General features: G+C 52.6%; 1 protein-coding gene across 1 annotated transcript; it reads left to right on the forward strand.

Moving 5' to 3' along the window:
* Positions 1–9,977: 9,977 nt before the first annotated feature.
* NKD1 (NKD inhibitor of WNT signaling pathway 1) lies at positions 9,978–95,227 on the forward strand (the record flags this gene model as incomplete). Its single annotated transcript, XM_082677358.1, has 10 exons — positions 9,978–10,102; positions 10,225–10,257; positions 10,939–11,072; positions 66,512–66,578; positions 81,313–81,419; positions 85,280–85,375; positions 91,398–91,545; positions 92,060–92,144; positions 93,469–93,596; positions 94,635–95,227. Exons 1-10 carry the CDS (start codon positions 10,078–10,080, stop codon positions 95,225–95,227), a joined length of 1,416 nt encoding a protein of 471 aa, XP_082533484.1. The 5' UTR covers positions 9,978–10,077.
* Positions 95,228–126,448: the final 31,221 nt, after the last annotated feature.

A 126,448-nucleotide genomic window follows, 5' to 3' on the forward strand; every position in this document is an offset into this window, starting at 1 on the left:
CCTGGCCCCAGCCCCCCTGCTCAGGGGAAGTGCACCCCAGGTTGGAGGGCAGCTGACACGGCGGGCCCAATCCCACTTCACCCTGTCTGGGAGCTCCGTCACATTACTCCTATGTTGCAAATGTGAAAGGCCAGCTGTGCTGTGCAGCCCAGTGAGTTCTTGGAAAGAGTTGGTCTGATGTCTGATGGGAGCAGGAACCATGGGATGCTTTTATGCAGGAGCGGGGCATGGCCCCTCCGGAGCATGGTCCCGGTGGTGGAAGGTCACAGAGATGATGATGATGACAACAGTTAGACAACATTAATGATGGCTTACCGAGAGCCCACCCTGAGCCGGGTGCTGTCTGCCATTTTATAGATGGAGGAAGTAAGGGTAAGTAGCAGGTCAAGGTTACCCACCTGGCAGGTGAAGAAGGCAGAGCTACCTTGTTTAGCCTAGAATTCCTCTCCAGTTGTTTCAGGGATGTTAGAATTACTTCCTAGCTATAATCTCCATTTACAGATGAGAAAACTGAGGGCAAATATTGGAGCCAGGAAGTGCTAATGTTCTGCTTTGCTTCTTTCAGGTAACCATGGAAGGTGGAAAGTCTGGGCAAAGGAGGGAATTTTTTCTTCTCAAGGAGCAATATTTGTGCTGGGAAGAGGTTCTCAGGGGAGGCCCCAGCCTCAGCATTCTTGGGCTTTATATATACTTTGATGAACACTTAATTTGTTGTAATTTGTCTGTTCTACTACAGGGTTGGCATGTACAGTTGCACAGGTTACACACTGCACAACACCAAGAGTTATGTGGCATAAACCTGGGTGATCCATCTTGCAGGTCAGTGTATAGTAGTGGCCACAGGCAAGAGCTCAGCTGGCAGGCAGTGGGGAACCTAGTCTCTGTCACTTTGTTGAGAAGTTCTGTTATTCTTCTTGAGCTCATTTCCTCATCTATAAAGCGGGGATGGTAATCATAGGTCCCTCCTCCCCAGGGGGTTGTAAGGATTCTGTGAGGTAACAAAATGCATACAGCCCTTCACACAGAGCCTGGCAATAGTGAGCCCTCAGCACAGCCTAGCTTGCCATACTTCTGCCTGCTTGCCTGGACTTATAGAGTCCTTTCTGATCCGTTCCTGTATCCCCTGCACCCAGCCCAGTCCTGGCACATTGGAGGGACTTGGTACCCATTTGACGAGAGATTGGAGGAATAATGCTGATGGCAGAGAGGGTGTTTGGGGGACACTGGGGCAGGAGGCACTATTCTGCCTTCATCTCCCCTCTTTTCCCCTTTTGGAGAGAGCCTGGGCCTGGTCTGAGTTATTGCCTTCCCCCCACCTTGCCTGTCTCCAATGTACATTTTCTCTGGATGAATCCACCTAAGCAGAGGGTGAAACTGGTGCCCAGGGGCTGGATCCTAGGAGGAACACATGTTTCATTTGGCCTACACTATGACTTAAAAAATTTTAAGTTAGCTGCCGATATTTTAAAATTTGGAGATTTCACTTAGAAACCTGGATTTGCAGCTACTCCTGAAAAAATCAAAAGCTCCAGCAACTATGGGCCCTTGGGCTGGCGTTGAGCTGCAGCTGGCCCTTCAGACTAGGCAGATGCCACCAGCTTTACCTGTCCAAACCCCTCCTTTGTGTTTCCTGACCTTCCCCTGGTGTACCTGTGGCCGCTAGCTCTGTGGAGCTCCTGGGCAGTCCCGGTGACCTCTCAGGTCTGGGTTTGGCAAATCATGGCCGTGCCAGGGCTTTTGTCCGTGTAACAAGTGTACCTCACCAGACAGACTCAGCAGAGGTTCTCTCCGAATGTGCCAGCCAACGTGCTGATGCTCACGGCCAAGCCTCCACTGTAACCATCCTGCTGACTTTCCCTTCCTCTGCTCCCCGCGCCCCCCGCCCCCACCCCGGCTCCATCCATCCAGCAAGGCTGCTGCATTGTTTTGGGACACAAACATACACACGTTATTAGAACCCCAGATCAAAGGCGGCGTCCCATGGCCTGCCTCTCAATGGTCCCTTTGTGCAGACGGAAGCCTGTGAGAAAGAATCAGAACCCAGGGAGAGAGGGAGGGGCCGAGGAGGGGGGCTCAGTACAAAGATACTTGTCACCCAGAGAAGTCCGCAGACAATGATGTTAAAAGAGGCGCCAGGTGGAGGATGTACCCCAGCTCTCTGTTGGAAGATGCAGATGGAGAATTCTCCGTTCTGTGGAGAAGAAAACACTCATCCCAGTGGTTTCAGAGAGATGGGATGATGGTGGTGGGGTGTCTGAGCACCTCCGTGGCCCTTTCTGCCTTGGCTGGGGGTTGGTGTGATGGGGGTAAAAGCTGTTGGAGCAATAGAGAGGCAGCGACCTTCTCTTGGGCACCGAGTCAGAAGAAACAAAAGTGATGTGGGAGGGGATTTTGGAGAACTCCGGGAGATGCCGTGGGAGATAGTGTCACTCCTGGTCAGACGGGCCATTCGCTCAGCCATTCTTGCCTACGGTGAACATTTCTAAAGCCCCAGCTGTGCGCCAGGCCCACGGTGGTGTGAGGCAGCCGTAGGCATGGCTAAGTTGGGGAGGGCAGGGTGCCCTGCGCTAAGCGCCTCATCAGGGACAGCTGGCATCCACCGGTCCCGAGCTGGACGCCCGGAGCGCTTCACGCACATTGTCTCGTTTATCTCTAGGGCTGCTTTGAACAAAGAACTGCTTTGAGACTTGAGATGCTGAGCCAGGAATCCTGCCTGCTCTGGGGAGCGGGGGTGGGGGTAGGGTGGGGGGGATGGGTTAGGGCTTCAGGGGTGGGATGAGCAGGTGTGAGAAGGATTTACTGAGCAGGGGGTTTTCTAGGAGGGCAGCCCATGTAAACTGGATGGGGGTCAAGAAGTTGCGGAGCCACTGAGATTCCGAGGAGATGGGCAGATACTTGCCAGTCCCTGAATTTGCTCTGTCCTTGGCCCTCTTCCGTTCTCTGTCTGCACTCATTCTCCTCACGGGATCTCATCCAATGGCAGGCTTTAAATTCCCTCTCGAGGTTTAGGACACCCAGGTGCAGCTCTCCAGCCTGCAGCCTCTGAACTCCAGGCGCATAGATCCAACTGCCTACTTGATCTGGCTGCCCGGATACCCAAAAAGCCTCTCAAAATAACGTGTTCCAACAGAGCCCTGAGCTTCCCTGCCCTGCAGACAGCTCCCCGCACAGGCTTCATCATCTCAGTTAATAGCAGCTTCTTTCTCCCGGTGGCTCAGGCCAATGATTTTGGCAACTTCCTTAACTCTGCTCTTTCTCTCCCACCCCATGCCAGTGTATTAGCTACTTGTTGCCACTAACTTCCAAATGCATTCAGCCTCCGACCTCTCACCTCCTCCACTGCCATCACCCTGGTCTAAGCCACCATCACGTCTTGCCAGGACTGCTGCCATCTCCTCTTGGCTGGTCTCCTCGCCTCTGCCTGGTCTCCTGCCACCAGCCCCACATCCACACTCTGCTCTCAACCCAGCAGCCCCTTCACTCCCGGTCACAATCCTCTAATGGCGCCTATCTCCCTCCAGTAAAGCTGAGGCCCTGGCCAAGGCCCACAGGGTTCTTATGATCTACCTTGTCACTTCCCAACCTCATCTTCCCCTCCCCCTCACTTTCTCTGCTTCAGAGCCACTGGCCTCCTTCTTCCCAAAATAATCCTGGCATGTCCCCACCTCAGGACCTTTGCACTTGCTGCTCCCCCTGCCTGGACCTGCTTTCCCCTGGCGTCCTTATGGTTCCTTTCCTCATTTTCACATTTTTGCTCAGAGGCTACCCTCTGACCCCTCTACCTAAAATTGCAACCCCTCCCCTGGTGTTTCATCTCCCTCTTTCTTACGTGATTTTTCCCATAGACACACCGTATATTTCACTAACTTATTTTTGTCTGTTTTGTTAACATAACAGCATAGTGTAAATTAGGCCCTCAACAAATCTTTGTTGAATGACTTAATTAATAAAAGAGAACACCTTTATTTCTCAGATGCCTCCTCCCTGACGTCTGTCTCTCCTTCTCCTGCCCAGTACTGCTACTTACTCAATGAAGAAGCAAGTTCTATAACCCTAGTAGCTGCTGAGAAGCCTTCACTTTCTAGAGCCTCGAATGCAGTCTACAGACCAGGAGCATCAGTCTAATCTGGGAGGTTGTTAGAAATGCAGATTCTCAGGTCCCGCCCCAGACTGCATTTTAACACGATCCCAGGGGATTCATATGCCTATTAAATTCCAGGGAACCTTCATCTTGGTTCTTTGACCCCAGCCTAAAACAGAGGGACCAAGGGTCTCTCAGGGACCCAAGATCAGAACAGAGCATACAAGGCAGAACTAACAAGGCTAGGAGCTGGGAACAGGTAGTATCAGGGACCAAGACGGTCTGTGTGTCTGTCTGTCTGTGCATCTCTCTCCACCTGGTTGACTGTCTCTGCCCGTCTCTGACTGCTTCTACTCCTGCTTCTTTCTGCTTGTTCATCAGCCCACACGGACTCCCCGGCAGCTGCTCCAGCCTCTGGCATTACGGAGCCCTTCAGCTTCAGAGACCACCAGCAAACAGACCCCAGGCCCTGGGCCTTGCTCTTCAAATTCTGCACAAAGATCCTGATTGGTCAGGCTCATGGGTCAGGCATCCAATCAGCTGTGGCCAGGGAATGAAGAGGTCATGTGGTACCAACATGGCAGCAGGGGCACCATGAAGCTGTGCTCTGTGGGATGGGAGGAGAAGGTGGTGGGGGTGGTGGGGACCGAGGAGGAGGAGGGGGAAGGGGAGGCTAAGCTTGAAGGGAAAGCAGGTGAGGCAGGCAAACTGACCATGAGCTTTGTAACAGTGATGCTTTTCCTTCTTGCCTTGCGCTTTGGCCTTAAGAAGCCCCACGTGGAGCCTCATGCATGGGAGGTGTCTGATTGCTCAGAGGCCTGGAGGTAGACGTATGCGTTCTGAGACATGTTAAATGCACATCATAAACACGCGGTGTACTCCTTCAGGGAGCCTCCCCACACTGGCTTTGTCCCCAGTGAACTTTCCTTCCTGTCACCCTCCTAGGCTAGGTCCCTGGATTTAGTGCTTAGAATTTCAGATTAGAAGGAAACTTAGAAGCCACCTAGTCCAGCATTTTCCAAAGTATGTTCCATGAACATCTGTTTTCACTTGCACCTCTTATAAAGGATTCCCCGGTCCAGTGCGTTTGAAAAACACTCCTTAGGATGCCTTCCTCTTGGAGAATCACAAAGCTTCGCTACTCACTGAAGGTTCTGACAAGTCCTGCAGAAAAGGAACTTGTCTCCCTTTGCTAGGCCAGGGCTGCTCAAAGTTTCCTACGGAGCCCTTTCTTTCACACAATAAGAGCATCTCACTGGAATTATGGTGTTCGTTGGAACCCATTTCAGCAAATAGTGAATAGTGCTGGACACTTCCTTCTATTTTGTGGATGTGCAGACCGTGTGCATCTAGGTGATTAGGCCCAGATGGTAACTGAAAAACAAAGCCTTAAAAAGATAGGAGTTTCTTTCTCCCTTTTGCGAAAGAAGTTGGGAAGTAGACAGGGTGGTGCTGTGACTGGAAGGGCTTCTCAGAGGAGCCTGGAGAGCAGCAGAGAGGCAGGGACTGGAGGAGAGCAGGGACAGGATAAGGCCGGGCTGGCTGTCTCCCTCCTCAGAGGTCACCTGGGAAGCCTGCATTCTGAACTTGCTGAGACACCCTTGACCTGGGATGTGTCGGCGTCACAAAAATTCAATTCATTTAGGCTCAAGTAGCTGTCTTTGGGGAGTCTTTCCTCTAACACCTGAACAGAGTGGCTTGAGGACCCTACCCCTTGTCCTGGGGGAAGCCCAGCCTCCCCCCACCTCATCTCCAAGGACTGATGCTGGGGCTGGCGTTCCTCCCGGCTGCCTCTTGCTCCCATCTTTTCCTGCTGATGAACATGTCCACTCGGAAGACTGTGACCTGTTGCCCTACGAAGGATCTATGTTGGGCTGTCTTTCTTGTTCCTTCATTCTGTCCTCTGCCACTACCCCAAAGACGTTGTTAGGATTTTGCCAAGATTTGGAGGGATGAAGGGCGATTACAGAACAAAGCAAGTGACAACTGCCAATCACATTTCACTGTCCTGAAAATGAATTGGCTGCCCCTACCTCACTGGATTGCCCCTTCTTAGGCACTTATATTCGTCACTCTCTACTCATACGCTTTCCCTTGCCACTCTTCCCTTCCCTTTCCCGGTTGCCGTCTTGAAAGTTCCTGTGACTTTTTCATGCAGGATAGTTTAACTCTCCTCTTCTCACCCAAACCAGGTTTGGCACTTAGCAATGCCAAAACTCACCAGGGACCTGTGGAATGAAGCAATGCCCGGGACCTAGGGGGAACCAGCAAATTTGGGCATTCATTATTTCTTCAGTATACCCCAGATCATACTCTTGGAAGCCCTCCCACCCTCTTACTGATCACAACACGTCACAGGGTAGAGATGGGACTGGGCCGGTTCCTCTCGTTTCATATAGAGCACCTCCTATGGGCAATGCTGGGTACTGCATCTAGAGATGTGAGTCAGACAAGACCCCACCTCAAGGAGCCCAAACTCTAGGAGGGAAATTTAGCTCCCTCCTTAAAAAATAAGGAGTGCCAAGTGGAGAGAGAGGGGAGGGGACCTTGGCTCTTTCAGAGTGGTCAGAATTCTTCAGATGGGAAGGTCAAGGAGGGCTTCCTCTAGGAAGTGGCATTTGAAGGGGGCCAGAGCAGATGGCTTATCTTGGGGGCAAGCGTGGGACAGCCAACCAGGGTGATTTTTTTTTTTTTAAACCTCCCAACTCCACGTCTAACAGATTTCACCTAAACCAGCCTTGCTAAATCTCAAGCCCCATGAAACCCGTTTCTGTTATAATCTCTCTCTTATCTCTTCCTTGCCTTCCTTCCCCATTCTCCTCCCCTACAGGATGGGAAATCTTCAAAGAAAAAGATGTGTCACTGTAAGTATACAGCCCAAGAAGTGGGCCAGATAAATTATTAAAACACATAAAAAGACAGCGAGTGGTGCGGCAGGAAAACGGCAAAGGCCGAATAGCCACCCCAGGTGGACAGTGGGTTGGTGGCCCCTGGGGAGCCCCTCCTCAGAGGCCTGGACAGGCTGAGGTTTTACCACCAGGCCCACCTCTCCTGTGTCTCCCCCCAGGGCCAGGTTGGTGGGGGTGGGCGTGTCACGATTCCAAGAGCAGCGAAGTCCTAGGCGCCTGCTGGGCTGGGAAGGGCCAGGCTGAAGGTGGAGGGGGGCCTTTGCGTCTGGGCTGGACATTTGGGATTTACTTCCCCCAAGACTTAAAATGGTAACTGCAGTTTTAGTTCTTGCTTTTATCTCTTTTTGAACTGTAAAAAGAAATTCCCAAGGGGAAGAGGGGATACTTTTTTCTCATGCAAGAAGAAAGCCATGACCGGTTTAAGGAAGTAACCAACTTTCTGAGCACTGTGAGAAAGACCGCTCAGAGTTTTGCTTTGATTTAGATGCACCCTGGCGCTGGCGGAGGGCGGGGGTGAGAGAGACAGAGAGCACCCCCAACCGAATTCCATTTCCTTTGGAGGGGTCTGCAGGAAAGCTCCTACTGGAACTCAGACACACAGAGCCCCCCACCTCCCTCCTACTTCTGGTCCCTATCATCCTGCTCTGCTTTTCCATTTTCCTGCAGCTCAGGGGTTCTCACTTTGGCACTATTGACACCTGGGGCTGGACCATTCTTTGTTTTAGGTGGCTGTCCTGTGCATTGTAGGATGTTTAGCAGCAACCCTAGCCTCTACTTGCTAGATGCCTTCAGACATTGCCAAATGTCCACCAAAGTGCAAAACTGCCCACAGTTGAGAACCACTGCTATAGCTGGTGATGCCTTCTCACTTACCATACTGTTTGCCCATTCAATTATGTTTCTTCTCTGTCTTCCTCCCAGTAGAGTGCAAGATCCATGAGAGTGGGGATTGTTTGTTTTGTTCACTGATATATCTTAAGTGCCTAAAACAGTGCTTGGCACACAGCTGGCACTGAATCAGTATTTGTTTCCAGATGGGTGAGTCTCTCTCTAATGGTGGAATGTTAAGTTTGGACAGTGTTGGGACAGCCTGGTGTAGTAAAAACAACATGGGCAATGGAATCAAGGGGCTTGGGTTCAGTTCCTAATCAGGTCATTGCCTAGCTGTGTCACCTTGGGCACGTGACTTCACCTCTCTGAGCCTAGTAGTTCCCTCCTTTGTAGAATAAGTATGAGCCTGCATCAAACAGTGGTTGTAAGAGTTATACATGACTTAGGACAATGGCTGACACACAGTAGGTACTGAATAGAGAACTGCAATATAAAATGGACAATAATAATGTTTTGGGGGGTCCCAGCACTCCTCAAATGAAACCAGCCTGCTATGAGCGTTAATGTACCTGCTTATAGGATTAGCCTTCATTTCCACACAAATGGGTGTGTAGAAAGCAAGTTTGGAGAAAGGAAGTAAGACACTGTTGGGTGAAGGGATTTATGACTCTGGAGGGCCACGCAGTTCCCAATATCCTTTTGAGACATGTAGATACTCCAGAGTTATGATGTCCAATACAGTAGCCACCAATCACCCACGGCTATTGGTCACTTGAAATGTGGCTCGTCTGTGTTGAGATGTGCTCTAAATGTAAAAGGCACACCAGGTTTTAAACAGTGCAAAACAAAGAATGTACAACATCTCATTATAAGTTGAAATTAAAGCGTTTTTGATATATCAAGTTAAAGAAAATATATTAAAATAAGTTTAATGTTTCTTTTTGACTTTTAAAAAAAATGTGGCTACTAGGAAATTTGGAAATTACATATGTTGCTCACATTATCTTCCTTTTCGGCAGTGCCCCTCTAAGGAGTTGGCAAGAAGGGCAGAATTGAGCCTCCATTTTACAGACCATAAAACTGAGGCTCACACAGAGAATTCAGTCCTAGCACAGAGTTTTCTTTTCCCACGCCTAGACTACCGAGTACCAGGAAGAACTTAACAGGCCCACAGCGTCCCCAGAAGAGCAGGCGTTCTCTCTGAGAACCACAAAGGTGGAGTGGAACCCCTTGATGTCGCCCTCCCCTCCGCAGAGACCTCCCCAGACAAAACAAACAAGCCCTTGGTCTGGCGAACTGCAGCGGGGAGCGGAAACCAAGGAAGATCAAAGACCCAGCGGTTACCCCCTTCCGGGCTGCACAGCTGGCAGCGCGCCCCGACCCCCGGCGGGCACCCACGGGCCCCGGGATGCGGGGACAGCGATTGGCTGGCAACTCGTGGCTTTCGGACACTTGTAGCCGCCGGGAGTTGGCTGGGTCCACAGCTGGCCGAAGGTGCAGTGGGGGCTTCTCCTGCACAACCAAATCAAAACGTAGAGAGTCGGAGGAGAAGGTGGGCGGGCACGGGGCGGGTAATAAGCGAACACTTTCTGCAAAAGTCCGATCGTGCAACGGAAGGGGCAACGCTGCGGGCGCTCCAAGCAGCGTCTCTTCTCCGACCTCAGTTTCATCACCTGTAAAGCGGAGCCGCTGAGTCCTCCTGTCCGCTGCCAGGAAAAATAGAGCGGAGGGAACGCACAGCCCCGTGAGCCAGAGGAGCGGTTACTGCAGAGCGGGCAGGACCCAAGAGGGTGTCTGTTCCAATACTCCTCCTGGCCAGAGCTCCTCCGCCTCCCATCACCCCCCCACCCCCGGTCCCCAGTCCCGGGTCCCCAGACCCCGGCCCGGGTCAGAGACCGCAGCCTGGAGGGGGGCGCTGTGTCCAGCCCTGCAGCGTCTCTCCACGCCCCGCCCCCAGCCCGCCGGCCCCGCCCCCAGGCTTCTCCCTCCGCGGCCCGCCTCGCCTTTGATGCGCCGCGCCCGGCCAATGGGCGCGCGGGGAGGCGCAGGCTGCGGCGGCGGGCTAGGGGTTCGGCGCGCCCGGGCGTCAGTCCGGCCGCGGCGACGGCGGCAGGATCGTGTCGCGGCGACCTTTCAGGATCCGCTCGGCTTCGGCGCTGCTCCAGGAGGAGGAGAGCGAGGCGCGGCGCGGCGAGCCGCAGGGCCCGCGGGCCGGGCGCATGGCTTAGGGACGCCCCCTCCCGCAGCGCCCCCAGCATGGGGAAACTTCACTCCAAGCCGGGTCAGTGTCCCCGCCCGCGTGCCGGCCCCCTGGTCCCCGCCGCCCTCGCCCCCGCGATTGGTAACTCTCTGCCTCTCCTTTCTTTCCGGCTCCCGCCGCCGCCGCGCGCGATGTGCCTGCAGCCGCCGTGTGCAAGCGCAGGGAGAGCCCGGAAGGTAGGGGCGCGCGGGGCACGGACCGGGGGAGATAGACTGGGAAGCACCGCGGACGGCGGCGGAATGGCCTAGCCCGCGGATCTTATTACCAGGGCCACCCCCACCCGCTACTCCAGTCACCAGTCCCACAAACCCTCTCCTTGGAGCGGACTTTGTGTCCCCTCCTCTGTCCATCCTACCCCCTCCCCGCTATCCTGTGCTCTCTCTTCTGACTCTCAACCCCTCCTGTTGCGGTACCCCGACCCCGCACTCTCTGCACCCCCTTTTCAGGCTCCTAAGCCCCTTCTCCAAGAGCCTGCGCCCTCTCTTTCTGGCCCTCAGTCCCCTCTCCCGAGATCTTGGCTTCTGCGCCCCCTCTCCCGACGCTCAGTTCCCCTCTTCCCCTCACCCCGTGTTCATCCCTCCCCTCCTCAGTCCTGGCCTCTGGCGCTCGCTCTTCTGATCCCCAGACGCGTCTTCCTGGGGTCCTGCTTCCCCCTTGGCTCCGCTCTGGATCCCCGCTCTTGGGGCTTCGCTGAACTCCCTTCTCCTGATTACCTGCGTCCTTCTCTCGGATTGTGCGCGGCTCCCAACACCCTCCGGGTCCCTGCTGCCTCTGCCTCGCCCACTCTTTCTCTCCTCTCTCGGGTAACTTTCAGCCTAGGGGCCAGACTCAGGGGCTTCGTGTCGTCCCCGCCTCAGGTGACAGCTTCGCTGCGAGCGCCGCCTGGGCTCGGAAAGGCATTGAGGAGTGGATCGGGAGGCAGCGCTGCCCGGGTGGCAGCTCCGGATCCCGACAGCTGCGGGCGGCTGGCACCGTTGGCAGAGGAACTCGGGTACGATCCCCACCTACGTCCCTTTCAACCTCAGAGATGCTTCTCCATACCTACCCCCCGAACCCCAACTTTTAGCACCCTCTCGGCGCAGCTTCTAAGTCCAGAAATCCCTTCTCAGCTGCGCCTGACCCACCAATATGACCCTGTACACCCCCTGCCTTGGGGAACCTTATTGGTGACACAGGTGGCAGTCTCCTGTTCAGTTGGGGGCAGAGGGCTGCCGTGTGTGTGTGGGGAATGTCCTAGGTGATGTGGTGGTACAGGTCCAGTTGATGGGGAAGCTTGTCTGCGCTGGAGGGATCTGGGGGCCTGCTCTGACTTCTACCTTGTTTCTGTGGCCAGCGCTCAAAGGTGGATTTGGAGTTGGGGCTAGGGAAGTGGGAAGGCATCTGGGGGTGTCTGGGTGGAAGGCAGGACTGTGCCGGCCTCTGATGTGTTCCAAGTGTGTGACATTCATCAGTACTATCTGTCCTGCAGCCCCAGTACAGCCGGCTGTGATCTGGTGGTGGGCAGAACTTGGGGAGTACTGAGATCGGGGAGACCCCTTGGCTTGGCCCACAAGGAGAGAGAGGGCCTCATTCTGCTGTAGCCTGGGCCTACCCCTGGCCCTCCCCCAGTGGGTCCCTGAGGTTGGAGTTGTTCCTAGGGGAACAGCAGATGTGACAGGGGAGTGAGTGAGTCCAGCCTCAGCTCCTGGCCTGGCACTGGTGTTCACAGATGTCCTATGGGCTCCAGAACTCTGCACAGGGCTTTCAGATGGTCTGCGTGGAACTCGAGCAAGCCAAGGATCAAAGGATGAATCAACTTTTTGATGTGACATTTAATTTTTTTTTTTTTTAACTTAGAGGAGAACAGACTGAGTCTCAGGTCTGGTTAGTTCTTTGGTCTTGTCCATGGGCTGGGGAGGGACCAGTGGACTTTTCAGCTGTGTGTGTGTGTGTGTGTGTGTGTGTGTGTGTGTGTGTGTGTGTATTTGGTGGTGGGACCTGGACTGGGTGCAGCCAGTTGGAGGAGGTGAGCCTGTGGATAAAGTCAACTCTTGTGCACGTATGAAATAACCCCTGCATCTGGAAGAAGCTCCCATCTCCTCCTCCACTGCCACTGCTGAGCTGGGGGCCTTCTCTTCTCCATTTCTCTTCATCTGTTGGCTGGGTTAGAATTGGAGCTGCTGTCCCCCGGGAAAGGCCAAAACTCGGTGGGCGGGGGCACTGCAGTTGGGGCCCTTTAAAGACAGAACTCCAAACTTCCCTTTCTTCCCCCACCATTTCTAGTTTTTGATCTCCTTATTTATTTAAAGCCCAATGAAAATGATCCGATTTAGCCATATGAACAAATGCATTTGCAGCTGAAGACAGAGGCCAACTGAGTGGATTTCCATTAATCAAGTTTTGGGTTTTTTCAGCCTGTTTATTTTTACAAAGTATTCCTGCAGAATGACATTTATTTGCAGTCCCCCCTGCTTTTTTTTTTCTTTCCTAAACTGCCAGGGAGCTTGCTCCATGCTTTAGGGGAAACTTGAAATACAGCGAGGGCTTACTTCAATTGACTTTTATCTTCAAAGCCATAACAAATGTTACCCGCATGTTTTTGGTAGGTCTCCTTGGCATCCAGTCCTGGAGGATGGGAGGGAGGAGGAAGGAAGGAGAGGAAAACAAAAGTCTGTCGTTTTTAATTAAATAGTAGTGTTCCCAGCAAGAGGAATGCGAGCCAGTAAAAGTTGCCATTGGGGGAAATGAGGGAGGGGAGGGAGGGGGCCCCAGCTTAGGACTATGGCTTTGGTAAAGTCACGGAATTTTGTTGCCTGGTTTCTTCCCCCATCTGAGGACAGCATGGGATGGTGTTGCCCCCTCCTTTCCCAGCCCCCTCTCTCAGAGAAATGCTGAGGGGTCATTAGTGTTTGTTCAAAGCACTTTTGAAGATGTGAGACACAGAGCCATCAGCATGACATATGTTGGGTGGTGGAGCGTGGGACCTGCCATCCAACATATTAAGGGGAGGGAATCTCTGCTGCCTTGAGAGTTGTGCTTGGTGACTGGGACCTGGATGCCTGGGTTCCCACCACCGCTGGCCTCACTCCTGAGCCTGCAGAGGTGGGGATGGCCCAGGGAGAAGTCAGGGTGAGCCCAGGGTGTGGGGCTGCCCCGTGGAGGCCTGTGAGGTGATTTCAAGTGGTACCTGGAGGAATATTTCTTATCTTAAGAGTTACATTTTTTTTTTAACCAGAAAAATATAAATAACTGGGACATAAAACCCTTGAATTCGCAGATATTATTGCTTAGGAGGAAGCTAAGTGGAAAGAGATAGTCTAAAGTCAATTCTGAGAAAAATATTAAGTACAACTGGTCAAAATTGTGAATGAGAACGGAATGCCCCACATTTGGGAAATGTTGAGATAACGAACAGGATAGCAGTAGGCAACCCCCGGTCTGTTTAATTTCTGTGATTTCCAGTGGCACGGAAAGGGTGGCTCCAGGTTCTTCCATTATCTCATCAGGATGTAGGAGGGCGTGGGCGTGTGCTGAGTTCCAAGGACTGGCAGAGGTCCCCTCACCAGCCCCAGACCCGTCCTGGGGTTGGCCTCTGTGTCCACTCGGTCACCCGGCCTTTCACCAAAGTGGCGGGGGGCACATTCATGGCTCATCCAACCAGCATTTTTACTGCAACAATAACTACTATTTATTAAGCGCCTGTGTGTGTCAAGCACTTTGCTTACATTATCTTAATCCTCCTCATAACCCTGTAAAGTTGCCAGCCGGCTGGTGTGGACTCTGGTTTTCTCCCATTCTGGACTACTTTCTAGGACAGTGGAAACCATGTGTGGTAAAGTTCCACACGAGAACATCTGCCTGGAGGGGGTCGCACTTATTCATTCCTGAGAGGTGGCACCCTGGCCGGCTGCCGAGTACTTTGGGATGAGGCAGGTTGTGGGGCAGGCAGAAGCATGAGGGGCCCCTGCTTGCCCTCTTCCTCTCTGAGGAAGCCTGAGTAGCTTAGTAAATGTTTAAATTGGGTCTGAGTTTCATGCAAGATCCTGGGATATGAGAGGGTGACCTCACTGGCAATTTAACCCATGCCTGCCCTCCCAAATACAAAACTAAATGAGGTCAGTCTCGGCCACAATAGCTTGTCACCTTGTATAAGCCGTTTTACCTTTGTCTACCTTACTTAGCTCATCTGCAAAATGGGTGTAATAACATGCTTATCCCTGGCAGGGTTCTGGCAGATAACTCTTCACTGAAAGTAGAACGTGGGGAGAAAAGTACTGGCAGGTCCCTGAGGCCCTGGGAGAGGTGGAGATGGGGGCCCATATTATGAATCCAGAGGCTCCCCCTCCCCCATACTCTGTAGCCTCACTTGGAGGGACACAGGCTAGGGCTTCTGCCCTTTCAGTGGGTACATGCTGAACTTCAAGGGAATATGAGCTTGGCAGAGAAAAATAATGAGAAATGTGACCTGTACAAGTACTGCAGAAGATGACTGATACGTGAACAATTTGTATGCCAGACAACAATATGCTAAACAATTAGAAATTAAAATAAGCATAATAATCTCAGAGATAAAGGACAGTATTAGAAACACGAAGCAGCAACAGGCAGTTACAAAAGAAAACCAACTGGAAATGTTGGCTCTGGAAAATATAATGGGTGAAGTTAACAAGTTTAGTAGATGGATGGAGTAGCGTAATGGACGCAGAGATGTTGATAGGAGAACACTCAGAGAAGCAGAATCTGCGCGTCTGTGTACGTTCCTGCAGCGTGTGCACACGTGCGCATATATGAATGTGTACAACTGGATTTAAGACCCTCCCCTCCCCCACCCCCCAGTTTGGTCCTTTTGTTCTTTTATGGCAGAGCCGCCTGAAGAAACAGGCTGAGAGCTTCGGTGCAGGCAAGTCTGCCTCTGGATCAAAGGTGGCTGCCAGGCGGTTTGGTAATTTGATTAGGGGGCACCTAGTGCATTTTGATGTTTAGGGAAGATTGGGAGGGTGCAGGCCCTGTTGGAGCCCGTGGGGATGTATGGAGCTGGGCGATGAGATTGGAGGCTGGCCCAGCTGCTGCCTGAGTGCCGGATTCCAGGGGAATTACCCTTGAATGATACCAGTTGGCACAATTAAAAGGCCCCATGTCTTCACCATATGGAAAGTGTTAGGCCTCCTTACGTGGTTTCAAAGCTATGTGCCGGGAGGTGGACTTGACATTTGAGGTAAAGCATAAATTAAATATTTGGTGTTTCAGAATTAAAAGATGATTTGCTTTGAGGCCAGTGGAGGCGTTTGGACCTCCACTCACTGGCTTCTTTGAGTTCTCCACGGAGGGTGCCCTCTGCCCCTGGCACCCAGGCCAGCTTCATAGCCCCACCTGGCAGCTTTCTGGACCCCTGGGGAATGGGGAGGAGAGCTGGGGCAAGCTGGAGCTGAACAGAGTGCCAGGTGGGGCTTCTTGTTTCTGGTAGGTCTGGATCCCTCAGGAAGGTGGGAGGTGGGCAAGGTTGTCATTCTGGGTGCTTTCATGCATCTCTGTGATGGGGTCTCTGGTAGAGGTTCGAGGAGTGCCTTATCCTCCCTTCGAAACTTTTCTTCTTTGAGAAGGACACTGGTTCCCCGAGTCAGGCTGTGTGTGTGTTGTGTCCCTCGAACTCAGGAACAGACCCTCTACATTCATATCTTGTACAAACTGTCACAAACTCAGGGGGAAGCTAACCCAGGAGACAACCTCAGCATGTCCCACAAGCTCCTAGCCTTGGGGAAGGTTCCATCCCCTCACCCAGTGGGAGTGTCAGAAGTGAGGAGAGAAGGTGGGTGATAGACAGAGTGAATTCCTCCTCATAACAGGAAGCTTGGGCCCCTGGGCTCAGGGGCCAGACTGTCCCTTGGAGGGCTTAAAACAGCAAGGCTAAGCTGTCAGCAATGGAAGAATCACTTTCTGAGGAGTCCATCTTCCTTGTGGCAGCCCTGGGGCACATGGTGGGCTCTCATGATATATTTGCTGAATGAATGAATGGAGATAGATTAAGTCACCATCCCTGCCTCTTCCTCCCCCAGGTTCTCTTCCCCAGCCAGGTGGAGCTGGAAGTAGGAATAAAGGGAAGAGTGGAATTAGGCCTTTTCTTTCAGACACTCAGCTATTAATTAATTATGATCAATAATGAATTGTTATTAATTATGGATTCCCTAGCTGTGCTGGGCATTGAGGCTACAGTGGCAAATCACAGAGCTGTGGTGCCTGTCCTCCCGTAGCTTCCAGTCTAATAAAGGAGACAAAGAATAAGCGTGGTCACAGGCACACTGGCAGACAGTAACACTCATGAGAAGCTGAGGCAGTGAGGGAGAAAGTGTGGGAAGAGGGGATGGGTTTGTGCAGTGGGAGCTGGGGGAGACCCCTCACTCGCTAGTGTCCATGGACGATGCGTGGTGCTTGGGTTGGGCCCTTGAGAAGGGACTCTGGGCTCCGCGGCTCTGCAGCCTGTGGGGTCTGGAACTCTCTCTGGTGCTCATTCTTTCTGCAAAGCCCCCCATGTTAGTGGCTCTTGGCACGTGTGAGCTACCTTCCCCTCTGGACAGGTGGGTGGGGCGGAGCCAGGCGGGCAGCCACCAGCGCGCTCTGTAGGGCTGATTCGCAGGCAGCGTCATGCACAGGGACTTGGGGCTTTACTCCAGCTGTTTGGGAGGAGGGGCAGCCCCTGCTGCCCTTCGGGGGAGGAGGGTCAGAAGCCCAGCCGTGGTGGGATGTGGCAGCCTGAGCGGTGGCATTGGCAGAGGGAGGCACCCCAAGAACCAGGGGGCAAGAGGCAGTGACAAGCCAATCCCAGAGAGAGCCCATCCTGCCCCAGAACTGCTGTGAACCTGTGCCTGAGGGAGGAGGGTCTTCTGCCTCAGTTTACCAGATGTGTCTGAGGAAGGGGCATGCAGCCTGACTCTCTGGGCCATGAGGCAGGGGCCCACAAAGAGATCTGCAGGCGCTGGGGAGTCAGGGACCCCTCAGTCCTCCTTGCTCGGGGGGTTCTCGCAGCCTCACTCACTGGCTGTAGGTTCACAACTTTGGAATTTTTAGGTCGCGCGTTGGATTCCAAAGCAGGCCCTTCCGGCTGCCTCCCTGACTTACCGCTCTCTTTTCCACTCACGCATGTTCTTTTTGTGGCTCTTGTCTCTCACAGACATTCTTTCTCTTCCTCTCGCTCTCTCTCCCCCCTCCCTTCCCCACCCCCTCCCAGAGGAAGGAAAAAATTCAGACTCTCACAAACAAAATATCTGCCATTCCATCTGAGGGAGAACTGAGGCAGAAGCCCAGAATATCCTGGAAGAAACGCCAGAGAGAGCTGAAGGCCTCAGTTGTTTAATCTGGAAGGCAGGCTTTGATGTCACCGTGCTCCGTTTATCCTGGGAAGCTGCCTGCTTCTTTATGGCTGGCTTCAGACTCTGTGCATGAAAAATGGCCGAGTCCCTTCAGGAGCTGGAGGGAAAGCCTGATCCCTCCCCAGAGGGCAGGCCTGGTGACGCTGCCGCTCCTGCCAAGCCCAGGTGGGCTGGGGAACCTTTTCCAAACAAGCATTTCCAGAGACATAAGTAATTCTTTGATAACTTCCCGGGAAAGCAGAGGAGGCTCTTTATCCATGTGGGTACCCGTCACGGGGCTTCGCGAGGGAAGCCTCAGGTCCCTCCACTGAAGTCACCCTTAGCCCCAGAAGGGCGGCACACAGGAGCTCTCACCAGACGGCTCTGCCCTCTGGGGCGCGTCCTGGATGTGTGTTTGTTTAGAGGGCTCTGAGGACTTGCTCTGGGCTTCGCTTTCCTTACTTGTTGAGCCATGTGGGCTGCGGTTTGTGTGTGGCTGACGCCTTTCAGAGGATCCCAGGGTAGTGGGTGGGCTTCACAGCGGTGTGCCATCAGCTGAAGGACCCCCCCCCCCTTCTCTGGGCCTCGGATCTTCAGGCTGAGAAGTAGGATAAAATCATGTATTATAATTTAGAAACTATGTAGTAAATGCATTCTATTCAAGTCATTCATGCATCTGTGCAATAGAAATTGAGTACTTGCTTTAGGCCAGGTATACATTTGCTCTGTCAGTAGAGCATGGTCCTGGTTTTCATGGACCTTACACTCTAGTAGGAAAAGATAAGTATTTTTAAAAGCAAATTACACAACCTAAGCTGTGATTTATGCCTTAAAGGAGAAGTGCTGGGTGCTTTGAGAACATTTAATAGGAATCAGACCTAATCTGGGTGGCTGTTCATTCTACAGATATTTGAGCATGGGTAGGATGTTGTAGAAACTATGAGGAAGAGAACATAGTTCCTGCGTCATAAAACTTGGAGTTTAGTGGAACTAAACTTTCATCTTTGCCTCTCATCTATTTTTCTTATCTTATTGCATTGGTTAGAATCGCCTCAACTTACTTAATAACTATGAAGTATGATGTTCATTGTTTATCTAGTTAAGAAAGCTTTCTTCATCTCCTGGATTGCTAGGATTTTTAAAACCAGGAATAATTATTGAATTTTATCAAATGCTGTTGGGGTGTTGATGGAGCTGGTGATTCTTTGCTAATATAATGTAGCTTTGTATGCATGATTTACATAACTAGATTTCCTAGTGTTCAGCTTTCTTTGCACTCCTAAGTTAAATCCCTCTTTGCCATGATAGGCTGCTGCTTTAAAATGCTGCTGTATTTGATTTGCTAATATTTTACTTTGCATTGATATTCGTGTTTGATTGGCTCATGGTTTGGGAAGGTAGCTCTCGAATAATGAAGACGATGTTCAGGGAATGTTAGAGGATGCTCTGGGGGCTCTAGAGCAGGAAGTACCAACTGGTCCAGGGTCAGAGGGTAGTCTCAGAGGAGCTGGGATTTAAGACCAAGGTGCATGGGGGGAGGGGTGGTGGTGAGCAGGGCAAGGGGAGAGGACATGTAACAGCCATGAGTGTTTGCCGGACCGACCGGCCACGTGTGAGAAAGCCCTGTAGAGAAGAGGGTGGTTCATTTGAGATGCTGGTTGAAGTTCAGTTGGCTGAAGAGAGGTCACAGCCTGGGCCTGGGGCCCTTCTCAGCCATGTTACGGAGCGTGGTCTTTGTCCAGAGGGGAGACAAGTGTGTGAAGGGCCTGTGTGAGGGGCCAGCAGGAAAGAGGTGAGCTCTGTGATCTGGGGGGAGAAGGAATGTGGGGATGGGCTCTCCCTCGTAAAAATACTTGGGAGGATAAAGAGGAATCAAGTGACTGTATTCTGTGGGCTCAGTGAGAGATTCTGGAAGGTCTGCATTGGTCCAGGCACAGTGCTTGGTTCTCGAGTGTCACCCAGGGGACTCTTGAGGAGGCCGTAAGCAGGTGAAGGACCAGGAGAAGTAGATTAGGACATCAGGCGGTGTGGGGTGGTGCTTAAAGAGCGAGAACTTTGGAACCCGATGTCTTGGGTTCAGATCCTGCTGCACCATTTTCTAACTGTGGGACCTTGGGCATAGTGTCGAACCTCTGTCAGCCAGAGGTCTAGTGGGAAACAGATGCACTCCAGAGAGTTTAAATGAAACTAGCTTCCAGAGGTATGGGCAGGGTTCAGGGATACTTTATGGGGCATTGAGGTACCCAGGGACTGATGGTCCCTGGCAAGAGTGGGAAGCTGTTACCACCCCTAGGGCAGAAAGGGCCAGGGGAGGAAATGTTGGATACTTTAGATTGGATCCCTGTAGGAACCACAGCTGACGATGGGTGGAGACCAGGCAGAAGCTATAAAGATGGAGGATTAGCCACAGTCAGACACATGGTACAGAAGTAGTGAGGGAGTGGAGAAGAAATACCCTAACTCCCATCTCCTCGTGTCCTCCCGTTTCCTGCCGGGGCTTCGCATTGGCTGAATTCAGAAGCCAGAGGCCAGAAAGCTCCAGTGAATTGGTCCACAGGGTCAGCTTCCTGGAGGCACGGGGCAGTACAGAGAGGGTGGGGAATGGATGGGGGTGGGGATGGCAATAGAATAATCAACTCTGCTTGTGTTTCCTCATCTGTAAAGCAGGGATGATAATAGTACCTGCATCATAGGGCAGTTGTGAGGACTCAAATTGTAAAACAGTTGTAATGTCAGGCGCACCGTAAGTGCTCAATACAAGTTCGCTCTTACAGTTATAAGACCAGGAAGAGACACAGGGTTATGGAGATTCGGGGAGGTGTTTCTGAAGGAGGTGGCATGTCAGTATGGCTCTAAGGACGGTAAGACTGGGACCAGGGGTCAGAATCTAAAGGCCAGAGAAGTCATATTCATGAACGCAGCAGGCTGGGAGGGAGACACCTGGGAGGTGGGGGGACTAGGGTGCCCTGGGGAGCACACGTCCTGAATCAAGAGAACAGCATCCCTCAGCCCCAGCCAACTGTTGTCACGTGGGAATGTGGCCCTGGTATTACCATTCTCTCGTTAAGAGAATCCAGCCACCTGGATTTTTATGTGAAATTTTTCTAATTTAAAAAATTATCATCAACTACATACAGTTTTTCAAAAACACTTTTCTGGGTGGACCCAGACAGCTGGAGTTGGCCTGGCTTGTGACTGTTGATTTAGACCTACAAGATTTTGGTGGGGTATGAATATGTTAGTGATAATAGTCCGTACAAGGGAATATTAAAAGTGCCTAATGGTTTACATGCGTTCTTTACATGTATTATTCACCCTGTGTACAGACGAGGAGACGAGCTCCGCAAGTTAAGTCCTGAGCCCAGCCAAGGGAGAGCGGAGTCAGGCTGCCTCCAAGGCAGAGGGTACAGACCGAGCCGAGGCTGGGTGCTGGGGAGTCAGGGATAGCATGTTTCAGTTGCCGGGGAACAGGATAGGAGGGCAGGTGGGGTAAGTACAGTATAGATGTGGTTTGGGCCACTTTATACTGAGGCCCAGCGTGTGCATGTAGTAGGTGTCGGGAGTGTGTTTAGAGCTTTCAGAATCAGACTTCCTGGGGCCAAGTTCCAGCCGCACCTCTCCCCAGCCGCGTGGCCTTGGGCCACGTGACGGCTCATTGCTCCTCAACTTTCACAGCTGGTGGAATGGGCAGTCATGGTGGCTACCTGATGGAGTTGTTCGAGGACTGAAGTGAGTTCACTGGCAAATCAGGGAGGATAAAGCAGACGTCACCCCTCCTCTTGCAGCTTTCTCGTGTGGTTAGCTAACGATCATCCAGATGTGTGCTAAACATGATGAAGGGGAAGAGCAGGGCATGGTGAGAGAGAATGAGGAGGGTTCTACTTTGCACTGGGGAGTTAAGTTGTTGAGACCCAAAGGATAAATAGCCAGGTGATGAAAGGTTTAGTAAAAACATCTCAAAGGGTTTGGGAAGTGCAAAGGCCAGGAGGCACGACTGGCAATAGAGAGTCTTCAACCCACTTCTGGGTGTCTGGCTTAGGACAGAATCCAGTCTCTGAGATGTTCAGGCAGACATATGCGGTCCGGCACCGGGGGTGGGTAGCTCTTGGGGGTTGCGGGACGCAATGCTCTATGTTGCAACCTGTTTTGGTTCTTCGTCCACCTGCTGCAAATCTTCTTCCACGGTTTTATTTTTATCGATGTCCGATCACTCCAGCTTCTCTCCTTTCTGGCTGGGTGGGAGGTTGGGGAGAACCTCCTGGTCCCATGAAGTAGTGTCAGCCGGGAGCTGATTGGCTGGTCTGCCACGTGCTGCCCAAGCCCCTGGCCTTGAGCTTGAGTACAGAGCTGGGGCCCTGGAGAGGGTAGGGCAGAGCATAAAAGTCCCTGTCAGCAGGATGGGCCTGGCCACCGCCAGGCTACAGGTGAGGCTGGGGAAGACCGGAACCTCCCAAATGGGCTCAGGCCCAGGGTGTATCTCTGACTGCAGAAGTCTGCGCAGGCTGGTGGGCCCCTCTCACGGAGGCTTTGGCGGATGGCGGCTCCACTGTGTAGGTTTGGGGGTGCTACCTTGGGGTACTGAGGCCACTCCGGGCCTGGCTTCCAGAGGTAACCTTGTTACAGGGCAGTTTTTGACCTCGACCTTGTTTTACCCTTCTTTCCCCTAGGGAGCTAGATAGACTTCAAAAGCAAAAAGATGATGTCAGAAAACAACTACAAACCAGGAACGAGGCTGCCTTTTCAGTGCATGGTGGGAGCACTTATCTTGCTCCCCTGCCCTGGAAATCCCAAGGAGCCCACTGCCCCGGTCAGTCTTGGGTATGTGCCTCCTTTCTCAGTGTTCTGTGGCGGCAGCCTCAGTGTGACTGTTAAGTGCCTGTGTATGCTGAGCCCTGTGCTGAACCATAGGTGCAGCATTAAGTATCTGCTATATGTCAGGCCCTGGGCCAAGAGCTGTCCCTACCACTCAGTTCTCACAACACCATTATGAGGCAGGTACTATTATTATCCCCATTTTACTGCTGGGGAAACTGAGGCTTTTTTAAAAAAATTTATTTATTTATTTATTTATTTATGGCTGCGTTGGGTCTTCGTTGTGGTGCACAGGCTTTCTCTAGTGGTGGTGAGCAGGGGCTACTCTTCATTGAGGTGCATGGGCTTCTCATTGCGGTGGCTCCTCATTGCAGAGCATGGGCTGTAGGCGCGTGGACTTCAGTAGTTGTGGCTCGTGGGTTCAGTAGTTATGGCTTGTGGGCTCTAGAGCGCAGGCTCAGTAGTTGTGGCACATGGGCTTAGTTGCTCTGCAGCATGTGGGATCTTCCCAGACCAGGGATTGAACCCATGTCCCCTGCATTGGCAGACGGATTCTTAACCACTGTGCCACCAGGGAAGTCCCGGAAACTGAGGCTTTAAAGAAATCTACCGTCTTGCCCAAAGTCACTTGACTTGGAAGTGGAATCTTGCTCTGGGAAGATTTAAATTCAGATCAGTCTGATTTTAGAGCTATCTTAAATCATTATAAGTGAGTTTTTTTTCCCTTAAACTGTATGTTATAACCCCATTCATGGCTCATGAAATCCATGTAGTGACCAGCATTAAAAAAAATGAAATAGACAAAAATAAAAATATAAGAGAATATCCTATATAGTAATAGTAAATATTGCTTTGTGTAACTTTCTGTTTAGTTTATAGGTGTGGATAGCCATGTCTATAGATGATTGATAGATAGATATGGACATGTAGACATGGGTATCCATACCGATAAATAGATAGATCTATTTATAGATAGATATGTGTATATCTAAACGCACATCTATACCCAAACCCATATATACAGAGGCCCATTATAAAACATAATTCTTATTGTGGGTCACTATCAAAGTGTTAGAAAACACTGGTGTTTGGTCACTGGTCTAGACTCTGAGTCTGAATACCTGGTTTCAGGATCTAGCTCTGCTTCTCACTAGCTGTGTGACCTTGGGTAAGTTCCCTAACCTCTCTGTGCCAAAGTTTTCTTTCTTGGCTTCAGAGCCTTTTGGTTTGTTGACTTTTTGGCCAGAACAGATTGTCCCAGGATTGCCATGGTTGCTGTCTTGTTCATCAACTCCATTTGCTTAGGGCATGAAGAGGGCTCTTGGGGACGCTGATGTCCTCTCACCTTAGAAACCAGACTCTGAACATGACAAGCAGCAGTTGCACCCTGGCAACTAAATCTTTCTGGACAGAACATTGTTTTGGGAATCCTGAGCCTGGGGGTGGCTGCAGCTTAGCTATTAGGTATCTATTGTGATCTCTCCTGGCCTTTGCTTCCTCCTCTCAGAATGTAGGAAAGAAAAGGTGGCTGTCTAGGTTATCTTCTGCTGTGTGACAAATTATTCCAAAACTCACTGACTTGATATTTTATGATCTGCTTAAGATTATGCAATTTGAGCAGGGCTTGGCAGGGACAACTTATCTCCAGCTCCATGTGCATAGTTGGGTTGGCTCAAACAGCGAGGGGCCACCTGCCACAGAGCCACTTGGCTTATACGTCTGGGGCCTCAGTTCTCTTCCAGGTGTCCTCACCACTGGTTAGCTCGGGCTTCCTCGTAGTACGGCGATCTCAGGGTAATCAGACTTCTTACACTGTGGCTGGCTTCCCAAGAGTGCAAAAGTGAAAACTGCCAGGTTCTTTAGGTTTAGGCCTGGAATTGGCAGTGCCACATTCTCTCTGTTAAAGCAAGTCACAGGTCCAGCCCAGGTTTAGGGGAAGGGATTACACAGGGGCATACGTACTGGGAGGTGTGATTGATTGAGGGCCATCAAAGTAGTGTACCAGAGAGGATGTGGTCTCCCAGAGAGAAACGGCTGAGAGACTGAGTAAGGAAAAGGACTGAAAGGTGTCCATTGGATTTAGGGTCCTGGTGGTCACTGTCCGGTTTGACAGGAGCTGTCGTGGTGGAATGGCAGCCGAGATGAGACTGGCATGGGTCCTGAAGGGACAGGGGAACACTTACACGGGAGCAGATGCACATACTTGTAAGAACATCCATGGCTACGTTATCTGGAAGAAGGAAAATCTGTAACAACTCAAATATTCATCACCAGTAGACAGGCTAATAAACAGTGGTGTAGCCTTTCCATGGATCTCTCTGCAACTGGTAAAACCAGGTTGAGTGAGGGCCACAGGCTGATAGGCAGGAGGCCCTGAGATGCTGTTGAATGAGCAAAGCAAGAGCAAAACATCACTGTAATGTGGCCCCGTTTTCTGCACTATACAAAGGTCTGTTCAGGCCTGTGTCTCTATATATTTGCAGGTGCACATGGAAAGATCTGGAATAATACACTGTCAAAGTCTGTTTCCCTGAGGAGTGAAGTGGTGGGAGGTGGTGAGGAGAGAAGGAATTTCACTTTTCACATTATATATTTCTACATTGTTTGACTTTTTTTTTTCTCAATGAGCATGTATTACTTTTGTATTTTTCAAAGAGCCAATACATTTTATTTTTATTTTTTTAACATCTTTATTGGAGTATAATTGCTTTACATTGTTGTGTTAGTTGCTGCTGTATAACAAAGTGAACCAGCTATCCGTCTCGGGAGAAGCTTTTCTGGAAGGGGTGGAGAGAGAAGCCGGTAGCTGGAAGGGGACGTGGGGCTGGGATGGACTCAGGGTACGGCCCAAGGACCACCTACATCTGAAGTTCCAAGTGCTGTTTAAAATGCTGAGACCTAGGGGCCCCTCCCGCCGCAAGCCCTCTGAATCAGAGCCTCTCTGTGTTGGGCGACTGGACCCTATAGGAAAGGTGATGGTGGGCGGGAGCTGGAGGGGTTAGGGCGGAGGGAGGGATGGTGTTCCCCAACTGTAGAAGGGTGGGGATCGAGTGTGCGGCCCAGAGGAGAAGCCGGCACAGTTCCTGACTCATGACACGCTCTCAGTCAGTGATTCTGTCTCCTGTGCAGTTCCCTATGGCTGTGGATCCTTACCCCCTATAAGTGGGTTTAGAACTTTGCTGACAGTTATTGATAGCTGGCCTCTTTTTCAAGACCGGCCAGGCCCCTCCTTTTATAACTGGAAGGAGGGAGATGTTAAAGGGATATCTAGCCTAGTGATAGAACTTTCTGTGATGATGGAAATGCTCTATGTCTGCACTGTCCAATATGGGAACCATTAACCACCTGTGGCTACTGAGTGCTTTGAATGTAGCTACCGGGACTGAGGAGTTGAATTTTAAGTATATTGTATTTGAGTTAATTTAAATGTAAATTTAAATAGCCACGTGGGGCTAGTGGCTTCTGCCTGGGTAGCACAGCTCTGGACCAGTGGAGGAGATGCAGCACTGCGGTACACCAGGCTAACCCCCATCCCGAGGCGGGTGGGAGGGGCTATTTGCAGCAGGTGATGGTGGAAGGCAAGCTCTGCCCCCAGGAGGCACTGGTGAAACCCTCCCTGGGGCCTCTCCAGACCCTGCTCCTGGGAGGCACAGCTTCCCTTGAGCTTGGAGGGAGGAGGCCCAGGCTGGCCACTGCTGTGGTCAGTGATGGGAAGGATGGTGGGTCTCCCAGGTAGGTGCGTTGGTGCACCTTCTCCTGCTGTCATAAATTGGGGCCTTCTTAGCCTTCTCAACCTTGGAGGGCCTGCTTGGCATCTGCTTCTGGGGTTCATGGGTGAGGACTTGTCCCCTTGGCTCTGGTCTGAGGAGCTGGAAGGCAGAACCCGTTCGTGGGGCTGGAGCTCAGCACTGAGTGGGACCAGCTTTTCCCCGGGAGTCAGAGGCAGCATTCCTCTCGAGCTTTACGGTTGGCAAAGCCTTACTCGCAGTGATCTGTCAGGCATTTACTATTTGCAGAAACCTGGCCAGGGTCAGTATTAATACTGTGGGGAAACTGAGACCAGACTGCAGAGTCCACGGGGCAGGCTCTGTGTGTCTCACTGCTGCGTCCTCAGGGCCTTTTGCACTGCTTGGCACGTGGTGGGTGCTCAAGGAACATTTGCCTGGTGGATGTGGCTCGGGGAGGCCTAGCAGCTTGGCCAGAGGGCACATAGCCTCTGGAGGTCCTGTCCCTCCAAATTCCACCTCCTTTTGGCCTTTGATGAGAGCCTCCACTTGCATCTCCCCTGCCTTTCAGAAAGGGGCCTCACCAGTTTTCTTTTGGTAAATGAAATCATGCACACGGTGAAAAACAAAAGGAAAAAAATTCAATACAGTACTAAAAGGTATGTAATAGAAAGGAAGCCCTCTTCCCACCTCTGCCAATACCATTGGCCTCCCAGCACCCCTCTCCCAAGGCATCTGCTTTTTCTGGTCCCTGGAGGTGCTTCTAGCCGTGCTCTGTGAGTATGGGCCCTTATCCCTGCACAGACAGTAAGCAGTCCTCTTGGCCAACAAGACTGGGAAGCATTGGTATTTGTAGGTTAATTGAAAAATTCATTTAAGGTGGGGATGCATAAAAAAGTGATAGAGACTTTATTTTCTTTTAACCTAAGTTGCATGTTATAATCTCGTTCTGCACCTTGCCTTTTTAACTTAACAGCGTATCTTGGAAATCATTCCATATCAGTGCATATAATCTAATTGCCCTTCAATCTTATCGCTCTTCATGGCTCTCAAGGCCTTCCATTGTAGGGATGGACCATACTTCAGTGCGCTGATTCCCTGTTGTTGGGCATCTAGGTTGTTTATGGGCTTGTGCCTATAGTCTAAAGTACACTATTAGATCAATGTGGTGCGTTTCTGTAGCTGTGCTTCTGCACACACCCCTGCTGCCCCAGCACACACACTGCACACCTGATGTGAGCTCCAGGCATGGTTCTACTTCTTTTCCGGCAAAGCCAGAGTTTCTCCCGCAAGCCAGGGTCTTCAAAATCCAGGAGGGCAGCAGCTTCAGGGGGGTCTGTGGTTAAGTAAGTGCGACCTTTCTCTGTGTGGATGAGTCAGAATCCTTTGGTTTTTAAGCCCATCTCAGCTGTTTCGTACAGAAGCACATTATTGGCCTGTGCAACGGGGAAGTTGGGAGGGTGAATTGAATTCAGGGACATCTGGATCCCGGCTCCAACTCTGCCCTCAGCTCTGGTTTCTTTTGGGTCGGCTTCATTCTTGGGCAGACTCTCCCCAGGTAGTGGCAGTTCGGCTCCCAGCGGTCTGGGCTTCCATCTCCAACTAGAAGAGAGAGTTTCAGTCAAAGCTCAGTCTGGCTCCCATTGTTTTGACTTGAGTCACATGTCCATCCCAGAACCAAGCCCTCTGCCTCTGCCGGTTCTGGGTCACGTGGCTACCCTCAAGTGGGGGCTGGGATCAGCTCCCCCAAACCTCAAGGGCTGGGAGTGAGGGGGTGGTTCCCCAAAGAAAAACCACCTGTGAGGGAAAGGCTGCAGAATGCACGCTGGGTGGACAGAACCAACATCTGTGCGTTGTATGAAACTCACCGACAGCAGCTCCAGGCAGCAGCTGGCAAGCGTGGGTGGGAACAAGGCGGTCTGACAATTAGCTGACTGTCCGGGGAGAACCGCTCCTTGCCATTGGATCTTGGAAGAGCCTGGGTGATTTGCTGCCTCCTCTGTGCAGCCCACATGGGTCACAGCTTTCCTTTCAAGCTTCTAGCCTCTCCATTATGATCCTAGGTGATTCTTAACCCTTAGGGGGTAGGTAATAAGACCCTTTTGGGAATCTGCTGTATTGGATGGTGTCTTTCTCCTCAAATAAGTGCTCTTACACCTTTACCCCCAATTTCAGGGCCCCCAGGTTAAGAACCTCTGCCTCAGTTTGTATGGATATTTTAAAAACCTCATTATTTAACTTTTTTTTTTTTTTTTTCCCTATATGGGTCTTATCTACTCCCGGGGGCACAGAGCTTTGGACCTGGTCTTCAGATCTGGGTTTGTACTGAACTGTATTCACTGTGGGCTTTAATTTTTTTACCTGTAAAATGAAGGAAAAAAGTATCCATCTCTTGGAGTCATTTTAAGGATTAAGTGAAATAACTTATGTTGTGATTTAAGGCTCAGCATGCAGTAAGCACTCAGTAAACATACTCAGTAGTCCGATAAGGCCTCTGGAGCTGCTGATATGTTCTGGAAGATTCCCAGTGAACCCACGCCATCTCTCTGGGGCCCATGACAGTCTCTGGAAGGGGCTTGGTTGCTGTTTGATGGATGAAGAGGTTCAGAGAGAACATCTTTGTTCACTCAAGAGTTCCCTGGAGTGATTGTTTGCCATTTCCAGGTGGGCAGACTAAGGCCAAGGAGGTTTCAGTGACTTATCCAGGCGTCTTGGGGTTAGTTTGGGTTAGTTGTGAACACTTTTACATCCTGGTCTTAGGACACCCCTCACTTATTTTATAAACAGTGCCTCCTGCATGGCCACGGACAGGCCACAGGTGACAGCTCACCTGTGCATGATGCCTGCCTGCAGGAGTTCCCTGATCTCAGCAGCGTCCTTTCCGGCCCCTGAGCCCCAGCCAGTGGCTCCTCTGCCCGCCTGGCTGGACACCAGGTCTCGGGTGGTGGGTATTGTTCTGTAGAAATGCAAACTGGTGCTTTGAGAGTATTAAGACACAAAGTCCCTGTGGTTAACAACAAATTAATCACAGCGTTAAGGAGGGAATGTCTGGGTAGACGTGACTTCATGAGCTTGTCATAAAGTCTGTCCCTGCCATGTTTCACTCTCCAAGATTTTTGACTTTCAGAAAAGGAACCACAGATAGAGTTACCAAGTTTTACAGAAATATTTTTACTGGGCAGAAGATTGCTTTCTGGTGAGAGCCAGCTATTTCAGGAGACAAGCAAAGAGCCCTTTATTCTCACATTCTGTGGGAGGAAAATATTATGCTAGGAAGCCCGCTTCTTGGACGGGCTGTTTGAGAGGCCGGGCTGCATTTCTGGAGTTGGCAGTGGGTGACATGAGATGGTGTGGGTGCCTGGGGGGCTGCTGGGTGTGCCTCCCTGGGGATTTGGGGCTCCTTGTACGGGCATAAGGGAACCTAAGCTATAGAGCAGGGAAGGGAGGTGATCAGACCTGGGCTTTGACCTGGGAGTGCATGGCAGAGAAAGGAAGAAACAGGGTTGTACGCCAGTGTGGGAGCCCCCCAGCTGGAGAGCAAGCCTGGGGTCAGCTGGCTCTGCCATTTACCGGCTGTGTGACTCTGGGTCCTCACCCCTCTGAGCCTCCATTTCCATGTGTAAATTGGGGATAACGAAGTTATCCACCACATGGGCTTGTGTGAGTGTTAAATGAGATCATCTATGTCAAGCACTTTCTCATTTACTCAATCTGTGATATCCAGTGGTGACTGTCAGAGGGAGGGAGATGGACCTTCCTCCTCCACGTTCCGGAACCAACTCGTCCTGCAGCTCATCCTTTGCTGGTGCCTTGGAGTGCAGTGGGCATATTTCCCGGTCCCAAATGTGACTTCCGGTTGGATACTGTGGTGGGGGATTGGAGATCTGGGTCCCTCCAGCAAACTGGAGATCTATGAGCCTCGTTCCTTGAGCTCTAGTCTGTACTTCAGCTCGCGGAAGGGACTGTTTTCTCCTGGAAATTAGGGGGAAACAATATGGGCTTGATTGTATTCAAGGAGGATGGGTCTGACCTTTGCGGATTAAGACTTTGTTCCCCCCTCCCCCCCGTGATGTGGAAGAAGGATGCCTGCCAAGAGTTTTGTTTGTGTCTGGAGCAGCCATGTGTCTGATAAGGAGCCGGCATCCTTGCCCTCTTCTTGCTTCTGAGCATAATCCCTTTTAAGTTGGGCAGTTGGAGAGGGGTGATTTATTTCGTTCTCTTCCTCACCTCCCTGTCGTTATTTAGAATGTGAGGGAGAGTTTATCTTGTTCTCCAGGAGATCTATCGTTTCAGCTTTGGAACGGTACCCAAGTTTATAGAATGGAGTCTGGTGCCCAGAGCCTTCTGGTAAATATTTTGGGAAGTGGGATTCCTCTGGCATTATAGCCCGTGAGTTGGGCAATGGGTGCTTTTCCACGACTCGAAGATTGAACTTGACCTCTTCTCATACAAAGCCCTGCACACGGGCTACTCGGGGCTACTCCCTAAGGCATCTCAGCGCCCAGAAGTCCTGCCTCTTAGGGCTTCTCTTGTGCTGTGCCTTCCGCCAGGAATCCATGCATTGCTTCTTCATTCGTTGCAAATGCACACGCCCCTTCTTTATCCTCAGAACCTGGCTTCCTTCTTCCTTCTCATGTAGCCTCCATCGTTCATCATAACCCCCCCAAAGCCTTCCCTCAAGGCTGCCCTCCTTGTTGCTAAAAGCCTTTCCATTGCTTTGCTGATACCTCCTGTGTTCTGCCCTGGGTTGGCCAAGTCAGATAGGATGGCCCTGGACAAGATCCATGTTCTTTCAATCTGTTTCCTGATCAATAAAATGGGATGGTAATATCGATCCCCCCCCTGCCCCGGAAGAGTGGAAGGATGAAAAGATAATGAGTGGGAAGACTCAGGGCCTGGTGTGCAGTAGGGTTTCGCTCCCCATCTTAAATTATAAGCTGCTCGAGGGCAAATGCCAGTTCTTAGTCATCTTCATATCTCCTTGAGAGCATCTTAGCCTGGTGTCTTGTTCATAGTAGGCCTAAGAACACAGTAAGTAGGACCCACTGGTTAGGAGTGGTGGTGACTCTCCAAAGGGTTCCTTGGTTGAGAAAGTCTCTCAGAGCATCATTTTCAAGGCTTTGGGGAAGATAAACAATATTGCTTTAGCTGAGGGGTTAGGGCATGGGGGTCACTGTCCACTATGTGGCCACTAGCCTCACATGGCTGTTGAGCATTTGAAATAGAGCCGGGCTGGGTTGTAAATACCCAGCAGATTTCAAAGACTTCGTGTTGAAACAGAGAATGTAAATTTCTCCTTAATCATTTTTACGTTGATAACAAAGAATGATGATATTTTGAAATGGCAAGATTTTTGATATTTTGGCTTAAATAACATTATTAAAATTAATTTCACCTGTTTCTTTCTCTCTTTTTTTTTAATGGGGCTACTAGGAAATTTAAAATTACACATATGGCTTGCATTCTATTCCTACTGGGCAGCGCTGGTCTAGATTCTAGTCCATTCGCAATGGTGATGATATTGCCCCCAATATATGTGTGTGTGTGTGTGTGTGTGTGTGTGTGTGTGTGTGTGTGTGTGTGTGTGTATACACACACACATACATACACACAAATGGACAAACAGTATGCCTATGGTATACCCAAATTTCATGTCGGGGTGATTAGGAAAAAAAGTGTAAGTAGGCTCAATATGGGGTAGGGGCAGATAATAATGAATGAGAAGTGCTGCAGAGACAGCCAGACCTGATGCAGTTGCTGGCTTTGCCACTTACTAGCTGTGTGACCTTGAGCAAGTTCCTTAACCTCTCTGTGCCTCTGTTTCCTCATCCGTAAAATGGGAGGAGAAATGATACGTACCCCACAGGGCTGTTGTGTAGATTGAGAATGCCCGTGAAACACTTAGGACCTGACACACACAGAGCAGGCAATCAGCAGGGCATTATTACCGTGGTTTATACTGATATGTAGTAAGCGAGCCCTCTGGAGGCAGAACGCAGTAGGACTTCCACTTCCAGAATTTGTAGTGACCGTAATGTTTGTTAACCTCGGTTTCTCCATCTGGAAAACGTGTCGCTGCTGGGGGGACTGTAACATCTGTGCAGCGCTTCATGCTGAGTGAGGAACACGGCTGCAGAGTATTTGAATGATGTGTTCCCCCTACTCCCAACCGTACCAGCACCGTGCCAGGCACTGAGGGATTTCACACCGAGGGCTGGTCACCGGTGGTCTTATCCGGGCTCCTGGCAGACCCTTCAGGCCGTGCGGGTGTGCAGCTGTCAGGGCTGGGCCACGGCTATGCTGGGCAGCTCCTCCCTGGGGCTGCCTTCAAAGGGAGAGCTGGAAGGAAGGTGGAGGGGGAAGGAGGGGCTGCCCATTGACTGCCTGACACAGACAATTGGATTAAAGGTCCCTTTCAAGGCCTTGGAAATTGTCAGTGACACGGGCCCTGGCTTGGGGACTGCAGATGGCAGCCTTCCAATAACTAAACCAAGTTCCCTCTTCTGAGATCATGATTTGAGAGACACAGTTGCTGAGGCTCTGCCTTCTGTGGGAGGAGGTGATGGAGGGAGGCCGGTCAGCAAGGCAGCTAGGATGAGGATGGCCAGCCGCCTGCACGGCTGGGTGGACCCAGGCTGTATGTACATGGCGGCTTTGGGGGTTGCGCGGGGGCCTTGGTAGTTTCAGGTGGACTGAGACCTGGGTACCACTGCTTGGTACCTCCTCTCAATGTCACTCACACATCCAGACATAAGCTGTCGGAAACTACCCTCTTCATCTTCCTAGGGAACCTGTGAAGGTTCCTAGGGACCTCCCTGGCCCAGTGACTGGCCCTCTGTTCACCTGTTGTTCAGGTCAGAACCTGGAGGTCATTCCCAACTCTTCCTCCCCTCCCTCAACTGAATAGCCAACAGGTGGACAGCTTTTGTCAATTAACCAGTGCTTTCTCTTCCACCCTACGTGTTATTTGGGGGCTGGAGGTTGGGTGTTGCAGGGTCGTGTGCCCCACCCCTTTCCTTAGTGCTCTAGCAGGGCAGGGGCTCAGGGAGTCTGCAGTGGACCGTGGAAACAAAGAAATCCTCTGTGCACAGCTAGCCCCTCCCTAAAAATGGGTGCTCGCCCCCAACCCAAGCTCCTCTTAACCAGCTTCGCGGCAGCATGGTGTTGGGGCCCAAGTGTGCCTCTGAGTCAGGCAGAGCTGGATCCAAAGCCAGTCTCTGCTGAGCCCAGAGGTTGTGGATGTTAGAAGGGGTGCTGACGTGCCCATGCAGAAGAGGGTAGGCAAGTGGGCTCTGGAATTGCATGAGTTTGAATCTGGGACCTGTTACCTACTCGTTGTGTGACCTAGGCAACTTTCCTAATCTTTCCTAATCCTCAGTTTCCCCACCTGTAAAATGGGACTACCAGTTCACCCTCCCTCTTGTGGTGGGTGTATGAATTCAGCAAGGTCGTGAACCCCCGTGGTCTGGCATAGATGGTGCTCAGTAAAGCCGCTCTTATTACAACTACTAACTATTCCCCTCAAGTTTTCTTATGAGGGACAAGGAGATAGAAAAAGGCAAAGTCTTTCTGGAAGTTTTTTTCCCCTCTGGACAAATGTTTGTTATTTCCCTCCTTTCTGGAAAAGCCCCAGCCCTATCCTTCAGTACCACCCTATCCCCGTCCCGCCGCTGTCCCCCCGCACCCTGTCTGGTCACCAGGTAACTCAGTTTCTCCAGCTGGAGGGTTGCTATGGAGACCTCCTTATGCTGAAATTGCCCTGTGGCAGGGTGGATGTCCCCAGTTTCCCCTCTCAGGTCTAGGGGCTATGGTCAAAGGTTAAGGGGACAAGAGAAGTCTCAGTTTGGAGACTCTGGACATCCATCCTCCCCTTAATCTGCTCTGTGGGGTGAAGGTGGATCATGGGGGGAGGAGCCAGCGAGTACTTTCTTGGGTCAGATCAGAACTCTTTCTGGTCTCTGCCCCGCCGGAGCTCCCCTCGGGGCCTCTCACCTTGGCTCAGGTCTGGGAGAGGGTCCCATCCTGACAGCCCTTTGGAATCTGAGACCCTTTGCAGATGTGCGGCTTCCTGGGGGGATTAACACCTTCTATGAGCACAGCTTCTGGGCCGTCTTGAGTTTTTCTGGCAGCTGTTCCTAAGACTGCCTCTTGTGCACCTGGGGAAATGAAACAAATAAGTCACTTCTGGGTTCAACCCCTGGCAATTCTGATTCAGTAGGTGTCTGAGAACCCTTCTGGAAACAGGTCAGGCCCATAGCCACAGGGATTGAGAGAGAGGAGGCAGCAGCCCAAGGTGTGTCAGGGTGCTGTTACCCCAGATGGGGGAGGGGTATCTGGCCATGGGAAGGACAGCTGTCTTCTCTATCATCTATCTAGACATCCTCTATATCTGGGGTGTGGCCCAGGAGTCACTTTTTAACACATACGCACGTAAATGTGTATGTATATACCTATACCTCTCCACATTTTATTTGTGCCTTATCACAACTTTTTGAGGGAAGCATTCTCACTCCCATTTCACAGATGGTAAAACTGAGGCTCTGAGTGACAAGGTGCCTTCTTCCAGGTCACATGGGTACAGCGTGCTGGGACTGTATTGGATCCAGCCTCAGGACTGCCCACGTTCATTCTGCCTCACCACTGCCTCTCTTGGGACTCAGTGTTCCCGCCTGTCAAATGGGTATCCTACACTGACCTCGACCGCCTCCTGGGCAGGCAGCGCTTGGAGAGTGGGGCTGGGGATTGGAAGCTGGCGTGTGTGCATCAGCCCTCCGGGGCTTGAAGCCCTGAAGTCAGGGCTTGGGGCTGAGGTGTCCAGGGAGGGCCTGTTTGGTTTGGTTGACATTTCTGAGGGATGCTGGGCCTCGCTGGTGCTCTGGCTGAGCAGACACAGCCGTCTCCCTCCAGGGACTAAAATTAGGATTCCTCGGCTCTTGGCTGGGCCTCCTCTTGTTTTTGGAAAGACTTCATTTTGTTCCTTCTGCTGCCGGCGGCCGAAGCCCAGCCGTGGCCAAGTGACTGTCCTGCCCGGTCTCCACTCACACGCTCTGGTCTGCATTGATCTCGTTGGAGTTCATTAGCAGCTGGCCCCGCAGGCCTGGCCTCCAGTGGGCAGGAGGAGGTGGCAGGGGTGTGCCAGGACCAGGGGGTCCCCTCCCCACACCCCTGCCTCGCAGCCGCCTCAGGCAGAGGCCCTCTGAGGGAGGCTCCGGGGTTTTCTTTGGCACTCAGGGAGCTAATGGCTCCCTCTCCCTTTTCTTTGGAGCCCTGTAAAAATAAAAAGTTAAAAGACCCTCAAGTTTGAACAGGAAAACCAAATACATGAAACCAAGCTGTTTCCACGTGGGGGCCACAGACTGTGAACACCCAAGTTTGAAACTTCCTCTCGTCGGAATTTATGGAAGCCTTGGAAGCCTTGGAAACTTTTCCTTTTCCCTTTAAACATCAGAATTGGCTCAGGGCATTCTTTAAAAGCATAACCCCTGTGCTGCTCACAGCTTGATTTAATGCAGCTTGAATACAATAGTAACTTCTGAACCCGCTCTCTTCAGAGAGCGCTGGAAAGTTGTTTCATGACACCAGTAAGTAGGGTTTTTTTTTTTTCTTTTAGCCAAAAAGTATATTCTAAGATTTATTAGATTCTCCACTTCCCTCCCCCTAGTAACCCAGATTTTCACTCGAAGTAAAGGAAACTTGCTTAGAACAAGTTCTTTAACTAGGGGCTACAGAGCCCAGTCCTCCGGGGGAATGTTGGCACTAAAAGATTCACCAGTGCCCAGAGGCTGGTTGTCGTTATAGGTGGGTGTTTCACAAGTATCTGCCTCATAGGCCAGAACCACACAGGGCCTGGGCTCTAGAAACATCGGCAGGAGGGTGATTGTGTTTTGGGGAGAGGGGGCTAAGTCGGGTGAGTGAGGAAATTCTCTCAGTTTTTCTGCAAAGGGAAACTGTTCTTCTGGGGATGGTTTGTCAGTCTGTGTTCCTGGGAGAGGGTGTTTGCAAAGCGGGTGAGGTGGTGACATTAGTCCCCCGGAAATAACTCGATTCCTTGTGCGTCTCCACCTTTGGAGGAGGAGCGGGCTCTTCCAGGCTGGGGGGTCTGAGCTTGGCTTGTCGGGAGCTCAGGGCCTCCAGTGTCGGGAAGTGGGTTATGTCCTTTCTCGCTGTCCTTCTTGATTTAGCAGAGGCTCGGCCGGTGACCCGCACACACGTTTTTTGGCTCTCGCAGCATAAGCAGATTCTTTTTAATTAGTTAGTTGGCAAAATTTAAACACTAGGACATTTCACGTGAGAATCCAGGTATGAGAAGATGGAAGATCTGAAAGCACGAGGCTTACATTCTGGCCTGGCCACCCCTGGTCACAGCCTAATTCAGAGCAGCGTTTCTCGATGGGATCGCGGACATTTGGCAATGTGTGGAGGCGTTCTTGATTGTCACAGCTTGGGTGGGTGTTGCTACTGGCGTCTGGTACGTAGAGGCCAGGGGTCCTGCTAGACCCCCTACAGTGTGCAGGATGGTCCCACAGCAAAGAACGATCTAGCCTCCATAGTGCCATCGTGCTGTAGGGGGCATGTGGGCTCCACGGGGCTGCAGAGTCCCACCAAACCCACCTCTGGCTTCTAGACAATTCTGAGTTCCTGAGATTGGTCACTAGCTTCTGGGCTTATTCCTGCCTTTTGTTCAAAGTTGGAACTATGTGAAAATTTGCCCTCACTCCCCCGCAGGGCCCTGCTCCGGCCCTAGATAAATGGCTGCTTGGTGGCTGGCAGATGTGTGTACCGCTAAGCATGCCCCAGAACTGGTGGGAGAAGCAGCTTTCCCTAGCCCCCACGTCAGATCCCATGAAGACAGCTGGCCACTCACCCCTCCTCCCCTCCCCCAGGCTGCAGAGAAGATGCAGACCCCCCCACCCCAGTGATAATAATGCCTGGTTTAAATATTGATAACTAGTGACTAATAAGATTGTTGGGAGAGCTGGGTTAGAGAGCTAGATTTGGATGTGAGCCTCCCAGGTAGGCTCAGGAGACACCAGAATTTGGCCCGAGAGACTGTGGGTTGACACATGACTCCCAGCAGTGACTGTTGAGGCCCCCCCTGGGTACAATGAGGCTGCATGAGGCACGGCCTCAGCATCCCCTTTAGGAGGTACCAAGTGTGGTGGGAGGTGCACAAAGTGATTTGTGGGAAAAGGTGTGAAATACAGGAGGGCTTGATGGAAGGAACAGTGGCTTAGGTCAAAGCCCAGCTCTACCTCTCCCAGCTGCTTGACCTTGGACCTGTCATTGCATCTCTTGACCCCATGGTCCTCACTTATTGATGGAGATGGTGGAAATACCCTTCCAGCAGGTCACTGGGTGGGTGGGCTGAATATACTCGGAAAATAGCTATTGTTTTTTTCCAAAATAAGTTTTCATAAGGCATTCTTGATCAAGGTAGTAGATGTAATTAAGCACCCAGGGGTCTTAAAGTTGACCTCTATTTGGGGGCTTTCAGGAGGGCTGCATGTAGGAGGAGGTGGCTGATCTGACTTAGCAAGGTGAGTTTTTTCTGTATTGCTTTGACCTTGAGCTGCTCACCCTGGCGAGGATCTCTTTTCTCAATCCATGGCATTTTCCTTTCTTTCTTCCTCCTGGTTTAGATGGGGTAAGCTTAGTTGTTGTAGCAAAAATGTAAACCTTGATATTACAGTGGCTTAACACATAAGAATTTTATTTAACACTCATGTACCAGTCAAAAACAGGTATCTTACTTAGAAGTTGACTGTCACCCATGTGGTGATTCAGTGGCCCAGGCTCCGTCCATCTTGTGGCTCATTCATCTGCTTCTCTGGTCCTCTGCTTCCAGCTAGTGACAGGGAATGAGAAAGTGGAAAACTCTACGCACTACTTAGGATCCCTGGCTGTGAGATGGTGTGTCATCACGTGGTCCCATGATGCAAGGGGTGCTGGGAAATGTAGTCCTGTCTGGGCAGCCACCTCCCACTGACAACCCCACACTGTGGAAGGGGGAGCATGACTCTTTGGACACAGGTTTCCATCTCTGCCACCACCCCAGCTTGAGTCCTGCGCCCTTTGCTGGGGCTGTTGGTGCCTGGGCCTCTTTTTCTGCCGATTTCCTCACCTGGCTGTGTCTAGCTCTGTGCTCCAGAATTTCCTGCCTCTTTTCCCATGTGGAGTGGTGTTGCCCCTGGGGGCTGCTAGCGCTTTGCGGAGAGACTCATACTCAGGTTCCAATTGGATGCCCACTCTGTATGCATTTCTTGCACTGCTGTGGTTGTCCATCTGATTCTGAGAAATGTATGAGACGAATATACCTTCCCTCATGGTTCAGAAAATGCCCAGGAGGCCTCCTGCAGGCCTGGGTCCTCCTGGGCAACTTGGAGAACCAGCCTGATTGCAGCACAGGCTGTGTCTGGTCACTGCTTTCGTGAGCCTCCACCCGTTGGGAACGCAAGAGTTGCCATGTCCTAGGGAAAAGTCATTTTACATCCACGGGCCTCATCTGTGAAAATAAGTAAATGAGCATTCAAAGAAAGCCCTGGCTGTGTTATCGCGTGGGCCGTTCTGAGGATCCAGCAAGCTCGTGGTTGTGCACGTACTCCTGTAGTCTGACCTGCTACACCCAGGTTTTCTGTCTGTCCCCTGAGCTAAGCCTTCCTTTGTTAAGTATTTCCAGGTGGGCTTTTTGTTTTTATTTTTGGTTTGAGAATGGATCCCATTTCTGGAAGGGACCTTAACGTTATGATGCCATGAAGGGTCCTCCTGATGGCCCGGCCACGCTGGGCTCCCACTGTGTGCTGGGCTCATAGCCCACCCTTGCCGCATATGTCAGGGTGAGCCCAGGCAGAGGAGAGGGCCCGGGGCTTGGGATGGAGCCTTCGCAAAGGCAAAGCCCACATCTTTGGGAGGCCTTCATTGCATCTGGCATAAGAGCAGGTACACATAGGGAATGCAGTACACGTGCTGCGTAAACGCAAGGAACAGCACCCAAGATGGCAAGGACACTCAAACCCTACAGCTCTGCTTCCCGAGGGTGCCTTAGCCAGAGGAGCTTGGGAAACAGGTGATAGCACCAGGTTAATGAACATTTTGCTCTCTTCCTTTTGGCAGAGATTGCAAATTGGTGGCCCAAATGTAGCCCCCAGGAATGTTGTATTTGACCCACTCAATTAAAAAAGGAAAAAATAGAACCAACATCTAAAAATGGGGGATTTCACTTAGAAGTCCAGATTTCTGACTTCTTGTTATTTTTTTCACTTTTTAAAAATTGAAGTATAGTTGATGGACAGTATTACATAAGTTACAGGTGTACCACATTGTGATGTGGTGACACTAGCATCAACTTCTTAGCCTGGCAACATTCGGCTGGAGCCAAGAGTGGCCGGGGCTCTGGGGGGCGCACGCCAGAGCCCAGTGTGCCCACCAATCCTGTTTCTCTCTCTCTTGTCACTGCTCTTGCATATGTTTTCCTGTAGAGATATGTTTCTTTTCAATAAATATTTCTATTTCTCTCATAGAAAACACATTTCTATCAGAGATGGGAGGAAAAGGTGGTTCTTTGTTTTAAGAAAAATGAGAGAGAACATATTTCACCTTTTCATGGAGATGAAAGTTTCTATATGTCTCCCAGGCAAATAGTAAACCTGGTGCACTTCTCTTATTTGGATAACTGAATTCCTATAGGATTGTGGCTAAGACATCTGCCCTATGCTGATGCCCTATGTTTCCTGTAGGACAGTATTTCCCAAATCCAGTATCCCACTAGGGTTTCTGGGGGTAAAAAGATCCTGTGCTAAAATAGGTTTGGGAAACAATCGATACAACAACCAATTAAACAAGTTTCTTTACTGCAGGACTTTTCAGAGCCTTTGTTGTGCTAAGGTGCATTGTGAATCTGGAATATGGGGTTTTAGTATAACTCAGTGTTCCTTCAATTTGGGGACCAGTTTCCCAAGCTCCCTGCTGAGATTTCGAGTCCTCCTTGCTATGTGCGTCCCCAGCCACTTGCTCAGAAGCAACTTGGATTGAGCAAAGCTGGCTGAACAGCCAGGGCCCACTCTCTGTGGTGGGTCTGTGGCTCTGTGTACTTTGTGGGCTTCCACAGAGCTGGTGACTTGTTTTTCTGATCCACGATGTTGTTGGGCAATTTTGCAACAGCTCTCTGTCTCTCTGAGCCTACAGGGCTGGAGGAGTGCATTCTGGGGAGGGTGGAATCGTGGGGGTAGGGAGATTGCCTGGTTGACCTCCCTGAGCTATGCATGCTGTAAGGTGTATTTCTTACCCAGTAATGCATTTGTCTCTTTGCCCAGCCATAGTAAGGCAGCTCGTGGACCAGATGCCAGCCTTGATCTGCTGAGTTCCCTGGGCTGTTTCCGAGAAGGCCAGAGTGCGTTGCCCGCCCAAGGATGTCTCAACTAATTAGTCCATTTGCGCCGATGCGCCTCAGATCATGAATTTGGAGCTGTCTGCTAATTATGCCTCAAATGTGATTTTAGTTAAACGATTAAGGACTCTCCCGGGGCGGCCCTCCCTACAGCAGTCCCTCAGGCCTCTGCCTAGAGCTCTTGCCAAGATGAGATTCTTTTCTGTCCCAGGGCTCGAGGGAGGCTAGGTCTTGCAGGTACCCATTTCCAGACTGAGGTCTTTGCAAAGAACATGGTGGCCTCATACCTTCCAGATGTCCCTGTGTGTATGCAGGGATGGGAACAGCCCTGTTCACGGGTCCTCTCACTCATTCATTCGGACAGGACCTCAGGGGCCTCCGGTGACGCAGCAGGGATTCTGGGGTCCAAAGCCCGCTGCCTTCACCTTGGTGTTCTTTCCAGACCTGCCTGTGGTTCTGGTGGGAATGCCCATTTGCGTATTCAGTGTATGTGCTGCAGACCCATCCCAGGCCTGCTGCCTCGTGTGGATGAAGGTATAAGATGTGTGGCCGCTGCACTTCAGGATGCGGACCGCTGCTGACCTGGGTGTTGGGTTGAGTGGGCCGCGCGTAGGAGGTAGGAGGTTGTGATGGATGAAAGTGGCTGCAACTTCTTTGTCACCCGCCCCCCGCGCCCTGACAGTTTATTCTCCTACCCTGAATCTGCACAGGCCCTATAACTGCTTCACTCTGTAGAAAGCACTGGAAGGAACACCTAAGAAGACCTGGCAGCTTCTGCTATCGTGCTTTAGAGAGCTCCAGGCTGCCCTGTGAGAAGTCCAGCAGCCTGGCTGGAGAAAGCGCGTGCAGAGGTCACACAGAGAGAGTGAGGCTCGGAGGCAGAATGGGGCAGGAGAGAAGGCCGGCTCTGCCCGTGTCTCAGCTGAGCCTGGCCCTGCAGCCATGCCTGCCAAGGGGCCAGACACGGACTCACGGACTGAACCCTTTTACGTGCTCCAGCCCAGTGGATCTCCCAGTGACGGCAGCCGCAGCCTCCATCTGCCAGCAGCCACGTGAGAGACGTAGATACGATCAGCAGAGCCGCCTGGCTGAGGGCTGTCAACCTACAGCATCATGAGAGATAAGGAACTGGAAGTTTTAAGCTCCTACGTTTTCGGCAGTTTGTTACACAACAGAGAACCAAAGCAGAGTTGTAGCTTAACATCCGCTTGCATGGGAGAAAGCTGATGTGTCCCCCGGCACGTGCTAGAGCATTGCCTCATGAGTGTGGAAGAGAGCGGGGGCGGGGCAATAAATGGTTCCACCCAGGGGACGCGGTGCACAGGTGTGATGGAGTGACGAGGGTCACGGCTGCAGATGTGGCCTGATCCCTTCATGGGTGTTGTCCAGAGTTCTAGACTCATCTAAAAACAGAAACTCAGTGACAGTCCCTCATTTAGCATCAACCCCTTGATTTAAACGGGTTTCTCATTCACAGGAGCATGACTGTTCACTTTGTTAATCTCAGGAGGTTTTTTCCCTTTGTCAAAGAGAATAGGCAGTAAGAGAGAATATGTATGTGTGCATATATATGTGTGTGTGTGTATATATATAGTGAGCTATTGCTGTGTAACAAATCACCCTAAGGCTTAGTGACTTAACACAACCATTAGTTATTCCTGACGCATCTGTGGATTGGTTGGAGCAGTTTTATTGATCTGGACTGGGCTGGGCTGATCTGAGTTGGGCTTACTTGTGCTTCTGAGGGCAGTTGGCCGGTTCACTGGCAGCTGCCTGGTCTAGAAAAGAACTGTATGGGACAAGTTGACTCCCCTTCAGGTGCATGTCACCTTCCTCCAGCGGGCAAGCCCAGACATTTCTCATTATAGTGACTGGCATCTAAGAAAGGAAGTGGAAACCCCAAGGGCCTGATCAAGTCTTTGCTTACATCATGTTTGCCACAGTCCGCTTGGCCAGAGCAAGTCACATGGCTAAACGTAGCGTCATTGTGGAGGACACTGCCAGAGGGGGTGCATGCAGGGGGCTGTGAACCAATCGGGCCATTAATGCAATCAGCCTGCCACAGCTGGGCTGAGGGGTCTTCTCCCTGCCTACAGGCCCCGGAGTTGCCACTTTCTAAATGTATGTGTAAGTTTCGTCATCATTCAGCCTGTGTCTCAGTTTTTTCATCTATAAAGTGGGCATAATAACAGAAGGGATGTTGCAAGGGTTTAAAAGGAAGGTAAGTAGAAAGCATGTAGACAATGCCTGGCGCGCAGAGTAAGCACTTAGCGAGTGTCAGCAATTAGCATAATTATCGGGCAACTTAGAAGTAACCCTAGGTCACAGGCACATTGTAATTGGTAGCGACTGGGGCTGGTTGGTTTCTCATCTTTGACCTCCATGAATGAACGAGTGGTCTGTTCCACCTAGGGTGGCCCCCGCTGAGCCCATCTGTCCCTGACTGTGGATGGCAGGGGCCTTGTGACACCCTAGCCCCCATCCTGCAGCACCTGTATCCCTGAGGGCTCTGGATTGTCATCTGTAGATGGTAACAAGTCCCAGACACCCAGACTGAGCTCCCAGACATGGGCCTGGGTGCACACGGGCTGGCTGCACAGAGCCTCCTGATGAATGGACCTGCGGTGGGACCAGGTGGTAGCAGTGTCTTTGGCTCCCTTGAAGAATCACGGACAGTGGTAGATTCAGGCTCCTGCTGTGGGTAACAGAGAGGGTTCTTTTTTGTTTCTTTTTCCTTAAAACTTGGCCTTTCTTGGGATTTTGTTCCAGGGTGGGGATACCTGTCTCTAGACACCGATTTTGACCACATGGTGTCTGCCACTGTAAAGGCACTGAGGGCTCAGGAGGGGTGGCCAAAGCCCCTCGCTGGCGTTTGTACCAAACATGTGGCTGAAGCAGGGCCTGGGGACACTGGCGGTTCCAGTTCGTCCGCTCAGCAGCTGGCGGGACCTTGGTGGGAGTGCAGGAGAAGGCGCCCTAGCAGCTGGGCTATGTCAGCCTCGTGGAGACGAGGTCCCTGCCGGCCAAAGAATTCTGGGCCTAAGTCTGAGATGAGGCTGCTTTGGAAGCACATCCCAGGCCCTGGAAGAATCTGAGCGCCCTGGGCAGTGGGCCTGACTGGGGACTTAGGGCCGGAATGCCGGGAACTGAAAGCTGGCCTGACTTCTAAGGCCTGAGGAGCTGACTCTGTGGAGGCCTCACTGCCTCCAGGATGCAACCGCTCAGCTCTTACCCAGGCAGGGCCTTCCCCTCCTCCCCACGCTACCCTCCTCAGCTGTCAGGGTCTCCCATCCTTCCTCTCTGTAACCCAGCCCCCTGGGCTGGACACTGTGATCTGTGTCGATTTTTTTCTCTTCTCTCCTTCGAATCTGGTAATAGTAATAAAAATGACAGCAGCAGGATCTGTGGTGATAACAGCCACCGTTTACGCAGAGACTTCTCTATGCCCTGACGTGCCAAATGTTTTTGTTCGTTATTTTTCACTGAGTGCACTATTTCATGAACATACCCAGTAAAGCTCACCACTCCTTTGTATTACAAGGATGTTTTGGTCCACTTTTTTTTTTTTTTTTTTGTGGTACGCGGGCCTCTCACTGTTGTGGCCTCTCCCGTTGCGGAGCACAGGCTCCGGACGCGCAGGCTCCGGACATGCAGGCTCCGGACGCGCAGGCTCAGCGGCCATGGCTCATGGGCCCAGCCGCTCCGCGGCATGTGGGATCTTCCCGGACCGGGGCATGAACCCGTGTCCCCTGCATAGGCAGGCGGACTCTCAACCACTGCGCCACCAGGGAAGCCCTGGTCCACTTTTTTGTGTTTGTGTTTCAACGCAGTGCTTACTGTGTGCCTGGCACAGTTCTAAGTGTGTTTCGTGTGATAGATGCTGTTACTGTCCTCATGTCCCAGACAAGAATCTGAGGCCCAGAGTGGTCCATTCACACGGGGAGCTGTGACTTCAGCTCCAGCAGTCAGGCTCTGAGCCTCGGCCATGCTGCCTCCAGACCAGGGCTGTGTTCCTCTGAAAGATTTCCATGGTCTGACATATTTAGGAGATAAGTTCCCATCAGGGTTTAACATTTTCACCATGTTCTGTGAGCCAAGTCCAAATTGCAGTTACTTGAAGATGCCAGCGAGTGGGGTCTGCTTACCTATGGCCTTGGCCCGTGGGTGAGGGAATGGGGGCTTCTTTTCCAGGGTGAAAGCTCGAATCACTGAGCCACAGAGGTATCGCCTTGCTTCAGAGTAGGGGTAGGGTGTATCCCCACGCCCCCTGCCATCCCCAGCCAGGGGTCGGTTAGCTCTACCTGCTCTCTGAGGACAACCAGTGCCACATGTCTGGGATCCAGGATGAGGAAGGTGCTTGGGCCAGAGGGTAACAATAGGTCCCATCATCTGTTCGGACTCCTAAGGCCACAGAGACTTCCTAAGTTCCCATGGGTCATTATCCACAGCCAGCTGTTAGTGGGGAAGGAGGGCATTCCCACCTTCCAGTCCTCCAGCAAAATTAGGAAACATCTTCCTGGCCTTGGGATTAAAGAGGAAAGTCCAAGCCAACAAACTTGATTCCTTCACGAAGTAGGAATCCTCTCCAGTACACTTTGGACAGAAGGCCACCCAGCCTCTGCTTGAATGCCCCCCTGTGATGGGGAGCTCACCACCTCAAGTGGCCTCTTTCTTTGTTGGATGGCTCCAGCTCCTAGAGGGATAGAATGTTTGAGTCCTTTCTGCCATGAGTTCTGCTCTGCCTTTAAGAGGCACCCAGAATTGACCTTCTCCCTCTACCGAAGGGAGGAAGCCAGACTCTCCCACCCTCTCCTGCAGGTCAGCTTGAGTTTCCACCTCTTCACCATTGTGCTGTCAGCTCTATCACTCTGAAGCTGTGTGCTCTGGAGTAGGTTACTTAGCCTCTCTGAATCTTAGTTTCTTTATCTATAAGATAGGGATTGCGATAAACCTTGTGCAGATTACTTGAGTTAATATTGTAAAATACTTAAAACAGGGCTTGGTACCTGCTAAGTAAATAAATATCAGCTCTAACTATGCAGTCATCTTTCTGGTTATCATTAGACTAGGGCTTCCTGAACTTGAAGGTGCATATGAATTGCATAAGGATCATGAAAAAAATGCAGATTCTGATTTAGTAGGTGAGGTGGGGCCTGAGACTCTGCATGTCTAACAACTTCCCAAACTATGTGGAGACTGCTGGTCCTCAGGCCACCCTTTGACTGGCAAGGCTAGTGTATGCATTTCTTCACATATGAAATTTCAATTTCCAGGCAGGGCCTATCCTATTCTAGTGATAGTAAAATCATCACCTCCAATGATCCAGAGGTAATACTTCTATTAATGCAACCTAACAGTGTATTATGTAGGGGGGAAAAAGTATTATCTTGAATATCAAGATAGCTTGAGTCCTCTGGCTTTTGAATCTGAACTAGTGATTTATGGAAAAATTGTCCTGCAGTTTGCATGTATCTTGATGAATCTGAAAGAACCTGAGGATCTCTGAGAGACATGACTTGCTTCTGGACATCCTTCTGCTCCTGGGATGTGTCACGTGACTAAGCCCAAAGCTAAATCAGTAGAGGGAGTCCCAGAGGGTCCAATAGAGCAGATTTCCTCAGGGCAGGGGTGGCCAACTCAGGCGGGTAGTGAGTGAAGCAGGCCCGGTGTGGGTGATGGGGCAGCACCCTGGTGCTGACGGGATTCCCTAATGTCCCCATGACTTGCGTGCATGGAGGCGCGGCACCTATGCCCATTCATACTTGTACTGCTCAGTTCATTCAACTTACATGTCTAAGCGAAGAGCCAAGTTTTCTTAAAGATTTAAATGCTAATTTCAAGTTGAATTGCCATAAACAAGTGGGGCTGAGAGTAGACAGTAGAATGACAGATCAGATACCCTAATAGTGGATATCATAGTTACCAGATTTTCTCTGCAATTAAAATGAAATCCGTTCCAAAGCTATGGTGACGCTATAGCTTTAACCCATTGTTGTTTCTATATCTGGCCTTGCTGGACCATGACCTGCTCTGGGCTGACATGGAAGAGCAGTTCAGTATGGTGGTTAGAGCACAGCCTCGTGCACCACGTGGCCTGGGCTGACACTTCTTAGCCACTTGCTCAAGTTTCTTAACCACTTCAGGCCTCAGTTTCCTCACCAGTAGAAAGGGGGAAGTAGCAATGTCTACCTCACGGTTGTTGTGATGGTTAAATGAGTTAGTCAGTGTGAAGCTCTTAGGATGGTGGCTGGCTCACAGTCAGTGCCACACAACATCTAGCCCCTACTGTTTTGCTGTGATCTCACTGTGCCTAAAAGAACCCAGCATCACAGGACCTTGGTTGTTGACTCACTGTTGCCTGATGAGCCTTGGGCCTGGCTTCTTCTCCCAAGAGGATTCACAGTCATGCTCTTAGTCTTCAGGCTAAGCTGTCCTTCCTCCCAACCTCTCAAAAAGTATTCGTGGGCTTCCCTGGTGGCACAATGGTTGAGAGTCCGCCTGCCGATGCAGGGGACGCGAGTTCGTGCCCCGGTCCGGGAAGATCCCACATGCCGCGGAGCGGCTGGGCCCGTGAGCCATGGCCGCTGAGCCTGCACGTCCGGAGCCTGTGTTCCTCAACGGGAGAGGCCACAACAGTGAGAGGTCCACATACTGCAAAAAAAAAAAAAAAAAAAAAGTATTCATTACAGAAAATTTCAATACACAAAGTAGAGAGAATATGGAAATGAGTCTCCTTGAACCAGTCACCCAGGTATACCAAACAGTTAACTTTATTGACTTCCTTTTTAAATATTAAACTTTACCTGTGGCTTAATAGGGCTTTTTAAGAGGTTTTCTTATTTATTTACACCTTAGACAAACTTTAAAATTTTTATTTTATTGTGGTAAAAACACAACATGAGATCTACCCTCTTCACACATCTTCAAGTGTCCAATCATACATTTCTGTTGACTGTAGGTACAGTGTTGTACAGCAAATCTCTAGAGCGTATTCATCTTGCTTTACCGAAACCTTATGGCCGTCGACTAGCAGCTCCCCCTTTCCCCCTGCCCCAGGCCCTGGCAATACCATTCCACTCTTTGATTCTATGAATTTGCCTATTTTAAGTACCTCATATAAGTGGAAGCATGCAGTATTTGTCCCTCTGTGACTGACATTTCACTTAGCATAATGTTCATAGGTGCGGCTCATCTGTGTTGTTGCATGTTGCAGAATTTCCTTCTTTTTAAAGGTTGAATAATATTCGGTTGTATGTATGTACTGCACTTTCTTTATCCAGTCATCTACTGAAGGAAATTTAGGTTGTTTCTGCATCTTGACTACTGTGAATAGTCCTGCGATGAACATGGGTTTGCTAATATATCTTTGAGATCTTGATATATTTATAGTGCTGAAGGAAAAAAAAACCTGTCAACCAAGAATGCTATATCCAGCCAAACTGTTCGTCAGAAATGATGGAGAGATAAAGTCCTTCCCAGACAAACAGTAGCTGAGGGAGGCCAGTAGACTTGCCTTATAAGAAATGCTAAAAGGAGTCCTTCAACACCATAGCATAAGAAAGTATAAAACTCGTTGGGAAAGATAAATACATAGCCAAATACAGAATACTGTAATGACAGTGGGTAAGTCACTTTAAATTCCAGTACAGAAGTTATAAGACAAGATATTAAAAATACCTATCACTAGAAAATATGTTAATAGATACACAATATAAATAGATGTAAGTTGTGACAACCACAATGTTAAGTGTGGTGGTGGGGGGGAAGTGTTGAGTTTTTGTATGCTTGAGTTTTCAGCAACTTAAAATAGACTTATAACTGAGATATTCTATGTAAGCCCTCTGGTAACCACAAAGAAAATACCCAGAGGAGCTACACAAAAGAAAAAGACAAAGGAGTACGAGCATAACAATACAAAAATTCACACAAAAATTCACCAAAGCAGGAAAGAGGACAGCAAGAGGGGAAAAGATGGGCAAAAGAACTGTAAGACTAACAGAAAACAGGGAACAAAATGGCAATAGTGAATCCTTCCCTTTTGATAGTTACTTTAAATGTAAATGGATTAAACTCCTCAGTTGAAAGACACAGAGTAGCTGAATGGATTAAAAAAACAAACACACAAAAAAACAAAAACTATGTACTCTCTACAAGAAACTCCTGGGGTTTTGTTTGATTTTGCATTCCTGCAGTCCAGTGTGCCCAGTAGTGCTGTGTGGCAGAAGCCCCTTGTGACCGGGGCTTGCTGGCCCCTCCCCTAGTCAGGGGCGCTATGAAGGCAGGGCTCTGCCTTGCTAGCACCATCCTGTAATTAGTGGAGCTACCTTGAGGGTTCATCTGGGAGGTGGTGGCTACAGTCTGGGCCATTCCTGCTCCCCTGTAAAGGGATTGCGCAGATGGCTCACGTGGGATCCCTCTTTTGACTCTGGCATTATAAGTAACCTCTCCTGCCAGTCTAGCCTTCCTGTTTCTGGAAGAGGCCCAACCTTTTCCAGGACTGTTGGGCCCAACCTCATCTCCCCATATCGATCCTTTTGTGCTTGTACAGATAATACAAGAACATATCAGTACCTCATGTAAGACTGGCATACACCCAATGGAAGAAGCAAAATTATCCACGGACATTTATACCTTCCTGTACGTCAAAGCCGACCAGTGCTAAAGATATTCACAAACAGTCATCCTTTTTGGTGGGGAGGGGAATCATCCTTCTCTTCTATGACGAGTACCTCTTTATGTATTTTATTGTAATCTTTGGTTTTATTTATTGAACAAACCTTTATGTAAGAGCTTCCGATGAGCCAGGCACGGTTTTAAGTACTTTACAAATATTACTGAATTTAATCACCACAATGACTGCATGAGGTAGGTATTATTATTTCCCTGTAATTCAAAGGTGATAACAGAGGCACAGAGAAGGTAACAACTTGCCCAGCATCACACAGCTGGTAGGTGACAGAGCCGAGACCCAAACCTTGGGGAAGACTGGGCCAGAATCTGGGCCCCAGCCCACTCGGCGATGCTGCTGGTACCTGTGGCACCGTCCGAGCTCATGGCCGTTAGGACTCAACCTATTGTGAGATTAACCTTGATAAGTATTATTTTTTGAGGTGCACGTAGGCTGAGCTGCTGGGGTCCTGCCTTGGGTGTTTCATGTGTTTGCTGTTTCTCAGTCTGTGAGCTGTCCGTTTCTCACTCCCGGGGCAGGATATGTGGGGCTGGGGGAGCTACGTGCTGGGCTGATCCAGAATCTGATTGAGGGAAGCATTCAGATCCCACAGATCTCCTTCCTTCTCCTCAAGGCACTTTCACTCCTGAGAGAGGCGGTCCTGAGAGCGGACCAGTGGCTTTGCAAGTGGACAGTAGCCCTTCATGGTGGCCTGAAGAGCAGAGGAAGGACGGAGGTCAGGGCCTGGCTGGATGGACCCTATCGTGAGCCCATGGAATCATGGACTGTTGGAGCCCCCCCGTGTACAAATGGGGAAACTGAGGCAGAATGCACAGCTCCCAGGCTAGTATCCCCCCACGCCCATAACCACTTGTCTCCCAGTGAGCAGGACTGAGGAGGTAGGGCAAGACTACAGCAGGATTTGAGTTGGTCAGGAATAGGGAGACGTTGAGGGCTGTAGAGCGGGGGGAGGGAGCCTGTGAGGATAAAGCAGTGGTGTGCCACCTGAACGGGCTGTGAGTCCAGGAGCTAGTGTGGCAGAGTCCTCCAGGTAGCTGACCTCAGGCTGGGAGCCTGGCTGGACCAAGAAATCAAGTGAGGAGGCTGCCCCGGGGCAGGTCAGGATTGCTGCGTGGGAAGGGGCTGAGCAACCCAAGGGGACGCTGTCTGCTCATGAGTGGAACAGGGCGGGCTGTGTGTGGGATGCCACGGCCTTGGTCTCTGGTTGGAGAGGCCCTTTGCACCTGCCCAGTTTGCATTCTGGGCAGTGACTTGGCTGCCACTGCCGAGCACAGAGCTGGCCGGGGCTGCGGGGAGACGCCGGGCCTGTGTTTTGAACAGGAGCCAGGGCTGGATTTCTGGAATAGGCAAGCGGCCTAGGTCCAGTCCACGCTGGCCCCAGATCAGTGAAAGCTGTCGCAGGGCCAGTGAGCTGCCGCCGCCACCGCCTAGGGGCTGCCGAGCTGGGCGGGGCCTTCTGGGACTGCTGTCCCCAGAGTCACTGGCTCTGAGATCATTATTAGCATGTCCTGGCCGGCTGGGGGCAGGCCGTGCCCCTGCCCCACACCCTCCCTACTCCGTCATCCTAGTCCCATTGGGCCCCGCTTGACATCTCACCCAGGATGGTTTTATCAACGCGGAGAAAATACAGGATCTGCAGAGAGGAGGAAAAGGAGGGTTAGCTGTTTACTTTTCTGGCTGTCGTTTTATGTGTTCCAGGCACTGTGCCAGGTCTGTAGGGCCTTCAGTAATGAGGAGGAAATGTACAGTCCCTGCCCTTGATGGGTTTAGCCGCGAGGGGAGGCTGGCCGTCCACAAAGTAGTCATACAGACCACTAAGGGCAACGAGCGCGTCACAGGCGGCCGGGGGACACAGTGGGGGACCATACTGAGCCTGGAGGCCTCAGGGTGGCTTCTCCAAGAGGGGACATTAAAGATGAGGCAGAAGTAGCTAGAAGGAGAGAGTGGGGGGAGTGTCCTGGGCAGAGGGGAGGGTGGACAGGATGGAAGGCATTGACCGTGCGTCAGGTGGAGGTGGGTAAGGTCAGCTGTAGGTCAGGCTACCACTGGCCTGTTTACCCAAGACAGTTCCAACCACTCCTATTGTCCTGGCCTGGTTCTTAACATTGCCCCCTTTTCACTCTCAAAAGCATCCTGGTTTGGGCAGTGAAATTATATGGGCATGGCAGGTATAGGTACTAGTATCTTTGCTTTACAGATGAGGAAACTGAGGTTCACGAGACTTGAGTTATTTGTGCAAGGTCCTGGAATGAGGATGGGACAGAGCTGGGATGGGAAGTGAGCCTGCCTGACTTGAAAGCCCAGGCTTTCCCATAATCCCACACGACCTTGCACAGTAAGGTGTAACATTACAGACATATGCAACTGAAATACTCTCTGATCATGGGCTCTGTGCCCAGCGTTGTGCCAGGGGTGGGTAGGGTGAGAGGAGGCTGAATTGAGCATGACTCATTCATGACAGAAAACAAGCTCAAACTGGCTTAAGCAAAAAGGGGACATTTAGTGGCTCATGTAACTGAAAGACTAGGGGAAGCACTAGCTTCAGGCATAGTTTGATCCAGGTGCTCAGACAACATTGTCAGGACACGTTTTCTTTTGTTTCACCTCCTGGTTCTCTTTTCCTCTGTGATGGCTTTTTTCTTAGACAGACTCTCCCTGTGAGGAGGTAAAATGTTTTCCTCAGTGTCAGATCCCTACCCTCACATCTCATTAATGTCACCAGAAAGAGAGCAGATGTTCTGGGCAATCACAGAACATCTCTCTGGCCTTCTTGGGTCATGTGCCCAGCCTTGGCCAATCCCTGTGGCCCGGGATGTGCAGAGTTCTCATTGGTCAGCCCTGGGACATGTGTCCATCCTTGCTGGGTTAGGGGGAAAAATCAGCCCTGTCCACACCTCTTGGATGAAAATGGTGGAGGGCTAGGGTTTCCAGATAACATACGGGGTGCCCAGTTCAATTTGAATTTCAGATAAATAACACATTTTTAAAAATATAAATATATCCCAAATACTGCATGGTACATACTCATACAAAACAATGATTGAATCTGAGATTCGAGTTTCACTGAGTGTCGCATGTTTTTATTTGTGAAATGTGGTGAGCCTGTGGAGGCGTGCCTCTCCAAGGAAGATCAGAGTGTTGCCAGAAGAAAGAGGAGTGGATGCTGAAGGGAGTGGGGGGAGGTGGTCCAAGTCACAGGTGCCCAGTGCAGAGGTGTTGAAAGGGACGGAGAGCTTTCCTTCAGCCTTGGACTCCCCCTGAAGGCACCATCCGTGAAGGCCGCCCTGAGAGCTGTGGGTAGTCAGCAAGAGAAGTCCTGGGGGGGGGGGAGGTGCTCAGAGAGGACTTCCTGTACTTGAATTATGCCTCAAAGAAGGGGAGGCTTTCTTGGAGTGGGGGTGGGGTGGATGGTGGGTGGGAAAAAATGTCTGTCCTCACCTGCCTGCCACTCAAGCCTGAACTCTGACATTAGGGCCCCTGGTACTTGACCTTGCTGGCCTGGCCATGGGGTGATGCCTTGTCCGAGACTAATGGGCCCGTCTGCTCTGTGTGAATTCACCAAATGTGTCAGGATTCCTCCAACTACCCAGGTAGTTCAGTGGAGAGATGGCTTAGGTCCACAGGTACCACGGAGGCAGAGCCTGAGACGAGGATTGTGTGCCAGTGATTCATGGAGGTCTGTTCTCTGTCTCTCCCAGGACAGGCCAGTATGGGAGGGGAGGAGACAGGACAGAGAAGGGGAAGAAGGCAAGCAAAGTGCAATTGCAGGCAAAGTCTTGGTTTTAGCCTGACCCTGTGGGGAGCTCTGGACTATAAACTGTGGCTCAGAGTCAGTCCCCACTGGAGGTGTGGAAGCTGGGCTTTCATTCTGCTCCAGGCGGTCCCTGGCGCAGGGCTACCTGGTGGGGGCGGGCTGTGGGGTTTGGGGTTCTTTGACCCCACAGAGAAAGCCCTAGGGCTGTTCTCTGAAGAAACCTCCCAGGTGTGGGCTGATGGCGGGGACTGCACACTGGAGGAGAGGGTGGGGGGTAAAAGAGACTGAGAGGTGAGCCTACATGAAAGGATCTAGAGGAGTCGGGGAAGTCCCGCACGTGGTGGACAGCTTGAAGGGTTTCCTGATGCAAATAGTCTGTAAAGGCTTGAGAAGTTCCCCAGCAGATCCCAGGATTTCCCCCAGACTACATGGGCCACGGAACCCGGCTCGCGGAAGTGCTCACTCCCCGGCCTCCGGTGGAGTTGAGGGGCTCTGGTCTTTATTTCCGGCCCCCGTGGGGGCTCATCTTTTGCTGCTGGTTTTGGATCTGATCATGCGTCTGCCACTCTCCAGCTTTGTGACTCTGGGCAAATCCTGTCACTTTTTGAGGCCTCAGTTTCTCCATCTGTACTCTTGAGAGTCCTTAACCTAAAGTTCGCAAAAAGGTTCCATGTGCAATTTTATCTGTATGGAGTTTTTCTGGGGGGACCTTCTTAGAGGGGTTTGGACCTTTCTGAATGAGGGTTCCAGTCTGGCTCCAACACCTGTGGTCCAGGAGGCTGCGTGTGCGTGTGTTGCAGGCTTCTCTCCCGCTACACACAGGCACACACCAGGTGTCCTGTCCCGAGAGCCTTCCTCCCAGGAGGTCCTGTACCTCCCAACTGCTCACGTTCTCACCTCCTCTCTCAGAGCCTCAGTCTCCTCATCTGTAAAAGGGGGTGATAGCTCCCTTACTGACCTCCCAGGGTTGTTGGGTGAGTCAGATGACCCAAAGGCTGCAGAGGAACGAGGTACAGGTGTGATGGATGAAGTCACTGCCATGGATGCCTTCTTGCCCCCAGACCCAAAAGCATCCTCAGACCTTGGATGCTGGCCACACAGCATCTTCCAGACCTCCATGGACTTCCCAGAGGACCACTCTGTAGCGGCAGTAGTCCTAGATGTGGGTTGCTGACCAGACCAGCAGGGGCTGCCTTCCTGATCCCCCAAACCTACATTTTTCCCTCCCTCCCTCCCTCCCTCCCTTCCTTGCCTGAGAATGGAAACGCAGAATTTGGTGTGCAATGGTTGAGTTGGGAGGAGGGAGCTGCCACCCTCCCCCACTCCCGGTGACAGCCCAGTTTGACATGCTCAGCTGGCCTCATGCCATTTCTGGAATCAAGGCCTTGTCTGCATTACATGACCACAAAGAGGGGTCTTGCCAACCCCTCGGCTTCCTATGCGTGCGCAGCCTAAGGCACTGGGAAGTGGCGGTTTTCTGGCAATGGTCTCTTCATGGTCGGTGAGCATGGCGTGGCTGGGGGAGGGAGCCGTGGGGTCTGGGGAGCAGAGAAGCCCAGCGCCTCCACCTTCCCTCCCAGCTAGGACCAGGAAACCACCCAGTTCACTGGAGAGTTGCAAACCTCACCATCTGTTGGGGCCAGGACGCTGCTGGCACACTTCCGTGTGCCAGTCCTTCTAGAACTGGCTCGTGGGCCCATTTTTGCTTGCTTTCATGTGCTTTCTTCCAAATGCCTTGCTATTACTTCTGATCGTAGAAGTCCTCATGCACGTTGGTGGCAAACAACTGACGACCTTGAATCCGGCGCCCAGGAACAAACCTCTGGGAACGTTCTGGTGCCGGTCTCTCCAGATGGGTCTCTCTGACTACACTGCATGGAAACACATGCAGATAATTTGAGCAGATGCAGTCGGATGCTCTCTACTCTTTGGCAACTGCTTTTCTTTCAAGAAAATGCGGGGAATGTCTTTCTGAGTCAGTAAACATAGAGCCGCGTTTAGTCGTCAACACGTATTCGTTGCATGCCTCCTCTGTCAGGCACTGATGTGTGTGTCACATGGCGGTAAGTGCCCCAGAGAAAACCGAGGCAGGGAGGAGGGTGAGGGGGTGGAGGGGGCGCTGCAATTTTAAATAGGGGGGTTTGGGACTTCCCTAGTGGCGCAGCGATTAAGAATCTGCCTGCCAATGCAGGGGACACGGGTTCGAGCCCTGGTCCAGGAAGATCCCTCATGCCGCGGAGCAACTAAGCCCATGTGCCACAGCGACTGAGCCTGTGTGCCACAACTACTGAAGCCCGTGTGCCTAGAGCCAGTGCTCTGCAACAAACAGAAGCCACGGCAATGAGAAGCCTGCATACTGCAATGAAGAGTAGCCCCTGCTCGCCACAATTAGAGAAAGCCCACGCGCAGGAACAAAGACACAATGCCGCCAAAAACAAACAAACAAACAAATAAATAAATAAACAAATAGGGGGATTTGGAAGCCCTCACCCAGGTGATGAGGTGACGGTGACGAAAACGTGAAGGAGGGGTGGGAGGAGGGGATATTTGGCAAAAGAATTCCAGGCAGAGGGAACAGCAAGTACAAAGGCCCTGAGGTAGTGCCAAGCAGGTTTGAGCAACAGCAAGGGGGCCTGGGTGGCTGGGGAAGAGTGACAGAAGTAACAGATGAGGGTGGGGCTTTGCGGGGCGTTAGGAGGACTTGGAAATGGGGTGGGAGGTGGGTGCAGAGAATAGAAAATGATCGTCATCATCCTGGCGAGGGAGGATGGCCTCTCTGCATGGCCTGGAACACAGGGTGGATGTGGAGGAGGTGAGGACCTGGTGTCAGGGTACCTTTTTTTTTTTTTCTCGCGGTACGCGGGCCTCTCACTGCTGTGGCCTCTCCCGTTGCGGAGCACAGGCTCCGGACGCGCAGGCCCAGCGGCCATGGCTCATGGGCCTAGCCGCTACACGGCACGTGGGATCTTCCCGGACCGGGGCACGAACCCGTGTCCCCTGCATCGGCAGGCGGACTCTCAACCACTGCACCACCAGGGAAGCCCCAGGGTACCTTTTAAAGGCAGAGCCAACAGGATGTGTGGTGGATTGAACAGAAGGGTTGGAATAGACGTGGCAGGATGACTCCCGGGTTTCTGGCCTGAGCAACAGGAAGGAGGAAGCTGCCCCAGTTGGACACAGGGAAGAAATCGGGAGCAGGGCTGGGATGTGTGAGGTCTGAGATGCCGGCCCAGTGGCTTGATGGAGCTGTCAGGTAGGCAGGGGAGCCGCGTCATTCTTCTTCATGGATCAAGTTTAATTTCAAAATTTAATTTCTTTCTAATAAAAAACGTCGCATGTAGGGAATTCCCTGGCAGTTCAGTGGTTAGGACTCTGCGCTTCCTCCGTAGGGGGCATGGGGTTTGATCCCTCGTCAGGGAACTAAGATCCCGCAAGCTGTGTAGCGTGGCCAAAAAAAGGGAAAAAACCCCAAAACAAAAGCAACAGCAAAAAACCATTGCCTGTTCTCCGTTTAAGAAAGAGAAAGAAGAGAGACAATACAAAATCCAAACAGTCTAGAAAGCTGGACAACTGGAGGGACAGCTCCTCAGCTCCCCAAGAGTAGCCACTACTATTGCGTGTCCTTCCGGAAACATTCCGGAGAATATGCCTCTTTTCTTTATAAAGACAATGGGATCAGACTCTAGGCTGTTCCTCACCTGCCCACCCACCTGACAGCAGCATGGACCCTGGGACCCCTCACTCCCAGTGTCTTTAACTCTTCTGTTCTTTCATGGCGGCCTCTTGTGTGACCCTCAGGGCACTCCTGGGTCACAGGCCCATTTTACAGATGCGGACACTGAGGCACAGATTGGGCGACACATCATCAACTAAGATCCTGAATGAACTGAGTCCTCTGGGAGTCCAGAGGGGTGACCCTTGATTCTGTCCCAGTTCGGTGGAGTGGGGATGTTGGGAAGCAGCAGTCACTCCAGAGCGGGGGCAGGGGTAAGACTTCACCCGGCAGTCAAGGGGAGAGGGCTCTCCCTGCAGAGTAAAGAGCGTAGGCAAGGTTTGGAGGCCCTGAGGCAGGCGGTCCAGCCGGTGCGAGTGATGGTGAGGGGTCGTCAGAGCTGGGGTATGGGGGTGAGGTGAGGGACCAGGAGAGAGGAAGGCAGGCCTGGTGTCAGCTAGGATCAGAGGGGCAGGAAGATGACTCCTGCGAGAACTTCAGGGCCAGATGGGGTGGGCTCTGTGTGTGTGTGTGTGTGTGTGTGTGTGTGTGTGTGTGTGTGTGAGAGAGAGAGAGAGAGAGAGAGAGAGAGAGAGAGAGAGCGAGAGCCTGTGTGTGTGTAGCAGGACGGCCCCAGAGTCTGGCCCACACCCTTGTTCTCTGCTTCGCTCATGAAATTGACGAGGACTCGGGATATTCGAAACAAGAGGATCTTATTCATCTATTTATTTAAATTAGCAGAAGCAAGAGCCTAAGCGTCTCACTCTCAAGGCTGAGACAAATACCACACTTCCGTGGGTACCCTGGCCGCACGGGCCCCCAGCTGGGCTGGCCTTGGCCCCGGGGAAGGGCACACAACCTTTCCCCACAATGAGTGGCCCGTGGTCTGGGGAGGCCCCGTTTTCTGCTCAACAGACGACAGCGCCGTCTGTCATAAGCAGCCTGGCTCATGGCCACCCTGCTCGGCAGGGCACACGCGCTGGACCCTGGCAGCAGACCTGGGGCCTGTCCCCAGGCCAGGAGCTGCTGGCAGAGGCAGGCCCAGCTGCTCCATCAGAGGCGCACCCCAGCCCCTTTGGCCTCTCCCGTTATCAGCACTCGGCTGCGGGGCACGGCAGGCCGGCGGCGTGGAGGCCAGTGGTGTGATGACCAGTGGCACGGCAGACCGGTCGCGTGGCAGGGTCAGCTGGCGGTGGCACGGCTGGCCAGTGGCCAGGCAGGAGGCAGAGACTCTGAGAGGTGCTGAGTGCAGGCAGCCTGCCGGGGACGCTGCTTGAGGCCTCGTAGGGTGACTGAGGCCCTGCCGGGTCCGGCTTTGATCAGCTGTACGGCGTCCCGAAGACAGCGGGGGTGGAAGGGGATGGGGGGGCAAAGAATGAAACGGGGCCCAGAGAGAGAAGGAACAGCTGTGCTGACGACATGCTGACTGCCTGGTGTGTGCTGCACGCTTCCATCAGTGCTCCCATTTCCCCTCTGCAGCTGCCCCGCCGGCGGGGGGCGCGGGGGGGCGTCGTTTCCATGTTCAGATGGGGAAACCGAGGCACAGACAGGTGAAATCATTTGTACAGAGTCACTCAGTACACAGCAGAGGAGCCAGGGTCAAAATCAAACCGTCCAGTGAGCCACTTAACCTCTCTAAGCCTCAGTTTCCTGGTGGCTGAAGCCGGGCGACAGCGGCCCCCAGCTCGTAGGGCTGTTTGGAGCATTTAGCAGCGCACGTAACGTGCTGAGCGGAGCGCTGGCACATGCCGGGCCCTAACCAAAGAAACGCTGGTTACGATTATCACTGAGTCCTTTATATTCATGACCTCAGTTACTCCCACGCCCCGACAAGCCCGTTGGATCCTGATTTCCAATGTAGAAACTCCTTTGAACACTGACTTGTAGGAAAATTCCACTCACGCAGCCGCAAGCCCTGTTTTCCGCCCAGCCTGGACAATCTGCCTTGCGTTGGGTCATCTCCTCCGAAGAGCGCTGAAATCCCGGGGGCTGGAGGCTAGGGCGCCTTCTGGGTCATGCTAAACTTTGCCATGTTCTGCTGGCATCAGCCATTTTCTCCATGTCCAGAAATCACATTCCAAAAGCATGAGCTCTAGAAGGAGGGCCTGTGGTTGGGGGGGAGGGGGGAGGAGCATCTGTTGGGCCGTGAGAACCTTCTTTCATCCAACCTCACCAGCTGCTTGCCTCACCCGCCCGGTGCCTCCCCTCTTCCCACCTGTCAGAAAGAGACTGATGGCTCAGAGTGGAGGTGGGCACACACTCCAGCTTTGGGCTCCTTAAACCTTGTGGTTCCTGGAGCACGTTCCACATTCTGCTGGGGGGATGGCCCTTGAGGTCAGTGGTGGACATCTTGTATTTCAATGGTCCTGTATTTGTTTCATATGCATGATTTTTTTTTTTTGCTGTACGCAGGCCTCTCACTGCTGTGGTCTCTCCCGTTGCGGAGCACAGGCTCCGGATGCGCAGGCTCAGTGGCCATGGCTCATGGGCCCAGCCGCTCCGCAGCATGTGGGATCCTCCCAGACTGGGGCACAAACCTGTGTCCCCTGCAACGGCAGGCGGACTCTCAGCCACTGCGCCACCAGGGAAGCCCCTGCATGATATTTTTTAAAACCCCAACTCTAACTAGGACATCACACCCACTATTTTATTGATCTTCTTGCTTACGGCAAGACTAGTTTTAAAAAAAAAGAGAGAGAGAGCCAATTTAAAGAAACGTATGAAGTACTCGTGGTAGCCCAAGTGGGACCCAGTTCCGGGGGAAGTTGGGACGATGGCTTATGAATGCTGACAGCTCGCTGGGGTGACAGCCCAGGGAGTGGACTTTGCTGGCTCTTTGCTGCCTGGGGCCGGCCGTGTCTCCAGGACGGGACAAACCCATCTTTGGGGATTATTTGTACCCTGTAGGGTCTAGGACCTGGGGCTCAGAGGAAGGGGATGTGGTGGCCCCAGAGTCTGGCGCCAAGGGTCAGAAGCCCTCCCCGCCGTCCCACTCCCTGCCCACGGCCCACCTTCCTGAGAAGCAATCCTTCAAGTCCAGGAAGGAAGCTCAGGCTGGAGTCCCTGGGATGTGGGCCCAGGGATTACACCTCGAGCAGATTAAAAGCAGCCAGGGAGAAATCTGAGGAATTTTAATTACTGCCGCACATCCCTGGAGTCCTGCAGACCTGGTCCTCGCGGGCCAAACACGCCCGCCAACTCTGCGGGCCTGCCTTCCCCTCCTCCACCCAGCTCGCTGGACTCCCGCTGTGGGGCTGGGCTTGGGGACACTCGTGGAGGTGCTGCAGCAAAGCAGGCGGTGGCAGCTTCCTCCCTCTGGCTTCCAAGCTTGGCTGGGAATCTTGGGCTCAGGTTTTAGGAGACTGTGGCTTCGTGCTGGGGGTTTTGGGGGTTGGAACTTCCGGCTGTAAGTGACCTGAATTGGTGTGAACAAGGAGGGCAATTTAGTGGCTTCTGTAACTGTCCTTCCCCAGGAAAGGCCGGTGAGGGTGGGCCTGACTCAGGATTCATCCAACAGATATTTATTGTCTACTATGCATCAGGCACTGTCCTAGAGCAAAACAGACCCAGATCCCTGCCCTTGGGGAGCCTACTTGTTACAGAAGGCTGGGGCTGAGGCCGTGAGCGAGCGCCCTCTCCCAGCCTTGGCCTCTCTCTGTCCCCGTGGGAGCTCTCTCCTGGGGTGAGCCTTCTCCAACAGCTGGAGAGGAGATTAGATGCAGCCTTGGCACCAGAGAAGACGTCTTTCCCGCCAGCTCCCGTGAGAAAGATCCCGGGGATGACTCCACTTAGCTTAGCGGATGCTGGGGGACAGGTGCCGGGCCTGTAGTGCCCACGGGTGACCCGCGACCACGGGAGTCTGCGGTGTCCTCAGGGGAGTGGCTGAGGGCTCTGCCCCATTTCGCTCATTTGAGAGGAGGTACCATTTCTCTTTGGAAGTTGCCCCTTGAGATCTGGGTTCTGCTGAAATCAGGTCCCGGAAGAGTGAGTCTGTTTCCCTTCCATCCCTGGGGAGGAGGGAATCCCCAGCCCTGGAGCCAGGGCCCCCAGAAGCCCCCGCTAATGCTGCTGCCAGCACCCTCTATCCCTTCCTCCCGCCCTTGCGGGTAGAGCAGACTTGGAAGGCCAGAGAAGGCTCTGAGGGGCAGAATTATAAAAGGTCCACAAGTTAGAGGCATATGTTGGAGTTGGGGACATTGAAGCCCAGAAAGTGGACGGCCCTGGTTTTCCTCTCACTCTTGATTCCTGACTGTAGCCCAGGAGAAGGAGCCGGCCCCCTGCTGGGGGAGGGGGCTGGAGCCCCAGAAGGTCTGTGCTTGAGGGCACCACGAGAATCGTCGTGGCCTGCTGCCCCTTTCTCAAGACAAGGAGCCCGGGGCCTGGGGGCCTAGCCCAGCCCTGCCACTTTTCTCTCCTTAAGTGACCTTGGACCAGCCACTTAATCTCCTGGCTGATCCTCAGTCCCCTTTTTTGTCAAGTGGGTTATTGGGTGCGGTTTTGTTAAAGCAGGTTTTAATGACCCAGGTGACACATGAATATACTTATCTTAAAAATTAGAACAATTCTGATAAAGTTGAAGTTTGTGACTCCTATTTCCCTCCATCTCGTCTCCTTCCCCTCCTTGGGGGTAGCCATGGATGTTGGGTACCACGGGATATTGGGATGTGGGTGATCTCACGGTACATGTGTGTGTTTGGTGCTTTCTTGGGTATGCACATAGCATCATACCCTGCGTGTCTTCCATGTGGCGTGGGCTCTGTGTGTCAGTGTGTACAGGTCTGCCTGACTCTTTGGGGCCACTATGTGGTTTTCCACTGCGTAGATCTAGCATACTTTCCTTTGATGGGTGTTCAGCGTGTTTCTGACTGTGGGTTGATAGGAACAACGTTGCCCTCAACATCACTGAACTTGAACATGCCTCCCTGGTGCCCACGCGTGAGTGTTGTCCCAGGGTAGACACTGAGGCATTGAATCACTGGGTATTAGGGTTAGGCTCTTCTGAGCACGTGGCAGGAGTAGGGCGCTACAGGAGGAGGAGAGAAGTTCATGCTTGTGTTCCTACCTTTGCATCAGACACCGTCCTAGGTATTTTGTCTGCACTTTCGTACGGAGTTCTCTTTGACATCGAAATCCCCGTTTTACAGAAGAGTAAAATGGGGCCCAGAGGGGTTAAGTAAAGCATCTGCTATCACTCAGCTCCCAAGGGCGGGCAGGCAGGCGCCTGCCTCCCAGGTCCGGCTGGGTTCTGGGAACGGAGCATCCCTGCCCTGACCGGCCAGAGCTTGCTCTCCAAGGGGCCTGCCCACAGCAGCGCCAGTTCCCCAGGAACGCTGCCTCTGTGCAGTGTGCTGGGAAGAGGGAGCTCGCCAGGAATTTCCTGGATCAGGTCCAGGGCAGACTGCTTGGATCTAAGGGTTACAGGGTGGCTGGGTCCTGCCTCCCACCCTTCTCTTCCCCCGGCATGTCCCAGCCCTGTGCATTCTTGGAATCTATAAGTTGTGCCGTGTTCTGTGGGCACCAGGAGTTTCCTTTGAAACCCCGTGGCACTAACATCTGTTAGCTCTTAGAGAACAGAAAGATTGACAAAGAACTGCTGGGGCAGGCAATGGGGAGAGATATTAAGCTCAGGGTTATGAAGTCTCAAAGACAAAGAGGAAAAACCCCAACCGAACTCCAGCCCGCTCCCCAAGGCCCTGTTTTGATGTGGGTTCCCGTCTCCGGAGGCCTTATAAGGCATTGTGCCTGCAGTTCTGGGCTCTGGGCTGGTGCTGGCTGCACTCTCGGCACCCGGAGGAGCTGCCCTCTCTTCCTGGGGCCCAGCATGGGGCAGAGGAGGGCAGTGCTGGGACTTGGGAGGGAGGCAGGTCCGGATCCTGTGGCCTGAGAGGCCACCAAGCCCGGTCACTAGGCAGGAGGCAGCCTGGCACCAGGCTGGGTGGGGCAGAAGGTCTGGGGATCCAGGAAAGTGTTTGATGAGAATTTGGAGCAGAGGCTGAGTCTTGACTGTCCTGGAGGCCAGAGCAGAGGGGGCCTGGCACCAGGGGGCCAGAGTGACGGCTGAGTGGACAAAGGGAGATCACTGCATACCATGCCCCGAGTGTGGGCTTCCTATAGGGCAGTGGTGAAGGGTAAGGGTTTTGGAGCCAGGCAGCCTGCCTTCAATCTTGGCTCTGACACTTACTAGCTGTGTGACCTTGGGCAAGTCACTTAACCTCTATGTGCCTCAGTTTCATCATCTGTAAAGTGGGGATAATAGTGGTTCTACCTCAAAGGACTGCCCTGGGGATTAAATGCAAAGTGCTAGAAATGTGCACCAGGCAGGAGAAGAGCGTGTTTCTCGGTGTCTGCAGGGGCACTTTGGGTCTGGTGAGCTTTGCCCAGCAACGTTCTGGTAGCCATTTGACAATAAGAGTCGGAGTAATAAACAGTAAATACTGTCTGTCGAGCCCCCGTTGTGGTCTCAGCTGTAATGCTAAGTACTTTTCGTGCAGTGGCTTGCTCGATCTTCACACCCACCCTGAGACAGTGTGACTGCTCTCATCCCTGTGCACAGCTGGGGAGACTGAGGCACACTGGAGATAAAGCTCCTTCCCCCAGATGACCGGCTTGTGTGATGCAGAGCTGGAATTTGAACCAAGGTCTGAGCAACGCCAGTTCCACGCCCTGCACCCTCCGTGCTAGGGTTCCCACTGGGGCTCGTGGCTGTCGAGGGGTACAAGTGCCTTCCTGCAGGATGGTCCTGAGGGCCTGGCCCCAAACCCTGCATGCAGGGCTCCCGGCTGACTCTTGGCCCTGTCCCAAATCTACGGGGGAGGAGCCGTGGGGCTTTTGAGTCCTGCAGGACAGATGGGAGTACTTGGCCCCTGACCCACCGGAGCTGCTGGCTGGGCTGTTTTCTTGCACTTCTTTAAGCGTGATTCTTGGTCCCTGGCAAGTGGCAGGACTCTTGGCCACCTCTGTCCCCATGCCCACAGGAGCCCCGATTCCACTGTACAAGCTCAGGCCAGGCACGGGAAGGAGGTGGCTCAAGTCTTGGCTCTGCTGATGACCCAGAGCCAGTCGCCGGGCCTCTTGGAGGCTCCTCCTTGTTTAAAGCCAGGGCTATTGGGAACCCTGTTCTCCAGAGGTTCTGGTGAAGATTCCAGTTGGTCGGTGCCTCATATATCATGAGTGCTTGGTGATGTAAGTGACTGTCATTGGCATCATTTTCCTGTCTCATTCCTTGAGGGTTGGGGCACTTTCTTTGTAGAAAAAAAAAACAATAGCAGTTCTACCTCTCACTTTACAAGTTGCAAATCATTTTTTTGAGCATCTGTTCCTTGAGAGATGGAAAGAGCAGGGCTGCTATGATGATAAAGGGAGATAATATAAAGTGCTCGGCACATAGGAAAGGCACAATAAGTGTCAGCTGTCTTCTTATTGTTGTGGTTTATCACCATATGCCCATTTTACAGGTAAGTAGATTGAGGTTCGCAGAAGGCAGTGGCTGGCGCCACATCCAGGGCGAGGGCGGCAGTGGAGCCAGGATGTGATCCTGTGTCTGGCTCAACAGTTTACGTTGCCTCTGGCGCAGTGATTCAAAGCTTGAGGACCACAGACACGGCACTCCTCAGGCCCCGGGCTGTCTGGGTCAGTGGAGGAAATGAATTTTTGCCAGAGTTGGGCACCTGCACTGCACTGTGTGTCAGCGGACCACGGTGCTGAGGGCCCTTCGATCTGTTATACAGAGCAGGGTAAGGTTTACCGGGAAGAGACCGACCCCAGAACTTGCCAGAACTCTGCTTTAATATGCAGAGACATATCTTTAATATGTCAGAGAGCTGGGTCCTCTCAGCTGACAGTTCTTCTCAGAGAGCATTGAAGCCGTCATCAGAGTGATGACTGTGGGTGTGTTATACACACCGCGAGGCATCGTTATAGGGCTTCCAGACGGCTGCTTTGCTGCTGGTGACATTTGGAGTCTTTAAACTCCTCTGAGTGTGCCAGTAAAGAGATGCAGGTGCCCAAAAGTTTCCACCTCACGGGTGGAAACTTTCCACGGGTCCTGTCGGCCTTGCCAGGAGTGGTCAGGGTGGCACAGAGGTCAGCGCCGGCTCCCAGCCTCCACAAGGCCCCAGCACAATCAGGTGTGTCGTTTCTCTTGAAGATGGTCGCCCGCTCCTGTGAGGAAGCGCTGCCTGCCAGCCTTTCCAGGGAAGCGGCATCCGTCTTCCTCTGGCATGAAAGATCGACTCTAATTGGCTGCTGGGGCATCCCAGCCATCTAATGATGCCAGCCGAGTGCGGCCCTTTCCTGTCACCGTCTCCCAGTTCCCCCGTCAACTCCAGCTCTGTTAACACAAACAGCCAGTTTACAAGCCCAGGAAGTGTTCGGTGATTATAATAATTGGCAGAGGAGGAGAGAGAAGACATCCTGACTCGAGGAATAAAGCAGCCTGGTTTTGAAGTCCATGGGACACCAGAAGTCTGAATGACCACATTTGAACAACCTCTAAGGAAGAGTGTGTAATGCCCCAGAACGATTTGAAAGAAGAAAGAGAACAGAGAAAACCATCTCTAATCCATAAAACGTTAGCTGTTCATCTTTAAAAAACATGCATGCGAGAGACTTATCTCCAGCTGTGTCCAATTGATAAGATCAGCTATACAAAGCATTGTTTTTCTTTTGTTAATCAAGGCGAGCTCTGGTTTTTCTTTCAAGCATCTCCAGTGCAGGATTTTTTTTCTTCTGATTTTTCAAGAAGAGGGTGTTTTTTCTTTTTCTTTATACTTTTTTTCTTTCTTTTTCAAAAGGAGAAGTTGGTGAGAGCTGCTGAGTTTGGGCTTTTTTATTGCTTGCCTTTTTGTGGTTCAAGAAGCACTGCCACAGCATCCTGTGGGCATTAAAAAAGATAAAGCGGTGTGACACCCCACCCCCCCAACCTCATCTCTCCTCCCCCAAAGAGGAGCGTTTCCCAACGTGGGTTCCTCAGAACGCAAATCCCATGTGACGCTTTTGAAAAACAAAACTTCATGGTATAAATAGGTTTGAGGGATGCAGCGTAAGCTACTACTTAGATATCCGCAGCATCCGTTACCATAGTAAGTCCTGCAGTGAGGGGTCTCGTTTACCTTTGTTTAAAACAGTCTCTTTTGATCACTTTACTCCTCCTGGCAGAATACCAATAAATACAGAAGACGGTTTGACAAGCGCTAGTCTGTTCTCCTCTGTACCTAGAGTTGTCCTACTGGGGTGGGGTCAGAGAGATGGGACCTTTATTGCCATCCCAGAAATTTCCCAGCCTCCCAGCCTGTGGACCAAACAAACTTCCCTTGCCAGCCTGACAAACACCTGAGTGGTAGCCTCACCACTGATTGGGAGCAGCTCTGCTACATGGGATGAGATACCGGACATTTTTAACTCACGCTTGGGGACCAAGGCAAGGCGTGTGCAGGCCAGTAGCTGGAAGGTGTGTGTGTTGGGGGAGATGCAGGAGGCGTGATTGAAGGTCAGTTGAAGGCGGAGCCTATAGCTTTCTAGATATTGTGCTGAAGAGTTTGGGTTTGTGTTAGGGAGCCCGCTCTGTAGCACACCAGGTCCTCGTTATAAACCCACCAAGACAGCCCACCTGGGACCCTCTGGTAGAGGAAGGATCCAAACTGAGGTCTCTTCTTGGGACCCACAGGGGTGTCTATGGTCCCGAGTCCATCAAGTTGGCTCAGAGGGATAGAGGAGGGACATTTTCTGATCTCATCTTTGTCTTTTTCCAGGGTGGAGGGTGGAACTCCCTTTCTGGGGGAGAAGTGTGGTCCTGTGTAATGTTTTGTGGCGGGCTATAAGTTGAGAATAACTTAGTTCCTAAAAAGTAGTGCAGCGATTAACTTTTCAAGTGTGATAGGATCTACATAGTTGACCTAAATTCCAATCAGAACAGGGTCCCTGCTTCTTTGCGACCAGCCACACACACGTTCACAATGCCACCTTGGCCGTAATGATGCCAGGTTCCTACCTGACCCCAATACTCCTTTAATATCCCTGCTTTTTCTTCCTGTAGGAGCTCGTGGGCGAAGTTTTCAGAGAAACGCTCAGCGAGGAGGAAGAGGAAGACTTTCGGTTAGAAGGTATTGGAGTCCATTGTTTTCTTCCCAAAGGCAGTGAGGTGGGGAAGGGCCATCTGGTCTACCTCATGCCCCAAGTACCCTCCAGAAAACCGGCAGACCAGGTGGAGGAGGACAGGACTCTGACTCTCGGTGGGGGTGGGCTGGGAGTAGGTGGGGTGAGAAGCAGGAGGGAAGTGTAGCATCTCGTAGGTCCACTCCGGGAGTGGATTCAGACCACCCAGGCTCACATCCTGGCCCTGCTCCGTGTTAGCCGTGGGGTCTTGAACAGGTTGTTTGACCTCAGCTTCCCCGTTGGGGGTGAGCATAGTGACCACTCATAGGCCCCTCAAGCAGAGTTAGGTATGTAGTGAGCACTGCATGAAGTAGCCCTTGTGTTTCTCTGCTTGTGTCACTCACCTGGAGCACGGGTATGCACACACACACGAGCACCCCCAGCCCCTCCCCGCTCTCCTCTGTAGCTCTCACTCCTTTCTCTCTTCAAGGAGAAGCACTGCATTGTAGAAAGAATTAGGACACTCGAGCAGAGGGCCGGCCAGCCACTGCCATGCTGATTTGACTTTGGGAAGCCACGTACCCTTTCGGAGCCCAAGTTTCCATGTTTGTAGAATGGGAACAAGGGCCTTTTCCTGCCTGATTCCCTGAGTTGGTGAAAGGACCGGATGGGATCGGAAAGCATTTGCTGAAAGGGATAGCATTTCCCTTTTTTACTCTGAATCAGAGGAGAGCATCACCGAACTGGGGCAGCCTTATGACAGTAAAGCCCTCTCTGCTGGGCAGCTGTTAGGAGAGCTGGGGGCCCAGGGGTCTCTGGGGGGAATCTAGGCCTTGGAGGGCTTGTAGGGTCTTGACAGGAGAGGAGACTGTGCCGGGAGGTTCTGGAGCAGAGCCTGGGCCAGACCTGAGGACTGTGGCCACGTGGGGCCTGAGAGCTGTGATAAATGTAGAATCCCTGGCTCCACCCAGGCTACTGAATCCACTCTGCCCTGCAATAGGCTCCCCAGATAACTTGTGTGCTCATTGTACTTTGAGAAGCGCTATTTTGAGAGATTCATTCAGTAGCCCGGGAGCTGGAGGCTGGCTGGAGACCCAGATATCTCTCAGACTTTGCTTAAATTTGAGCAGGTCCTGAAGAGAGGGGGAACAGACAGCTCTGCCCAGGCTCTGGGGTGTTTCCCTTGAGCATGTTTGCCTGTGGATCTGGTGGCTACACTCAGGGATTCAGTGGCTTTGATTCTCATTGTGCCCTGGGCTCCCCCGAGCCTCAGCTATTATCCTCAGCTCCATGGAAAGACGCTGGGGCTTGGTACCTAGAGTACATCTGGGCAGTCAGGTAAAGGTCTGCAGGATGTAGGGTCTGGAGGCTGAGGTGACCCCAGACATTGATTACGTGGGCTTCAGCACTCATTCCATTTTCTATTCATTTGCTCATTCACCTGGTAACTTAGCAAGTTCATCCTCTTGCTCATTCATCCTTCCATCTATTCCATCCACCAGCTATTCACTATCTATCCACGCACCCACCTGTCCACTCATCTATGTATCCATTCACCTACCCGCCACTCACTCATCACCCACCCAATAATCCATGGCCTGCCCCACCCAGCGCTCAGCCATCCGTTTGTTGCTCCCCCTGTCACCCAGCCATCAGCTGGCCAGCCTTTATCTATCACCTAGCCACCCATAATCCATCCTCTGCCCATCTCTTCATCATCCATCCCTCATTCCTTAACCCATTTAACCATCCTCCGGCTGCCATCCACCTATCTCACCATCTGTCTATCTCTTCATCATTTATTGGGTCCCTGGTCACTACCCCAAATGAGGCACCTCTCTGGCCATGGAGGCTTAGTCTGAAAGCATGTAATTGATTTCACATGAGGCATCTTTCCCTGCAGACATGAAACGGCCTGCCCACAGAATCCACCTCTCCCTGCTTTGTTTGATCTCTCTGTGCAGAGCATGAGCCCTGTTGTACTGAAGTAGGAAGAGCACTTGGCCTAGGAGCCCATAGACCTGGCTCCCCTGCCAGCTGCTGCAGTGACTTGCTGTGGCTCTTGGCCAGGCCCCTCCCTCTTGGGGCCCCTTCGCCCTCTGTGACACGATGCGTGGGGATGTGGACTCTGTTGCTGCTCAGAGGACGTGGGCACCTTGCAGGAAGGATGAACTGCTGTGGGGTGGTACTTACAAACATTGGTTGACGGATGGGGGATAAATAGGAGGTGCCCGAGGGTCCCAGCTCCTGTCGGGGCAAAGTGCGGAGATTGGTGGCACTTGGTCTGTCCCTACGGCCCACCAGCTGCAGGTCGAGCTTTGAGGGCAGCCTGGGCACCTTGCCAATCACTCATGGTGTCCAGGCACATCAGTGCCACCACTGACGAGGGGAGGGGTTGGGAGCCACTAGCCTGACTCAGTTTCCCAACTGAGGGGTTAGATCAGGTTGCTGGTGGTCAAGTTTCCAGCCCTTTTCTTCAAACAAAAGCTTACACAGAAGCACAAAAGGTAAGACAGACCAGGTTGCCGAGAGATGCGGTGTGTTATATTCAGTATGTTATCTTTTATGTAAAAAACAGTACCAGACAATACTCTGTATTTCCTTGTATATATGAATGTATACCACATATGTATGTATACTGTTGTGTAGCTAGAGGTCTAGACGGACAGAAACAGTAGTTCCTTCTGGACAGGGGAGGAAGAGACTAAAATTGGAAAGCGTGGTCAGAGGATTGTAGTATTAACCGTAATTCACGTTTTAAGTTTTACGAGAAGAATGTGATCATATATTCCTTTGAAATGAAAGACTAATAACAGAATTAAAAAGTGAAAATAGTGTAAATAAAGCAGTAGGGTGGGACTGCTCTGGGCCTGCCTGTGGGGCCCCTGAGACTCCTTGGAGGTGATGCTGGCCCCAGTGACCGTCTGTGGTTCTCCGGCCACCGTTGGCGCCAGGTCCGAGGCGCCCCCTCCCGCCCCAGGATGAAGGACATGGCTGTGGACGGCAGGCCACCCCATGGCTAGGCCTGGTGAGAGTAGCTCTGCCGAGTCTGGCCACGGAGAAGCGTCCACCTGGCCTGGAGCTGGGGCTGCGGGCATCCCTCTGTGCCTCGGGCCAAGGGAGAGCAAGCTGAATCCTGAATCTCTTCTTTGTCTTCCTGTCGGCCAAGTTCATTGCCTCTTGGCTGGCTGGAGGGCTGTTAAGGGAAAAAAAGGCCATCTGAGGCGTGAAGATAAAAAGAAGTCTTTTAGCCATCCCAGGAGAGGATGGCTTTAGCTCCTGCGTTGTTATGTAAAGCCGGCCCTAATCCAGCGTCTTAACTGCCTTAACTGGCCAGCTGGGAGCTCACGGGATGGGAGATTAAGGCTGGGCTTGGAGCTAGGGCTGGGGCTGTGAGCTCCTTTTGAACTGTGCAGAGAACAAAGTAAGCATGAAAAGTCCCGCGCTCCAGAGCTGGCCGGGTGTGGAGGGCGGGACCCGCGGCTTGGGAGCTGGGGGGGTGGCGGGGTGGCCAGAGGGACCTTCCTCTGCTGACCCAGCAGGGCGCTGAGGACTGGGGAGGGTCATCCCACACTTCACTCCAGTGCCCACCGACGTCCCCACCTCCCCAGTTGGGCAGGACGACAGGTGGTGGCAGCCTGTGGCTTGTGGCCCGAGGTGGACATTGGTGTCAGGCATCCGGGAAGCCCTGTGTCTGGGGGTGTCCTCCCGACCCAGCAAAGACTGAAGTACTGTTCCCGTCAGGAGGGAGAGACCTGGTCGCAGGCCCCTTCTCTCCAGCGTCTTAGCTCTCTCCCGCCTCTCACCCGCAGCCTCTGCCCTCTGAGTGTCAGTATCGTGGCTGTTTCTTGTCTGTTGACCTCTTTGCTTGGAGGGGACAGCGGGCAGAGTGCAACTAGCTTGGCATCTTCCATAGAAAGTTGACTCCACAGAACCCAGTCCTGCCTGCATTAAGGACCAAAAGCCCCTGAGTCAGGCGGCCCTTCCCACGGGGGCCAGGCCCTCCCTCCAGGCTCCCAGGGCTGCTGCCAGGCAGGCCTCCATTTGGCCCAAGCCGGGTTTCGCCTGGCAGAGTCCGTGGGGTCTCTGCTTCCCTGGCCGTGGTCCTGCCGAGCAGAGCAGTGGTGTTGGGACTGAGACCCGGACGGCTGAGCAGCCCCACTGTGAGTCCAGGGCCTGTCCCAGTCTGCATGGCTCGAACGTTGTCTTCCTGCAACCCCATCGGAGTGCATGAGAGGCACCCTTCTCCCTTGATTCTGAAGTCAGACCCCAGATCCAGCCTGGCTTTACCACCACTCACTGTGTGACCTTGGGAGAGTCACTTAACTTCTCTGTGCTTCCGTTTCTTGTTGGGGGCAGTCATAGTATTCCTTCCTCAGAGTTCCTGTGCAGATGGCGAGGTTATATAAGCCCCGAGAACAGCCCTGGTTCAGAGTATGCCCGTGTCCGTGAGCTGTCCTGACTCTTGTCTCGTGGGTTCCTCTTTCTTGAGGGGGAGCCAACTGGTGTTTGTAATTATTTACTAGTCCAGATCAAAGAAGGCCTATTTTCAAAGCTTCTTTAATCCTATTAGACTCTCTGAGCGTCTCCTATCACTCTCAGTGTGCAGCATAGCCTGGCATGCCATAAGTGCTCAATAAATACAGATCTTCCTTGACTTACGATGGGGTTACGCCCCAATAAACCCATTGTAAGTTGAAAATACCGTTAGTCGAAAGTGCATTGCGTACAGCTCACCTACCGAACGTCATAGCTTAGCCTTGCCCACTTTACATTAGCCTACACTTGGGCAAAATCATCTAACACAAAACCTATTTATAATCAAGTCTTGAATAGCTCCTGTCCTTTATTGAATACTGTACTGGAAGTGAAAAGACAGAATGGCTGTCTGGGTACAGAATGGTTGTACGTGTATGGATTACTGACCCTTGTGATCGTGTGGCTGACTGGGACCTGGGACCCACTGCTGCTGCCCAGCATCACAAGAGGGGTCGTACTGCGCGTATCGCCGGCGCGGGAAAGGATCCAGCTTTGAAATGCGGAATACAGTTTCTACTGATTGTGTATCATTTTTGCACCATTGTAAAGTTGAAAAATCGTCAGTGGAGGACGTCATGACTGTGCTCACAAGAAGAGTGAAGCCAACACCATGAAGTCACTGGAGGCAGGTCCCCAGGCAGGCCCCATGTGCCCCCCTCCAGTCCATCCAGGCTCCCAGGCATGAGATGTCAACCATTCACAGAGCAGAGGAGCCCTTGGGAGGCCGTTAGTCCCCTTCCTTTGTGGCAAGAAATCTGAGGCCCAGAGAGGGGATGTGACCTGTCCAAGGTCACACAGCAGACTGAGGACAGTCTCTTCCTCACTCAGCAAGTATTTACTGAGTACCTGCTGCAGGTGTGGGGCCTTGCTGGGCTCTGGGTTCGAGCCACCCACGAGGTCGGCAGACCTTGCTGTCAGGGTGTCGACGTGGAGGAGGCAGGGTAGTGGATAAATAAGCCAGGGAGTGAGCACACAAGGCTCTGGGAGTGGCGCTCAGGGAAGACGTGACACCCAGGGAAGGGTGGAGTGTGACAGGCCTCTCTGAGGAGGTGACATTTCGGTGGACATGCAGGCACCAGGAACGAGCCGCCACGGGAGGATGTGAAGGGTGAGCCGAACCCCAGATGGGAGGAACGTGGGGTTTAGGGGAGCACAGAGGGGAGGCCCATGTGGCAGCAGGAGACCTGGGGGATGAGCATGGGGCCACGGGCTTGGGTTTCACGCTGCTTTTGGAGAGAAACTGTGGGAAAGTTTGAGGTAGGAGAGTGTCAGATTCTGACTTCCATTTTCACCAGTTAATTGTGGCTCCTGGGAAGGTTGGGTCATTCCGAGGAAGGAAGGAAGCAATGAAAACAGGAGGTGATTGCGATAGTGCAGGGGAGAGGTGATAGCCTTGGCCTAGCCTGGGGCTGAGGGGCTGGAGAGAAGTGGATGGGTGTGGGGGAGAGGGGGGAGGGCTGGGAGACAGGAGGTGGACGGTCGGGGGCGGGGGAAAGAAAGGGATCCCGGGCACACCTTAGAGTTTTGGCCTAAGGAACTAAGGAAATGTTGCTGGTACTTCTGCGGTGGAGGTATTGGCAGGTGACCGTCAAGGCTTTCGTTTCTGGATATGTCAGTTTCAAGATGCCTGTTTGACAGGCAGGTAGGGATGCTGAGTAGACAGTTGGACACCGAGTCTAGAGTTCAGGGATCATTTGGGGAAAAGAGAGAGAGAGACAGAGAGACGGAGAGAGAGAGGGAGAGAGTGAGGACTTCTCAGGAAGTGGCCACAGATAGCTCCATGGGAGTCCTGGGCGACGCTTGTCAATTGGTGGGGCTGGCCGGTGGTTCCCATAAGTCTGGGAGGAAGGGGAGTTCACTGCAGAGCAGCAGGGACCCCCAGACAGAGGGAGCAGGCAGGCCACACCCCGCTGGCTTCTCTCCCTCAGTTCAGAGCCTGTCCTGCCGGTGAGTGTCAGTCGCCCAGACTCCACTCCAGTGCAGTCCCCCCAGAAGCCCGGGCTTCAGCCGCGACAGCAGTTTCTCTCAAGTCTGTTCTTCATAAAAGCTCAGCTTGAACTGTGGAAATTCTGACTGGTGTCAGATACCGAGGAGGCTTTCATAGTTTCAAGTAGCTCGGGGTTAGATTTTAAAAGTTGAATTTCATCACATGTTTTAACTTGGGCGGGGATGGGGGAGAGTGGAAGGGACATGATATTTTTAGCCCAAAGAAGGCTTTTTTCCCTTTCCCTCTCCCTCTCCCGGCGTTTCCCCCTCCTTCCCCCAACAGATGTTTCGTCTCAATCCTATTCAAACCTCAAAGCAGAGTGGCCATCAACCTTATGCTCTGATGAGAAAAAAAGGCCAGAATGCTATTTGTTGGGAAGGGTTTTTTTTTTTTCCCCCTTTCTTCTTTCCCCTCAGTCACAACTGGCCCTTAAATAAAATCTACTTACAGAAAAATGTAACCTGGGGAAGCAGGAGTGAGGAGAAAAAAACCCAGGAAGGGGTAGACACCTGCTGGTGGAAACTGCCAGAAACCAGCTTCGAGAGTATTGCACTGGGTCAATTATATGTTGTTGTTGGTTTTGTTTTTCCTGAAAAGCAAGGGCTCCAAGTGATGGATAGTTAAGTCAGGATTCTTTGGGTTCTTTTGGATACACAACCCAAACGCGCTTAAGATCTGCCTCATGAAATTGAAAAACTCTGGAGTAGATCTTGCCTAAGAAGGGCTGGTTGGATCCAGGAGCTCAAACCATGTCATCAAAACACACACACATACACACACGTAGTTCATCCTCTCTCCCTCCATCATCTCTCCCTCTGCCCTCTGTTAGTCTCTCCCACTAAGGTGGCTAAGATGACTACCCTGATCTGGGTGCTCACATCCTACAAGCTGAGCTATCGCAGGTGAAAGAGAGCTCCCAAGTCCATTATTTCTTGCAGAAGTTTGATTCTTACTTTACTGGACAAAGTAGGTATAGATTTTGTGGGACCCAAGCTTATCCAGTTTGGTGGGGTCTTCTTTAAGAAAAAGAAGACATGCTTCTCTTTCATAACTATGAACCAGTTATATACAAATATATGTATTTATATATTACTGTTTACAATATATTTCCCACTAAACCTAAATAAGTATATCCCCAACTCACCCTCCCCTTAGCGTGATTCCAGAAATGCTCGTGTTCACTCCAATACCATGTGACACAAGGGGACGTGTGGGAAGTCAGAATGGGAAGAAACAGTGTTCTTAACCGATTGAGGATAAAATATCTGATTTTGAAAGTGCCACAAAACCAACCAAACAACCAATGTCAACACATTCCAACTTGGAAGAGGCCCGTGCAAGCGAGAGGCCCAGAAGCTCTAGCTTCCTTAGCTCCACGATGAACTGTCCTTTCCCACTGAGCTAAGTCACAGGGCCATCAGGATGAAATAAGCTGGTCGGGTCTGGGCGCTGGGCGCAACCCCGGAAGGTCGGAGTGGGATCAGCCCCTGGTAAACCAGATGGATTGAGATGGGGGAGGGTGGCCCCCTAGAGAAAACCCAGATGCTATTATCAGAAGGGGAGAATGGTTGTGGGACAGGCAGGAACAGGTGTTCACTATTGTTGGGTGACAGAATGGAGAGAACAGTGGCTGGGGAGGCAGGAAACTGGGATTTTAGTTTTCTGTTCCTACACCGTCTGCGTTCGCATCCTGATTGTGCTGCTTCCTGTTGTTTCATTTTGATGATGATGACGATGAGACACTTCTACGTAGGGTGACAGGCACCATAATGTATGTTGGAGGTGCAACAGGAGCATTCGGTCAAATGAATAATGATAATGAGAGTATAAGCGGGGATCACCGGGCAGGGAAATCTAACCTAGCCCCCTGAGGGCATGAAGGCATTTCTTCTCAGAGGTAGGGACGTTTACAGTGAAGACCTGAAAGGTGGACAGGAGTTGGAGAGACAGAAAGAGTGTGCTCTTGGTGGGGAAAAGCAGCTCGGTGGAGAGATGGGGCTGAGAGACAGCAGCGGGGAAACGGCTCAATCAAGTTTGCTTTTTACACTTCGTTCCCTCTTGTAAAATGCAAACGGTAACACACCCCGCATGGGGCTATTAAGAGGACCTAATGGAATAACGTGTGCACCCACTAACGTTACCAGCTTCCACGTACAGCCCGCTGCCGTGTGCAGGGACAAATAGATTTGCGTATCTCTAGACCCTCGTTCCCCGAGGAGAGCCTCACGCAGATCATGCAAGAAACCATTTGGCCTGGAATGCACATATGATATCTTTCTCTTTTTACTGGCAGTAGATTTACCCTCCTAATTATATTTGGCATAGGCTAATATTAAAATTCATCTGCATTCCCTCTAACAGCTGCTTTCGGAGGGTTGGGGAGTCAGAAACATCCTGGCAAGCCACCCTGAGCCTAAAATATTTGTGGCAGATAATCTGCATGTGGACAATTGAGAAAGGCCTGTGGCTACGTTAAGGCCAGGGTCCAAGCTCTGGCTTGTGTTAAATCTTAGTTACATTGTATCAACTGAGAAGAACTTGCCAGGTAACCAGGCTAAGAGAGGTGTGCACCTGGCATTTCAGCGTTAGTAATTTCTGGTCTTCGGTGGGGCTGATTTAATCATACATGTTTCAAATTTGTCTCTTCTTCCAAAGTTTAATATCAACCAGGCCTTTCTGGATTGTGTTAAAATAAGCTGGCATTGGCTGATATCATCCAGGGTTTGGATTTTAGCCGACATCTGGGATTCAGGAACAGACCTACCCCCTTTAAACCACCCCCTTTCCCATGCCAGTTCACAGTCTCAATCACACCAGATTCATGGTGTTTGTTATGCAGCCTGCCTTCCGTCCACCTGTGGGCGGGGTTTACTGCAGTGGACCTCGCTGGAATGGAATATCTGCTCTGTGCACGTACGGTACGTGCTAGGCACTGTGGGCAGCCCAGGAGGCAGCAGCTAGCAGAGCCAGCTCTCTCGAGAAACTTGCATTCTGCCTGCGTGGATGTGACCGGCTCCCGTGAAGCCATCAGGAGATCCCAGATAGGACTGCAGACTGAATGGGTTTAGACAGCCCTCTGCTAGCAACAAATGCATCTGTACAAATTGGAAAAAGGGGCCCCTCCTCCAGACATCTTTCTGCCATCTGTCCGAAAACGGTCACAAGCAATACACAAATCTAGGATGTCCGGCATATGAACAGCGCCCCCTAGAGTTGTACCGTGCACAGCCGGCTTCTCAGAGCCGGTCTCCCAATGACCCCAAATGACCCTGCCCCCAAGGCCAGGGGGGGAAGAACCCTGGGGCACTCCTCCTGCTCAGGAGGGTGGGGCCTCAGGAGGCTGGATCTGTTTCATTTCACAGCCCTTCTTCTTCTCATGCTTGGGCGGCGCCAGCTGTCAACAGCTCAGGCTGGGTGGGCTATGCCGTCCTGCTCCCTGGGTCACTGCTAAACAGTCCCGAGAAAGTGACCGTGGCTCTCCCAGCGTGAAGTCCCACATAAGCCTCAGATGCCTCCCATTAGGTCCCTGGGTGGGTGTCAGGGACCCATGATCAGAGTTGCGCCCATTCCGGCATTTCCTACTCTCCGCGGTGCTCAAGCACTCTCCTCTTTCTCTCTCTCTTCCGCCCCACCCCCACCCCCTTTTTTTAAACTGGGGGAGGGGAGAGGGAAGAGACTGTCTTTGATCTCAGCGGAGGAAAAAAGTCTGTTCTGTTCAGGCTTTTGGCTAACACAACAAACAGTGTTTAAAATTTAACTTTGCTTAATTAATTAGTAATTCTGTTTAATGCTGTCTGATCTCCCTCCAAAAGGTATTTTGAAGCTTGAGAAGGGAACATCAAAGGGAGCCGGGTGAAGATGGTCAAGTAATGCATTTAATCTGGCAGTTGCTAGGGGTGGAGAGATGCCAGGTTGGGAGCTAATGTGGGACAGAGCCATCATCTGGTAAACACAGACGGCCGGCTGGCTCCTCGTGGCTGTGGCCGTGGTGAGAGGAGGGATAGGGAACAGCTTCCAAAGAGAAGGAGCTCCACACGCTGCCCCAGACTTGTTTGAGCTGAGACCTGGTTTTCAGAAAGCAGAGTTGACGTTTTCTTTCTTCCATGGCTACTGTGTATGGTTGGGCAGGTTGTGGACTGCACAAGGATTTCCAGTCAAGCAGGTGAGCAGCAGGCGAAGCCTGCACCCTGCCTATCAAGGATGTATCCTCGTAGGTGTGCAGAGCTGCACTTAACCTAAGGCACAGTCCACGTGCTTTACTGTAAAGGGCTGGGAAAGTACATGTTTTAGGCTTTGTGGGCATTAGAGTCTATGTTGCAGCTACTCAACTCTGCTTCACCATAGACAATGGATGTGTGTGTCTCTGTGTCCCAGTAAAACTTTATTTACAAAAACAGGCGGTGGGTTGGCTTGCCTCTCGGGCTGTAGTTTGCCAACCCCTGCTCTAGGTCACCAAGGGTGCTTCATAGGCAAGTGAAAGGCTTTGGTTCCTCCTCTCTCTGTCCCTTCCCTTCCTTTTTCTCCTACCCCTTGCACGGCTTTCCTTTCTGCTTTCAAATTAGCAGTGTTGTTACTGTTGCAATTGAAGAGTGATCAGAGCTCCGCTGAAACTATGCCCCGCAAAAGGTCACCTCTGGGGGCGGGGGGTGGGAAACCTGCTGGGCTGAACAGGAATAGGAGACAGGGATGCGCTTGGACTCTGGTGCTAAAACCCATCTTGACAAAAATATCTCCAGTTGATTGGACCCAGGCAGCCTGTGGCGAGCCCCATTCACCCTTCTCCCACCTGCCCATGTGCCCGAGGACGGATGCACGGAGGGAGGACGATTTGTTCTGCACAGGGGTGGCTGGGGCAGGTGGCGGGTTTTCGTTGTTTGGTTTCAGTGGGTTGTGTGGATGGAGAAGCAGGTCCCTGAGTCCCAGCCCAGGCCTCTGGCATTGGGTCTGCATGGCTTGCTGATTGGTTATCTGCCACCTCTTCTGGCCGCTGGGCAGGGGAGAGTGAAAGAGAGAGACTTTCTTTGGTGGGGACAAAGGGGCGCTGACTGTTCCTGGCCCCCAGGCCCCAGGGCAGATGGCTTGCAGTCCTACTACCCGGCTGTACCTGTCCCCATGCTGGGAAGCGGCCCCGGCTGGGTGTCCAGGTGGTTTTCCGAGCTAGGATGGGATGAGGGATCGGACCCCCCTGGTGAAGAAAGGACAAAGCCCTGGTCTTCGGAGAGGACATACGATGAGGATAAGGGATGGAGGGGGATGTCCCTCTCCTCCCTGGGAGAGGAGAAAGGAAGGCAGGAGGGGAGGACCTGAGGAAGGACCAGGCTGTTTGGGTGTCAGGGGGAGGGGTGGTCCGGAGAAGGAGAGAGCAGGGACAGAGGTTTCTTTTCTTTGGGTTTTATCAAGTGGAACTTGAAAAGCAACATTGAACCTGAAGGTGGTTTTCTGATAACTTCCCTTTGAACTTGAAGTTTGGTTTCGATAAGCCTGGCCGGCTTGCATCTCCAGCCAGGACCTCGGCAGAGGGAGGCAGCAGCTTTGAAGATGGAGCTGGCCTTTGTTTTTCTTTCTTCTTTTTCTTTTTCTTCTTCCCATGATGGTGGCAGCTCTGGCCCAGCAGTGCACTGATAGATTTGAGATGGAGGGATCAGGGCGGCGCAGGCCGTATGCTTGGCTGTCCTTGGGTCACTGGCCAGTCTCCCACCTGACTTCCCTGGGGCTCGGCGTCACACCAGAGCGGGACACCTCCTGGCCCTGGAGGTGTTTGCTTTGGAGGAGCAGGGAGGGCTGGACTTGGTTTCATCCACTACCCCAGGAGCGGTCAGCACCAGTGACCTTCCCCTTGCAACCACCCCAGTGATGGGGATGCCAAGCGCCCCCACCCCGGAGGAGCCAGATCTTTTAGGTTTATTCTCATTGGCCTCATTCTGTGAAACGACCAGGGAGGAGCCAGGGTCTGTGACTGAGACGGGATCTCTAGCCAGAGCCCCTGACAGCTCTAGGGAGTTGTTGCCTTGCTGCGGGGACGTGCAGAGCCGGGGGCTCCCTGCGTCCCACTGGGTGTGAAGAGAAGGACGGGGACACCCGGCGGCGGCTGCCTCAGCGCCCAGGCCCAGCCACGAGGGGAGCTGTGATGGGGCCGGGTCAGTCGCTGGCTGCCATGGCCTTCCTGTCCCCGCCTGTCTGGCCTGTGACTGGAGCATCCTTATCTTTATCTCCTTCCTCCCTGCCCTGCTCCCCACCCAGGCTGGTATGACGCTTTGTGTCTGTTTGTATCCCAAAGCCTCAGTTTAAAAAAAACTTAGCTGCCCACTTCATGATTCCTAAAAGATTAAATGTGTCGGGACATCATTCCCCAGACTGTGACTACTAATGGCTGGACCCCGTGTGCTGGCCCTGGCTGGGTCTTAGCCCTTTCAGTCGTAGCTCCTTGAATCCACACAGGAATCCTCTGGGGAGGGGACTGTTATCATCCGCATTCTACAGTTGAGGAAACTGAGATGTCTAGAGAAGTTATGTGACCTGCCCAGGGCCACACACAGTGTCGGGAGGGTCAGAACCCAAGCAGAGACTAACCTCTCCCTGGGCTGGCCCAAGTCTCCTGAAGCCAGGAATGGCATGGAGCGGTCGAGAGCACGAGCCAGGTCGCTTGGGTTCAAATCCCAGCCCCGTCAATTAGTAGCAAAGCACTTAACCTCTCTGTGCCTCAGTTTTCCCATCTGGAAAGTGGAGCTGATAGCAGTCACTGCCTCACAGGGTTGCTGTGAGACCGAGGGAGTCGCTGAACAGTGTAGTCAGCACTGTGTGAGGTCACTGCCTCATCTTTATGCGCGGAGGCCACCAAGCTGTGTGGGGCCCCACAGGAAGTGCTTTGGATAACTGCTGGGCCCACAGGGCAGAAGTGAAGCAGGAGAGTTGGGGAACTTCCCCAGCAGCCACTCCTGGGTCCTGGTATGCAAGGGTGTGTGAGTGCGGTGTAAGGACAGGGGTGGGGGGGGAGGCAAAGCCCCCCACCTAGTTTCCTGGCCTGGTGGCTACATTTCTCCAGGCTCCTGACTTCCCAAGGAAGTCCACCCACGGTTGGGGCCACTGCCCAGTCATCTCAGCTCCTTACATGGCCCTCCTGGGCCACCCTGAGTCAGGCATAAGGGGACAGTTCCTCAGGTGGGAGCTAGGCTCCATTTGCTCCCCTGTAAAACAGGACAACAGAATCACTGCCCCAGGGCAGCTGAGGGAATCTGAAGAGAGGAGCTGTGAGGCTGGTTTGGAAAGCACATTTTTGAGCAAACTTGAGTCCCCTTTATCGGGCAGAGACAGAAGGGGCCGAAGGGGTCTTGTGGGACTTTCAAGATCCGAGGGAACCTCGTGGGCTGGGTCGTAGCTCAGAGACGATGGCTGCTCCCCTGCACTGTTCTCCTGGCACCGGTTAGGGGTATCCACGGGAAAATGGTGTCCACAGGCCCCGGGCTTTCATGCCCACCTTCCCACTGCTCCTGGGAGCACGCACAGGGACCATAGAACCCTCTGCTCAATACCTTTGGCAGAGGGAGGACCCTCTAGGTGAGCAGAGGCAGAATGAAAGGCCCAGGGCGAGCCGGCTCCTGAAGATACCATGGTGTGCCTGCCTGCGTGTCTGTGTGCGCGTGTGTGCTCGTGTATATGCCCTTCACCTACCCCAGTGAACTCCATTTCTATCACTCCCCATTTCTATCCCTCTTCCTGACCACCCACCAGTGCGCCCCATGCAGGTAGCATGCAGTGTGCCCAGGCAGGTGTCATCTTCGAGGACACCACAATGTCCTCCTGGAAGGCAGAGACTGCAGAAAGTGGCTGTGGTCCAGAGCTCCCCCTGGGGGCTCCAAAAGCACCTGTCTGCCTTCATTCACTTGCCCTTTGGCCCAGCGCTGCTCTGGGTGGCCTCAGGATGCTTACCTGGGCTGCAGAGAACAGAGGCCTGAGACGCCCACTGGGGTGACCTGAGCAGCGGGCAGAGAGGCACCCTGGGAAGAGCGTCTCCCCTGGGGCAGCCCTGGGCATTAACGGGGCCAGAGGACAGAGCAGTTGGACTCCAGCAAACCGGCAGGGCAGAATGGGCCCCACGCCATGGTGAGGACATCCTCGGGACAAAGCCACAGGGAGCTGGTGGCCCCGCAGCCCGGCACCTGGGCTTGGGGGGCTCGGGACCCACCTCCTCATGCTTTCTCCCTCGCCTCTCCCTGCAGTGGCCCTGCCTCCCGAGAAGACGGACGGGCTGGCCAGTGGAGATGAGAAGAGGATGGACAAGACAGGCGAATCCTGCCCGGGCTCCAAGAAGCAGCTGAAATTCGAAGTAAGTTTCCTTTCCTGGTGCTGGGACCTGGATGGAGGTGTTTTCTTTTCTCGGTGCTGCTTTTCGAGGAGGGAAGCTGAGGCCCATCCAGATTTGAAGGCCCCCCCCGACTCCTGGGTGAATAGCCGCCCTCTGGGAGAGGTTTCTACTGCTACCTCTGGGGCCGCCCCAGCTCAGCTCAGGCGCTGGGGACTCACCTCTGCCCTCCCCTCTCAGCTTGGGGCCCCTCTCAACATGGAGTGGTGGCCAGAGGATGCCCCTGGGCTGTGGCCTGGTGGCCTGGGGGAAGGACAGGAGAATGAACGGGGGAGACGGCACCCTGGCCCTGGTGCTGCTGTTACTGCCTGGGTGACCACCCTCTTCTCTGGCCTCAGTTTCCTCATTGGTGAAAGAAATCTTTGCTTCTAGCTCCCAAGGCTGTTCTGGGGAGCATGTGGGGACTCTCGGGTGGGGTGTGGATGACCAGGAGACCTGGGGCAGGTCCCTGACTCTGTCTGGGACTCAGGTGGTCAACACCAAAGGGGACATGCACGCCCAGAGCCCACAGTCTGTCCTGCCTCCCCGAATGGAATATTAAGCTCCTTCTGTGTACCAAGCACAGGGCCAGGTGCTGAGAGCAAGACCTAGACCTGCCCTCAGGGAGCTTACCGGCTCCTCCCCGCCCTCCTTTTACCCTCACCTCCTTCCTCCTCTGTTTCCTTCATGAGATCACTAGGGCATAGCTCTGGGGCCAGCAGGTGGGGGACAGTTCCCAGCTCTGCCGCTGCCTCACTTGCGCCCCCCACCCCGTGAAATGGCGATATCTATCTTATTGGGATGTCGGAAGCACGCTGAGTTAAGGCAACTCAAGTGCTTAAAAGGGTGTTCAATTCAGAATGAGTACTTTCTTTCCTCCTTCCAACCAGTGTTGATTGACAACTGCGGGTACCAGGGAACCCGGCAGTGAACTGGACATGGTTCCTGCCCTCATGGAACACAGCATGGCAAGGGGGACAGATGAGTGACCCGGGCCCAGTAACTGCACAGTTGGTGACGTGATGGGGATCTGGGAGCATGGAGGGGAACAGGGAGGTCACCTAAGCGAGGCCGGAGGGCTGCGGGGTGATGGGCATTTTGGCAGTCCAGACACTCGGTGCAGTGCCCGGAGGAGGGAGCCGTAGCTGCAGGCAGAGGTCTATCTGAGCCTCTGGGCTTGGAGCATGGGTTGGGAGCGGTGATGCACGGGGGTAGCCTTTGGGCTGAGGAGGACACTTCTGGTGGAGGGAACAGCAGGGCAGAGTCCTGGAGGCTTGGCAGTGCCGGTGGGCTGTGCGGGACAGCCAGCTGCGTTGTGCAGGGAGTCGGGGGGGATGACGCAGGAGTGTGGGTGAGACAGGTCGCTGAGGGCCCTGGATGCGGGCGCTGAGGGGTCAGGCGGCATCTAGTTGAGGAGCTGTGTGTGCTAAGCTTCTTCCTGAGCTCCCCGACCCCGGGTCCCTGCAGGTCTTCTGGGGGTGCTCGGCAAAGCCAATGCCAAGCCCAGCGGCAGAGGGAAGGCCCAGATGTCTTCCCAGGAAGCCCAAGTGGGTCCGCTTCCAGAGTGGGGCCGGCTGTTGCCTGTGACTCATCCATGGTCCCAGAGGAAGACTCACCTGAGAGGGCCGGGGCTGGGGGGACAGGAAGGTGCACGTGACAGAGGTCACGGGACGTGGGGGTAGTTACTTAACCCGTGTTTCTGAACTTCTAACCCGAGCTGTCTTTGGAGCCAAGTGGAGGGGCTGAGAGAGGGAAGCAGGTAAACACCGTGTGTGTGTGTGTGTGTGTGTGTGTGTGTGTGCGCGCGCGCGCGCGCGCGCGCGTAGGTGTGTGTGTGCGTGCATGTGCGTATGAATGTGTGTATGCACGTGTATGTGTATGTATGTGTGAGTATGTGTATGTATGCGTGGGAGTGTATATGCATACGTATATGTGTCTGTGTGTGTGTGCTCGCAAGCACGCACCCGTGTACAGGCATGTGTGTGGGCCGATTGCTGTGCTGCACGACGCAGTGCCTCAGAGAGCAGAGTGGGCACTTGGCAGGTATCAGACAGGCATGTCACAACTGAGGGAAGGCCGACTTTGAACTCAGCGTGGGCTGCCCAAGAACTGCTGGAGGGAGCCGGCTTGAGTTGTGGAAGCCAGGGGCAGGGATGCCGTGCTGGGGCTCACTCCCAGCAGCCTTGGGAGGCCGGGCACCTCCGCTCTCTGGGGGCTGAGCGTGTTCTCATGCAGAAGGAGAGGTGGGCCGAGGCAAGACGTGGAACCGGATGGTCTGGGGGTGTCGTTGCTTGTTTTCACAGAACTGTGGCTCTCAAAGGCCGTTTTTGGATTCTCTTTCCCCAAACGGCCATCCTTTCTGGATCTCTTTGTCTGGGGTTCCGCCGGCCCCCGCGTATGTGCCGCCAGTGACGGAGCCCCCGCTTCCCAGCTCCAAGTCCCTGTGGTTGGACACCTTGGGTTGTGGGAGTGATGATGATGACGTCATCACTATATTAATCATTCCAGCAAACACAATAGCAGCTACTACCATTAATTAGGCTTTTCTCTGTGCCAAGAGGCATATGCACTTGTTTCCAGTTCTCCTAAAGCCGACTGAGACAGGACTTGGGAGGTGATCCCAGGGGGTAGCAGGGAAGCAGGGGCGCCCGTGATGGGGGGTTGATGGGCGGGTCACGGGCAGCTCGACTCTGTCCGCTGGGGCCCCTCGGAGAGCCACTCGGAATGCGCTCAGGTGTGTCCCCCGGCCTGGCCCCTCCCTTGTTCAGGTTGACTCCTTGGGGCTGCCTTCGGACAGGGAAGCCGGGCGCCTGAGGTGGGAGGTCGGGGACTGCCCACCGCAGCTACAGGGGAATGTGGAGGGGGCCGAGGGGACGTGGGACAGAGCAGTTAATGTTCCCAACGACCTTCTGAGGTCGATACCATCATTTTCCATAATTTATGTGAGGGGAAACTGAGGCCCAGAGAAGAGCAGGGCCGTGTCCAAGGTCACGCAGCTGCAGAGGGCCAAGCCCGGGCTGGCACCTGGGGCAGACTCTTTAACTCTTAATGCCCCTCCTGTCCTACCTTCCAGGTCAGGTGGCCACCCTGGGAGTCCCGTCACGGCTCCCTGAGTCACCCCTGCATCTTCCAGTAGCGTCTAGCCCTGGGTCCAAGTGCATTCTTCTTGAGGCCACAGAGCCTCCTCCCAGAGCCCGCCTTGTGTGTCCTTGGCCTTTGAAGACCCAGAGACTGTCTGCACCCGGCAGACACCTCTCCCCAGACCCACGCTCCCCTGCCCGGCTTGGCCTCTCTCCCGGGCCCGTCACGTCTTGGTCATCACACTCTTATTTTTTTTTTAAATAAATGTATATATTTATTTAATAAATTTATTATTTTTTTAAAATTTTTTGGCTGAATTGGGTCTTCGTTGCTGTGCGCGGCCTTTTCTCTGGTTGCGGCGAGTGGGGGCTACTCTTCGTTGTGGTGCGTGGGCTTCTCATTGCAGTGGCTTCTCTTGTTGCGGAGCACGGGCTCAGGCGCGCGGCCTTCAGTAGTTATGGCGCGCGGGCTTCAGTAGTTATGGCGTGCGGGCTTCAGTAGTTATGGCGTGCGGGCTTCAGTAGTTACGGCGCGTGGGCTTCAGTAGTTACGGCGCGCGGGCTTCAGTAGTTGTGGCACGTGGGCTCAGTAGTTGTGGCTTGCGGGCTTCAGTAGTTGTGGCGTGTGGGCTCAGTAGTCATCACGCTCTTCTTCACACAGAGTCTGGGGAGGACAGGGGGAGGTGGCAGCCCCATGACGTGGCCTATGGGTGTTCCAGCCTCCGCGTGCTCAACCACGTTCGTCTGTTGTCTGTTTGTGTCCAGGAGCTGCAGTGTGACGTGTCTGTGGAGGAGGACAGCCGGCAGGAGTGGACCTTCACTCTGTACGACTTTGACAACAATGGCAAGGTCACCCGTGAGGTGAGTGCACCCGCCTGGCCTCCCGCCAGGCCATGCCCTCGGGCGCAGGCCCATGATGAGCCCGCCACTGCTGTCCCTTCCCCTTCTCCTAAGGGTAGGTGGGGAGGGCAGGAGCGAGGCTGCTGGGAGCTTCATGGAGACCTGTGAATGGGGAGGGGAAGGGCTGCCGGGCTGCTCTTGGCCGAGGCACCATTCCTGCTGCAGAAGGGGCAAGAGGCAGGCGCTGAGCCCAGGCCTCCCTAGAGGAGGACCCTGGGCCCCAACAGAGTCCTGTCCTGCCTCCTCTCTCTGGTCGTGGAGCTCTGAGATCACCCCAGGCCACTTCCCACCTCGGCCAGTCTGCCCAGGAGCTGGGGTGGGCTGGACAGACAGAGGCCAGGCAGTGCCTACCCCCACTGATGCAGGAACGAGCAGCCGCAAGGGCCCGGCCAGCAGCTCAGTTCACAGGCCCGTTCCTCCTCCCCCTCCCCTCCGCCTACATGCCTGTGTCTCTCTCTCCCTCAAATCTCAAATCTCCCCACATCTCTTTCCTCCCTCGGTTTCTCGCGCCCTCTCTACATACCTGAGTCTGCGCATGGCGCACCTGCTGTGTGCATCGCCTATGTACTGGGTGCACAGTGGGCAACAGCACAGACGCAGTTTCTAGCCGTGTAGCTCCAACAGTCCGCTGAGGGGAGCAGAGCCCGAACAGTCACAGGGTCATCGTAAGCTGTGACGTGTTCAGTGATGGAAATAAACGGAGCGGTATGAGCGACATGGGCAGGAGTGTCCAGGGAAGCCTCTTGGAGGAGGTGACGTGGGCGCTGAGCTGGGCAGAGCCCTGGGCCGGGGAGAGTGAGAGCGCTCAGGGCATTCAGGGAACCAGAGGAGACTGGTGCGGTGGCTGCTTATCCAGAGAGACAGGGCTGCAGCCGGGAGCCGGCAGGACAGCCCACGCAGGGCTTCTCAGGCTCCAGCCAGCATCCTGACTTTGATTCCAGGTGTTAAGGGAAGCCAGGGGAGGGCTGGTTTAAGCTGGCGAGTGATCTGATCTGAATTATTGCTGACTGTTGCTGCCTCTCTTATGCCTGGGTCTTGGTATCATCCCTTCTGCCTCCTTATTGCCTCTTCTGTCCTGTTTCTCTCTGACATCCTCTCCCTCCCCAGGAGGCCCTGGTGTTCAGGTGCGCTACCTGTAACAGATCTGCATAGAGAGAGGTCTGAGATGAGCATGGCTGGCTCCACGCCCACCTCTCGCCCAGCACGTGAGGGCCTCAGGGTGTTCCCAGGGAGAATTGAAGCTTTGCTCTCTTATCTCCCTGTCCCAGTTCAGGGCTCAGTATTTTCTTCTCTGTAGATAGTGCAGGAAAAGCTGCCAGAGGGGAGACCTGGGTGAAAAAAGCCCACCTCTTCCTCAGGCCGTGGTTTAGGGGTTGTTAGAACAGGTTGGAGGAAGAAGCTGTGAGTGAATTTTAATCATTCAGGACTCTTTGGGGCATCAGTGACAGAATCCCAGCACAAACTACAGTAAGAAAAAAAAAAAGAGGACTATATTGGCTCATGTAACTGGAACTTCAGTCCACGGGCACTGACTTCAGGCATGGCTGGATCCAGAGGCTCAAGGTCTTCAGGACTAGCTGTTCTTCAAGGTTCTCTTTCCTCTGTGTTCCTTTATTATCAGGCCTGCTCTCCCCTTGGCAGTAGCGAGATAACAGCTGATAGTTTCAGTCTATATCCCATGCTCTTTGCAACCCTCCCAAATTCAGAATGTCAACTGGAGTTGCAGAACCGAATCTGACTGGCTTTGATTGAGTCACATGTCTGCTCCTGAACCAGTCATTTTTGTGATGCTTTTAATGGCCAACTCTGGGTCGATGTGCTCATTCTGGAGTCAGGGGAAAGTTATTTGACCCGTGAGTCACATAGACTGAAAATGGGGCGGGGTGGATTTGGCTTACAAAATAAAATCAAGGTGCTGTTATTAGGGGAAGAGAGAATGGATTCTAGGGAGGCAAAGCCCCCAGAGGGACCTGGGTGTTTGGGAAGCAGTGGAGACCCTTCCTGGTTTGGGACTCTGGGGAGATGAGGGATGGTTTAGGTGAGACCCCCAAGTGCCCTCCAGCTGTGATGCTTTTTGTTGGGGGTTATTGTTTTTCCATAGCGAGGAGCCCCTGTTTCCCACCCCCCTGCCCCCACCTGTTAGGGAATGGAGTCATTATCTTCACAGGGGAACACATTACAGGCTTGAAGCCTGCGTAACAGAACTGAACTGGGGTGGCAATAGGGGGCAGCCAGGCTGGGCTTCTCAGAGGTGTGGTGGCCTCTCCCCTCTTCTAACGCGTGCGGTGGCCCAGACGACTCAGCCTCTGGTAGCTGTCCTCTTCCTTTCTAGCTCAGAAGAGGCCGAGGGAGCCTCAGGAGCTGACTGTAAAAGGGTTTGCCCCCCACCTCGGAGACCTTACAGAAACCTTGCAGGCAGACACTGCATTCTGCTTTCCTTTACCCCTTGCTAACAAGATGAATAGAAAGGAAGTGAGGCTTTCCAAGGAGGGTGCCCCAGCTCGGCCCCTGGGGTGAGCCTTCACTGGTTTCTTTCTCCTGCCCAGCAGCAAGGAGGTTGGCTTCCAGTCCAGGGAAGACCCAGCCTGGTGTTTCTTTGGGTCTATTTTTAGCCCCAAAGCCACTCCTCAAATCTGGCTATAAATACGGTTCCCCTCCACACCCTCTGACCATCAGCATGCATGTTCCTGTGTGCTGGGGCAGACGCGCTCCCGCCTCCCTGCAACCACAGCCTACAGCTTCCCAACTCGGAAGAAAGAACCTGTTCATCCTTCAGGTGTTCACTTGTACAGTATTTACAGGCACCTACCCCTCTCCGTTCCGGACCCTGTGCGGTCAACAGGGCTGATTTTCCAGCTGGGATAGACAAAGCACACATGTTCCTAGACCCCGAATCAGCTGGAACCCTCGGGGATCACACACCAGGGCCCCAGGCCTGGTATATGATGCTTAGGTGATGACGTTGGTGGACCTCACTTTCCTCACCTGTAAAATAATGACACCTCCTTCACAGGCTTCCTAAGATGATGAGAAAGAGTGGGCAGTCATGGTGGTGCAGAGCAGCTCAAGGGAAAGAGAAGGGGGAAGAGGGGTCCTCCGTGGGCCTTGCCAGAAGAGCTGGGATCCCCAGGGAGCCAGCAAGTGAGTAGCTGGAACCCAAGTCTCAGACTGGCAGCCCCACCGTCCCAGGCTAGCCCTCAGATGTTCTGGGCCAGCACAGGCAACAAAAGCAAAAATAGATGAATTGGACTACATCAAAATTAAAAACTTCTGTGCATCAAAGGACATAATCAGCAGAGTGAAAGGCAACCTATGGAATAGGAGAAAATATCTGCAAATCATGTGTCTGAGAAGGGATTATTGTCTAGAATATATAAAGAGCTCCTACAACTCAACAACAAAACAAACAACTCGATTAAAAAATGGGCAAAGACTAACTAGATATTTCTCCAAAAAAGATACACAGATAGGCAATAAGCACATGAAAAGATGCTCAACATCACTAATTATCGGGGAAATGCAGATCAAAACCACAATGAGATAGTACCTCACACTGTCAGAATGGCTGTTATCAAAAGGACAAAAAAATAACGAGTGCTGGTGAGGAGGTGGAGAAAACAGAACCCTTGCACACTGTTGATGGGTTTATAAATTTGTTCAACCACTATGGAAAATAGTACAGAGGTTCCTCAGAAAATTAAATATAGAATTACCATCTGACCCAGAAATTCCACTTCTGGGAGTATACCCCAAGGATGTGAAAGCAGATTCTTTAAGACATACTTATACAGCCATGTTCATAGCAGCATTATTCACAATAGCCAAAAGGTGGAAGCAACCCAAGTGTCCACTGATGGGTGAATGGATAGGCTAAATGTGACCTATCCATATGATGGAATATTATTTAGCCTTAAAAAGGAAGGAAATTCTGGCACATGCTACAACATGGGTGAACCCTGAGGGCATTACGCTACGTGAAAGAAGCAGTTACAAAAAGACAAATACTGTATGATTCCTAGAGGTTATCGATGAGGTTCCTAGAGGTAGTCAAATTCATAGAGACAGAAATAAAATGGGGGCTGCCTGTGGCTGGGGGCAGAGGGGAATGAGTTGAAAAAAATTACCTAGTTGCCAGTATCAAAGATTCTGAAGACTTAACAAGAGATTCTGGGTTTCTGGCTTCTCTGGAATGACCCTCAGCCTGCACCGCCACATTACAAGTCAGTTGAGCTGGGCGGCTGCCACCTCCTGTGGGTGGGAACAGTACCCCAGTTGGCCCCAGCATTCCTGGTCATCCATCCACCTACCTGCGTGGCCATGGCAGTGCTTGGTGTCACCTCTGCCCAAGGGCTTATGGGTGAGGGGGCAAAAGGGGGCTGAGTCTGTCTGTGTTCATGAAGAGTCTCTGGGCAGATAATCGACCATCTGTGAGCCTGACCTATAGAGGGGAAATACCTTTTCCAGAGTTTTCCAACATCATTCAAAGCAGGAACCCTCCCCTCAGACCAAGGACCTTAGCAGATGGCCGGAACAAAGGGAGACCTAGTGAGGGGAACCTGCTTCCCCCTCTGTCACCCAATCAGGATTGGAGAGCACTGTTCTGGTTAAGGGGGTAACTGAGGCCCAGAGAGAAGATGAGATTTGGTCAAGTTCTCACAGAATAGTTTATCTTTGTAGACGCATCCACTTTTCCATTTTTCATGCAGGAGGTGCTCATCAGACCAGAGGTAGATGCTGTTGACGCCCACGCCCACAGTATCTGAGGCCCTCCTCCAAGGTTACCTGTTAGTGCCCAGCATGAGAGCTTTCTCTGGTGCCTGGGAGATGGCTTACGCTTTCAGTACAGCCTGGAAGTCTGGGGGATGTAGCGTCCCTGGTGCAACTCTCCACCCATAGCATCCCTGGGGCAATTCTCTACCCCTGAGGGATGATAGTATTTTTTTTTTAACATCTTTATTGGAGTATAATTGCTTTACAGTGTTGTGTTAGTTTCTGTTGTATAACAAAGTGAATCAGCTATATGCACACATATATCCCCATATCCCCTCCCTCTTGCGTCTCCGTCCCACCCTCCCTATCCCACCTTTCTAGGCGGTCGCAACCGAGCTGATATCCCTGTGCTATGCAGCTGCTTCCCACTAGCTGTCTATTTTATATTTGGTAGTGTATATATGTCAATGCTACTCTCTCACTTTGTCCCAGCTTACCCTTCCCCCTCCCCGTGTCCTCAAGTCCATTCTCTACGTCTGTGTCTTTATTCCTGTCCTGCCCCTAGGTTCACCTTTTTTTTTTTTTTAGATTCCATATATATGTGTTAGCATATGGTATTTGTTTATCTCTTTCTGACTTACTTCACTCTGTATGACAGACTCTAGGTCCATCCACCTCACTGCAAATAACTCAATTTCGTTTCTCTTTATGGCTGAGTAATATTCCATTGTATATATGTGCCACATCTTCTTTATCCATTCATCTGTCAGTGTACACTTAGGTTGCTTCCATGTCCTGACTATTGTAAATAGTGCTGCAATGAACATTGTGGTACATGACTCTTTTTGAATTATGGTTTGCTCAGGGTATATGCCCAGTAGTGGGATTGCTGGGTCATATGGTAGTTCTATTTTTAGTATTTTAAGGAACCTCCATACTGTTCTCCATAGTGGCTGCATCAATTCACATTCCCACCAGCAGTGCAGGAGGCTTCCCTCTGGGATGGGAGTATTCTGAAGCAGCTTCCACAGTCCCTCCAAGGTCCCCGGTGTCCCTGAACCCCGCTGCCCATGGCCCTTCCTGTGCACTCAGGTCATTCACTCTCCCTCTCCCTCACTCTTGCTTCCCCTTCCTGTGAACCCCTGACATCCTAGTGTTTGCCTGAGGCTGGGCTTTGGGGGAACCAGGGGGAACTTCGGCCTTTCAGATTCCGGAGGCCCTCCGATTCCTTTGTTTTAAATGCACGTGGGTCTCTGCTTCCCTTGCCATCCAGGACATCACCAGCCTGCTGCACACCATCTACGAGGTGGTCGATTCCTCCGTCAACCACTCCCCGACGTCGAGCAAGACGCTGCGGGTGAAGCTCACCGTGGCCCCCGATGGGAGCCAGAGCAAGAAGAGCGTCCTTCTCAATCACCCCGGTGAGGGCTGGAGGGCCACGCTGGCCACGGGAGTCGGTCCACTCCCAGCTCTCAGGGAGGGTCAGAGCCCCACCTGGGAGGAGTGGGAGGGAGTTCTAGGGCCTTTCCTGCGAGCTGCTCTGTGGACAGGTGGGATTTGAGTGGGTCCTTGAAGGTTGGATAGGGAAGGAATTCCAGATGGAAGGCCCTGCATAAGCAAAGCGCTGGAGGTGGGCCTGGGCGTGGCAAGCAGCCACAGTAAAGGCTTCTGTGATGGGGAGTGTAGGTGGGCGGGGCCTCGAAGGCAGCTAAGGAGTCTGGGGAGGAGGTGAGTCCGGGGGAGGCATCAGGCAGGGCAGGAAGCTGCGAGACCCGTCTATTTAGTCCTGGCTGGGAGAACCCTCCCCGCAGAACCATCGAGAAGCTGCTGTGGGCCAGTTTCAAGGGCTGTGTGCTAGGCAGCCTGGGTGGGGCCGGGAGGCCGATGGGTGCAGGAACAGGCTGCTCACCGGGCTGTTTCTCTGGTGGGACTCAGACCTGCAGAGCACCAGGCCCAGAGCAGAGACCAAGCCCGCCGAGGAGCTGCGAAGCTGGGAGAAGAAGCAGCGGGCCCTTCTCAGGTAGGGCGAGCGCGGGCAGAGCCGGCCCAGTGCCTCTGAGCACGGATTGAGCCCCAGCTGTGGACCTGCCTCTAAGGGATTCCAGGCAGGAGGCTGCAGTCTACATTCTCCTCGGGGGCAGGGCGTAGCGGGGTGGGCAGTGATTTCAGAGGTCAGGTTCGCAAATCAAACTCAGTTGTCCAAAGAGCTAAACGGAGGTCCACGTTGCTTCGTCCAAAATGCTTTGGGCCAGATTTGTTTTGGAATTTGGCATTTGTTGAGTTTTAGAAAGGTGCTCCCAGTGTATTTCTATCTGGGATCTGCACAGCACCCCAGGGTTTAGCACATAGATATTTCTGCAGGGACACATAAATATTCATGCTAAGTGAGAGAAAGACTATAGCTACCTTCGCATCTGTTTAGAGCAAGCTTGGCTGCCACATGGGTTATGGAAGATCTTTGTTTTCACGTGCCTTGGATTTCAGAATTGTGGCTAAGGGGTTGTAAAGCTGCAATTATCTTTCACCTGTTGTTATTTAACTGCAAGGAAGGAAGTGAGGAGAGGGAGGGAAGAAAGAGAGACTGGGTAAAGAAAAGTGCTGAGTAAACAGTAATATAAAGTAACAGTAATGTGGGACAGTATCTACTGTGAACATGGAGAGGTAATGACTGGGATTTGAGAAGCAAATAGGGGAAAGAGAGAAGGTGGTCCAGGCAGGGACACAGCATGGCGTGGGGAGAGGGCTAGGAACTGGGGATGCCCAGGCTGGCTACAGATGTGGGGGGCTGCCCTGGGGGAGCAGGCAAGCTAGTGTGGGCAGATCACAGAGGCCCTTGAAGGGGAGGGGCAGGGAGCCCAGAATCCTGCAGTGGGGGAAAGGTCACCTCTCTCCCCCGCCCGCCCCTCCCTGCACCTCACGCCACACCGGGAAGGCCCGTTCTGAGCTTTGGGCAGGTTATGGAGTGCTCCAGCCTCAACTCCAGTGGCCTGGGGGCTTCTGTTCTCCCCACCCCGTGGGGAGCCAGGGAGACGTTAGGAACACATGGATTGAAGCCTGGCTCTGGAGCATCCTTAGTTTTGACCAGTTACCTTCTCCTTTGCTTTGGGCCTGTTCAAAGCATGGGCCCTAACCCGTCCTCCCGGAAGGCCCAGGGAGGCCAGGCAGGGGAGGAAGAGGAGGGACAGAGTGCCGACGTGCTCACTCCCTCCCGCCCCTGCTCCCAAGACCCAGACAGAAATTAACAGAGGGTCCAGAAGGGTTTGTCCTGGTGGCTTCCCAGGAGCTCGTGGGACCATTCCCACCGCGAGGCCAGGGCCCACCCTCTCGCTTGCCTTCCCTGATAGGTTCCAGGGTGACAGCCGTCTGGAGCAGTCCGGCTGCTACCACCATTGCGTGGATGAGAACATTGAGAGGAGAAACCACTACTTAGATCTCGCTGGGATAGAAAACTACACGTCCCAGTTCGGGCCTGGTAAGGGAGCTCCTTCACGGGTGAGGGCGGCCAGGGCAGGGCGTGGCGGGGCGGGCAGGTGGGCTGGTGGGGGAATGTGTGTTCGCTGGCCCCCTTGGGCTGGGGGAAGACCTAGCTTTTACTGGACAGAGTATAGAGTCTTCTTGGAGGAGATGGTATTCAAAACATTTAAAACATTAAAACATGCACAAAGTTGAACAAAATCAAGTAGTATCCGAGGGCTTATAATTCAATGAAAACAACAGTTCGGTGCTGCACCCCGACCCACCCCTCTCTTCCAGTGAGGACCCTGGGCTTCGTTAAGCAAAACAGTGCTCTTTTTTTTTTTTTTTTTTTTTTTTTTTTGCGGTACGCGGGCCTCTCACTGTTGTGGCCTCTCCCGTTGCGGAGCACAGGCTCCGGACGCGCAGGCTCAGCGGCCATGGCTCACGGGCCCAGCCGCTCCGCGGCATGTGGGACCTTCCCGGACTGGGCACGAACCGGTGTCCCCTGCATCGGCAGGCGGACTCTCAACCACTGCACCACCAGGGAAGCCCAGGGCTCTGTCTTTATCAGCCCTTGACATCTCAGCTCTTGCTAAAATAGATGAAGACACAGCCCACTTAATTTCACTCCCCACAACGCCCTTCTCCCCTTCCCCCCGCCCCCGCCCCGTGTTTAATTCCTCTCTGAGTTACCTCTATAAGTTAAGGAACATGCTTGTAGATTTCCTTTGTGCTCCAGTGACCTTAGACAGTTTTAACAATGTCCCTGTCTCCTCTCTTTCCAAGCTCTCAGAAGGAGAATTAATTATTTTTAAAGACCTAACACAGAAACAGTTTTTCCCACTTAGCAGATGGCAAAGTTCCATTGCAGAAAAGTTTCCTCCAAGGCAGAGGGAGGAGCAGTGGGCTGGGTGTCGGGGCATGGGGTTAGCTCTGATAAGGAGCAGCTGCCTCTGTCAGCCTGGGAGAACTGGGGGCGGAGTGGTTTCCAGGGCACCGTGTGACACCAGCACACAGTAGGTGCTCATTAAACATTTGTTGAATTGGTTCCTAGGCTCCCCGTCAGTGGCTCAGAAGTCAGAACTGCCGCCCCGCACCTCCAACCCCGCTCGATCTCGCTCCCACGAGCCAGAAGCCATCCACGTACCACACCGAAAGCCCCCAGGCGTGGACCCCGGCTTCTTCCACTTTCTTGACACCCCATTCTCCAAGGTCTCGGAGGTCCAGCAGCGGCTCCGGGGTGGTACCCAGGACGGGAGCAAGCACTTTGTGAGGTCCCCCAAGGCCCAGGGCAAGAGCGTGGGTGTGGGCCACGTGGCCAGAGGGGCAAGAAGCAAACCCCCCATGGGACCTGCTGTCCCTGCGGTGTCCCCATCCGCCCACCTGGCCGCCAGCCCGGCCCTCCTCCCCACTCTGGCGCCCCTCGGGCACAAGAAGCACAAGCACCGTGCCAAGGAGAGCCATCAGGGGTGCCGGGGCCTGCAGGCGCCCCTAGCCGTGGGCGGCACCGTCGTGGGGCGGGGCCACGTCAGGGAGCTGCCCGCGGTGGTGGTGTACGAGAGCCAGGCCGGCCAGGCGGTCCAGAGACACGAGCATCACCACCACCACGAACACCACCACCATTACCACCACTTCTACCAGACCTAGAGCCCCGCCCCCGCCCTTGCCCCACCATATGAAGGACCCCCCTCCCCCTGCCCCCAAGGCATTATTATTCTATTAATTATTGTTATTATGATGATTATTGTTTATTAATAATTATTGTTACTCCACTAATATTCAGCTAGCCTCCATGTAGAAGATATATGGAAACACAGAACTAAACTTTTATTTATATGTCGTGGGGACTGCATAACTTACCCAAGAAATGACTCTGGGTTTGGAAGTGGCCTGTAGTGGCAGAGGCTCCCTGGGGCTCCGGAGCTGCGGTGTCCACGCAGGCCATTCCACACGCTTCCCAGCCCCGGGCAAGCCCTCGGCCAGAGCTCTGCCCCATCCCAGTCTCTTCCAGGAGAACACCCTTCCCTGGCCCGGCTTCCAGAGACCCTTGAAATCTCCGAGAAGATAAACAGCTGCTACCTCTTAGTATGATTCTGATTTTATTTTGCCCTTAACTGATTGTAATGTGCTACAAGGGATTCCAGCGGACTGTGCGACCTTCCCAGCTGTTGCGTTTTTATGTCCCAACCTAGAAAGCTTAGCTGTCCTTTCTGGAGTTATCTTTCACACCTTTCCAGTGGGATCACGCCTCTGCCCCAAACCAGTCCCATCTTTTCTGTCGTGCGCAACATGAAAATACATTTCTCTTTTTTCTCTCCTCCTCCTCTCTTTAGAAAGATACACACCCATATTTAAAGACTGCCCCTGAAACCAGCCTTCTCATTTTGGAAACCTCCGGAGAGGGAACCAACCACACAGACAAGTGTGGTTTTCCCAGATCGGGCAATTGTGTGTTGTTGGTTGTGACCGAAGATGTGGAAACCTGGTGTCCTACCATTGGCAAATATATACATACCTACGTGGTTCTCTAACAGAGCTTTCTGTATCTGTAGATAGATGCCCTCTGTCCATTTCTATGTATCTTTCTATAAATATACACTCTCAGGTACCTTTTCTGGTGTGCAGAAGTCCGTGCTTTGCTTCTCAAGACACATCCAGAGAGAGCCCAGACGTGACCCTGTGTGCCTCCTGTTGGGGCGCTGTTCATTAGATGCCAGTGGCCACCTGCCTCTCATCAGGGATCCTTTCTCGAGGTTCGGGATCTGGCTGGTTTTGGAGAGGACTGTTGGAGTACAGAAGCGTGGAGGGAAACGGGGACAGTGGCCAGAGCTGGGACCCTGGAGCAGTGTCCTCTGTAGAGCAGAATTTTGTTTGATTGAAACCCGGGGAGGCCAGGAAAAGGACACCTGTCAACTAGTCAGGGACCCCGGGAAAAACTGATGACACACACACTTGGATTGGGTAATGGGGTGAGCTTAATAAAGGGAATATTTACATAGTGTGGGCAAAGCCTCCTGAAAGATCGTGTGCTGGCACTGTGGTACCACTCCTGCCCCTGGAGTGGAGGGCGTGGGAGAGAGTCATCCTCAGCAGACACAGAGGGGTGGGGACACCTGAAGGAGCCGCGACCTTCACTGGAAGGATGCAGCCAGCCTGTGAGGACCCTACAGGGAAATGACTTCCTGACCTCACTCTCCTGCCCGCCTGTATCCTGCGGAGGCACCGTTGGCTGAAGCCACCAGGAGCCAGAGAGTGAGGCAGCTATTGATGGGGGTCACACAGGCGTTCTGCCAGGGAAGAGGAGAGTGGAGGGTGAATCTGGAGGGACACAGGAAGAAAAAGCGGCTCCAGCTGCCTGCCTTTCTGCCACTTGGTCTCCCAGCTGGCACTCCCTTTTCCAGAGCCTCTGGTGTTGGTTTACCGTGGTTGGTAAGGAGTTTGTTTTCGAAGATAGTGTGCTGACTTGTTGTCACTGTATTAATTTTATTAGTTACTGGTGTGCCTGGGACTGGATTAGTACGGTTAATCCTTATGACAACCCTGAGGCAGCCGGTGGAAGCTCAGGGAGCACAACAGGCTCAGGGAGGTTGAGTAACTCTCTTGAGACCACACAGCAGGTGGCAGAAGTGGGATTCTAGTCTTTCCCAGGATCCCTGAACCAGTGGATTTGGGCTTCCCTTGTTTAGGGCTATGGGCTTCTGTCAGTCAGGAACCTACTCAAACTGACAGGAATGTAACCAACCCAGGGAAGGCAGGGAGGAAGCTGGCTTTGAGAGGACAGGCTGTGTGAATGAAGCTGAGGCTCGCTGGTTCTCATGGCTCCCTTTCTGGATTTCTACTTCTCCCCCGACATGCTTTGCCGTGGTGTGGGGACTGCCGGCCCTTTGGGCCGCACAACCAGATGGAAAAGGATTTCCCACTAGGGCAAGCCCAAGGAAGGATTCTAATTGGCTGGGCTTGGATCTGGTACCCATCCCTGGACCAATCACGGTGGCTCCTCTGGAGTCACACATCCAGCCTGTGGAGAGGGGGAGGGGCCTGTGCCAGAAGAAGGAAGAGGAGGGGTGCTGAGCAGACCAGAGCAGATGGCGCCCCAGGAGAATTGCTGCAACCATGGAGACAAGCCAGGCATCGGGTCCACGCAGGGAGCCTCTCTGTGGCCTGGTGGGCTGAGAGCGTTTCCGAAGCCTCTGAGAGGAGGTCCCTGCCATCTCTCCCAGCCCCACACCTGTCAGGGTTCTGTTATTTCTTGGTACCTGGAATTTACCTAACTTTAAAAAGTAGTAACGTGCACATGTAGAATATTCAATTAGTACACAGAGGTGTACAGGAAGAAGTACACATCCCTCTGACTTCCCCGACCCCAGCTTCCCGGGGCCCTTTGGATGTGGCGTGGTGGTGTGAGCACAGATGTCGGTGCCCAGCTGCCTGGTGCAAATCCTGACTCCTTCCCTTAGTAGCCTGTGTACTTCTCAAGCCTCAGCTTCCCCTTTATAAGGGGGGTCAGAAGAGACCTACCCCACAGGTTGTTGTGAGAATTCAGTGAGTTAAAACGGTGCCTGGCCCACAGGAGCACTATGGAAGTGTCACTGCCATTTTTTTTATAAGAATAAATACATTTAAATGAGATATCTCCCCATTTAAATTCTGTTGATTTTTTTTTTAAGGACTTTATTTTTTTCAGAGCAGGTTTAGATTTACAGCAGAATTGAGAGGAAGGTGCTGAAATTTCCCATACACCCTCTGACCTCTGCATGCATTGCCTACCCCATTGTCAACATCACTCAACAGATAGTACATTTTTTACCAAAGAAGGACCTGTATCAACACATCATAATCACCCAAAGTCCACAGTTTACCTTGGGGCTCACACTTGATGTCATGCATTCAGTGGGTTTGGACAAATGTATAATGATGTGTATCCACAGCTATAGTATCGCACAGAGTATTTTCACTGCCCTAAACATGCTCCATGTTCTGCTTATTCACCTCTCCCCCACCCCTAGTTTTATTTCAAAAAATATTTCAAAGTTTGAAACAGAAAACCGTGTAACCGTGAAACTCACCCAGATTTTACAAATGCTGACATTTTGCAGTATTTATTTCAGATCTATTTTTAAGAAAGAAAACACTGCAGTTACTACTTAATCCTCTTCCCACCACACCCTTTTATTTTTACCCAAGGAGTAGCGTAGTATTCATACTTAGGCCCTTTTTCTCTGTGACCTAATGTATTTGAAGGGCTCCCCGCATCCATCACAGAGCTCTGCCCCCTCCTCTCTAACAACTGCTCAACCCCCTCTTGGTCCAAGGCGCTGTCGCGGGCTTGCCCATCCCCTCCTGCAGGCAGGTGGGTCTCATCCTAGGCCACGGCACATCCTCGTGCCCGGGTTGTCTCAGTGCCCACAGGCCAGAGCACTGACAACAGACCGCCAATGCGGAACAGCTGAGTTCAAGAGCATGCGTGATTTCAATGTTGATCGGTTGTAAATGAGCTCTAAAGAAGTTGTACCAAGTAATTGGAAGTTTAAGGAAGAAGAGAGAAAAGGAGGAGAAGGAAGGAGAGAGGAGGGAAAGAGGGAAGGAGGGAGGGAGGGAGGCAAGGAAGGGAGGGAGGGAGGCAAGGAAGGGAGGGAGGGAGGGAAGGAAGGGAGGGAAGGAGGGAGGATGGAACGAACGAACGGTCAACCATGCTTCTTGGTGAGGTTTTGAGCACATTTTCCTGCAGGCTGGTGGGGGTGAGTTTTGTCTTGTGTGCAAATCTGACACCCACTGCGCAGGAGCTGCCCCTGCTTCCCCAGGACCTGAGCTCTGAGCACCGGGGCTCCCTCACTTGCGGCTCTGCCAGCCTCATGCACGCTTGCACAAAGCACTGGCTGGTCGCTAGGATGCCCAGTTCCGCCGATCTGTCACTGGCACTGTGGACGTCTGGTTAAAGCAGCCAGCTGGGCCGAGGCTCTCATCACCCAGGGCGCACTGGGGATCGGGGAGCCCCGGGGGCCTGTGCGCTTCACACCCAGCCATGCCAATTACACTTTTTGGCAAAGGAAACAGCTGGGAGCAGTTTCTTTCACTCTCCCCCACCCCGCCCCACTTTATTCTCAGGGCTTAGATGTCAAATCATTACTGGGCCAGAAGGAAGGCAGCCTTGCAGGTGACAGGAGGAGGGGAAGCCTGCCTGCCCTAATAACCCGGCTTCTGTGAGACCTGTCAGCGCTCCTGGGAATGAAAGGGGGCCCCGGAGCTGTGCTCGGTGCCGGAGGGCTGTGGCATCCCACCGCTACCGTCCTCACCTCCTCACTGAAGGTAGGGCTTCACCAGCACGTACAGGAGACTGCAGGCCCCAAAGACCCCAAGGCGGCCTCGCCCCTGGTCCAGCCAGCCCCAGAATCTGCCCTCCCAGCCCCTGCCTTTGCTCCCCAAGGCCCATGGGTGTAACCCCAGCCTCACCCCTGCTCCCTACGTGTGCATGGCTGTGTTTTGCAGAACCAATACAGGCGGTTCAGCCAGATGCCTTATAGCCCCTAAAAGCTGTGTATTGACTCCTAAATGCTGTACAAGGGCACCCTCTCCAGTCATGAAGGCTTCATCACTTCCTACAGTCACGCCTCTTATGTGGGGGCTCTGATCTGGCTCTTGGTCTTGTCACCTTCTCCCAAACCAGCAGACCTTTGAACCTGACCCCTCTTCTCGGGGGAATAACTTTACTGGTTAATGCATGTCCCTGCCAGCATCTGCCTTTAGCATGAGAAGGGGGGATGGGAGTGAGGTCCATCTCCTAGCAGCAGAAGGTGACCTCAGAAGGGGAGGAAGTAGCGGAGGCTGGCCTAGACTCCCCGTCTCCCACCGAGCACCCCCCTGCCCCCGCAAGGGGTTTCCTCTCCCCTCCACGTTCTCTCCGTAAAGTAGAATTGTGATGCATCCGGTCCGTGAGCCTGACAGAGGCAAGAGGATCTCCACCTCGACAGAGACCCTCCAGACTTGACTTTGCCATAGGCCAGCCTATGGGTGGGAGCTGGGGGTGGGCGGGATGGAATGCGCACAACCAGTAATTCTCATCCTACGAGTGCTTCAGAGTCACCCGGGGAGATTTTTAGAATACCGGTGCCCGGGTCCCACCTCTGATGGTGCTGATTCCCTGGCCTGGGCACCAAGATGTTCCAAGCTCCCGTGTGGCCAGGCTGAGAACCCAGATGACCTCAAAGGGCTCCTTTGAGGGCAATACCTAACTTCAGGGCCCATAAGAATCTCCCAGGGAGCATGTCAAATGCAGAGACTCAGGCCCACCCCCAGAGACTGAGATTCCATGGGCCTGGGGGTGGGCGCAGGGATCAGTGCTTTGAACACGCTCTCACCCCAGGAAATGATGTTGCAGCTGGGCCCATAGAGCACAGTGTGAGAAACCCAGGGCCTTGTCACAAGCAGGGTGGGACCCCAGTGGCCCGGCCTTAGGGAGTATGTGCACTGAGGTATAAGCGAGACAGAGAGAGCTCCCCAGGCCCCTGTCCCAACCCCCGGAAACCTCCAAAAAGCCTCACGATGTTGGGGCAAGTGGCCATGACCATGCCAGAGGACAGGGTGGAGACTTCAGTAACAGCCCTCCCGGGGTGAGCCCAGTTCTTTTCCTAGCTGCCCTCCTCCTGGGCCCTCAGTAATCTACCACCCTCCCCTCGAAGCTACAGGCGCCAAAGAGACAGATTTAGCGGGACTCAAGGCCTGTGCTCCAACGGGGGCAGGTCCACGGTGAGCCCTGGTGTGGGGATCACTGCTCTCCTTCGTCCCTCGGCTCTCTAGAGAAACGCCAGTGGGCCCTTCCCAGTCTTCCTGCCTTGCTTTGAGGCCCTTGCTCCCTGGGGAGGTACTTGTGCAGCTGGTCAAAGCCAGCCTTGGGGAAGGGGGCTCCGTGCAACCACCTAGCCGTGCTGCTTTGCTGCGCTATGGACCAGCTCTTGGTTCACAAGCCTACAGGTGCCCTGCTGAGCCCCTGCTCAGGCCTGCTTTGGCTTGGCAGACGGAATTTGAGGAGGTGACGGGATCCAGTAGCCAGACCGCAGAATGCAGGCTGGGGGCCTCGGCTCAGAAGGGCAGAACCGCCCGTGGTTGAGAGTATGGACACTGGAATCAGGCAGACCTGAAGTGAGTCCTGGTCCTGCTACTTCCTAGCTGTGCCGCCTTAGACAAGTGACCTGGCCTCTCTGTTCCTCCATTTCCTTCTCTGTAACATGGGACTAATCAGAGTATCCAGCTCACTGTTAGGCTGTTGTGAGGATCAGATTCAATGATCTCTTGGGCCTGAAGCGTCCAGCTCAGAGCCAGGCGGAGCAGACCTTCAGGACGTGGCTGCTGCTGTTATGAGAATCTGGCCCCGCCGGGCTTGTGGGGGAGGCGGTAGAGTCCCGAGTGCTGAAGGGTGGAGAGCCCCTGTGGAGCAGCGGCCGCAGCGTGCCACCTCCCCACCTGCCTTGTTGCTTTTCCCTTCCACATTCGATGAGTTCACTCCATTCCTTCCAGCCCCAACCTGCAGTGTGAACTTGGGCAAGCCCCGGCCCACTCTGGGCCTTAAATCCCGAATCTGCATAATGAGATTGCCTTTGGCTCTGACAAGCTGGGCCTTGGGGTGGCAGCTCTGTGCCCTAAAAGGATGGGGCAGCGAGTGGTGGGACTGGCAACCTAAGAGCCGTGCCCAGCAGCTCCTTCCCCCGGGTGGGGGGCGGCCCCAGGAACACTCCTGGGCTGTCCTGCATCTGGGCCTCTCCTTTGTCCTCCAGGAATCTGGCCCAGCCCCTGGGACCGGACCCTGAGCCCTAGGACTGCAGAGAAATCTAAACCTCCATACCTATCACTCACGGAGCCCTCATGGTACGTTCAGCCTGCATTTGCTGACATCCTTAGAAGAGCCTTGTGAGGAAACGGAGGAAGCCGAGTTACGGTCCAGCTAAATGACGTAGCAAGGTTACCGCTAATGTGTTAAACACAGTGTGACACCTGTCCCTGGAGACAAGCTGTTAGTCCCTCAACCTCCCTTGCCAGAAACCTGTGGGCACTGACAAAGATTAGCAAAGACCAGTCCTACCCCTCCTCTGCCATCACCCCAGTCAAGTCCAGGGACATGTGAGTGCAAGGAAGGTCTGAGAGATGGGGCTGCTGGTCTGGCTCGAGGCCCCAGCGGCAGCCAAACGGTGCCCTGCCGCTCCCCTTCATTCACAGTGTTGATGCCGTTTGTCATTACAGCAGAGCCTCGTCACTCACGGTATTTACTCTCCGTAAAGTTATTGCCAACACTGATTTAGCCAGGTCTTAGGGGAAATGTAGGGTTAGGTTCCTGCGAGCCTCTGGTCACAACGTCTCCATCAACTTTGTGTTGTGTTTTTGTTTAAAGACACCTTGTTTATTCTACAATGTTGATTGGTTAACATTGAACTCAAGGCCCTCAGCCACAGTAGCCCATGCCCGAATGAAGCTTGTCTTGCACACACATTCATATTTTCTCCGTAAGGCACACCACAGCCTTCCTGCTCGTAGGGACACTAGACAGCCCTTCAGCCGTGGCTAACACAAAGCACAAAAAATGCAAAAAGCACAGCGCTGAATAGGCCACGGAAAGAACACGCTTATAGTGTGAGAGCTGAAACGGAAAGGCAGAGTGTTGCCTTGTTGGATGTCAGCTGAGAACGCACGCGACTCGCGGCTCAAATTTTTCGGTGCTGTGCGCGTGACCACAAATGACCATGAAAGCACCGTGAGTATTGATTTTGAGGTTACAAGTACATTTTAGTGAGTAGGCGAATTCACAGATAAAGAGTCTGTGAGTCATCAGGATCGACTGTATAAGCTCGCTTGTGCCTCTGATTATTTGGTTAACATCTGTTTCCACTAAAGTGCTATCTTGTTCACCAAAGATTATTTTGTAATCCCAAAGGCCCAGCAAAGATAGGTGCTTGTTAAATATCTGCTGAGCTCCGGAACGATAGCAAGTTCCTGGCCTGCCCACCCGGCCCCAAGCCAGATCTAGCATATGGCCGGCTCTCGGCACTCAGCACATCTCTGTTGATTGGATTCATGAGGACAACCAGGCAGGGGACACCCTCTCACAGGGTCCTGCTCAGGCTCCTTGACGTGCTGATTCAGCCTCCAGGAAGGGGTAGCAGCCTTTGGACAGACTGAAACCCAGGGATGTGCCAGGGCCGCTCTGGGTGGCACAGAGCTGAGGGACAGCATCCCTGGGCTTAACCAGTGGGCTCCCAGCACAGACCAGGGACACGGGTCTCAGGTGACTTTGAGTGGCTCTGTCCCCAGGCCAGATCCTCTCCTGATGGAGAGTGTACTTGGCCATCTTAACAGAGGTCACACGATTCCATTTCCTCTGGCTCTAGTCTCAAAAAGCAGCATCTGATTGTGATTTGTTCAGAAATTCCTAGCCAGAATGCCAGAATATTCTAGTGTGGTCCATAGGACCTTTTTTCCCTTCTTCCTGCCTCCCTCCCTCCCTCCTTCCTTCTTCTGTTGTGGAGAAGGAATCTGGCATTTGAGTACCCCACTCAGTCTTGCTTTGCGGTTTGGTGACTGCAAGTCAGTCTGGGGTCAGACCACCCCTGTGGTGACAAGAAGCGGCCAAAATCAAGCCTGGTCAGAGCAAAGGGTGACCCAAACTTGGTGCTCGCTGCTCAGAGAGGTCCTTCTCAGGTCCAGGCGGCCTTTCCCTGGACCACACCTGTCTCATGTTCATCACCAGATTCCCCTATCCATTCATACTCTCAGTTACTTACTGATCAACTGCTGCGTGTCAAGACCATGCTCAGCACGAAATAAGACAGGCCTCCTTCCTCCCTCCCTTCAGAGCTTTCAGTCTCCTCAGGAGACAGCGGTCACACCAAAATTATATTGTTATCAACTGTGATAACTTTTGGGGAGACATGTGAGGGAATAACAGAGGGGACGTGATTGAGATTGGGGCTTGCAGAGGGCCTCTCCGGGAAGCCACATTTAGGTGGAGACCTCAACAATGAGGAGGAATTAGTCTGGTGAAAGCTAGAGGAAACCGCTTGTACAAAGGCCCTGAGGTGCAAGACCGGGTAGGCCATTGGACACATGGATGGAGGCCGGAGAGGCTGAGCACAGACTCGAGAGAAGCCCAGGGTGGGCAGGGTCTGGGGGGCCACGGTGGAGAGTTTGCTCACGACCCTGAAGAAACATCAAGAAGTAGGAGCGTCAAACAATAGGTTGGAAGGTGGGCACAGAATATGACCATCTGGCCACTTAGTGGAGAAGGAGCTGGAGCCAGTAGCCTGGAGAGGAAGCCCTCATCATAGGACACAGGCCAGCCGGGTTCGTACAAGTTGCTTATGACATTCTCACCCATAAAAGTGCTGGGGATCCACTTTTCTGTCTATACTCGGGTTCAGCAATACCTTCTCTGCTGTTGAACAACGTCGTAAGTGTGAGAAGGAACAAAAAGTAAAGTTGGGAAGTACGAGAGGGCAAAGGCAGAGAGAGACAGAGGCCTCAGATTGCTGAATTGGCGCCTGTGAAGGCAGAAAAGGAATGGCTGACTTATGTCCCTCTGCCAGGAGAGGGGAAAGAAGGGAGGCATGATATTGACTTAAACATGGGGGATTTAAAAGGCCCCTATGTTCCCACTTTGTGCTTTGCTTCTAACAGACAGCCTGGGACCTTTGAAGTCGGTCTGGCCCAGTGGGGAGCAGGCTTCTGTGGAGACAAGATGCTAACAGGGGCGGGGGAAGGGGGCCAGGGGGCGGCCGAAACTCTATTAGGCATGCTCTAGCAAAAAGAAAGGCAAATCCAATGATAATGTACATCTGTTTCAGGGAATTTATAAGCTTTGAACATTTTTTATGGGCAGATAAGTGGGTCCTTTTCTTACCATAACTTAGAACTTCAAAGCTGAGTGTGTGGATAATGCAAATTGCTGAAATATGAGATTTTCCCTACAAAGAGGTTTCCAAAAAAGACGAGGAAGCAAAAAAAAAGAGACCGAGAGAGAGAGAACGAAGGCTAATTGATGCCACAGTCTTTTATGTAGATGGCAAAAACGGGACAGAAATTGATTTTTATGAAAAAAGAAATTGATGGGAAGGATAGGGCGAAGCGGAGGCCACGAGGCAGGTATGGGGGCTGAGACGAGGACCAGCAGGCTGGCCTAGGCTGTGGCTTGGCCCCGGCGACACACGACCCCTCCCTCTAGGAGTCCTCACTCTTAATGGGGAAGATGAGACAAACGGACACAAGGACACTTCAGAGCCATCCTAGGCAGTGTCAGCCCAGGGCCTGATCCATCCCAAGTCCAAGGGGGCTTCAGGGCAGGGTAGCGCCTGGGGGCCTAGGGAAGTCAGGAAAGGCTTCCCGGAGGAGGCAGGCATGATGGGGCTGTGGGGGTGTGTGGGGGTGGGATTCTAGATGGCGAAGCAGCTGAATCAGGGGACCCCTGGGTTATGCCTCGGCCACCCAGCCCCCATCACACTCAGCCCTCTGTGCCTTTCTTGTCTCCACACCTCTGCCCCCAGCAAGTAGCCTGTGCGCTCCTTGAGGGCAGGGACGTAGTAAATAATATACGCTGGTTGAATGAACGAATCAGTGAATGAACGGCATTCCGAGTCAACCAGCTCCATCTTTTCAGTACTTCATGTCTATGGTGGAAGACTCAGACTGCAAGGGAAGATGGGGGCGTGCTTTGGTCCTTGTGATTGACCCCAATATCCTTTCTGCCCCTAGGTGATTAGTCTAAGCCAGTCTTTTTTTTTTTTTTTTTTTTGCGGTACGCGAGCCTCTCACTGTTGTGGCCTCTCCCGTTGCGGAGCACAGGCTCCGGACGCACAGGCTCAGCGGCCATGGCTCACGGGCCCAGCCGCTCCGCGGCATGTGGGATCTTTCCGGACCGGGGCACGAACCCGTGTCCCCTGCATTGGCAGGCGGACTCTCAACCACTGTGCCACCAGGGAAGCCTGCCAGTCGTTTTTTTAAACTACATTTTGGTTCTAATAATTAGAACATAACCAAATGTGAATTTTTGACCTTGTAAAGTTGTTCTTTTGACATTATACATTTGAGTTCTTTTTCCTCTTTTTTCTGATCTTCTTTTCTTCTCTCTCTACTGCCCCCCTCCCATTCCTCCTCTTCCTCCTTCTCCTTCTTCTTCAACAAATTCACAGATGTAGGAGGCCTTTTCTGTTAATCGCATTGCTGGTCTCGGCCAGTCTTGGTAAAGCCATCATCCCCTTTGCCAGTGATGGGTTCAGGAGAGGTCACGTGACCCTGTTCTGGCCAATGAGACCTGAAGGAAAGTCTCTTGAGGGGCCTGTAAGGCGTCATGATGACAGCCGTCTGGCCACCAGCCTGAGGACCATAGAGCAGGCGCGGGGAGAGCCCGGGCCCGAGAGGATGTCGTTGAGCTCCTACTTGCACAGTAACTGGTGGCTACCCAGCATCTGCACTTCAGTTGTTGGGCTTTTCTCAGGAGAAGATCGTGAGATGTGGATTTGAGAGCAAGTTGTTTATTTTGAGGCGATCCTGGGAAGTGCTGGTAGGGGAGTGAGGAAGGGGACAGGGCAGGAAAGATACCTAGAGCTTGATTCTGCTGGGAACCCATGTGAAACGCCCATCACAGTTACCTACCCTCAGAGCCAGGAAGCTGGGCTATTTATCCACCCATTCCCACCAGGCTTTAGTCGAGGGCTGCTCCCACCACAGGCAGGGGGAGCTCCGGTGGCCAGACGGAGCCTTCCATCACAGGCACCAGCAGCTGGGGAGCGGACGAGCAGACACAGAAACGCTTCACGCGGGGGACTCAGGGCCAGGCACTGGCGTTGTCTGTTCCTTAGGGTTTCTGTTGCTGACAGCATCTTAATCACTGCTAGGTGATCATGGAGGGCCTCCAAGGAAAAGGTGAGGGCTTTGAACATGTTCCTGGGAATCCAAGGGCAGACGTTCAAGGTGTGGGGCCGTGTCATGATGAGGACGTTAAAGACTTGGAGGGGTGGTGTGGAAGGTGCCTGGGGCTTCGCTACGGGAGCTCGGCATCTGCCTTTACCTGACATCCAGCCAGCATCTTAGGGGATGTCAGCACTCACCTAGATCCAATCTCTAAACTTTGTAAACCAACCCCCTCCCGGAAACAACCTCCTTTTTTTTCTTGTCTTAAGCTACCCACTCCTGAGTCCCACTGTGGACCCAGAAGTACCCCACCCTGGAAGCCACAAAAACTGCTACCTCCCTCTGTCCTTACTCCTGTCCTTCTCACACTGGTTCCCTTTCGGTTCTTCCTGACTAGCTCCCTTTCACTCCCTCATCTTCACTTCCTGCTTCCTCTCCCATAGCCTGTGGTCTGGATTTCCACCACTCTCTGTCCAATACCCTCTACTCCATCACCTCTGTCTTTCTGCCCCATCCATATGACAGAAGCCAACTCTGGAAAAAGTAAAGCGCTCAGGATCAAGAACTCTGGGGTCAGATGGACAATTACAATTCTCCCCACCAAGTTGCCACTGATTTTTTTGTCCTAAATCCAGTGGGAATTACAGTGGCTACCTTTCTTGACTTCTTGGCTGTGTTTCACAATGGTGACCATATCCTTCATTTCAGAATACCCTCCACCCTTGGATTCTGTGCCCAGGATGCTAGTTGCTCCCCTGTATCCATTCTCCCTTTGTTCTTGGTAATAGGATCTCTGGTTTTGAGTTCAAGAATAAAGATGACAGTTTTCAGACTATTTTGTCACTAAACTTTGTGACTAAATTCTAGTCGGTTTTATGTGGCAGTTCCTGGAAATCTGCCTTAAGAGCTGCCTTGTTTATTCCTATCATCCCTTTTATTCTCCATTCCTTCTTCCATTCTGCTGCCTGGAAAGCAGGTGTGATGACTGTAATTCTAGCCACCATTTTGGACCATGAGGACAAGTAGAACACCCCAGAGATGGTGGAGTGGCTGGCAGAAGCCTGTGTCCTTAAGGGTTTAGAGGACCAGGGCTTTTATTCCAGACCTGGAATCTACATTTGGACTATTAAATGAGGAAGAAATCAACTTCTCACTTGTTTAAACCACTCTCCCTTGTAATCAAACTGAATCCTAAGTGAAATTGCTTCCCTGCCATCAAGCCCTTTTGGATTTGCTCCAGCCTCTCTGAGCTGCTTTTAGCAGTCAGCTTTGCCTAATCCTCCTTTAAAAATCGCAGCATTGAAACTGGGTACATGGGACCTCTCTGTACTATCTTTGCAGAATCTGTAAGTATTTCAAATAAAAAGTTTTAAAAATAGTGGCATTGCTTCAATCTCAGTTTTGGCCTCCGTGTCTCCTCCATGGACTCACTTTCGGGGTTCTCATCCACTGCCACGGCCTTGATGGCCGTCTCTAGGCTGTTGACAAGGAGTTCCAGCTACATGCCCCTGAAGGAACTCATCATCCTACCTCAAAACTTTACTGTGGAGGTGGTGGACCTCTGGGAGTTGTACGGAGCGCTCCCGGCGTGTCCACCTGCAGGACGAAAGGCTGGAGCATGTGTTCACTGGTTCCAGACTGTGTCTCAGGGTGATGCCTCCTCAATTCCAGGCTGTGTGCTTGCAAGCAGACTCCCGGGGGACTGGAGGGGGCCCCAGGAATTTGCAGGGAGGCAAGCCTGCCGGGGCAACGGGAGTCTGTGCTTGCTGGGCTGTTCCTCAGAGTTGCAGCTGAAGTTGTAGGTGGCCTTGGGTCTGTGGTGCATCTGCCCCACTCCCTCTTCGAGACCTGGCTCCTCTAGCAAGCCCCCCTTGACCCCAAGGCTGAGCCATGTGCCCCTCCTGAGCCATCCATGCTCCCCCCACATCACAACTTCTTGTCTGTAAACTAAGGCATACATGAGATGTGGTGATAGGGCTTAAAAGCAGACTGTGGAAACAAAGTTGGAGCAGAGGCAAGGAACCGTAGAGATCCTTTAAATTTATAGAACACTGTAATAGGGCTTTAACAGAATCTAGACGGGCTCGGGGACCCACGGAGTTGGGGTGAGGAAGCAGCCACTTCCTCCAGGCTCTCTGAGGTGCCACAGTATCCAAATCCCACTGGAGGTAAAGCACTGTCCATTTAATCCTCACTTTACAAGGTAGGTTTTCTATCATGTCCATTTTACAGATGGAAAAGGTAAGGCTATGAGGTTATACAATTTCTCTAGGGCATTTGACCCAGTCAGGTTGCAAAGCTTGTGTTCTGTGATATTCTCTCTCTCTCTTCCTTGCCCTCCCGCCTCCCTTTTTTTTCCCTGAGCATCTCTTGACCATCCAAGATGCAGGGGCTGTGGTGGGCATCACATCTGCTCCCATCCCATTGGCCAAAGCAGGTCACAGGGCCAAGCCAAAGGCGATGGGGCAGGAGAGCACCCTCCACGCTAAGGGGGTGATGGGGCGGGAAAGCTGCTGGACAGTCGTGCCAGCTCTCATGCCTGCAAATAGGGTGAGGCCGCTCCTGGGGGGTTAGACAACCAGCATCTGGGTCCCAGCCTGGCTGCCGACTTGCTCTGCAGTCTTGAGGAAATCATTTCCCCTTTGTGAGCCTCAGTTTTCCCACTCATGCAATGGGGTTAATAATACCATAAGTGGCTGGCTAGTGTGACCGGGAAGCGGGGCTCCACGGCTGCCGGCAGTGAGGATGAGGACGACACACAGTGGTTCAGAAGGTGGTGACCCCATTTTCCTCTCCACATCGCCCCCCACCCCGCCACCCCACACACACTGATTTAAATCCGGTTCGATCCGACCTGGGGTCCAGCTTGACCAGGTGTCGGGGGGTGGCAGCCGCCCCAGCCTCACTTCCACCACCATTGTCTGGACCCCACGCCTGCTCGGACAACCTGTAGGAATGCTCTGGAGGCCCGCGGTAGCTTCCCGTCTCACGGTGGAGGGCGGGCCCGGGGGGGTTGTGATGGCCAGGGACAGGCAGGCAGGCTGTCCCACAAACAGTGGGCCAAGCGTCACGTGCCGCCGCCAACGGGTGGCTTCAGATGCGGGGATTATGAGAAGAGAGAATACAATTTCCTGATAAAATAGAAGAGGCGATTAAGTTAATGAAGGATCATTTTGCTGGTTTGAAAACTATAATTAATGGGCATTAATTGTATATTTAGAAGTTTAGTGTGGTGTGGGCTCGGGAGCCGTCCTCAAACACAATGATGCTGTAAGCGCTGCATAATGAAGATAGGGCCCAGATGGTCCTCAAAGCCCCTAACGAGAGCTTGGCGAGGGGCTGCTGTAATGATAAAAGATGCCACTTGCTGCTCTGCTCTTCCTTTAACGACATCCTTTCCGAGATGATGCTTATCATTCGTACTTTCATCTTCAGTTAAATAGCATATGGCCGCGGCTGATTAAAACCCCCTCCTGGTTTTAATCAGCAACTGGGGATCAGGTTTCTAATGGTGGCAGTGGTGGCCTTGCTGGTCCCGTGGTAAGCTTTTCAATCGCATCTAAGTCTGGAGAAAGGGCAGTGGGGGTGAGGGGCTTGGAGCTGAACTTGTCCATGGCCCGGTGGGTGGGAGAGCTGCTATGGCCCTTCTGGAGTGACCTGAGCCAGCAGCCGGTTTCAGGGATGCCTCGGAGGTCAGGCTTGGTTGCCTCAAGTTATCTTTGGGGAACCACGTTGGCTCGAGGCCAGGCATGGCCAACCTTGGCTTTGCCCAGGAGACTGGGCTGTCAAATCCCCTCCTTATAGAAAGTTTAAAAGCTTGAGGGAAACTCTGCAGGGGCCATTCACCCAGGGAGGTCTGAAGAGACCAGAGCCACTGAAGAGGCTTGAACCATAGAATCAGACTGATGGTGTCTGGATCCCGGCTCCACCGCCCAGGGCTGTGAGGCTTCCCCAGTCTGTGACTTCCTTTTCTCATTGTAATTGGATGACTTCTGTTACTCTCTTATTATCCCCATTATACAGATGAGAAAACCGAGGCTCAGTCAAGGGATGAAAGCTGACTAATGTCAGGACGGAAGGTGACGCTGTAACAAAGGGGGCGCAGAAATGGGGTCCTGGGAGACTTCGATGAGGGTCTGCTTGATCTTCCCACCCCCACCCCCACCGTGAGCTCCTTAAGGACTGGGACCAAGTCTGTCCCATTCATGGTGGTGGACCCCATGCTGTGCAGGGGGCAGGTTCTAAGTCATTCCTCAATAGGTGTTTGGTGACGAAATGAGTGATTCCAGGGAGGTGGCAGAGTGGACCACAGCTGGGGGTGTCTGAGAGGTTCCCCCGTGTGTCCCAGCCCCCTCGCAGCTACCTGGGGCCACAGGCTGGTCCTTGTTGATGGATTGCCAGTGGAAGTGACCTGGGTGGAAGGATTTAAGAGCTTGTGCCCATCCCCCCAGTCCTCCCCGCCCCTAGAGCCTTGTATTGAGATGGCAGAGCTGCAAGAGCAAAGCAGTCTGGTTTGCTAAGATGACGTTGCAGGAAGAAAACCATCCTTGAAAGTCACCTGACTTGCTCTGGACTTTGCAAGAGGAAGAAAGTAATATGCGATGTACAAAGCCACTGAGAGGTCAGGTCTGTGTGTTACTGCCAGGATAACCCAGGCTTATCCTAACTAATATGAGGTGGAGTTACTGAAAAGGAGTTGGGGACAGAGCGAGGGCTGTGGTCAGGGATCTGGCTGGCATCTGCTCCTAGCTGGTCTGGCTATGGGTCATCTGGTCAACCATGACCCAGTGCTCACACCCTCTGGGCCGTGCCCTCCTCTCCATATGCTGGGCCTGGCAGGATGCCTCCCGGGGTTTCTTCAGTGGAGGAGGGTCCCCAGGAGGAGGCTGAGGCAAATGGGCTTGGAGGGGTTTGGAGGTGGTGGCCATCCCTTGCCTTGCCACCTTGCTTGGTGCAAGCCTGTAGGAGAGGCATGGAGCAACTGTACCGGTAGCTATAACTGCTAAGTGTCCCTGAGACGCTTGGGAACAGGAAAACTCAATAGCTGGGCTCTGGGCTCCCCGCATCTCTTCTCAATAGTAAATAATTTACTCTCTTCACTGAGCACATTTAATTTATTGAAATGTCTAAACCAGTGGTGCTCAAGCTTTGTTCAGCATGAGAACCCCCTGGAAGTCTTTTTAAAACACAGATTGCTGGCCTCAAACCCAGTTTCTGATTTAGTAGGTCTGAGGCGGGGCCTGAGGATTTGCATTTGTTCTTCCCAGGTGATGATGCTGCTGCTGGTCTGGAGACCACACTTTGAGAACCATTCATCTGGGGCATCTATGGCCCCAGTTCTTGGAAGACCAGCCCCTCTCTCAGGGGCACCTTGCCCTGGCATTTGTGGTTTCCTATGCATCCTGGTCTCCATCATGTCCCCACACTTCCAGCCTTCCCTCCCACTGCTTCCGGGGGCTCTACTCCACCTAGATAACTAGGGAGGCCCATGAAAGGTGAGCTTCCTGTGACAGGTCTTCCTCCTGACCTCTGGGGCTGGCTGGATATAGCTGTTCCCTTGGTCCCATGACACACAGCCTCTCAAATATTTGAAGGCAGCTATATAATCAGGACTCTTTTGGTTACAAGTGACCAAATCCCAACTTAACCTGGTTTAGCCTAAAAAGGATGTATTGGCCTTTGAAAGATCCAAGAGGTAGATCTAGGGCCTTTGGGCATGGCTGAATCCAGGATCACAGTCAACGTCAGCGCTTAGTCTCCCTCTCTCCTAGCTGCAAGGCGGAGGGTTAAGTGCTGAGTGTATGTCAAGATAAAGAGATGAGAGTAGGAGTGTCAGATGTTCCTGGCCCTGGCTGCCTCAGTCCCTGAACCTGGAAAATGGGACTGTCATGTTCAAGGAGCGTGAGTTGCAGGAGTCTCTAGGCTTTGATCCATTCCTCTGGGCTATCTCTTGGGTGGGAAGATACCCAGGCAGAGACAACCCCGGAGGTGTGACCCATCCCAGGAACTCTCCATGTGGTATCCTACCTGAGCGAGTCCCAGTTTCCACAGCTGGACTTGTGCCCGCTAACCGAGAGTCTTCCAGTGTTGGCGCGTGATGAGCCTGGAAGGGGCTGAAATTGTGTCTGGAAATGTAGAGAATGGGAGAAACTGGATTTATATCCTTGGGCATAGGGATATGCATCCTCACTATAGAGAGTGAGGTGCTTGAAGACACAGGTTCAGATGATAAGAGATGATCATGAAATGGCCATCTGTTGTCAGAATGAAAGAAAAACGTCAACAACTTAAGCAAAAAGGGAGTTTATTGCCTTCGTATTCAGGTACAGTTTGATCCAGGAACTTAAGATCATCAGGACTCAGTGTCCGTCCACTTCTCCCTCCACTTGGGGGCTCCATTTGCTTAGTCCCTCTTGGGCAAACTTCCTAGCAGCTCCAGGCTTACATCCTTGTCCCACCAAGTCCAGCTGGAAGAGCTGTCTTCTCTCCCAGTAGTCAATCTAATTGGAGCCCCAAGATCGCTTCTGCACAGTTCTGATTGGCTGATACGCCCACCGCAATACCAAGTACCAGGGCCAGGAGAATACAAGGTCTAAGTCCCGCACACAGCCCATGGCCGAGGCTGGAGCCAACACCTCCTGAAACAGTTGAGGGTGGAGGAAGGGTAGTTATCCTAAAGCAAAATTAGGATGCTCTGTCCAGGAGAAGGGGAAATGCATGCTGGGAAATGATCAGCCTGCCCGAGGTCCCCTCCTCCATCCCTGCCTGTAGCCTCTACCCTTCTCCCTGCACTCAGCCCCCAAATCCTAAAGGCCACCCAGCCCCAGACGCCCTGCGAGCCTTCTTCCCCCAAGAGAAAGGAAGCGGGCAGCCACCACATTCTCTCATTAGTCTCTCTGACATCTTTTGTCACCTATCAGGGGAACAAGCAAGTGCTTTGATCACAGCAAAAGGAGAAAGAGTATTTAAAACACCGCCTGTGAAGATTTGCTGAGCGTAAGGTGGGAAAGGCAGTCAGTGACAGTTTTCAAAGCAGAAACGTGATTTCCAGTCTTGCTTGTCTGACGGTTGTTAAGGAGGATTCGCCTATAGCTTGGGTTATTAAAAGGGCCAGGAACCCTGAGGTTGCGGGGATAGGGGGGTCCCCAAGGGACTTGGTGGAAGGGAGTTTCTGGGAGGAAGGCGGCAGCCCAGCCTTGGATTCATCATGAATCACAGACCTGTGAGGCTGACTGGTCAGCTGGAGGGGAGAACTGGGCAGGGAGCCCAGAGAACTGGCCTCGCCACTAGCCTGCGTGGGACTCCAGACACGTCCCGTCCCCAGTCTGAGCCTCCGTGTCCACTCTGTATCAGGGCCCGGACCAGAATTCAGAACGCCCTCCTTCTTTTTCTCGGGACCCGCTGCCGTATGGCATGTGCCAAATATGCCAGTTTCTACCATATCCACCATCACCTGGCCATTATTCACGAAGATTCCCTTTTCCTAACTTAAATGCATTTTATTTAATAAGGAACAGTTATGTCACCAACATAAATGGGAAAAAAATGAGACAGTATCAGGTCCATAATAAAAAAAATAACCATAAAAATAAATACAGTGAAACACAACGTCAGTAAGTTCTAGCCAGACAGTCTTGTCCACCGGAAGCAACAAGAGGAGAGCAGCCACCTCTTTGTTTTTTTGGGGGGGTACGCGGGCCTCTCACTGCTGTGGCCTCTCCTGTTGCGGAGCACAGCCTCCGGACGCGCAGGCTCAGCGGCCATGGCTCACGGGCCCAGCTGCTCCGCGGCATGTGGGATCCTCCCGGACCGCGGCACGAACCCGTGTCCCCTGCATCGGCAGGCGGACTCTCAACCACCGTGCCACCAGGGAAGCCCAGCCATCTCTTTGTTAAAAGCAGAGATGGGCAAGAGTTGGGGAAGTGTCAGGGGGCCTTTCTCCTGGCCATAATTAGAGGAAGAGAAAGGGGATTGACGTCTGACTCTGGGGTGCAGGTGGTTTAAAGGATGGGGTCACTGGGCTGGCCGCACCTCCACTCTGGGAGAGACTGGTCTGGATGAGCCAGAGGGCCCTCCCCGTACTCCAGGTGTGCACCTGGCCGTCCAGGTGTGCCCTGCAGAGTGAGTGAGTTCATTGTGTTAGTTCTTGAGCGGGGGACAGCGGGAAGTTTCCTGCAGTCTGTCTCTCCCTTCCCCCCCACCCAGCTCTGCAGCCCTATAGCCCCTCCTGGCCCCAGCGCTCTGCTGCTGCTGTTTCTGAGGTGTCTTCAGGGACCCAGGGACAGAGGTATGGGATTCAGGTTGGCCTTGCCTCCTTCCCCACTTCCTACCTTGCCCATCCCAGCAGTCTTCCCCTTTCTGCTTCTCTGCTTAAGCTTGGGTAGGGTCCTGGCCCAGCCTCCCAGAAGGAGATCTGCAGGGCATAGGGTCTGCCTCCCCGCAAGGGGTGCTGTGGCGTCATTCGATAATTATTTATGGAGTGCTTTCTCCCTGCCGGACACCAGAACAGGTTGCGTAATTTACCAGGCCGGTGCAAAATGAAAATGTGGGATCTTTTTTCAAAAAGTATTAAGATTTTCAGGTCCGTGACAGCAGAACATTAAATCAAGCATGTGGCCCTTGTAGGCGTGGGGTCCCATGGGACTGCAGAGGTCACACGCCCATGATGCTGGCTCAGCCAGACACCCTTCTAGGTACCAAGGGCAGGGGCCTGGTGAGCTGGGCCCCAAAGGGACTCATACTCAAGGGGAAGAGGGGCAATGAGCTGACCTCAAGAGGATTTTTCCTGGGGATGTGAGCTGTTAAAGAGATAAATGTGAAGAGGCAAAAGAGTGGCGGGTCCCCAGGGAGGGTGTCCTGAAGAGCCGTGAGAAGAGCACCCCAAGCTGGTGGGCCAGCAGGAGCAAGGGCCCGATACAGGAAAGACGCTGGTGTTTCTGAGGATCAAGGGGGCCCACGCGGTGGAGGGGGAAGGGCAGAAATGGGACGAGGAACCAGATGGGCCAGGTGTGTAAAGGAGGGGAGCAGATGGACCTCGTAACACCTGGTACCTGCGAATGTGATCTTATTTGGAAATGGGGTCTTTGTGGATGTGACCAAATTAAGAGGAGGCCATACTGGCTTGGGAGGAGCCCTAATCCAATGACTGGTGTCCTTATAAGAAGAGGGAAATTTGGACACAGACACATACAGAGGAAGGTCATGTGAAGATGCAGGCGATGACTGGAGTGATGTACCCACAAACCAAGGCATGGCAAGGATTGCCAGAAGCCACCAGAAGCCGGGAGGCGTGAAGCGGGTTCTTCGCCAGAACCTCGGAGGGAGCACGGCCCTGCTGACACCTTGATTTCAGACTTCTGCCCTCCAGAACTGTGAGACAATTAATTTCTGTTGTTTTAAGCACCCAGTTTGTGGTGATCTGTTACAGAATTCCTAGGAAACGAATACAACTTTCCCCCCAAACTACATGGTTGGGAATCAGGGAGGGGTGGCTCCCAAAGGATGCTGTTTCCAGAAAGAGCCAAGCAGGCAAAACCCAGAGACGCCCCATGCACGCTGCCCAGCTCCCTCCCTGGCCTCTCTGGCTCCTCCTGGACCTGGGGGATGCTCTGGAGCACCTTCTCACATCTGCAGACACCTGCAGCCTGACCATCACCCCAGGAAGTAGAAGAGGTTGGAAAAGCAGCAGGGAAAAGCTGCTCTAGGGGTAGCTGCTCCCCAGGGAGCTGGCTAAACAAGGGCTGTGCAGTGAGATGAGGGGAGAATAATCAAGGCAGGTGATCCCGGGAAAAAGGGTCCAGGGTCCCAGTGGACCCCAAGCTAAATATGACAAAGCAATGAAAAAAAAAGTTTTCCTGAAATGTGCTGACTGAGCGATTCTATCCAATGACTAAGGTGAGATGCCAAGTGCACCATTTTGAAAAATGGATGTTAAAGAAAAACTCAGGTGTATGCCTTCCTTTTGGAATGAGTGTTTTTATTCCCGAACACTTGGAACAGAAGAGCAAGCCCAGGGGTGGGAGGCAGCAGATCTGAGTTCAAGTCTTGTTTCTTCTACTCTAGTGCTCTGTGACCTTGAGGACATTTCTCATCAGCAAAGTGACCCGATGGGGCCACCACAGTGGTTCTCAAATAGTGCTCCACGAAGCCCTAGGGGTACCACCGATGGGCCTAAGGTAGAGCTCCCAGACCTCACAGCCTGAAAAGCTTGGCTTTGGTCTTTCTTCTGTGTTCAGTTTCTATATCACATTTCATTTGAAGAAGACTCTGTGGCTTAAAAAATGTCTGAAACTTGGACTGGATTAGCTCTGGAATTCCCTCCAACCCCAATATTCCAAGATTCCCCATCAGAATGACAAACTCTGTTCCAACACACTTCATCCTGTTTAGAAGTTGTTGCAAAGCATCCTTTCCACTGATTGTTTCCTGTAAACCGGCCTCTTGTTTATCTACAGGAACCATCTTCTGCTAGGACAGGATTTCTGCTCAGCACAGTCTTCATGCTGGGGACCTGGTGGCCCCGAGGGAGAGGAGAAGGCAAACGGGGGGGAGGGTGACCTTCTTTTGAGAGTCTAGGGACTTGGCGTCCTGCAGTTGGGGAAGATGCTCCTGGGGGAGCTGACTGGGATGGACAGGCAGGATGACACAGGCTCTGAGGTCAGATCCCAGCTCTAGTTCTTACAAGCCATGGTCCCTTGGGCTGCTCATCTAACCTCTTGTCCTCAGTCTCCTTATCTGTCAGATGGGGATGGTAATAGTGCCTACCTCATAGGGCTATTGTAAGGGTTATGTGAGATAAGTGTGTAAAGTGCTGAACCAAAGGCCTGGTGTGATAGATTCTCTGTAGGCAGGCATCAGTAGCCTCACTGGTAATGTCGACATGGAGGCTGCTGGGAGCCTCAAAGGGAATCCAGTGAAGGCGGGGGTGTTGGGCAGACCGGCATTGATCACCCCCCATCCTGGGCATCTCCTTTCTGGAACCTCTTCCAACAAGTTCCTGGACTCCACAGTTGTCTACAGACAATGTATCAGTTAGCTATGTCTACATAACAAACAGCCCCCAAAATTCAGTAGCTTAAAACAATTTATTATTTGGGTTCACGAATCGCATGGTTGAGAGGTGGCTGATCTTGATTGAGTTCTCCCTCATGTCTGGGAGTCGGCTCTCTGTCAGCTACACTTGGTTCTGCTCTATGAGTCTCTCATCCTCTGGTAGGAGACCATGGGCATGTTCTTCTCATGCCGATGGCAGAAGCCCAAGAGTGCAAGCAAAACACAGAAGGTCTCTTCAGGCCAAGGCTTGGAACTGGTACACTGTCCCTTCTGCCACATCATGTAGGCCAAAGAAAGTGTCCAGAACAACCAGGACTCAAGGAGTAGGGAAACTGACGCTGCCTCTGTAGTGGAGGAACTGCAGTGTCACAGGGCAAATGGCATGGTGACAGGGAGGCGTAGAGAACTGGCGTCATCCCTGCAATTCACCACACACTTTATTTAAATGAGGCATCTGTAAGGATTATTCCTGAATGTCTACACTTCATGATTTGTTCCTGGGGTTTAAGGAAAGTGTGGATTTGGAGTCCGAGCCCCACAGTTGCTGGGTGGGTGTGAAGTATCTTGGTCTGCATCGTTCACTAGTCTGAGGCCTGAAGTTCAGGTAATCACATCCCCTGACTCCCAGCCCCTCCCCATTGGTTTAGTGCTACAGGGCAGCACAGGCTAGGGGCAGAAGCCTTGGGTTCAAATTCCAGCCTTGAGTGCTGCATTACTTGGTGCACACTAAATATTGATCTCATATTGGCTACATCCATTCATTCTTTCAGAAAGTGCATAAATGCAATGGTACAGCTTAGCAAATTATTAGAGCAAATACTCTTGTAACCATCGCCCAGGATGAAGAATAGAAATTCCCATACTGCCGAGATGCTCTCCGCTGCCTCCTATCAACTGACGCTTTGTCCCTCAGAAGTAGCAGCCACTCTCTCAACTTTCATAGCAACCCTTTCTGCTTTTTTTTTTTTTCCTTTTGGGAGTTTTGTCATCTCAGTAAGCATCCCTAACCTCTGTCGTTTAGTTTCTCCTCTTGAACTTCGTTCAATGGAATCACACAGGCTATATTCCTTTGTGTCTGACTTCATTCACTCAGTCTTGTTTGTGACATTCATCCACGTCCTTGTGTATAAGTGCAGTTTGTTTTCGTGGCTGTATAATATTCCAACATATGAATGTACCACCATCTACTTACCTGTTTGACTGTTGATGGAGATTTGGGTTGTTTCTAGCCAGGGAATATTTTGGGGAGTAGTCCTGCCCTGAAATTCTAGCTCAGGTCTTTTGGTGAAGATGGTGTCTCTGTATCTATGGGGTATATTCCTAAGAGTGGAATTGTGGGTCCTCAGAGAGCTGTTTATGTTCAGCTTCAGTAGATGGCGCCAGATGGTTTTCCCCAGAGTTGTACCAATTTACACGCTAACAAGCATGGTAGACTTTTCTTTAACCTCTCACTCTCTCCCCTCTTCCTTCCTTCCATTTACTTACTCATTCAACCCACGCTTTACCAACCGTCTGGAGACCGGGGGCCCAGGTATTTAAATGGTAAAATGAAGTCACGTAATGCTGCCCCTCCCTCTCCTCCAGTTCCGCAGGCAGATGGATGGGAAGCCCCCAGCACCATCTAGGTCCTCAAGAGATCGGAGGTGGGATCTGGGGAGAGGGTGACACCCAAGGCCTCCCTCCTGGAAAGTCACGTGGCAGGGCTTTTGTGGGTGCCCACGCCCCCACCCCGATATTGGAGAAGGACCCTCCTCCCATATGGAGGGAGGCTTAGTCCAGCCCTCTCCCTCAGAAGCCAGCGGACCAAACGTCGGGCCACAGTGGGTGCGGTCCTGCTCCTGGAGGCTCTGCGCGCTGCTGCTATTTTCATGCGGCCCATTCTGTTAGGAGTTGCGGTTTCACTGCCTCCTGCTGATCGAGGAGGTGGAGGGGCGGCGGCGAGGAGGCTTCCTTCCGCCCCTCTGGGTGTGTGAGCTGGGGGAAGAGGATGAGGGAGAAGAAATCGAGAAGTGACGTCCTGAACCGCAAGTGGGGGTCGCCCGGGTACCCCAAACAACATGAGCGGTGGGAAGTGCAGTGAAGAAGCAGCGAAGCATCAGCACTTCCCCAGCAAAGCTCTTTCTTTTCAGCATTATTTCAAACCCCTTCCAACGGTTTTTCGAAGTCTTGTTTTTCTCTGTTGAAAGAAACGCTCAATTTCCCTCCTGTTTGTTTAAATGCCGTTTCGCCAGCGCAGCCCGCGAAGCTTTCGGTGCCGCCAATGCGGCAGCGCCATCTGCTGGCCATTTTTTTAAAAATTGCGGAATAGATCCTCTCCAGGTCCCGCCTCCTTCCAGAAGTGGCTGATGGAAAGGGGAAAAGAAACAACTTTCAGCACCATAAAAACGACCAGGAAGCCTAAGAAAAATGCTCATACTCACCAGAAAGGAGGAAATGCACATTAAACCGTGGAAACCATTTCTCAGTATCACATTGAAAATAGTTTAAAAATGCTAACATCCAGTGTTATAGAAGGTTCAGGGAAATGGCATCTCTCACACTTAGCTGCTGGAGGGGTGGGTTAGTACAGACTCTAAGGAGAGAGAGAAATTAATATTATCAAAATCACTAACAGTGTTTATGATTCAGAAATACCACTGCTAGAAATTGCCTTCAGAGAGCACAAATACGAAAAAGACACTGGATCAAGGCGTTGGCTGCAGTGGTGCCTGTACTTAGGAAAATTTGGAACCTTACAAGACAGTTAAACCAGCGGTGGCACATACGTTAGAAATCAGTGTTATTAAAAATAGCATGGGAAAATATTATATATTCCAGGAAAATGCTCATGGTATACAGAAAAATTTAATCCTTCTCTAATCATACTTTATCACACTCAGTATATTATAATGGTGAATACATTTGTCCAAACCCATAGAATGTACAATACCAAGGGTGAACCCTAATGTAAACTGTGGACTCTGAGTGCCAATGATATGTCACCGTAGGTTCATCAGCTGTGACGAATGCACCACTCTGGTGGGAAGGCGATGCATGTGTGGGGGCAGGGGGTATGAGAACTATCTGTACCTTCCACTCCATCTTGCTGTGGAAACTAAGACTGCTCTAAAAAAAATTAAGTCTAGTAAAAAAAAATTTAAAAGCCGATTACAAAACAATATGTGGTGACCGATTTCTGGTGAAGGCGGGGGGAGTTCATTGTGGTCTGCCCTGCCTGGGCTCCTCAGGAAAGGGCATGTGGGTGGGCGATTCCTACACATCCTACAGACCCGGCCTTCACAGGAGCCCTGCAGGGGACTCCTGTGGGGTTGCAGAGAAGGAGCATATGAGCCTGGCGCTGCTACAGCCATCTTATCACCAGGAGGAGTGCTTGTTGAGAGAGAAGCCTAAACCAAGGAAAGAGATATTTAGAGAGAAAGTGAAAGTGAGAGAGAAAGCAGATGTAGAGGTCATGGTTTGAGTTTTGGGCTCCAACTTGAAGCTAATCTATTCCTGGGCTTTTCAGAGAATAAATTTCTCTTTGTCCGATTACCCTGGGTTTCTGTCACTCGTAAACCCAAAGGATCCGAGTGCCCTGAACACGAGCTCCCAGCTCATTCATGTTGCAACGAGCCAGTTGCTGGAGATGGGCCACGGCACAGATGGGCTTGCCAGGCGGCTTTCCGTCAGCACCTGGAACCCTTCCTCTCAGCAGGCACAGCCAGGGGAAGGGATGTCCAGGGCCTACCTGCCCCTTTCCTGGTCCCGGGCCTGGGCTGATGCTCCTTGGGGACAGAGGAGGTTCCTGCCTCAGAGCTGTGCTTCCGCTTTCCCTCTGCTTAAAATTCTCCCCTCCCCACGCTGCGGTGGCTGCCTCCTCAGCCTCCCCTATGGCTCCCTTAAACACCTCCTCCTCCGAGAAGCCCTCCCTGACCATCTGGCTGAGGGAGACCATTCTGTCCCAGCTTCAGTTTGCTCTGCAAGTGTCTCCCTTCTGATGTTTCAGCTCCATGAGGACAGGGACCCAGTCTGTCCTGTTCACCGCTGCGTCCCCAGCTCTTCACAGGGTCTGGCATAGAGTAGGAGTCGTTGTTTACTGAGAGAGGAGAATGTACACGGTGTATGGGTAAGGCTGGTGAGGGGCCCTATTCTGCTGACTGGGCCGGTGGGGGCTTGTGCAGGGCCTTTTCCGGGGAGGGGCATTATTTTGGCTCTTACCAGGGGACACAGTGACACCAAGTAGAGGACACACTGCAGGTTCTGGCTTTGACCGAACCAGAACTCTCCCTCCATTTGTGGGTCTTACCTGATGTCAGGGTGTGAAGCCCAGAACTGGAGCCTGGGTGCCACCTCCCAGGTGGGGTGAGGAAAACCAAGGATGTCAGCCAAAGCCGAAACCAGGCCCACGACTGATCAAGCAGGGCTGATACAGGGCATGGGACGGGGATCGGGGCCACGGGGCCCAGGAGAGGGAGCAAGGCCCCAACTAGTCTGAGACAACGCACAGAGAACTTCGCATGATCCAGCCCGTGCGGTCAGAAGCTGATTTCCCTTTGCGGTATTTTCCATTCCTTCTGAGTAAATCAGAGAGCAGTCTCAACGTGGTGCTGACAGGTCTCCAAGGCTTGTCTCTGTCTCTTTTAACAGAGGACATCTGGCGGCCTTAAACTCAAGGCCTGTCTCAGACAAAGGCCGCAGAGTTGTAATAACAGCGAGAGGTTTCATCGTGCTTATTTTTATAGCTACCCTCTCATTATAGCAGGTGAATCTGATTTTCCATGGAGGGTTGTAATAGGAAGTTTCTTTTTCAAATCCATTTACATGCGTAAAAGGAGACTGCTAGAAGGAAGATGGCTGGTGGATGGTAGAACAGATGGCAGCGCTGTTGGCCCCCCAGGGAGGATTCTGGGAAGGCAGCTGCAGGAGGACAGGAAGCTCTGGAGGAGCCCAGGAGGGTCTGTCTGGGGACACGGTGGGAGCTTCCTGTCCCCAGCAAGTGGAACTGGAGCTGAATTTGCTGCTCCAAAGCAGAGTTACAGCTAGGAGACCATTGCTGAGCTAAGGGAATGTAGGCAATGGGGCTGGAGCCCACCCTGAACAGAGCCTCCTGGCTAGCAGCCTAGCCGCCCTGGCTCAGGCCTCAGTACTGATCCTGTGCCCCCCAGGTCCAGCTGGGTGACCCCCCGTCGCCTCTTGGAATCCCAACCCGGGATTATCCTGTCTGCCCAGCCTGCCATACTATATCACTTTGATGTGGACACCCCAGTCCTGGAGCTGCCCCTGTCTCACCATGTGACCTGGAGAGAGCCCCTTCTCCAGGTCTCAGTTTCCCCACCTGTAAGCAGAGAGGAGTGAAAGTCTCTTGAAGGGACATATCCCCAGGGACATATCTGCAACCTTCTCCTCTCAGTCCTCCAATGTGGGGCTCAGGGAGGAGAGCACAGGCTGGGGGTGACACAGGCCTGCACTTAATTTCCTGCTTTACCTGTTGTTGGCTGTGTGACCTTGGGTAAGTCACTTAACCTCTCAGGGTGTCTGTGTCCTTGTCTGTTAAGTGGGATAAGAATATCTCTTGGGCAGACCTGGACCATCAGTAATCAGAGAAGCCCTAGACACACAGTAGGGCTCCAAAAATGCTGGGGAGCCCCTGGTAGTAACCGTTTCCCCATCCTGGCTTGGGGGTAAGAGACCTGCCAGCATCCCAGGCATGGGGTCTCACAAGGATGACAAATCCCGTCCAAAGGGAGACCTTTGGCTCTGTGTCACATCCAGCAGGAGCCAGAGGCTGCTGGAGCAGACCTTCATGTGAACCGGCCCCCCTCAGGCTCCGGGGCCAAGTGCCCAGAGCAGGTTCCCGGGTGTGGGTGTGGCTGGCATGGTGCTCCCAGCAAGAGCTGCTCGGGCCCTGGGCTGAAGCATGTGTACCAGCGAGGGCCTGGGCTGGGAGGAGGTGGGGCAGGGAGGAACCCAGATGGCAGACTGCCCAGGCTCTGTGGATGGTTTTCCTCAAGGCCACTGTCAAGTCAATTCAACATGGGGCTTCTCAAATTTTAACCTGCGTACAGAGGAATCACCTTCGTGGGGCAGGAAGGAGAAGGTGGGTGAGAGAATCTCGTTAACATGCAGATTCTGGTTCAGAAGGTCTAGGGTGGAGCCTGAGATTCTGCCTGTCTCATAAGCTCCAGGTGACACAGATGCTTCTGGTCCGGGGCTCCACCCTGAGCATTGAGGGCAAGTGCCTCTCACCTTTCCTGTGGGCTCAACTTTTGAGAAGTCAGGAGAAAAGGGTCCAATCCCAGCTACCACCACTCCAGAGTTCCCTGGAAAGAAAGACTTAGCAATACTGTCGGGTGGGAGAGGGTCCAGGCAAACAGGGAAGTGCGGTACCCTGGTGGGGTCACAGTGGGCCACAAGGAAAGCTTCCTGGAGGAGGGGTTGAGGAATTCAAGGACTTGTTCCAGGAACTCAAGAAATGAGCGGGTCTCAGACTTCTGCGGCAAAGGGAGATGTCAGGAGGAGAGGCCGTTGGACACCCGGAGTGGATGAAGACACACTGTGCGTGGCCTGAAGAAACACCAGTGGACCTACAGGCCAAGGCCATCAAAAGAACTGGGAGGGCAGCATCTAGCATCACCAGGAGGAGACAACGTGGGAGGCCTGAAGCTATGCATTGTGGGTGGGCCCTTTTCAGAAGCCAGAGTAAGTCCTTTTCCTTACTCTGTGGTACCCAGCCCTTCTTTAAGGGTACTGATGGGAAACTCCCCCATATGATTTCTTAGTTCCCTTTTACCTTGCGTAAGGTTTTTTCCTCTGTCTCGACACCACACACAAGTACACTATATATATGTGATTTTCAGATGCACAGTCACCCTCCACCCCCTACGCTTTAGCACCTCTGAAGTCAATGGCATCTTCCTCTCTATTGGCCTGGATCTATGTTCACTTCCTTCAGAATTTGCATCTGTGGTGCAAGGTACCTGAAACACCTGCATCTGAAACCTCTTTACCATGACTTCTCAGCTTGAGGATTTGGGACCACACTGTGTGTGTTTAGACCCCAAACCTGGGTGAGTACCAGTTTGCAGTTCCAGTTCTAGAGTCCACACTCTCCACTCAGTGTCAAATTTGATTCATGCCTTTCCTCACTGTCCCTTTCTACAAGGCAGGTTTATTCTACGTGGACCATTACATTGGGAGCTAACTCTTTTTTGTCTCCCAGCTTTTTGCTGGAAACGCCTACTAAACTCCCCATGTTGGGCATTTTTTTTCTTTCTTACTGAATATTTGGTGCGTCTAACAGTTGACAGCAGCATTTTGTATTTGATGAAATGACTTGTAAAATCAATATGATCTTCTTTACTATTACAAAAGAATTGCAGCTCTTTTTATTTTTCCGTTTAACACTTTAATTATCCACCTGCCCAGATTTCCAAGAAATCCAATCTCTCCCACTTAAAGTGTCCTTCTCCTGGAGTAAATTGAGATACTTGAAAACTTTCTTTTTCTGAAGGTGTCAGTCTGTGTCTAACCTCCAGGAAGGAGCCTGGTTGGGCCACTCCAGGTGTTGCCACATGGTGTTGCTGTTGAATATGTTCGGTGTAGTTCAGTGAATGCTTGCCCACTGCTCTTTGCTGAGCTAGATCTTGGTTCAGGCCAGTGTGGCGCCCCAGGTTACGGTTCCCAAGTTACAGCCTCACCCTGATAATAACCTCAGCCACATGGTTTAGATCTTCAGGGACTACTAGCCTGATAGGCATATGGGGTCCAAACCAGCCTGTACCATCAACTCCTGCCCTGCGCTGAACCCAGGTCACTGGCCCAGAATCCACTTCACCTGGGGGGCCTGACAGCAGACTTCGGTTAAGGGCATCCCAATCCATTGTCCTTCAGATGGGGAGGCGTCGAGCATTCAATCTCTTCTACCCAGAGGTCCCACCTCCTGTCAGGGCT

Source organism: Grampus griseus (assembly GCF_964374135.1).
Source record: "Grampus griseus genome assembly, chromosome: 19".
Taxonomy (NCBI): domain Eukaryota; kingdom Metazoa; phylum Chordata; class Mammalia; order Artiodactyla; family Delphinidae; genus Grampus; species Grampus griseus.